Source organism: Rhinatrema bivittatum, chromosome 12 (assembly GCF_901001135.1).
Source record: "Rhinatrema bivittatum chromosome 12, aRhiBiv1.1, whole genome shotgun sequence".
NCBI lineage: Eukaryota > Metazoa > Chordata > Amphibia > Gymnophiona > Rhinatrematidae > Rhinatrema > Rhinatrema bivittatum.
Genome location: NC_042626.1, coordinates 82508375 through 82652553, shown reverse-complemented (window position 1 = coordinate 82652553; position 144179 = coordinate 82508375). Strand labels below are relative to the sequence as shown.

Genomic DNA, 144179 nt, shown 5'->3' with positions numbered 1-144179 from the left:
GCCGAGGAATCCGTCCCCACTGCTCGGCCTTTTCAAACTTACCAGGAGTACCCGCTCCATGGGGGCTCCGCTCTCTATTCTTGATTTCAGATTGCCGGAATACTCAGAAGACTCCTCATTGCCTGGAAGCGATCGCGGACGTGAACACAGTGAGTTCTGTTGTGCATAGTAATCGGTACTCGCTCCACGAGGGCCTACATTCCTATAGCTCTGAAGACTCCCTTCCGTCCAAGACGTTATCGCAGGTACGGAGATCGAGAGTTAAATTGGCAAGATTGCAGATAGGAACCGGTACTCACTCTACGAGGGCCCATGTTCCTAGAATCCTTTATAGACTCTCTTCTATGCTAGAAGCCATTTCATATACAGCTATTGTGAGTTTTTATTACAGACTGTGTAGAGGAACCAGTGCTCGCCTACGGCTCCTGTTCCTGAATATACTGTTAAAGCGGTTTAGTGGACTCTTAGGCCGGCCTGACGGAGAAGATGGAAATAGTCTCCGGACTAGCGGAACAGGCCGGGAGGCAGATACTGGACGGATTGAAGAGAAGGATCTTCACCCTGGAAGCCCGCGCTCCCCCAGGAGGAGCCCGTAGGAGCCGGGCCGCTGGGACTTAGGCGAAAGGAGAATCCGATGAGAAGATCTGAGGTCAAGGCAGGCAAGTCTGGAACAGGACCAAGGCTGGCACTGAAGGCAGACACGAACCAGGACTGGAACTGAAGCAGGCAACTGGAACAGGAACCGGGATCAAGGCTGGAACTGAAGCAGGCATCTGGAACAGGAACCAGGATCAAGGCTGGAACTGAAGCAGGCAACTGGAATAATTACAAGCAGGAACTCCAGAGGCACACTGTAATGATAAGCAAACTTGTTGCAAGGCAGTAAGCTGAGGCAGGCACCAGCCTTAAGTATTTGCCAGGGTCTGACTTCAGAAAGGGAGGCGGGGCATCTGACATCAGAAAGGGAGGCGGGGCGCCCAAGGCAGGAAAGGCCACAGTATTTCGGAGCCAACTTCCGGGATGGGATTCGGAGTTGCATGTTCTTTGTGCTGAGCCACACTCAATCTCCGGGAAGGAAGATGGGTGCCGGCTGTCGGTGACGATCTGCCCAATTTTTCATGACCCTGGCTGCTTTGGCAAGTCTCCCTTGGATGGACGTCCACAGAGATTGCAAATGCTGGGCAGATGCTTGTACTGCTGGAATTGCACTAGGAAGCGGCAGTGGCAGAAGTGGTCGTAACTGTTTTCCATAAACGATGAAAAAGGGTGAACTGCCTGTGGCTGCATGAAAATGGTTGTTATATGAGAACTCTGCCCACAGTAATAACTGCGCCCAGTTATTCTGTCTTTCGTTGATGAAGGAGCGAAGAAAAGTCTTCAAAGAGCAGTTGGTGCGCTCTGTCAGCCCATTGCTTTGGGGGTGAAAGGCGGTGGACAGATTGAGTTGCACATTGAACTTTTTACATAATGCCTTCCAATACCGGGCGGTGAACTGCGGCCCGCGATCAGAGACAATGTCCTGGGGCAGACCGTGGATCCTGAAGATATGTTGAGTGAACAAGCTGGCTAGTTCAAGAGCCGACGGTAACTTGGATAGGGGAACAAAGTGGGCCATTTTGGAGAACCTGTCTATAGTTACCCAGATGACTATATTCCCTTCTGAGGCTGGAAGGTCCACCACGAAATCGGTGGCGATGTGGGTCCATGGTTCCACTGGAATGGGCAACGGTTGGAGTAGACCCCAAGGCTTCCCCGTCCGCGGCTTCTGTATCGCACAGGTGGGACAGGAGTCTACGAAAGCGCGGACATCTTTCTTCAAGGTTGGCCACCAGTAGAAGCGGTTTACCAAGTCAAGAGTCTTCTCGCGGCCAGCGTGACCCCCCGTAAGAGAATTGTGGGCCCAGAGCAAGACTGCCTTTCGAGACCATCAGGGAACCACCGTCTTACCAAGAGAACATACAGTGGTCCCAGAAAGATTGATCTTTGCGAGGTCTAGGATGTATTGGGGCTAGTCCTGCTCTTCCTCCAGCTCCGTTGAGCGCGAAAGTGTATCCGCTCGAACATTCTTGGCAGCCGTCCGGTAGCGTAGTGTGAAATTGAAGTGATTGAAGAATAGAGACCAGCGGGCCTGTCGAGGGTTTAAGCGTTGGGCTTGGGACAGGAACTCCAGGTTTTTGTGGTCCGTATATACTGTAACGGGATGGATGGCTCCCTCCAACCATTGTCTCCACTCCTCAAAGGCGAGCTTGATTGCTAGTAACTCCTTATCCCCAATACTATAATTATTCTCGGCAACAGAGAATTTCCTGGAAAAGTATGAGCATTGCATGCGCTGACCGGAGTCAGTGCATTGACACGTCTACGACAAATGGACGAAGCGGATCAGGGTGACGAAGACACGTATCCTGTAGAAAAGCCTCTTTGAGGATTTCGAACGCTTGACAGGCTGAATCAGGCCAATCCACCGCGTCAGCTCCTCTCTGAGTTAGGGCGGTGAGAGGAGCCACGATACGAGAATAGTGTGGAATGAAATGTCTATAGAAATTTGCAAAGCTGAGGAAACGCTGCACCGCCTTTAGCCCCCTCGGCCGGGACAAGTCTCTGATGGCGGCTACCTTTTCAGGATCCATCTTGAATCCGGTGGCGGAAACTATGTATCCCAGAAAGGGAAGAGACTCTTTCTCAAAGCAGCATTTCTCCAACTTGGCGTATAATCTGTTGTCTCTGAGTAACTGTAATACCTGACGGACATGTAGGCAATGAGAAGACAAGTCCCGTGAGTAGATTAATACATCATCCAGGTACACGATGACAGACGTATTCAGTAAATCACGAAGTACCTCGTTCATGAGATGTTGAAATACTGCCAGGGCATTACTAGTCCGAAGGGCATGACGAGGTACTCATAGTGCCCATCCCTGGTGTTAAAGGCAGTCTTCCACTCGTCCCCTGGTCGAATACGGACAAGGTTATATGCGCCCCGCAAGTCCAGCTTTGTGAAGATCCTGGCTCCCTGTAATCTATCCAGGAGTTCAGGAATCAGTGGGAGTCGATAACAATCTCACTTGGTGATGGTATTGAGACCCCGATAGTCAATGCAAGGTCTTAGTGACCCGTCCTTTTTACCTACAAAAAAGAAGCCCGCCCTTGCTGGAGATTTTGAAGGTCAGATAAATCCTTTTGCCAGGTTCTCCGAGATGTTTTCGGACATTGCCCAAGTTTCTGGTAGTGATAAGGGGTATACTCTTCCCCGAGGAGGTGCCCAGTCAAATTCAGAATCCTCTACAAGCTTTTAGTAATCACCCACAAAGCCATTCTTAACATCTCTCCGCTGGACCTATCGACCCCCCTGCAACTTCATACTTCAACCCGTCCTCTGAGAGTAGCGCAAAGAGGGACTCTTAGAACACCTACATTCAAAACCTCCTTTAGTAAAAGAGCCTTTTCCACCGCAGGCCCCAAACAGTGGAACCTGCTCCCACCGGACCTTAGGCTGGAACAATGCCCAATTACATTCAAGAAGAGACTTAAGACGTTACTATTCAGACAAGCCTTCCCATAACACTTGTCCTTGCCTCATCCTCCATGGACCTTCTCTTCCTAAGCTCAGATGCCTAAGCACTTTTTCTTCCGCTGACTAAGCTATTTAATATATGTATATTAGTTTCATTAAATTTATTTATTTATTTATTTATTTAACTTTTTTTCTATACCGAACTTCATGACAGGCGTCATATCAGGCCGGTTTACATCAAACTTAGGGGTTAAATTAATAAAAAAACCGTATAACAAGAAGGCCGAAGCGCAGTTACAAATAACAGGGAGAATGAACTTGGAGGCTAGAGTAGCCAGGAAAGTAAAGGACAGAGAAAACTGGAGAATGAACATGGAAGAATTAGCAGTTACTGAATTTGTTCATTTAGTCAGGTTGAGCTAAATCAAAGCACTGTTGCGAAGTTATGCTTGAGGGAAGGCTTGGACAAACAGCCAAGTCTTGAGTTTTTTCCGGAAGGTAGTCAAGCAGGGTTCTAGTCTTAGATCAGTCGGCAGGTTGTTCCAGATGAAGGGGCCGGCTGTGGAAAGTGCCCGTTCTCTCGTGGAGGTTAGACAAGTGGATTTCGATGGTGGAGCTTGAAGGGTTCCTTTGAGTGCCGATCTGATGGGTCTTGCAGAAGTGTATAATTTGAGAGGTAACTGAAGGTCTAATGGAAGTTGGTTGTGTATGGATTTATGGATGATAGTGTTTTGTGCATGATTCTGTATTTAATAGGTAACCAGTGTAGGTTTCTGAGTATCGGGGTGATGTGAGTTCTCCGGTTAGTGTTGGTTAATATCCTGGCTGCTGAGTTCTGGAGCATCTGTAGTGGTCTAATGGCCGAGATCGGGAGTCCTAGAAGGAGTGAATTGCAGTAGTCGGTTTTGGAGAATATCGTTGACTGAAGTACTGTTCTGAAATCCTGGAGGTTAGGAGGGGTTTGAGTCTTATCATGACTTGTAGCTTAAAGAAACAATCTTTTGTAATTTTGTTGATTGCTTTTTTTAGGTTTAAATGGTTGTCAATGGTGACTCCTAAATCTCTAACTTGAGTGGTCTGAAGAATGGGGGTTGACTGATCGTGGCTGGTAGAATGGTCTGGGGAGATGAGCAGAATTTCTGTTTTAGTTGCATTGAGGACCAAGTTCAGGCTGGTGAGTAGGTGGTTGATGGATTTGAGGCAGTTTTCCCAGAAGGAGAGCGTCTTTGGGAGAGATTCTTTTATAGGGATCAGGATCTGAACGTCGTCAGCATATAAATAGTGAGTTAGGTTGAGGTTTGTGAGTAGCTGGCAGAGAGGTAGTAGGTAGATATTAAAGAGAGTGGGTGATAGAGAGGAGCCTTGGGGAACACCTTGGGTAGACTTGAAGATAGGAGATTCTTTATTGTTGATGTTGATCTTGGAGCATCTGTTTTTGAGGAAAGAGCTGAACCATTGGAGGGCGTGTCCAGCTAAACCAATGTCTGAGAGACGATTGAGGAGGATGCTATGGTTCACGGTATCAAACGCCGCGGAGATGTCTAAGAGAACTAGCAGGAATGAAATCCCTTTGTCTAGGCCCAAGAGGATGTGGTTTGTTAGTGAGATGAGGAGGGTTTCGGTGCTGGAAGACTTGCGGAAACCATACTGAGAGGGGTATAACATTTTGTGTTCCTCCAGGTAGTCCGAAAGTTGTGTGTTCACCACCTTCTCGGTGAGTTTTGCTAGCAGCGGGAGGTTGGAAATGGGTCGGAAGTTGGAGAGTTCATTAGTGTCTAGGTTGGGTTTCTTCAAGATAGGTTTAATCGATGCTGTTTTAAGGTCATCCGGGTAAATTCCTTGGGCGAGGGAGCAGTTAATGATGTCGGCCAAAGATCTGGAGATGGTGCCTGGAATAAGGAGCAGAAGTTTTGTTGGGATGTAGTCCAACGGGTGGCTGGATGGTTTCAGCTTCTTGAGTGTTGATTCTATCTCCAGCGGGGTGGTAGGCTCGAAGGACTCTAGGGTAGCACTTGGGGAGCCTGTGGTGGTGAGGTTTAGAGCTAGTGGTGTTGATTTAGTAGGAAGAAGGGCTAGGGTGTTTGCAATTTTGTCTTGAAAGAAGAGTGCGAGTTCATTGGCTTTGGATTGAGCCTGTTCGTCGGGAATGGACGGAGCAGAGGGTTTAGAAAGTTGAGATACATATGTGAAAAGGGCCCTTGCGTCATACAAAACCATCCATCAACACACCCCACTCGACTTACAAGTCCCATTCCAAATTTATAACTCCTCCAGACCAACAAGAGACGCACTCAGAGGATCTCTTCAAGTGCCCCCAGCCAAAACTACCAGACACATTACCTTGAGAGATCGGGCCTTTTCAACAGCCGGCCCCCTTCTGTGGAACTCCATCCCACCGGACCTAAGACAGGAGCCCAGCCTCCCAACCTTCAGGAAGAGACTTAAGACCTGGCTATTTAAAAAAGCGTTCCCGGACACCGATTAATTCTATTCAGCCAGATCTACCACTTCCACATGTAAAAATGTTATTACTAATGTAAATACCTATACCTAATTCTCTCCCTTTTCTTCTCTTCTCCCAGTTCTATTACCTTGTTATTTGTAACTGCTTCCTTCTACACTAATAGGTTATTCAATTGTTCATTGTACTCCCCTGTTATATGTAAACCGGCATGATGTGTTTGCAACATGAATGCCGGTATATAAAAATTTTAAATAAATAAATAAATAAATATTGAATATCGTGGATTCTGCTAGTGTAATAGTTTTTTTTTTGCTTGTAGGAGAGTAATTCTGTAAAGGTGCATGATTCGTTTGTAATCGGACAGAGTTGTAGAGTTGGGGGACTTCCGCCAAGAGCCTTCTTTGTGTCGGAGATTTTGCTTCATTCTTTTCAGCTCTGGTGAGTACCAAGGTTGTTTCCTTTTTTGAGACCAATTGATGGTTTTCGTCTCTTTGGGGCAGAGTTTGTTGGCTATGGACTCTGTGATATTGCGCCAGGATAGAAGTGCTGCGTTGGGGTTAGACGTGTCTAGGCTGGGGAGTTCTTTGGAGAGATGTTCACTGAGAATATCGGAGGAACATTTTCTTCTGTGATGGATGGTTGATTGAGGTTGTGGTTGAGAGGGGTTTCCTCTAGTCTTAAGTGTAGCTGATATGAGCGAGTGGTCAGACCAAGGGACTGGAGTGCAGTCTGGAGTGATAGTGTATGTTAGGTGTGAATTTAGGAAAATGAGGTCTAGTGTATGTCCAGCTTTATGGGTGGGTTTGTTGACTATTTGTTCAAAGCCCATTGCCTGGAGTGTGGATAGGAATGTCTCACAGATGGGGGAGATCGGGGAGGCGTCGACGTGTAGATTGAAGTCCCCCAAAATCATGGCGGGTGAGTCCATGTTAATGTATTTAGCGATGGTTTCTATAAGGGGTGAGGCATCCGAGTCCATAGATCCCGGTGGGGCATAGACAAGGATAATCTGAATATATTTTGACTTAAACAAACCGAGTTCTAATTTTTTGGAAGAGGTCTTGATAGGTTGCTGTTTGAGATTCAGTTCCTTCTTAGTTGCTAAGAGCAGACCTCCCCCTCTTTTTTGGGGTCTGGTAATTGAGAAGATGTCGTAAAGGTGAGTAGGTAGTTGGTTAATCAGTACAGTGTCGGTGCTTTTTAACCAGGTTTCGGTAATAGCACATACATCTGGGTTGGAATCAAGCAGGTAATCATGCAGAATGTGCGTTTTCTTCGTGAGGGACTGAGCGTTGAAGAGGGTTAGAGAGAAAATCGTGAGTCCTAGCAGTTGGGTCAGTGGTGTGAGCATGATTGGGATGAGAGATCTTGTTGACTGATTCAGGGTCCGTTGAGAGAGATTGAAGAAGTGTGAGTGGCGATGATAGACGATAGGAATTGGGTAGGATTGCATGCTATCTGCTCAGGTGGTGAGGAGAGGGTGGTGTGGAGGGTGATGTTAAATGCTGGTCTGGCTTGGTTAATGGCGAGAATGGAAGGATACTGGTGAGTCTTGATGGATGCTGGAGAGGCTGGGATGGATGCTGGGTGGATGTTGGAGAAGCTGGAGTGGGTGCTGGGTGGATGTTGGTTACTGGGTGGAAGCTGGAGAGGCTGGAGTGGAAGCTGGGTGGATGCTGGAAAGGCTGGAGTGGATGCTGGGTGGATGCTGGAGAGGCTGGAGTGGATGCTGAGTGGATGCTGGGTGGATGCTGGAAAGGCTGGAGTGGATGCTGGGTGGATGCTGGAGAGGCTGGAGTGGATGCTGGAGAGGCTGGAGTGGATGCTGGGTGGATGCTGGAGAGGCTGGAGTGGATGTTGGGTAGATGCTGGAGAGGCTGGATTGAATGCAGGGTGGCTGTTGGAGAGGCTGGAGTGGATGCTGGGGAGGTAAGTTGAGAGGTGGCTTTATTCCTGCCTGCGGAATCCTTTAGCCTAGGACCTTTCCTGGCCGCTACCTTTATTATGGCTTTAGATTATTCCAAGGGTATGGCTTAGGGCTTCTCGGGGCTGTACGAAGGGGCGAAACAAAGGGGCCTGCCCCTTTGTCGTGCTCCTTCGGCGCGCGACGCCGGGCTGACTGCAGATTTAAAGCCCCTCAGGGCCTGCTCCTATTGGAGGAGCTGGATCGGTGGGCGGGCTTTTGATTTTGTTTTCGGTGCGGTTTTTCTGTGTGTTCTTTTCCAGGTAAAACAAGAAGTTCTTACTAGGCTGCTGCCGCGTTGTCGTCGCCGAGTCCCCCCGGGTGGGGAGAGTGTAGCCCTGGCCTTCCCCCGGCGGGGCTCGGCGCCGATCACGCAGGCCTTCCCCGATCACCTCCGTACAGCAGAGGAAATGGCGCCTGTCTGAACGCAGATTTAAAGCCCCTCAGGGCCTGCTCCTATTGGAGGAGCTGGATCGGTGGGCGGGCTTTCGATTTTGTTTTCGGCGCGGTTTTTCTGTGTGTTCTTTTCCAGGTAAAACAAGAAGTTCTTACTAGGCTGCTGCCGTTTGTCGTCGCCGAGCCCCCCCGGGTGGGGAGAGTGTAGCCCTGGCCTTCCCCCGGCGGGGCTCGGCGCCGATCGCGCAGGCCTTCCCTGATCACCTCCGTACAGCAGAGGAGGTGATCGGGGTCTATGGTAACCCTCTGCTACCCTCCCCCCCCCACCTTCCAACCCCCCTTCCAACCCCCTTCCAATCCCTCATTCCTACCCCCTCCCTAAGAATACCTTGTTACCCCAAAAAGCCAACTCTTATCAGTTCTTACCAGTTTTGACACGTTACGCCCCATGCTTAAGCTGTATCCAAGTTTTTCTCTCCTCCTGTTCTATGTAAGACAACTTTGTCACTGTTTTTATGGTTGCAATGTAAACCGGAGTGATAATTAACTCTGTTATTTACATAAGAACATAAGAACATAAGAAAATGCCATACTGGGTCAGACCAAGGGTCCATCAAGCCCAGCATCCTGTTTCCAACAGTGGCCAATCCAGGCCATAAGAACCTGGCAAGTACCCAAAAACTAAGTCTATTCCATGTAACCATTGCTAATGGCAGTGGCTATTCTCTAAGTGAACTTAATAGCAGGTAATGGACTTCTCCTCCAAGAACTTATCCAATCCTTTTTTAAACACAGCTATACTAACTGTACGAACCACATTCTCTGGCAACAAATTCCAGAGTTTAATTGTGCGTTGAGTAAAAAAGAACTTTCTCCGATTAGTTTTAAATGTGCCCCATGCTAACTTCATGGAGTGTCCCCTAGTCTTTCTACTATCCGAAAGAGTAAATAACCGATTCACATCTACCCGTTCTAGACCTCTCATGATTTTAAACACCTCTATCATATCCCCCCTCAGTCGTCTCTTCTCCAAGCTGAAAAGTCCTAACCTCTTTAGTATAGAAAAGTTATAAATAAATAAATAAAAGCTCAATGGCACAATCAAACGGCCGATGATGAGGCAGGATCTCCGCCTTCGTCTTGGAAAATACGTCGGAGAAGTCGGCATATGGTGCAGGTAGAGCGATGGTGGTGTGCAAGAGAGGGAGAACGGACAATCTCGGAACCTTCAGGCAGTTAGCGAAGCAGAAGGGGCTCCATTTCACGATCTGTAATGTGTCCCATTGGATAATCGGAGAGTGCTTCTGTAACCATGGTAGGCCTAACACCACGGGGTGGACGGCCTTTTCCAGAACAAGGAAGACAATCTTCTCCGAGTGGATCGCCCTGGTGCGTAAAGTCAAGGGTATTGTGGAAGCAGAGATTCTCCCTGGAAGAAGTGTTCCCCGGATGGAGGTAATCCACAGCGGTACCTCCCGAGGCCGAGTGGGGATCTGTAACTGGCGTACCAAATCCTCCAGGATGAAGTTGTCCCCTGCTCCAGAATCCAAAAAGGCGAGGGTCTCCAATGATCCCCCTGGGTATTCGAGTGTGATGGGTACAATACATTGAGGAGCGGTACCAGCACAACCTAGGAGGAGCTCCTCACGACCTCCTAGGTTCTGGCGTTTTCCGAACGCTCTTTACAATGAGCGAGGAAATGGCCTTTTTGACCGCAGTAGAGGCACAAGCCTAGAGTACGGCGGCTCTGTCTCTCCTCTGCGGTAAGCGGAGTACGCCCCAACTGCATGGGTTCTTCAGAAGCAGAATCAGGACGTGTTGCTCCTGGAGAGGGGACTGAAGATAGTGGTCTGGAGAATACAGGAGCTAGAGACGGGGTACATCGAGTGGGTCTTAGTTCTCTTGCCCTTTGTTGGAGGCGACGATCAATACAACCAGCCAAATCTATGAGGCCATTGAGATCCTCTGGAAGATCGCGGGCGGCCAACTCATCCTTGATACGCCCGAACAGGCCCTCCATAAACACAGCCCAGAGGCTGTCATCATGCCACCCAACTTCAAGAGCAAGTGTGCGGAAATCCATGGCATAATCTGCTAAAGGGCGGGAACCCTGGCGTAACTGCAGTAGTTCCGAGGTGGCGGTGGTTAAGCGAGCCGGGTCATCAAAGGCTAACTTGAAATTAGAGATGAACTGCAAGAAATTACTGAGCAAGGGATCATTCCGCTCCCAGAGTGGAGACGCCCAAATGAGAGCCTTCCCATCAAGCAACGACAGAATATACGCCACCTTTACAGCATCAGTAGGAAACTATTGAGAAAGCAGCGTGAATCGTATAAAACATTGGTTCAGAAAACCTCGGCAAGTCTTAGCCTCTCCAGCATAACGTGACGGTGCCAGTAGCTGAGTAATTGAACCAATGTTTACCGCTGAAGCTGGTAGCAGAGCAGGCACTGGATCTGGCATGGCGTCCAGACGATTAGCAAGTCATTCTACAGTCGCTGCAAGAACATCCATGCAATGCTGCTGTTGCTGCACACGCTGGGCAATTCCAGGGATTGCCTGAAGACCTGACAAATCCGCCGAGTCCATGGCCTTGCAAACTGTTAAAGCGGTTTAGTGGACTCTTAGGCCGGCCTGACGGAGAAGATGGAAATAGTCTCCGGACTAGCGGAACAAGCCGGGAGACAGATACTGGACGGATTGAAGAGAAGGATCTTCACCCTGGAAGCCCGCGCTCCCCCAGGAGGAGCCCGTAGGAGCTGGGCCGCTGGGACTTAGGCGAAAGGAGAATCCGATGAGAAGATCAGAGGTCAAGTAGGCAAGTCTGGAACAGGACCAAGGCTGGCACTGAAGGCGGACACGAACCAGGACTGGAACTGAAGCAGGCAACTGGAACAGGAACCGGAATCAAGGCTGGAACTGAAGCAGGCAACTGGAACAGGAACCAGAATGAAAGCTGGAACTGAAGCAGGCAACTGGAATAATTACAAGCAGGAACTCCAGAGGCACACTGTAATGATAAGCAAACTTGTTGCAAGGCAGTAAGCTGAGGCAGGCACCAGCCTTAAGTATTTGCTAGGGTCTGACTTCAGAAAGGGAGGCGGGGCATCTGACATCAGAAAGGGAGGCGGGGCGCCCAAGGCAGGAAAGGCCCTTTAACTCCTGGCCTTTCGCACGTGCGCACACCCAGGGAGGAGGCCCTTTAACTCCTGGCCTTTCACGTGCGCGCACCCCCAGGGAGGAGGGGCTAATGCAGCGAAGGTAAGGTCCCGGTCGCGGCACTCGTGACTGGGGCCGCAACAGTTACTGAAGACTCTCTGTGTCATAGAGACCATTGCAGACATCTACTATTGTGAGTGTACCATCTTGTATCCAGTATACCCTGTCTACTCACTCCTTCTAGTCTCTCTCTACAGCTCAGCAACCCAGAGATTACATTACATTATCAGAAGGACTTCAGCCCTACCAGACACCTCGACTCTCTACTGCCACCTCTGGTGGTCCAGCTTCCAGCTTAATAAGGAACTATTTGTGTTTACTTCGTATTCTAGCCTAGCCGGTGGTTCCTCTCAGGATCTCCTCCTGGGGGCGCTGTCATCTGCCATCGGCCCAGGGATTCACCATTTCCTCCTAATGGTCATTCCTTACACTACTATCACTCTGTGGGAGCCAACCACTACAGACCACTAGCACAGCTCACGGAAGTATTATATAGATAACTACCTTCTCTTTCTTTGGGACTTGCCAGCAACCTATTTATAACAGATTGCTCCTCCGTAGCGGAGGCATGATTGATTGCTATCTCCATAGCGAAGTACAATATCCTACTGTTAGCTCCTCTCCTCAGAAGAATATCATAGAACAGATTGCCAACTCCTCTTCCCTGGGGAGTTGGTCCATAACAGCTTGCTATCCTCCTTTCTTACAGGAACATCTAACAGTAGTTCGCTACAGATTACTAACTCTGCCCACCTGGCGGGGTCAGCACTACAGATAGCTAAGTCCTCCCTTCTGGAGGAGCAGATCATGACAGATTGCTACTCCTCCTTTCAAGAGAAAAGCAGAACAGTTGCTACTCCGCCCTCCTGGCGGGGTGAGTGACAGCAGATTGCTGACTCCTCCCCCCTGGAGGAGGAGAGCACTAACAGATTGCTACTCCTTCCCTCTGGAGGAGGAGAGTGCTAACAGAACAACATTCTGCGTGATCTACTCTACAAATGTGTCGCTGTGTATCTAGACGACATTTTGATATTCTCCCAGGACCTGAACATCCACCTGGAGGATGTCAAAAGAGTGCTGCTAAGACTTCGTGAGAACCGCTTATACGCCAAGCTGTCTAAATGTGAATTCCACAAGGAATCTGTGCCTTTCTTAAGGTACATTGTTTCCAATCAAGGCTTTCAGATGGACCCACAGAAGCTTGAGAGCATTCAAAGATGGACACAGCCCACTGGTCTAAAAGCTCTCAGACGATTTCTGGGATTTACCAACTACTACAGAATATTCATCAAGAACTACTCTTCTCTAACTGTTCTGTTAACAGCTATAACTAAGAAAGGTGCCAACGTTGTCAATTGGTCTACGGAAGCTGTGACATAAGAACATAAGAACATAAGAAATTGCCATGCTGTGTCAGACCAAGGGTCCATCAAGCCCAGCATCCTGTTTCCAACAGAGGCCAAACCAGGCCACAAAAACCTGGCAATTATCCAAACACTAAGAAGATCCCATGCTACTGATGCAATTAATAGCAGTGGCTATTCCCTAAGTAAACTTGATTAATAGCCGTTAATGGACTTCTCCTCCAAGAACTTATCCAAACCTTTTTTGAACCCAGCTACACTAACTGCACTAACCACATCTTCTGGCAACAAATTCCAGAGTTTAATTGTGCGTTGAGTGAAAAAGAACTTTCTCCGATTAGTTTTAAGTGTGCCACATGCTAACTTCATGGAGTGCCCCCTAGTCTTTCTATTATCCGAAAGAGTAAAAAACCGATTCACATCTACCCGTTCTAGACCTCTCAGGATTTTAAACACCTCTATCATATCCCCCCTCAGAAACTGAAAGACGCCTTCTCGAATAAGCCTTGTCTTCACCATCCGGATCCGACACGACCCTTCATCGTAGAGCTCGATGCCTCAGATGTAGGTGTAGGGGCCATACTAAGCCAGTCCAGTGACTCTAAGATCCTGCATCCATGTTCCCTTTTCTCCCGATGCTTTTCGCCAGTGGAGAAGAACTACAGCATTGGAGATAAAGAACTACTGGCAATAAAGATGGCATTTGAAGAATTGCACCCCTGATTTGAGGGTGCCCAACATCAGGTCACCGTTTTCACGGATCATAAAAATCTGGAGTACCTCCGTCACGCTCAACACTTAAACCATAGACAGGCGAGATGGTCCCTGTTCTATAACAGATTTGACTTTGTGCTGAAATATCGTCCTGGAGATAAGAACGTCAGAGCAGATGCCCTATCCTGCTCATTTATCTCTGAAAACGTACCCGATGAACCTCAGCATATCATCGACCCGAAGAGAGTGATCCTGTCAGCTGCACATCCTGTACCTGCTGGCAAAAACCATTGTACCCAGTAATCTGAGGAAGAAGCTGTTGCATGGGCTCATGATTTGAAATTGGCTGGACATCCTGGTCAACAAAGAACTCTGGCTAAACTACAGAAGTACTATTGGTGGCCCACCATGAAGGAGGTCACATTCGCCTATGTAGCTTCTTGTTCAAATTGTGCCAGACAGAAAACTCCGCCTGGATGTCCTTGGGGCCTGCTTCAGCCCTTGCCAGTACCGGACGAGCCCTGGACTCACATCGCTACAGACTTTGTGATAGACTTACCACTCTCGGGAGGTAACAATACCATCTGGGTTACATGGATCGTTTCTCGAAGATGGCTCACTTCGTGGCTCTCCCTGGCTTGCCCTCAGCCATGGAGCTTGCAAGACTTTTCATCATCCACATCTTTCGCCTGTATGGCATGCCAGAGCACATCATCTCCGACAGAGGAGCTCAGTTTACAGCAAAGTTCTGGAAAGCTTTGTGTAAGACGTTTGATATTTTTCTCGACTTCACCTCTGTATACCATCCTCAGTCGAATGGCCAAACGGAGAGAATGAATAGAACACTCAAGCAGTTCCTACGAGCCTATGTTGGCTCACATCAAAATGACTGGGCTGAACTGTTGCCCTGGGCTGAATTCGCCATCAACTCTCATCCAGCAACATCAACTGGATCAACACCATTTGAAGTGGTTTACGGATGACTACCTTTACCACCATTACCACTTCCACTTTCAGTGTCGTCCCCGGCAGCTCAATCTACTGCCAAAGATATCCATCTACTATGGACCAAGACTAAAGAGATGCTACAGAAAGCAGGACAAAGAGCAAAGAAAGGCTATGATGTTCTTACTGCAAGGCTCCTGAATTTCAGCCTGGTGACAAAGTCTGGCTGTCAACAAAACACTTAAGACTCAAGCTACCTTCAGCTCGTTTTGCTCCTCGCTTTGTCGGACCTTTTCCCATCCTCCGACATCTGGGTATTCTTACGTAAAGTCTAAAACTTCCACCAGCAATGAAGATTCATAATGCATTCCATGTCTCGCTACTGTAACCACTCATTCTCAGCAAGTTTTCATCTAAGACACCGGAACCTACACCTATTGATGCAGAAGAGGACATCGAGTACAAAGTAGAAGCCATCCTCAATGTGAGAAAGAGAGGCAGAGTTTGGGAATACCTCCTGTCATGGGAGGGTTACAGACCTGAAGAAAACTCTTGGGAACCCTTGGCAAATATCATGGATAAAGACATGCTTCAGCAATACCAAAGAACGCATCCTCTGAAACCAAGACCAGGTAGGAGGTCTGGAGGGGGCCCTTTGAAGGGGCTTACTGTTGCATCCATTGGTCTCAGACGGCTTCGACCTTTGTGCCTCGCCCTTTTTTCTGCTCTCCCCGCCAGCCTTGGGAAGATGGCTACCTCCGCGTCTGCAAGCCACTCTCTCCGGCGTCCCCGGAATGGCTATGGCAAAGCCTCACGTCATGTCTCTCCTAAGGGCCTCCTAGGGTGTGCGCGCGCACGCACCCACGTCTTTATCCACATTATGGCGGGAACCTCGGGGGCGTCCCCCTCGAGTGACATCATGCCATCCGGGTATTTAGTCTGCCCTTGTTTGCTAGCTCATCAAGTTAGCAAGGATTGGATTGCCTCCGGTCTGAGCTACTCTGCCGCTTCCGTGCTGCCGCTGGAAGCTCTCTCTGCCCTTCGGGTAATTATCTAACCTGGGCACCCGCTCCTTGGGGGTCCTTTACTTTCTTTCAGGATCAGGTACTCGCTTCTTGAGGGCCTGCTCTCCCTTCCTCGGTGCTTGTAACCAATTACTTCTGCCTGCTGGAATCGCCACCACACAGCTACCATCTTGTGAGTAGCTCTATGTTCCACTCTATGGAACACACTTCCACCAGATCTCCATCAAGAACTTTGCCCTCAGACTTTCAAGAAATATCTAAAAACTTGGCTTTTCAGTCAAGCTTTCCCCGGAAACTCAAGCTCACACTGACGCTGTCCTAAAGACATGGACTAGGGCTCGTGGACAATGGGCACGCCGAACTCTAAACCCAGTCTTCCCAGGCCTTATCTGGGGTTTCTCTTCCTTAGTTATTGCTTCCGCTCTTTCCCTCCTATTTTCTCCTGCCCCCCCCCCCAAGCCCTGCCTCTCCCCTTTCAGTTTCCCAGTTATTATTCATCTTAGACCCATTGGACCTAAGCATTATGTTTTATATGCTCTTACTCGGTATTGAAGTCTTATATTCATCCTGTATTGATGCATCTTATGGTTTGTAAATGTTCCTTTGTTTTTCTAAATGTTCAAATGCTCAAATATTTAATGTATCGCCCTCTCGCGACAGTTCTGTTTTACTGAAAACCAGTGTGATCTGTATACTTTACAGGAATGTCGGTATATAAGAATGCAAAATAAATAAATAAATAAATAAATAATCTAACTCTGTCAGTCTGTCTCATCTACAGCTCTGCTGCTCTGGGAACTTGCAACTGGACTTATTTATTTTTATTTATTTATTTATTTAGAGGTTTTTATATACCGCAGTACGTAAAATATACATCACCGCGGTTTACAATTAACAATAAATTAGCAACAATGCTTTACAAATAACAGAATTAGTAAATATTAATTACATATAACAGGATTAACAGCAAACAGGCTGTATCGATCGTGGACCATCCATAAGGAGAATGTCTAACAAACCATAATGATATTGTGGTAATATTATCATTTACAAAACAACAATATAACAAACTAGAATATAATACTATAATAGTGCTGTGGGATAATACAAGTTCTAAATTGAATTGAAGATAACACAATACAAATATCATGTTAAGGGAAAAATGTGGGCGTAGGGGGGCGGAGGAATAAGGAGAGAGAATGTGGGTAGAAGGGACATGGAGCTGGGAGTTATCTTGGTGAGGTAACTAGAGTGTCAAATCAGTTTAATTGTATATCATAGTGTGAAAGCTAGTTCAAATAGCCATGTTTTGGGGTCATGTTTGAATTTCTTATGGCAGGGTTCCATTCGCAGATCAGTGGGCATCTTGTTCCATAAATTTATTCCAGCTATGGAGAATGCGCGGTCTCTTGTTGTCACGTGTTTGAATTGTTTAGTTGGGGCAGTTGCAAATTTAGCTTGATGGATACTTCTTATTGGTCTCTTAGAGGTGCGGAAAACAAACTGCTCTGAGAACCATTGCATCTCTTGGTTATAGACCGACTTATGAATAAGTGAGAGTACTTTAAAGCTAATTCTAGATGCTACCGGAAGCCAATGTAAGTACATGAGCGCTGGTGTAATATGCTCATGATAGCGGGTATTGGTGATTAGTCGAGCTGCTGCATTCTGTAACATCTGTAAAGGTTGAATTGCGTTTTTAGGGAGACCTATTAGTAAAGCGATACAGTAGTCAATTTTTGGTAGTATAGTAGCTTGCAATACTGTCCGAAAATCTTGTGGATGTAGTAGGGGTTTAATTCTTTTTAAAGTGTGAAGTTTGAAGAAACCATTTTTTATTGTGGCTGATATGAATTTCTTTAATGAAAAATGGTTGTCGATTATTACGCCTAGACTGCGGACTTGCTGTAGTTGGGGGATTACTGAAGTAGAGATCTGGGAGGTATTGGATGAGATGTTATTGTGTGGCGTTATGAGGATGAGTTCAGTTTTGGATGTGTTTATTGCTAGGAAGTTTTCAGTTAGAAGCTCTCTTATTTCAGCCAGGGCTGATTCCCAGGTTTTCAGGGCATTAGAAAGGGAATCATTGATAGGGATGAGAATCTGTACGTCATCAGCATATATGAAGTGACGGAGATTCATTTTTGCTAGGAGTCGACAGAGTGGAGATAAGTAAATGTTGAACAGAGTTGATGAAAGCGATGAGCCTTGTGGTACACCTTGTAGATTTCTTGGTTTTGATATTTGTGATCCCAACTTGACACTGTATGTCCTGTCTTTCAGGAAAGATTGGATCCAGTTTAAGGCAGTGCCAGTTATGCCAATTTGAGAGAGGAGGGTTAGTAGGATATTATGATTGACCGTGTCAAATGCCGAAGATATGTCAAGCAGGGCAAGAATGTAAGAATGGCCAGAGTCTAGTGTCTTTATAATAGAGTCTGAAAGGGAAACTAGCAGGGTTTCAGTACTATGGTTCTTACGGAAACCATATTGTGACTGGAATAGTAATCGGTTATCGTCTAGATAGTCAGTGAGTTGTTTGTTTATTACTTTTTCTATGATTTTTGACAAGAATGGAAGGTTCGATACAGGACGATAATTAGCTGGTTCAGATGGATCCAGGTCTGGTTTTTTGAGCGTAGGCTTTATAATTGCATGCTTTAGTTGCATAGGATAGACACCTGTCGATATAGATTTGTTGATGATTTTGGAGATGTGTGGAGCAATCCTAGTAGAGATGGAGAGGAGTGTTTTTGAAGGCATGATATCTATGGGGTGCAATGCAGGTTTTATCTTTTTTAGAATTGCTTCAATTTCTGAAGTAGACGTGTTTTCAAAATTATTGATTGATGAAGAGGTGATCATGGTGCTTGTAGGTGGAGGGGATGCCGGTGGAGAATGTGTAGAAAATCGCGCCATGATATTCGATACTTTGTCATAAAAATAGGTTGCTAGCTTCTCACATTTGTTTTTATTGTCAATTTCTGGTTTACTGTTTGATGGTGGGGTAATAATATTAGCAACATATTGAAATAATGCACGCGGGTTGAACTGGTACTGATGAATTTTTGCTGTGTAGTAGTTTTTCTTTGTTTCTTCTGTTGTTTTATGATACTCATGGAGGAGTGATTTGAATTTTTGTAGATGTGTTGGATTTTGATTTCTACGCCATCTCTTTTCTAGTTTGCGGAGTTCGTGCTTCATAATTCTAAGATCCAAATTGTACCATGGTTTTTTATCATTTTTATCAGTGCTGATTTCTTTTGTTTGTAGAGGGCAGAGTCGATTAGAAATGTTGCTGGTGAGTTGATGCCAAGAGGTACAAGCAGTATTGGCATCAGTGAGGTCTAGTTTATTAATATCATCTGTTATAGCTTCTATGATATCGTCTATTTGGCATTTTTTTCTGAATTCAATAGTTCTTTTCTTTGATTGTGTTGTTTGGGGGTTGCAGTTAATGGTGCAGTGCGTGTCTACTCGGTAGTGGTCTGACCAAGGTATAGGTGTGCATTGTGGAATATCAGGTTGTATGAGAGAGTTCGTAAAGATAACATCTAGCGTGTGGCCAGCCTTGTGTGTTGGGGTTGAAACAATTTGCTTAAATCCGATTGCATTGAGTGTCGCAAGTGTGGCATCACATGCAGGAGTGAGGGGGGACCGGTCAAAATGGAGGTTAAGATCATGCAGTATGATGGCTGGCAAGTTGATGTCTATGTGTTTTGTAATGTATTCCGTAAGTATTGACGGATTTTTTTCCAGTATGCCAGGGGGTGCATAAATTAAACAAATTTGCAGGTTTTTAGATTTAAAGAGACCAATTTCTAATTTATGAGGGGTGGGGGTATGTTGTAATGAAAGGTTGAACTTCTTCTTAGCTGCCAGGAGAAGTCCTCCTCCTTTCTTTTTAGGTCTCGGAATGGAGAACAAATCATATGCATCTGAAGGAAGTTGATTTATTACGGCGACGTCAGTGTTTTTGATCCATGTCTCAGTGATTGCGCATATGTCAGGTGCTTCATCATTGAGTATGTCGTCTAATAGATTAATCTTTTTTAGAAGTGATTGCGTGTTCAGTAGCAGGATAGAGAATGTCATTAAACCTATAATTTGAGTGAGTGGTGATGTCATTATAGGTATGAGGGTTTTGTAATATGGATTGTTATTCCTTGTTGTGCTTATATTGGTTGAGAAGTTTGAGTATTTAAGAATTGGAATGTAGGAGTAAGTCATAATAACTATGTTGGTCAAATTATAATTCCAGTACTGTATAGTGGGAGATTAAAGAAGGGTGGAGTATGGTATGGCTGTTCTTAATAACTGGGTTGCTTGAATATTGAGTGTTGGGTGCTTGTTGTCTGAGGTTGCTTGAACGCTGAGTTTTGAGTGGTCGTTGTCTGAGGTTGCCTGAATGCAGCGTGAAGAGTGGTCGTTGTCTGCAAGCTGAATGCAGAGTGAAGAGTGGTCGTTGTCTGCAAGCTGAATGCAGAGTGAAGAGTGGTTGTTGTCTGAATGCTGAATGCAGCGTGAAGAGTGGTTGTTGTCTGAATGCTGAATGCAGCGTGAAGAGTGGTCGTTGTCTGCAAGCTGAATGCAGAGTGAAGAGTGGTCGTTGTCTGCAAGCTGAATGCAGAGTGAAGAGTGGTTGTTGTCTGAATGCTGAATGCAGCGTGAAGAGTGGTCGTTGTCTGAATGCTGCGTTTTGAGTGGTCGTTGTTTGGGGGTTTCCTGACTGCAGTGTGCTGCCTCCAGGTCGTTGTTTGAATTTGCTTAGGATGTGGGTGCAGTCGGATAGTTTGTAAGCTGGTACGCTGGGATGACTTTGCTATAGGAGCACACTAAGGGGCACACAAAGGGGCAGGCCCCTTTGTCGCGCGACGCCAGGCGCGCAACGCCTGAATCGGTGAGTGCCCTTTAAAGTGCTTAGAAGCCGGTCGTGACGTCAGGGGCTTCCGGGGAGGGTTCGTAGAGGAGCGCGGACTATTAATCAATTTTAAATCGACGCGCCTTGCTTGCCTGATTATTTGAAGGCCTCGTGGGTGTTTGGGGTCGGGTCCACCTCCCCTGGCCCCGATAGGCCTGCGCCAATCGCGCAGAGAGGGCCGACCCGAGCCGTGGAAGCGGCTTGCAGCGTGGTGGAGGCAGGAGCAAAGAGGGCGCGCCTGAAGCAGAGAGTGCCCTTTAAAGTGCTTAGAAGCCGGTCGTGACGTCAGGGGCTTCCGGGGAGGGTTGGTAGAGGAGCGCGGACTATTAATCAATTTTAAATCGACGCGCCTTGCTTGCCTGATTATTTGAAGGCCTCGTGGGTGTTTGGGGTCGGGTCCACCTCCCCTGGCCCCGATAGGCCTGCGCCGATCGCGCAGAGAGGGCCGACCCGAGCCGTGGAAGCGGCTTGCAGCGTGGTGGAGGCAGGAGCAAAGAGGGCGCGCCTGAAGCGGTGAGTGCCCTTTAAAGGGCTTAGAAGCCGGTCGTGACATCAGGGGCTTCCGGGGAGGGTTCGTAGAGGAGCGCGGACTATTAATCAATTTTAAATCGACGCGCCTTGCTTGCCTGATTATTTGAAGGCCTCGTGGGTGTTTGGGGTCGGGTCCACCTCCCCTGGCCCCGATAGGCCTGCGCCGATCGCGCAGAGAGGGCCGACCCGAGCCGTGGAAGCGGCTTGCAGCGTGGTAGAGGCAGGAGCAAAGAGGGCGCGCCTGAAGCGGTGAGTGCAGCGTGGTGGAGGCAGGAGCAAAGAGGGCGCGCCTGAAGCGGTGAGTGCCCTTTAAAGGGCTTAGAAGCCGGTCGTGACGTCAGGGGCTTCCGGGGAGGGTTCGTAGAGGAGCGCGGACTATTAATCAATTTTAAATCGACGCGCCTTGCTTGCCTGATTATTTGAAGGCCTCGTGGGTGTTTGGGGTCGGGTCCACCTCCCCTGGCCCCGATAGGCCTGCGCCGATCGCGCAGAGAGGGCCGACCCGAGCCGTGGAAGCGGCTTGCAGCGTGGTGGAGGCAGGAGCAAAGAGGGCGCGCCTGAAGCGCGCCTGAAGCGACCCGAGCCGTGGAAGCGGCTTGCAGCGTGGTGGAGGCAGGAGCAAAGAGGGCGCGCCTGAAGCGGTGAGTGCCCTTTAAAGTGCTTAGAAGCCGGTCGTGACGTCAGGGGCTTCCGGGGAGGGTTCGTAGAGGAGCGCGGACTATTAATCAATTTTAAATCGACGCGCCTTGCTTGCCTGATTATTTGAAGGCCTCGTGGGTGTTTGGGGTCGGGTCCACCTCCCCTGGCCCCGATAGGCCTGCGCCGATCGCGCAGAGAGGGCCGACCCGAGCCGTGGAAGCGGCTTGCAGCGTGGTGGAGGCAGGAGCAAAGAGCTCCCTATACCATCCCTCTACCATCTCAGTGAGACGGGTCTCCTGTGCCGAGGATCCCTGAACTGCTATCTCTGGATTGCCTCACTACTGCCACCTCTGGTGGAACTCATCAGCTGTTTAATAAAAGACAAATCTCTGTGTTTGTGCGTCCTGAGTCTAGCCTGGTACTGTGGGTCCCCACAGGGCTCCTCCCTGTGGGCAAGGTCAACTCCACAGTACCCCGAGAATCCACTCAAACACCTCTAACCATAACAGATATTCCCAATGCTTTCCTCTCTTACGTACATCCAAGATGCCATCCACTTTGTATGCGATGTCCTGTTCAGCATCAAGAAGCTGTGGATCTGGAGTCTTGAGGGAGAACTCTGAGAGGATGAGAGGCTTCAAAAGCGTTGTGTATTTTCATGGATGAAGGTAACTTCAGGCTGTACGTCAAGGGACCTAGGCGGCGAAGGACAGCGAAAGGTCCAATGTAGTGTGGAGCGAATCTGACTGAAGGCAGCTTGAGGCAGAGGTATTTGGTACTGAGCCATACTTTGTCTCCTGGCTCAAACTGTGGTTCTGCTCTGTGATGAACGTCGTACTGCTTTTTGGCCCGTTGTCCTGCTTTGTGTAAAAGGTCCTTAGTCTGAGTCCAGAGTTGGAGAATCTCATCCGCAGTAGCCTGAGCTGCTGGTGATGTACCTGACAAAGGTATTGGAAGTGGTGGTAATGGTCGACGATCATAAACGATCTGAAATGGAGTAGATCCAGTGGCAGAAGCAGGATGAGAGTTCAGGGTAAATGTTCAGCCCAATCACTCTGCCTAGATTTGACTTAGGCACGAATGAATTGTTTGAGAGTCCGATTCATTCTCTTTGTTTGTCCATTTGATTGGGGGTGATACGCTGATGTCAGGTCTAAGGCAATGTCAAATTTGCGACACAGCGCCCTCCAGAACTTGGCGGTGAATTGAACACCTCTGTTAGAAACAATCAGGCTGATACAGTACAGTGTGCTCCGGTGGAGCGCACTGTTAACCCGTGATTGGACGCGCGTTTTGGACGTGCTAGCTTTACCCCTTATTCAGTAAGGGGTAATAGCGCGTCCAAAACGTGTTTCCAACCCCCCCGAACCTAATAGCACCCGCAACATGCAAATGCATGTTGACGGCCCTATTAGGTATTCCCGCGCGATACAGAAAGTAAAATGTGCAGCCAAGCCGCACATTTTACTTTCATAAATTAGCGCCTACGCAAAAGTAGGTGCTAATTTCTCTGGGCACCAGGAAAGTGCACAGAAAAGCAGTAAAAACTACTTTTCTGTGCACCCTCCAACTTAATATCATGGCGATATTAAGTCGGAGGTCCCGAATGTTAAAAAAAAAAAAAAAAAATTTTTTTTGAAATAGGCTCGCGGGTCGAAAACCGGATGCTCAATTTTGCTGGAGTCCGGTTTCCGAACCCGTGGCTGTCAGCGGGCTTGAGAACCAACGCCGGCAAAATTGAACGTCGGCTGTCAAACCCACTGACAGCTGCCGCTCCTGTCAAAAAAGAGGCGCTAGGGACGCGCTAGTGTCCCTAGCGCCTCTTTTTACCCCAGGCTTAATTTAAATAAATTAAAATACTGTATCGCGCGCACAGGGGAGTGGCCTGTGCGCGTGCCGGGAGAGCGGGCGCTCACCCACTCTCCCGCGATTTTACTGTATCGGCCCGAATGTGTTTAGGCTTGCCGTGCAGGCGGAATATATGCCGTATGAACAGCTTGGCAAGTTCTGGGGCAGATGGTAGTCCGGGTAATGCCACAAAGTGTGCCATTTTTGAGAGGCAATCCACAGTGACCCATATAGTATTGTTCCCCCTTGAAGGTGGCAAATCAACGATGAAATCGGTCGCAATGTGTGTCCATGGTTCGTCCAGAACAGGTAACGGCTGTAGGAGACCCCAGGCGCGACCAGCAGGAAGCTTTTGTCTGGCGCAGGATTCAACGTATGCTTGGATGTCTTTTTTCATAGACGGCCACCAATAGAAGCGTTGTAGGATGGCAAGAGTACGGGCCTGTCCAGGATGGCCAGCTAACTGGGAGTCGGGAGCCCAGTTCAGAAGTTTCTTCTGTAGTATCTGAGGGACCACTGTTTTTCCAGCTGGAACAGAATGGGTAGCAGCCAGAACTATCTTCTCTGGACTGATGATGTAACGGGGTGCGTCAGGAACATCTTCAGGTGTAAAGGAGCGTGAGAGGGTGACTGCCCAGACAGTTTTATCAGCAGGATGGTATTTGAGCAAGAAATCAAATCTGTTGAAGAATAATGACCATTGGGCTTGGCGGTGGTTGAATCTCTGCAAATGGCGTAGATACTCCAGGTTCTTGTGATCAATGAACACTATTATCTGGTGTTGTGCACCTTCTAGCCAGGGGTGCCATTCCTCAAATGCAAGCTTGATAGCGAGCAACTCTTTGTCGCCGATGCCATAATTTCTCTTGGCTGTAGAAAAGCGTCTGGAGAAAAATGAGCAGGGATGAAGAGTATGCGTATCACTGTGCTGACTGGCAGCAGGCACAAGACAGTATGGATCTGGTAGTGGTCCGCAGAGCGGGGTAACCCGAGGATCCGTACAGCAGAAGAGAAGCAGAGTTGTAGATCAGGTCTAGTACTCTCTCCGAGGTGTTGCAGTAGAGGTATCGTTGTGGCAGCAGCGGAGACCCAGAGCAGGAACATTGAAGGGTCGTCCGTAGAAGTAGCGAGAGGTACTCACTAAGCTGGTGAAGGTGAGACTCACAGAGAAGGCTCTCCGAGGAGCAGATAGCCCTGAGTGCAGCAAGGCCCCTGAGGAGTGGGTACCTCAGTCTCGAACGCAGGAACAGTGAGGCGAAGCGTCTCTGTGGAAAGGAATTGAGCAAGATGGAATCCTTGCTAACTCGCTGGTAGGAAGGTCCAGTAGGCTTAAGTACACGTAGGCAGTGACGTCATGCGGAGGGGACACCCCCGAGGTTCCCGCCATGACGTGGATAAGACAGGGGCAGGCCCTAAATTACACCACTTTCAAGATGGCGACCAGGATCGCCACGCCAGGGAGGTCGGCGTGCAGAGGCAGAGGTGGCTATCTTTGCCAGAATCAGAGCTACTGGGCAAAATGAGGTGAGCAGCAAAGGTTGCAGCTGTCTGCGACCGACGGGCGCAAAAGGAGCTTTCTGGGCAGGCCAAGACAGAACCACAGGCTTTAAAAGCGATACATGGAATGATTTAATTATCCCCAATGTAGGGGGCAGCCGAAGCTGGTATGTAACAGGTCTGATGCGTTGGGTAACAGGGAAAGGCCCGATGAATCTAGGAGCAAATCTCTGTGACATAATTCGAAATTGGATGTATCTGGTGCTTAACCAGACTTTCTGGCCAGGAAGGAATTCAGGAGCCGAGCGGCGTCAACTGTCAGCAGTTCTCTTGGTCCGGGAAGCGGCCTGACGCAGGCGAAGATTTGTCTGTTCCCATAGTGTCTTAAGGGCATCTGCAATAGCCTGTGCCACAGGGGACGGCATGGATAAAGGTATGGGTAATGGTGGTCGTGGTTGTTTCCCATAGACGATTGAAAATGGGGACGTTCCAGTGGGCATGGTGATGTGAGTGTTGTGCGAAAACTCTGCCCAGGATATGAGGTTTGACCAGTTATCTTGTATCGCTCCATGGTGAGACCGCACCTTGAATAATGTGTACAATTCTGGTCGTCATATCTCAAAAAAGATATAGTTGCGATGGAGAAGGTACAGAGAAGGGCAACCAAAATGATAAAGGGGATGGGACAGCTCCCCTATGAGGAAAGACTGAAGAGATTAGGGCTGTTCAGCTTGGAGAAGAGACGGCTGAGGGGGGATATGATAGAGGTCTTTAAGATCATGAGAGGTCTTGAATGAGTAGATGTGAATCGGTTATTTACACGTTCGAATAATAGAAGGACTAGAGGGCATTCCATGAAGTTAGCAAGCAGCACATTTAAGACTAATCGGAGAAAATTCTTTTTCACTCTGCACAATTAAGCTCTGGAATTTGTTGCCAGAGGATGTGGTTAGTGCAGTTAGTGTAGCTGGGTTAAAAAAAGGTTTGGATAAGTTCTTGGAGAAGTCCATTAACTGTTATTAATAAAGTTTACTTAGGGAATAGCCACTGATATTAATTGCATCAGTAGCGTGGGATCTTCTTGGGGTTTGGGTAATTGCCAGGTTTTTGTGGCCTGGTTTGGCCTCTGTTGGAAACAGGATGCTGGGCTTAATGGACCCTTGGTCTGACCCAGCGTGGCAATTTCTTATGTTCTTAAGCGCGCAGGAAAGCCTTCAAAGAGCGGTTCATCCATTCAGCTTCTCTGTTGGCCTGGGGATAATAGGAGGTCGTAAGGCTGTTAATACCGAATTTTTGGCAGAGTGAGCGCCAATACCTGGCGCTGAATTGAGGACCTCGATCTGAAATGACATCCGTGGGTAAACCATGCAATCTGAAAATATGATGGAAGAACAATCGGACTAGCTCTGGAGCAGATGGTAGGCCCAGTAGAAGTACAAAATGGGCCATTTTAGAAAAGCAGTCTATGGTGACCCATATTACGGCGTGACCCTTAGAAGGTGGCAGATCCATGATGAAATCTGTAGACAGGTGAGTCCACGGTTCTTCGAGTGCTGGAAGCGGTTGATTCGACATACGCTTTCACATAGGAGACCAAGGTAGGCCACCAGAAGGACCGCTGGAGCAGTGCCACGGTTCATGCTCATCCTGGGTGACCGGCAAATTTGGAATTGTGTGCCCAGCAGAGAACTCTTTCTCGGAGTCATCGGGGCACTATCATTTTTCCAGCAGGAACTGGATGGGTGGCAGACAAAGAGATACAAGGCAGGTTGATTATATGGGTTGGTTCTTCTGGAATGTCTTCAGGTTCAAAGGACCATGATAGGGCATCTGCCCGGAGATTCTTGTCGGCTGAGTGACAGCGGAGTTCAAAATCAAATCTAGAGAAAAACAAAGCCCATCGAGCTTGATGGGCGTTGAGGCATTGTGCTTGACTCAAATAAGAACATAAGAACATAAGAAAATGCCATACTGGGTCAGACCAAGGGTCCATCAAGCCCAGCATCCTGTTTCCAACAGTGGCCAATCCAGGCCATAAGAACCTGGCAAGTACCCAAAAACTAAGTCTATTCCATGTAACCATTGCTAATGGCAGTGGCTATTCTCTAAGTGAACTTAATAGCAGGTAATGGACTTCTCCTCCAAGAACTTATCCAATCCTTTTTTAAGCTATGTGGTTCGTGCAGCTATACTAACTGCACGAACTTATCCAATCCTTTTTTAAGCTATATGGTTCGTGCAGCTATACTAACTGCACGAACCACATTCTCTGGCAACAAATTCCAGAGTTTAATTGTGCGTTGAGTAAAAAAGAACTTTCTCCGATTAGTTTTAAATGTGCCCCATGCTAACTTCATGGAGTGCCCCCTAGTCTTTCTACTATCCGAAAGAGTAAATAACCGATTCACATCTACCCGTTCTAGACCTCTCATGATTTTAAACACCTCTATCATATCCCCCCTCAGTCGTCTCTTCTCCAAGCTGAAAAGTCCTAACCTCTTTAGTCTTTCCTCATAGGGGAGTTGTTCCATTCCCCTTATCATTTTGGTAGCCCTTCTCTGTACCTTCTCCATCGCAATTATATCTTTTTTGAGATGCGGCGACCAGAATTGTACACAGTATTCAAGGTGCGGTCTCACCATGGAGCGATATAGAGGCATTATGACATTTTCCGTTTTATTCACCATTCCCTTTCTAATAATTCCCAACATTCTGTTTGCTTTTTTGACTGCCGCAGCACACTGCACCGACGATTTCAATGTGTTATCCACTATGACACCTAGATCTCTTTCTTGGGTTGTAGCACCTAATATGGAACCCAACATTGTGTAATTATAGCATGGGTTATTTTTCCCTATATGCATCACCTTGCACTTATCCACATTAAATTTCATCTGCCATTTGGATGCCCAATTTTCCAGTCTCACAAGGTCTTCCTGCAATTTATCACAATCTGCTTGTGATTTAACTACTCTGAACAATTTTGTGTCATCTGCAAATTTGATTATCTCACTCGTCGTATTTCTTTCCAGATCATTTATAAATATATTGAAAAGTAAGGGTCCCAATACAGATCCCTGAGGCACTCCACTGTCCACTCCCTTCCACTGAGAAAATTGCCCATTCAATCCTACTCTATGTTTCCTGTCTTTTAGCCAGTTTGCAATCCACGAAAGGACATCGCCACCTATCCCATGACTTTTTACTTTTCCTAGAAGCCTCTCATGAGGAACTTTGTCAAATGCCTTCTGAAAATCCAAGTATACTATATCTACCGGTTCACCTTTATCCACATGTTTATTAACTCCTTCAAAAAGTGAAGCAGATTTGTGAGGCAAGACTTGCCCTGGGTAAAGCCATGCTGACTTTGTTCCATTAAACCATGTCTTTCTATATGTTCTGTGATTTTGATGTTTAGAATACTTTCCACTATTTTTCCTGGCACTGAAGTCAGGCTAACCGGTCTGTAGTTTCCCGGATCGCCCCTGGAGCCCTTTTTAAATATTGGGGTTACATTTGCTATCCTCCAGTCTTCAGGTACAATGAATGATTTTAATGATAAGTTACAAATTTTTACTAATAGGTCTGAAATTTCATTTTTTAGTTTCTTCAGAACTCTCGGGTGTATACCATCCGGTCCAGGTGATTTACTACTCTTCAGTTTGTCAATCAGGCCTACCACATCTTCTAGGTTCACCGTGATTTGATTCAGTCTATCTGAATCATTACCCATGAAAACCTTCTCCATTACAGGTACCTCCCCAACATCCTCTTCAGTAAACACCGAAGCAAAGAAATCATTTAATCTTTCCGCGATGGCCTTATCTTCTCTAAGTGCCCCTTTAACCCCTCGATCATCTAACGGTCCAACTGACTCCCTCACAGGCTTTCTGCTTCGGATATATTTAAAAATGTTTTTACTGTGAGTTTTAGCCTCTACAGCCAACTTCTTTTCAAATTCTCTCTTAGCCTGTCTTATCAATGTCTTACATTTAACTTGCCAATGTTTATGCTTTATCCTATTTTCTTCTGTTGGATCCTTCTTCCAATTTTTGAATGAAGATCTTTTGGCTAAAATAGCTTCTTTCACCTCCCCTTTTAACCATGCCGGTAATCGTTTTGCCTTCTTTCCACCTTTCTTAATGTGTGGAATACATCTGGACTGTGCTTCTAGAATGGTATTTTTTAACAATGACCACGCCTCTTGGACATTTTTTACTTTTGTAGCTGTTCCTTTCAGTTTTTTTCTAACAATTTTTCTCATTTTATCAAAGTTTCCCTTTTGAAAGTTTAGCACGAGAGCCTTGGATTTGCACACTGTTCCTTTTCCAGTCATTAAATCAAATTTGATCATATTATGATCACTATTGCCAGGCGGCCCCACCACCGTTACCTCTCTCACCAAGTCCTGTGCTCCACTGAGAATTAGATCTAAAATTTCTCCCTCTCTCGTCGGTTCCTGAACCAATTGCTCCATAAAGCTATCATTTATTCCATCCAGGAAAGTTATCTCTCTAGCGTGACCCGATGATACATTTACCCAGTCTATATTGGGGTAATTGAAGTCTCCCATTATTACTGCACTACCAATTTGGTTAGCTTCCCTAATTTCTCTTAGCATTTCACTGTCCATCTCACCATCTTGACCAGGTGGACGGTAGTATACCCCTATCACTGTAGTCTTCCCTGACACACAAGGGATTTCTACCCATAAAGATTCAATTTTGTATTTAGTCTCATGCAGGATGTTTATCCTGTTGGACTCTATGCCATCCTGGACATAAAGCGCCACACCTCCTCCCGACTGATCCTCTCTGTCATTGCGATATAATTTGTACCCCGGTATAGCACTGTCCCATTGATTATCCTCTTTCCACCATGTCTCTGAGATTCCAATTAAGTCTATGTCATCATTTACTGCTATACATTCTAATTCTCCCATCTTACTTCTTAGACTTCTGGCATTAGCATACAAACATTTCAAAGTTTGTTTTTTGTTTGTATTTTTATTCTGCTTTTTAATTTATAGGGATAAGTTAGAATTTTTTAGCTCAGGTGAGTTTTTAGTTACAGGCACTTGGACTACTTTTCTAATTATTGGAACCTCACTGTCGGGATGCCCTAATTCTAATGCATCATTAGTATCCTTTAAAGATACCTCTCTCCGAACTATGCGCTGCTGAGCGACTGTCGGCTTTCCCCTTTGTTCTAGTTTAAAAGCTGCTCTATCTCCTTTTTAAAGGTTAGCGCCAGCAGTCTGGTTCCACCCTGGTTAAGGTGGAGCCCATCCCTTCGGAAGAGACACCCCCTTCCCCAAAAGGTTCCCCAGTTCCTAACAAAACTGAATCCCTCTTCCTTGCACCATCGTCTCATCCACGCATTGAGACTCCGGAGCTCTGCCTGCCTCTGGTGACCTGCGCGTGGAACAGGGAGCATTTCAGAGAATGCTACCCTGGAGGTTCTGGATTTAATCTTTCTACCTAAGAGCCTAAATTTGGCTTCCAGAACCTCCCTCCCACATTTTCCTATGTCGTTGGTGCCCACGTGTACCACGACAGCCGGCTCCTCCCCAGCACTGTCTAAAATCCTATCTAGGTGACGCGTGAGGTCCGCCACCTTCGCACCAGGTAGGCATGTTACCAGGCGATCCTCACGCCCACCAGCAACCCAGCTATCTACATTCCTAATAATCGAATCACTAACTATGACGGCCGACCTAACCCTTCCCTCCTGGGCAGTAGGCCTTGGGGAGATATCCTCAGTGCAAAAGGACAATGCATCACCTAGAGAGCAGGTCCTTGCTACAGGATCCTTTCCTGCTACACCTGGTTGGTGCTCTCCCATCATGAGACCTTCTTCCTCCAAGGCAGCACCAGGGCTGCCAGTCTGAAGTTGGGACTTGACTACTATGTCCCTGAAGGTCTCATCTATATACCTCTCTGTCTGCCTCAGCTCCTCCAGGTCTGCCACTCTAGCCTCCAGAGATCAGACTCGTTCTCTGAGAGCCAGGAGCTCTTTGCATCGCATGCACATGTACAACTTCTCACCGGTGGGTAAAAAATCATACATGTGACACTCGATGCAAAAGACTGGGAAGCCCCCCTCTTGCTGCTGGACTGCTGCCTTCATCTCAATTTTGATCAGTTCCTAGTTAAGTTTTAGGTTGCTATGGGAGTAGGAATGTGTAACTTCCTTTAAATGTATTAGTGAATTCACTATGTGTCTGGTAGTGGCCTACCGGGGTCTGATCAAATTCTCAATAAAGTTTTTGTTGATGGGTTTTTTTTTTGTGAAAGTGGCACCTGCCTATAAATTAAGGGATGAGCTAGGGGTGGGAAATACAAACAGCCTAACTTCAGTTAGTCAGCCTGAGTGACTCACTGCTCCCTTGATTAACAAATGTTGGTCCCTATTCAAACCCAATCACACTACCTCAACACCTTTCCAAGGTGAGTAACTGAGCTGAACTATTCAACTTTTTTACTTTGGTATATACTGCTCCTAGCTTATTTCTAGCTTCTGGCTACTTTTTTTTGGGGGGGGGGTTGTGTTTTGTTTTTTTTTTCAATACAATGCACTCAGTTAGTATTAAAAACAAACAGTCAGCTCTTTAAAAGTCTGGAGAACACTCAGTTCTGCAGACTTTTAAAAATAAACACACTATCTACTGCTACCTTATTGACTGACTAAAAATACAAACAGTCTAACTGGTTTATTCACTGCCTACCTACTGCTACCTTATTGACTGACTAAAAATACAAACAGTCTAACTTGTTTATTCACTGCCTACCTACTGCTACCTTATTGACTGACTATTTAAAAATGCAAACAGTCTAACTTGTTTATTCACTGCCTTTCTGACTATTAAAGGCACGAACACACAAACACACTAAATAATATTCCCAAATAGTTAACTTTGCCCCAATACTTTTAAAAAAGTCAATGTCCCAAGCAAAGACTTACTGATTCCTTTCAGCCACCAGCAAGGTGATCCTCTCCTCTCAGTGTTTCAGATTCTTATGATCAGTGAACATTGTAAATTTATGTTGTGCGCCCTCTAGCCACGGGCGCCACTCTTCGAGAGCCAACTTTATGGCGAACAATTCACGGTCCCCGATGCTCTAATTTTGCTCTGCCGATGAGAATTTACGGGAGTAAAAGGAAGGAACTATAGTACCAGAGGCAGTAAGTTGACTTAGGACGGCCCCAGCCCCAATGGCGGAGGCATCAACTTTAACTAGAAATGGTTGAGTTGGATCTGGGTGATGTAAACAGGACCCCTTCTGGAAGGCTTCTATCAAACGATGGAAGGCGGCAATGGCTTCAGGTGGCCAGATTCGTGTATTCTGGCCTTTATGGGTCAAGGTTGTCAGAGGGGCAGCCAGTGTCGAATAATGTGGGATGAAGTGGCGATAGTTGAGAAATCCTAAGAAGCGCTGTAGCGCTTTGAGTCCCACTGGCTGCAGCCAATCCCGGATTCCCTTTAGTTTAGCGGGATCCATGGAGAAGCCTTGGTGAGAGATTTTATAGCCAAGGAAAGGCAGACTGGACTTTTCAAACAGACATTTGTCCAATTTCGCAAACAGATGTTTTTCACAAAGACGCTGGAGGACAGTTCGTACATCGGTGCAATGAGTGTCGAGATCTCTGGAGAAGATGAGGATATCGACCAGATAAGCCACAACTTTAGTGTACAAAAGATCTCTAAAAATTTCATTCATCATTCGTTGGAATACTGCAGGTGCATTACAGAGGCCAAAGGGCATCACCAAGTATTCGTAGTGACCATCCCTGGTGTTAAAAGCAGTTTTCCAAATATCATCGGGGCAAATCCTCACCAGGTTATACGCCCTGCGTAAATCCAGCTTCGTGAAGATGGAGGCACCCTAAAGGCGGTCAAATAATTCAGAAATCAGCGGTAAGGGATATTTATCCTTACAAGTGATGGCGTTTAGGCCGCGGTAGTCAATACACAGCCTAAGTGACCCGTCTTTCTTGGTCACAAAAAAGAATACCGCCCCAGCGGGTGATGTAGATGGGCGAATAAATCCTTTTGCAAGATTTTCCTGAATGTATTCAGTCATTGCCTTTGTCTCAGGTAATGACAAAGGATACGTCCACGAGGAGGTGTGGTTCCAGGAAAGAGATCAATCGGGCAATCAAACCTTAGGAGAGGCGGAAGGAGATCAGCCTTCTGTTTAGAGAACACATCTTCATAGGCAGCGTATGGAGCAGGTACGCCAGAGGACGTAGTGGCCAGGGGAACCACAGGAGATGGTATCACTTTTTGGAGGCAGGACTGATGACAAGAAGGACCCCACTCTACTAGTTGCAATGAGGCCCAGTTGAATTGGAGGGAATGCTTCTGTAGCCAGGGGAGTCTAAGTACTTTAGGGTGGATAGACTTATCCAATACTACTAATTCAAGTTTCTCAATATGTAAAGCCCCAGTACGTAACTGGACAGGTTCTGTAATCAAGGAGATTCGGCCGGGTAACGGCTCTCCGAAGATAGAAGTAATGCATAAAGACGTATCGAGCGAACGGGTTTTTATACCCAAAAGCTGCACAAGGTCTTTAAGGATAAAATTACCTCCTGCTCCAGAATCTACCAGAGCAAGAATTGGGAAGGCCCGGGAGACCCAGATTAAAGTGACCGGTACTGACAATTGAGGGGCTGGAGAGGTTACACCCAAGTTCAGGACCCCTACTGAACTCGGGCCAAGGAGTTTCCCAGACGGATAGGGCAAGTCTGTAGATGGTGGTCAGGTGCTCCGCAATACAGACACAGGCCAGTTTGTCTCCACCGGACGCGCTCTTCCAGTGTCAGCCACCCGCGACCCAACTGCATAGGTTCTTACACCTTGACCACTCTAGTGTCACTGCAGGATTGGTAACTGGTGGTGAGCGGGAGCGAACCCGCGAAGGCTTCTTGGGCATCCGACTCTCCCAGAGACGCTCTTGAAGATGATGGTCAATTCAACCTGCCAAATCTATAAGGTTCTCCAGAGAGGAAGGGAGCTCCCGTGCAGCCAACTCATCTTTTAGCTGCAGGGAGAGTCCATCCAGGTAGATAGCTCGGAGGCAGTCTTCCTGCCGAGCGAGCTTGGTAGCCAAAGTCCAAAACTCAATGGTATAATCAAAGAGACTTCTTTGTCCTTGATGGAGGTGTAGTAAGCTGGTGCTTGCCACGGCATGTCGCCCAGGATCATCAAAAGTCTGTCTGAAAACAGCCACAAATTGAGCCAGTTCCTTCAACAAGGAATCCGAGCGTTCCCACAGGGGAGAAGCCCAGGCCAGCGCTTTGCCTTCAATAAACGTGACTTTAGTCAACTCATCCTGGAAGACGGAAGGCTGCAGAGCAAATTGCATGTAGCATTGGTTTATGAACCCTCTGCAGAGTCTGGAGTGTGGAGGCGCTGGAAGTGCCGACAAGGCTCGAGGCATCGATGGAAGTGGCTGTGGAGAAGGAAGAGCTGAATTATTCACAAGGGCACGCAGCTCCACCGAAACCATGGCCTTTGCAACCTGTTGTGTCGGAGGTGGACCCTTGGGCTGAAGTGGGGTTGACGCAACCCGTAGGCGAGGACCTACGGGTCCCCACCGTCAGCAGGTGGAGTGGGCTGAAGCTTGAGGCCCCTGGAGCTTCACCTATATCAGCCCTCGTTCCCCTTGGGTTGAGTCTTTGGATGCTGGGGTCGGCAGGACTTAGGTGGGCCTCGAGATTAGCTAGAGATGAAAGGTGATTCAGCCCAGGGTCAGCAATCGGTAGATGGTGCAGTCCTATCCTGGACTGGATTCGGTACTGGAACTCAGGCGCCAAAGGAACAATGAAGAACTGGAGGCGCTCAAGCAAAGGAAGGCCTAAGCCTTGGAAGTCCATGTCCTGGCCCAAGATGGCGGCGTGAGAGGCTGCAAGTAAAGCTGCTCCTCTGAGTTCTCTCTTTCCTTATCAAGATGCCTGCGAAAAGGAAGGGCAGAAGATGGGTATACCCTCCCGAACCAGTGTTACCTGCTGGCCAAAAGATGATAACAGCCCCGATGTTGGAGAAAATGGGAGATGAAGTCCCTGCTGCGGTGGTTGGAGAGGGAGCTCCGTTACTGCTTGGGGAAACTACCCTCAGTCCCCCGGATTGTAGACCTCCACTGGCCCCGGCGATACGGGCGAGCCTCCAGGAAGCGGCGCGGAATGATGATGTCATCTACCCGACGGGGGGCGGGGATGCCGAGGAGGCAAAACCGCGCTTGCACTGCAATTCTCCTCGAGCCCGTTGGAAGCAACAGGGCCCCGGCCATTGAAAGAAATTTCACCATCAGTATTTCCAGTTGACCTGGCGGAGGAGGAGCACAGGATTCAGGAGGCTCAAAAGGTGGAGGTAACAGGGATATCGGCTGTCCGAGAAGGGGGTGTGTTGTTTCAGTTACCCCCTAAACCGGCAGTGGTCACCCTGGACACATTATGGGACCTTGTGGCTAGCTTGGGACAGCTAATCAAAGACTGTGAAAACAAATATTCAAAGGTAGAAGGGGAGTTGCAGTCCCTAAATCAAAATCTAGGAGGTAAAATAAAAGAATTGGGAAATAAGATGTCTGAAATGGAACAGAAAACTCTTCAAGTGCAGGCGGCAAATGTTAACCTGATTAAAGATATTGGTATGCAGTCCAAGAGGTTGGAATCGCTTGAAAATTATACAAGGCACTTACACTTGAGATTCCTCAATTTTCCTAGGACATTGGGGGAGGATACCCAAAGAACATTAAAAAAAGTTTCTTGTTGAATGTTTAAAATTTGAGGAAACACAGATACCTTTACTTAACAAGGTCTATTTTCTGACAAAGTCCATGAAGAAAACCAGAGGAAACCAGTTGGGAGTTATGGAGAACTTAACACAGTTCATTGAAAGTTCTGCCATAGAGATATTGGATAGAGGTACACTGCTGGTATCTTTCGTCACTGAAAGAGATGACAGTAGTGTAATGAAGGGTTACTTTCAGAATAAAAATGCAGAATTATATGGGCAAATGATGAAAATCTTTCCGGATCTATCTAGATCTACCCAGGTTAGAAGAAGGGAGTTTATAGATTTAAGGCCTCAAGTGTAATCTTTAGGGTATCCTTTTGTACTAAGATATCCTTGTAGGTGTTGTATTAGGCATAAAGATGAAAATTTTGTTTTCACAATAGTAGAACAACTAAAGTGTTTTCTATATGCCAGAAATGTTGACAGCTTAACTGGACAAGGTTAACCATGACAATCATGTAAAAATACTCTGACATAATACGTTAAGCCAGTTTTTTTTCCTTTAAGTGGTATAATACTTTATTGTAACTCCCTATAATTCCAGGCCTTCTCTTATCCATAAATTATTCCTCGAAGAAAAGCATGTAAAGCAAAATATGATTTCAAGATGGAAGTATATGTTTAATCTGTATTTATATGCCTTTTCATTTTCCTGTCAAAGTATGCTGTATAAATACTTTGTAAAAAATTTATAAAGTATGAATTGAAAAAAAAAAAGAAAGTCCACGTTCAGAGGAGAGGCGAGGAGAGGCGTCATTGACAGGCTAGGATCAGAGCCAGCAGTGACTGGAAGTTGTGGCAAGCAACGTAGAACTCTGGACACAGTAAAGTCTGTAGTGTAGTTGTTCAAAGCATGGGTCAGGGCACGGAGAAGGCAGGCATAGTCAATAAAGGCAGTGGTCAAGGCACGGAAAAGGCAGGTGTAGTCAATCAAGGTAGTGGTCAGGGCACGGAGAAAGCAGGCGTGGTCATACGAAGCAGAGGTTCGGGGCTGGAGAGAAGCTTAAGAGTAGTCAGGCGTAGCGAAGGTCAAATCCAGAGAGTCAGTCCAACACATAGACGAAACAGGAACTAGGAGAACAGGAACCGGGAACCACAGGATGACAAGAATACAACGATGAGATGATTCTAGGATCAGCAACGAGTACTCGGCATACGAGGAGACCTGTTGCAAAGGCGACGCTATGGAGCAAGGCCTGAGCTTTTATACGCTGAAGAGTCTGACGTCAGCATCCAGGTTTGCGGCCAGGTTCCCGCCGCGGGCCCTTTAAAAGAATCGATGATGCGCGCGCGTCTAGGAAGGAGTGCGGTGCTGATGGCGGCGTCTCTCCGCGGGCCAAGCAGAGAGGCCCGAAGAACAGGAACATCTTGGCTAGCAACATTGGATAGTGTGGCAGGGCCGGAGGCACTGGAGGAAACCCAAGGTTGGAGCTGGCGGCCCACCACCACCAGCGAAGAGGAGCCAGGAGCTGGAGTCCGTCTGAAAAGGTGAGAGGGCTGCGCCGCGGGGCTGCTGCGGGCGGCGCGCGTAACACCAAGACCTCCTCAGGCAAGGGGTAAAGCTTGTCCATTGCCCTGCTGACTTTGAGGCCCGTCTCAGGGGTATCCCACTCCCAGAGCATCATCTGTCTGAGCAAGTCATGCAAAGGGAAGGTCATAGCAGGCTCCCGCAAGCCAGCGAGAACAGAGTCCACTGTGTTCAGGCTTGGGTCCGAGGGAGATTCCACAATTCCTAGCTCCTCCAGGATATGAGGAATTAGGGACGCCAACTTATCACACTGAAAAAGACACACCAGCTTAGGGTCATCCCCCTCCACTGACGGTAGGTGTTCAGGCTCGGCATCAAGGTCCAGGGCATCTGGAGGCGGAAGGGGGTCCACAGGCCCCTCCCCCAGGTCCGATTCTTCGGCAGCGAGCTCCCAAGTGGCCTCCCCGGGGCCTGGGGGTCTGAACTCTCCAGATCCTGGTCACCGACGGCGTATCCTCCCTCCTGAGGTTTTTAGCCGGCGGACCCATGGGCACCTGGGGGTTGGGGAGACCCCGCTTGCAAGCACCACTGGCTAAAAAGGCCTGGTGCATTAACAAGATAAACTCAGAAGAAAAGACTGTGGGCCCCCCGAAATTCCCCTTCGGGGACACGGGGTCCTCACCACAGAGCTCTTCCACTGCTCCCCGGGTCACCCTAGGGCTAAAACTGGCCAGAGAAAGCGCTGGGGGAAGATCCCCGCCCCCCACAGGTCTCCTCCGCGGCGCAAAAAGCGTTCAAAATGGCCACCATTCCTGCACTCAGGGGAAACGGATCAGCTGGGAGCTCCTGAGCAGCGAGCAGCCTCCCGGCGCTCAACTGCTGCACAACCGTCCCTGCAAACGTGCACGAAAAGCCCTCCCCACCGGGGAGGCAGTGATCGCAGCAGCTGGAAGAAATGTGGCTCGCCGGCTGCTCACCACAGCGCGAGCATCGGCTCGTGCGCGACATGCTGGTGCCGAAGAAGCGCAGGGCAGATGCTGGCAGCCGCGGGAAGGGGGAGGAAGAACCACCGGGAGGGAAGAAAAAACCACAGACCTTGCTTCCAACATCCCCCCCCCCCCCCGGGCCCAAAATCAGCGACCAGCCCCACAGCACAGCCTAGTAACACTGCCCGAAGTAAGCTGTAGCTGACAAAAAACATCTTTTTTATACCTCAAAAACTTTTAACAGCAAAAAAGAGAAGAAAGGGATACTTCCCTGAAGAACTGGCAAAGGTTGAAGGAGGCTGGAACTGAGGGAGGAGGGAGCTGGACCACCAGTTGTCACCCCACCGGCAAAGACTAAATTTAGGGTTCCCAAACCCTGCTCATCCAATGCCTACAACCAGGGAGGACTGTCCCACCAGGCCTGGGAGGCCAAAGCTGAATTCCTTTTTTTTTTTTAAAGGCCTAGCTTGGATCAGAACCACAAGTTTTGCACCACCTATGTCTTCTGGAGACAGAGAAATACTGAGGAGCAGCAGGTGGCACACCAAGTTAACAGGGCAGTGCCCTTCAAACTTTCTCTGTCTCCATCTGCTGGAAGGGAGGCAAAACCCAGCTGTCTGGACTGATCCGGGTACCTATAGGGAATTTGCATTTCCCAATAGGAGGTGTATTGATGTTCCAAGCAACCTTGCAATATTTGTAGTATCCAAGTGGCCAGTCCCTAAAAGTAGATTCATAGAAACATAGAAATGACGGCAGAAGAAGACCAAACGGCCCATCCAGTCTGCCCAGCAAGCTTCACACATTTTTTTCTCTCATACTTATCTGTTTCTCTTAGCTCTTGGTTCTATTTCCCTTCCACCCCCACCATTGAAATATCTATCTTGATTAGTTAGGGGTAGTAGGGGTAGTAACCGCCGCAATAAGCAAGCTACACCCATGCTTATTTGTTTTACCCAGACTATGTTATACAGTCCTTATTGGTTGTTTTTCTTCTCCCCTGCTGTTGAAGCAGAGAGCCATGCTGGATATGCATCGAAAGTGAAGTATCAGACACATTTGGTTTGGGGTAGTAACCGCCGTAACAAGCCAGCTACTCCCCGCTTTGTGAGTGCGAACCCTTTTTTCTTCTCCCCTGCCGTTGAAGCAGAGAACTATGCTGTATATGTATTGAAGGTGAAGCATCAGGCTTATTTGGTTTGGGGTAGTAACCGCCGTAACAAGCCAGCTACTCCCCTCTTTGTGAGTGTAAATCCATTTTTCCACATTTCCTCTTGCTGTTGAAGCTTAGAGCGATGTTGGGGTCACAGTAAGCATGTGTATGTTTATTGAACAAGGGTATTGTCTCCAGGCAGTAGCCGTCATTCTGGCGAGTCACCCACTCTTCATTGGCGGCCTCTTGACTTTATGGATCCACAGTGTTTATCCCACGCCCCTTTGAAGTCCTTCACAGTTCTGGTCTTCACCACATCCTCCGGAAGGGCATTCCAGGCGTCCACCACCCTCTCCGTGAAGAAATACTTCCTGACATTGGTTCTGAATCTTCCTCCCTGGAGCTTCAAATCGTGACCCCTGGTTCTGCTGATTTTTTTCCTACGGAACAGGTTTGTCGTTGTCTTTGGATCATTAAAACCTTTCAAGTATCTGAAAGTCTGTATCATATCACCTCTGCTCCTCCTTTCCTCCAGGGTGTACATATTTAGATTCTTCAATCTCTCCTCATACGTCATGCGATGAAGATCCTCCACCTTCCTGGTCGCCCTTCTCTGTACCGCTTCCATCTTGTCTTTGTCTTTTTGTAGATACGGACTCCAGAACTGAACACAGTACTCCAGGTGAGGCCTCACCAAGGACCTGTACAAGGGAATAATCACTTCCCTTTTCTTACTCGATATTCCTCTCTCTATGCAGCCCAGCATTCTTCTGGCTTTTGCTATCGCCTTGTCGCATTGTTTCGCAGACTTCATATCATTAGACACTATCACCCCAAGGTCCCTCTCCTGCTCCGTGCACATCAGCTTTCCCCCCCCCCCCCATCGAATACAGTTCATTCGGATTTCCACTTCCCATATGCATGACTTTGCACTTCTTGGCATTGAATCTGAGCTGCCATATCTTCGACCACTCTTCCAGTTTCCTTAGATCCCGTCTCATTCTCTCCACTCCTTCCGGCGTGTCCACTCTGTTGCTGATCTTCGTGTCATCCGCAAAAAGACAAACCTTACCTTCTATCCCGTCCGCAATGTCGCTCACAAAGATATTGAACAGGACCGGTCCCAACACCAATCCTTGCGGTACACCACTTAAAACCACTCTCTCTTCAGAGAAGGTTCCATTTACCATCACACATTGTCTTCTGTCTGTCAGCCAATTTGCAATCCAGGTCACCACCTCGGCCCTCACTCCTAAGCTTCTCGTTTTATTCACCAGTCTCCTGTGCGGAGACTGGTTACTCTTGGCCCCCATCAGCAACCCCATGGTTCCAGTTTCCCTACACCCCCGCCATCGATGTAGAGGGCAGCGCTGGAGCTGCATCCAAGCAAAGCATCCAGCTCAATTGGTCAAGGGTAGCAACTGCTGCAATAAGCAAGTTACTCCCACGCTTATTTGTTTACCCAGCCTGGGCCATTCAGTCCTTGTTGTTGTCTGAATATAATTCCTCTTTTCTTTATTCCCCCCTGCCGTTGAAGCAGTGCGTTGCGCTGGATATGTATTCCCAGTGATGTATCAGGCTTAATTGATTCAGGGTAGTAACTGCCATAACAAGCAAGCTACTTCCATAATTATTTGTTTGCCCAGACTATGTAATTCATTTCTTGTTGGTTGTTGCCTGAATATAAATCCTCTTTTCTTCTTTCCCCCCCTGCCGTTGAAGCAGAGAACTCTGCTGGATATGCATTGAAGTGAAGTATCAGACTTATTTGGTTTGGGGTAGTAACCACCGCAACAAGCAAGCTACTCCCTGGTTTTTTTTGTGAATGTAAATCCTTTTTTTCCACATTTCCTCTTGCCATTGAAGCATAGAGCAATGCTGGAATTGCATTGACATTGAGTATGTTTATTGAATAAGGGTATTAATCTCCAGGTAGTAGCCGTAATTCCTGCAAACTACCCCCATGCCTCTTCTCTTCATTCACATCCTTTAGACTTTATGGATCCACAGTATTTATCCCACGCCCCTTTGAAGTCCTTCACAGTTTTGGTCTTCACAACTTCCTCCGGAAGGGTGTTCCAGGCATCCACCACCCTCTCCGTGAAAAAATACTTCCTGACATTGGTTCTGAGTCTTCCTCCCTGGAGTTTCAAATCTGCTGATTTTTTTTCCACTGGAAGAGGTTTGTCATTGTCATTGTCAAGACAGCCTCAACACCAGGCGTCGCGTGTGGGAAGCCAGATAACATCAAGGGGCACCCTGCAGCGCTTCTCACCCCACAGTCATGGGAGGGGAAGTGAAGGAAACAGCTTGATCTTCACCTGGAACTGGAAAGAAGCAGGATGTAAGTGCTGCAATCATTAGACCCGCCCCCCCATGATGTCACTAACATCGGACAGTTAAGACAGCCTCAACACCAGGCTCAAAGGGGCTCTCTCCTTTGTGCACCCCTTCGTGCAAACCTTTGTGTATATGTAAAAATTTATATTTATGTTTCCTTTGTTAACTAAGCTGTTTCATTGTATTCGACTAAGGAATTTTTTCCTGCTTTTTCTGTTTCACTGTAAACCGGCATGATTTGCATTTAATGCAAGAATGTCGGTATATAAAAGTTAAAAATAAAATAAATAAATAAAATTAGATCATTAAAACCTTTCAAGTATTTGAAAGTCTGTATCATATCACCTCTGCTCCTCCTTTCCTCCAGGGTGTACATATTTAGATTCTTCAATCTCTCCTCCTAAGTCATTCGATGAAGACCCTCCACCTTTCTGGTCGCCCTTCTCTGGACAGCTTCCATCCTGTCTCTGTCCCTTCGGAGATACGGTTTCCAGAACTGAGCACAGAACTCTAGGTGAGGCTTCACCAAGGACCTGTACAAGGGATACATAGAGATTCAATTGTTACTGAATCTCTATGACAAGTGGTAAGTATCCCCGAGTCATCTGGTTAATAACTATTTATTGCGTGTCAATATGAGACCTGGTCTAAGAGCTGGCTGCATAGAATTGGCGTGTCAGTGTGCGTCCTGGTTTCGGGGTGGCTGCATAAGGTTTCAATGTTAGTGTGCATCCTGATTCAGGAATGGCTATATAGGGTTGTGGGTGTCTGACCTGGTTTTGAGGGATGGCTGTGAAGGGTTGCAGTGTCAGCATGCAACTTGATTTTGGAGGTGGCTGCCTAGGTTTGTGGGTCAGTGGTCGTTCTGGTTTTAGGGGTGGCTTCATAGAGTTGCAGTGTCAGTGTGCATCCGGATTTCGGGGATGGCTTCAATGTTAGCGTGTGCCTGGTTCAGGAGTGTTCGTCTGTCCTGGTTTAGAGGTGGCTGTGTAGAGTTTTGGGTCAGTGTACGTCCTAGATTCGGCGATGGCTGTGTAGAGTTGTGATGTCACTGGGCGTCCTCGGACTCCTTATTGTACTAATCCCAGGACGTCCTTTACGGGACATCAACTGGGGAGGTCGTCAGCATGGAGGAGGCGGACCTTAACATCTACGAGAAGAGGTCAACGCGTAGGGACGGTCAGTGGAGGCAGGGCTTCGACGCGGGGCGTTTCGCTGTCGTCGATCAGTGGGGATTCGAGTGGCGCCACGTCACCGCGCGGGTTAAGGATCGGCGAGATGGAGCCCAACACGCTGTTACCGGTAGGAACCGGGCCAATCCCCAGGGACAGAGACATCAGGAGAGACTTCAGGGCGGAAATTCTAGGAGAGATCCCGGGGAGAATGAGGGGGGTGGGGGGCAGACATTGCAGAAGCAGGGAAGGATTGGAAGACAGGAAAAGGAAGCTGAGATCTGAAAATGTCCCCCGGGTCATCACACTAAAGACAGACTTTGGAGGAGGAGGACCTGTTTCATTAATAAAAGGGAGGGGGACCCTGGGAGAAGGAGCTGTCACCTTAGTAAGAGAGAGAAAGAGGAGGAACTGTCTAATTAATAAGAGAGAGGAGGGACCCTAGGGGGAGGAGTATTGTCGCATTAAAAGAGGGAAGGGGGACCCTAGGGGAAAGAGGAGGAAGTGTTGTCTCATTAATAAGAGAGAGAGGAAACCCTGGGTGGAGGAGCTGTCTCATTAATAAGGAGGAGGAGGGACGCTAGGGGGAGGAGGAGCTGTCTCATTAATAAGAGGGAGCCTAGGGGAGGAGGAGAAGTTGTTTCATTAATAAGAGGGAGGGGGGACCCTGGGAGGAGAGACCCTCATAGTACCATGGTAAATGACTGCAGGAAAAGAAAAAATGGACCATCCACTGTGCCCAGCAAGGTGTTTAGGGTTGTAACTGCCGCTCCATGCTCAAATACAGAGATCCATAGGAGAATTATTAAGGGAAGAAGAACACCTTTTTGGTTGAAGGTCCAAACCAAGCAACCTCCTTCCTCACTTCCTCCATCCCCCACCCACCCTCTTCCCCATCTGGGGGTGTGCACTGAGTATTTACAGAAGAATAAAACTCATTTGCAGTTACATACATTACCAACTTCCCCTCCTCCCAAAAAATCCCTTCCGTTTCCCAGAAATAAAAGCCTCCTAGGTGAGTGCTATTCCCCAGATCCTCCCCACTTTATTCCACCTGCTCTACCCCACAGCAGATATTTCTTAAAATGATGCCACCCCCTCCCCCGCCCTCTTATTAATGAGGTGCATTTTGTTGTATGGCAGATTCCACCTTTCAAGAACCATATTCCTACAACAAAATGGCCAGCAGCAGGGCAGGAGCAACGGGATCACTCCTGCCAGAGAGAAACCCACAGATGTGAAAGGGAAGAGGGATAGTGCCAAGCCTGGGCTTTGGGTGCAGAGGGGGAGGCTCCAGGGCTAGCTGTGCACACCTATTGCTGCCCTGATCAAAGTGACCTAGCCTGTTCCCACACCCATCAGAATGTTTGCAGCAAGAATAGCATCATCCTCTGGCTGCTCTCCATGACATATGGAGAGTAGCTTAGTAGTTAGTGTAGTGGGCTACAAACCAGGAGACCAGGGTTCATAATCCCACTATTGCTCCTTGTGATCTTGGGCAAGTCACTTTACTCTCCATTGCCTCAGGAACAAACTCAGATTGTAAGCCCTCTGGGGAGAGGGAAATACCTACAGTACCTGAATGTAATCCACTTTGAAGTGCTGAAAAAAGTGTGAAAAGCAGAATATAAAAATCTAAATAAATATGGGCCTTACAGTCCTCATCTGCTCTCATATTCTAAAATGTGCATGATTATCCATTGTCCTTCAGATTAAAGCAAATGTGGAACATCTTGCCCCCATAATTCCAATTTGCAGCCTCTTCTAAGCCAACCCCTCTCTGCTCTCATCATGCCTGTTTCGGTTTCAGGAACCATCCCTCTATGTCGTGAAGGCTATGTTTATTCTGGACAGTGATGGACAGAGACTGGTGGCCAAGGTAAGGTGTGTACTCTCATCCCCAGGTCATTAGATTTGCCTGAAAAAATGCTTCTTTTTAGTATTTTCCTGTATTACAGTTAAAATCACATATGCAGTCCAAAATAATCTTTTGCAAGACATTATAGAAATTGTACATGTACATCAGGTGAACTTATCGACCTATGATTATAAGCATAGGATTATAAGCCATAAACTGCATTTGTGCAGTTCCAGTGCTGTATACGATGGTCATATTTTTATAGATTTGGCCTATTCTTGTTGTTTGTGTGAGTGAGATATTTTTCTAGGATTTTACAGTCTAACATTCAAGTAGACTGGATGAATTGGGCAAACCGACCAGTTGGTTTTCTACTATATTTCCTGTTATGTTAATCTCTCTTTCCACACTGCTCCTTGTTATCCCCCTCCCAGTTCGCTTCCCCTGTTAACATGTATTTTCAAGCCTTTTTGTTCAAATGTAAATCAGTATGATGTCCCCACTAATACCGGTATATAAAAGTTTCTAAATAAAATAAATAAATAAATATATTACATATAATTCATAAATCATGTTTCCCAAATCCTTTATTGGATAAGATGGGCTTTTATTCACTGCCCTTGTTCCTGGCTGGTAAGGGCTGCTTCCTTCACTGATACGTCTTCCTCACTTTCTTTCCTACAGTATTATGATGAGACCTTCCCATCAGCAAAAGAACAAAAGAACTTTGAGAAGAACACCTTTAATAAAACTCACAGAGCAGAAGGTAAGGGAGAGGGGAGCTGTCCTTAGCCACCCCATGCACTCACACTCTTCTCCTTTTAAGATGCTGTGCCTGCACACAACACTGCATCTCCCCTCCTCTGCTCCCAACAACTCTTCACCATAGCCATCTCACGTGACCTAATATTTAGCCTAAACTCTACCAATCTCTTCCAAAATATTCAGCTTCCTGAAATGTTTGTGTATGTACATGCACACACATGCATTATTCATACATCTACTTAGGTTTCTAAGTATTCATGTAAAAGTTTAGCAGAGAGATGACATTAGACAGCAGACATAATAAATCTTGTACATTACACCCCAACCCCATGCCCCCTTACTGTGAAAACTTTCTCTCAGGTTGCTCCCTCTCCTGCCCTATTCTCCTGGGCCACTCCCTATTGCCTTTTCTTCTCTTGTTTGTAGGTGAGATTACCTTTCTGGAAGGAATGACCATTGTTTACAAGAGCAGCATTGATCTCTTTTTCTATGTAGTGGGCAGCTCTCAGGAAAATGAGGTACGTGTAAGAGAAGTACAGTGGAGTTCATCTACTGTCAAGCTAAGGTGCAATTTCTCCAAACAGATGTCCACAAGAAACCTTTTGTCATTGTGCATGATGTTATACTATTTTTCAATTTAAAACTATAGAAAAGTGACTTACCTTACTACACATTAAAACCTGGACACAGAGAGAGATTAATAGCTTCTGCTTCCTTGGTTCTGTGAAAAAAAAAAAAGTAGAAAATCGGAATGTACACCATACCATGAAATGTCTACTACTCCTCATTGTATGAGTTCAGGTTTGTGCTGATAGATCTGCCCATCCAGCATGAAATTAAACAAACTGCTAAAACAAGAGCCACCTGGGACTACAAAGTCTCTCTCTTGGAACTCCCAGTAGATGAAGCCTACTCACTTATGAACTCTCTCCTAGCATATTTGCCAGTGGCAGCTCAGCATGCAATAGCAGCTAACTAGAAAATAACCAGCAAGCAGCCTTGGGATAACCCAGTGATGGGGAAAACAAAAACATTATTATGTAGATATGAGTGATGGGAAGGGATATCTGTTGTCCCCTAGGGTTAAGGATTGATCCCTTTAAAAAGATTATTGATTTTATAACTGGTCTGCAACTTCAGTTTCGTAAGCTGGTAGTGGTTGATTTAAATTTGCATGCAGACAAGTTATTGAAACACACCACTGATTTTCTAAATGCAATGGATGCTATACAGTGTGAACAGTTTGTGAGTCTGCCGACCCCTAGGGTTGGGCATACTTTAGATATGTCCTTCTCAATTGGCCAAAAGGGTAACTACCCCCAAAAACATATGCCGCTCGATATTCAATTGTATATGGCTAGGTAACTTAGCTAGATGCCAAAGTCTTTTTCAATTCTTTATTAAGATGGAGACGTGTAAAACAATTGTCCGACTCAGGCCGAGTTTCGCCACTATTGAAGTGGCTGCCTCAGGGGCTTAGTGATTCATTGTTTCTCATTGTGAGATGAAAGGCTTTTATATTGTAAACGATCAATGGTGCCAGTGGGAAAAATATACTGACAACGTTCCGTGTCGAAAGAGGAACTTATTAAGATTTCCTTTCTGTTCCACACCCGGGATTGTAATCTCCACTCTTAACTTCAATAGTGGCGAAACTCGGCCTGAGTCGGGCAATTGTTTTACACGTCTCCACCTTAATAAAGAATTGAAAAAGACTTTGGCATCTATCACCTTGTTTCCCTAACGGATTTTTTAGATCACCTACCTTCTTGTTTCTTAAGTAATTTAGCTAGACATAACATATTTGGCTAAATTACAAGGGATATTCAGTGGCATGGCTGGCCTAAGTTAACGTGATAACCAGATAAGTAGTGATATTTGTTCTTAAGTTAACTGGATAAGTAGCGCCTCCTTGATCTGCCCATTTTTTATGCAGTTAAAAGTTACTGGGATATTCAATGGCCCACTAGCTAGCCGGATAAGTTCTATATCTGGCTATCAAGTGCTGAACGCATTTTGAATATGCTGCCCATGACGTTTTTTGGTTGGATTATTACTTTCTTTATTAAGTGAGCAGAAATTAAATTTGACTACATAGAAAAGGCAGATAGTACGCTCCTGCATGGAGCCTGATTAATTTAAGCAGGAATGCCAGGATGAGATGACGAACCTAGATTTGGAGAATAGTACCAGTGAAAAGGTAGTCAACCAATGGAACACCAGTATAGACTCAATTTATACCAAAGTAGTGACTCAGGATGAGATATTTAGTAAGGGGAAAAGAGAAAAGGCCACCTTGGTAACCCATGACTTGCTTTTGATAAGAAGGGTGTTAAGGCGAAAGTGGAGAAAGAAAAAAAATGATCTTAACAGAGGAATATAAGGAAGCTTTACGGGATTATCGAATCAGCTATCAGATTGCCCAAAAAGATTATGCCCGACAGCTAGCTATGTCAATTAACTGACCACTAGAGCTTTTTTCCATTGTGAATCACTAGTTAGCAAGCCACAAGATGAAACTAATGCTATCCAGCCTGCAATAAACTAGCCAATTGTTTTGAAGATAAAATAATGAATATTCAGTGTTAATTATTTTTATCATTACTTGTTCATATTAAAACCTCTGACAAAAAATGTATAGTACCCAAATGGACTGAGTTTTACATGCTAACATCAGATCTCAGTGAGTCAATTATAAATGGTCTATGTTCCACAAGTTTTCCACTTGATCCATACCAATTTGGTCTAATTAAGGAAGTGAAGGCCTCTGCTATTAATATAATTAAGAATATAGTGAACAGATCCTTCTGTGAGAGCCTTGTACCTGATAGTTTAAAATCAGCTACGGTTAGAGCAATTCTTAAAAACAATGACTGTCCATTGCATTACCTCTTAAACTTTTGTCCAATTTCAAACTTGCCTACACTGGCAAAAATTTTGGAAAAAAGTGTATTACAACAACTTGATTATTTCATTGAATGTGAGAGCATACTGGCTGAATGTCAATTTGGTTTCCACAGGCAGTACAACACAGAATTGTTATTACTTGTTTTGATGGATGAGTTACATAGCCACTTAGAGCGGGGAGAAACCGGTATATTAGTTCAACCTGACCTGTTTGCAGCTTTTGATTTGGTTAGACATAACATACTCCTTTGCTAGCTTAGTCAGTTTGGCATTGGAGGGATAGTGTTAAGATGGTTTAAGTCTTTTCTAAAAGGGGGAAACAATAAGTACTGCTGGGAATACCCTACTTTCTTAGCATCCAGTCAAATGAATCCAGAATAAGTGGATTATGCATCTCTATCAGCAGATGGAGACGAAGCAAACTGACATCACAGTATATTATTATTATTATTATTATTATTTTACAATTTTATATACCGACCTTCATAGTAGATTACCATATCGGATCGGTTTACAGTTTAACAGAGGGAAAAAAACTAGAGTAACAAATTCACGTAAACGAAAGATAACCAAAGCAGGAATAAGTCAAAGTTACAATCAACAGGGGGCGGGAACTTGGAAGCTTGCAACAAGCTGGAAAGAAGAAAAGGCCAGTAAAGTAATTTTACCGTAGAGTACAAGTTACAAACTTAAGAACGGTGCTTTAATCTGAAGTCTAAGAGTCCATTTATTTTTATATATACCCCTGCAGTGATATCAGCCTGTATATATACCCCTGCAGTGATATCAGCCTGCCAGTATTCTCCGTCTCCAGCAGATAGTGGACGTGCATCTCCCTACTGCAGATTGCTTCATTTTGTAAAAGGAGAATTAAGGATAATACATTGCCCTACTCTCCTGCGGTGATACCAAAAGGACCCTTCCCCAGTTGAGAATTCCTGAGGTGATTTCCTTGGTCCCTCAGATGAGTGCCTTGGTCTGGTAGCTGGTTTTGCAGCCAGCATGGACTTACCTGCTTAAGCGGCTGAAAGGCAGCGGGCGCAGGAAGCCAAATGCAGCGGTGACAGCATATGCCCTCTCTCCCCGCAGCTGGAGACTGTCTCTGTACTCAGCCAGGTAAGGCTGAGCTCAGGTAAGTTTAAAAAAGAAAGAAAGAAAGAAAATATATTTACAGAGACATAAAAGAAGTCTTTTGTAGTGTAGGGCTGCCTCGTTTTTCCCAGTCTCCATGCTTGGTGTGCTGTTCTGACGTTTGTCCCGCTCCGTGGAAGGTCGAAGGACATGGGCAACCTGGTGGGTTGAGCAGCCTCTGTAGGCTAGGCCCCACTCAGGCTTTTTCGCTGCATGCCGCATGGTAAGCCGCAATGGCTTTTCATGCACTCTAATTAGACTAACTGTTGCGTCTGTCGGTCGCAGACGGCTGCGACCGCTCTGCCTTACCTCTTTTCTTCATTTTTCTCTCTCCTTGGGCAAGATGGCTGCCTCCGGTGCCAAGGGTCTCGGCGTCTCCAACCTAGCATGGGCGTTCTAGTCCACCATGCTCACTCCTGTGGCATCCTAGGGCGCACATGCACACATCTCCTACGCTCAAATACACTTCATGCTGGGAACGTTGGGGGCGGCCCCACCGCATGACGTCAATACCTCCGGGTATATCAAGCCTCCGCTTCGCTACCACTTTTGAGTTAGCAAGGACTTCGATTTAGCTACTCTGACCACTCTAAGCTGCATGCTTAGACGCCGCTTTCACTCCAAGGGCCTCCCTCCTCTAGAAGCTCTAGACACCCGCTCCTCAGGGGTCTCTCGCTTTCAACTAACCTTCAGGGCCTCTACTAACTAAGACAACCGCTCCTCGGGGGTCTTTCTCTCTCTTCTCCATTTCAGGATATCGGACTATCAGGTACTCGCTCCTCGAGGGCCTACCAGCCTATGTATCCTGCACCACGGAACTTCGGTCCCACCATTTCATCATCAGGAAGACGCCTACATTCCTGTGAGTACCTCTACGATCCGGTGCTCCAGCTCCTCCCACCAGTCGTGGCGTTACCCGCACTGCGGTCTCCCGCCTATCGTGAACATTTGGGTGAGATTTTACATCCGAGCCTGTTGAACGTATTGGTACCTCGTGGATCTCAGTGCATTACCTTCCTGCCTACATCATCTATCTACAGCAGTACAATAAAGCCCTCCATTCATACTGTGTCTGCTATCTGAGTTCAGCCTATCGCTGTGGTTCCCCACAGGGTCCCTCCCTGTGGGCGGAGTCATCACCATAGCGACCAAGGGTCCACAATGCCACAAACATAACATTAACCTTTACAGGATTGTCGTTTCGATGTGTGCATCTAGCTGTGCGTCCAAGTTGTGCGTCCAGTTTTTGGATGCTTAGTCGGGCCTTGTATTCTTAAGTGCTGCACGCTTACCTGCATGCCCAAGTTACATTGTGTGCTTAAATTTTTTTTTACGGTGCTTAGTTTTGGGACGCCTAAGTTTTGGACACCTGTGCATTGGGACGCCTAGGTGTGAGATGCTAAGTGTTGGATGCCTAATTTTTGGACACCTAGGTTGGATGCCTAATGTTTTTGAACATACAAAAAAAAACAAAACCAGCTAGATGCACGCCTCTGGCCGCCGCTTAAGTGCACTGACGGCTATAATGGCACGTATGCCTAAGAAACCTAAGCGCCTTTCTCTTTGCACTGCCTGTCATATTCGGGCATCTCAGCCAGAAGTGCCCGCTAACTTGTGCCAGTGCTGTTTGGAGGCTCAAGAAGAATTGCCTTCTTCTGATTTCACTAAGCTTGGTTCTTCCCAGCTGGATCTAGGCATGGGTACAAATGGCTCAGGTGGGGTGCATGATTTTGGAACTCTCCTAACTGGTTCTTCAGCATGTGTTGGTAGCTCAGTTTGTACACCTCAAGTACCTCCTGGATTGGATGCTTCTACCTTTTCGTGGGTAGAATTTTTCCAGGGATTGCAATCCTTTCTCCAGGTGCAATCTTCAGCTCTTTCTAATACTCCCAGAGCAGAGTCACAGGTAGGAACCTTGTCGGGACCTACTGTTAAGCACCAGAGTACTGCTAATGTGATAGCGGGACTTCTCAATGAAAGTCAGGATGGCATGGATGATGATGCCGATTCGGACTCCCTTGAGGATGGTGAAATTCTTCCAGGATTAGAACCGTATAAAACTATGCTATGGTTCTTTGATAAAGATGAACTGCCAGCTCTGATTTCCCAGACCTTGAAATTGCTTGGCGTTCCTGGAGCAGACACTGTGACTGGGCCAAAGAAAAATCCTATTTTGGTTTCTTTCCATAATGCCTCTTGTTTTTTCCCCATGATGGAAGCCATTCAAGAATTAATTGATCTTGAGTGGGGCGCCCCAGAGACTAATTTCAAAGGGGGTCGGGTTTTGGAAGGCCTGTACCCTTTGGATCTGATGGCAAGAGAGTAATTAAGTTTTCCAAAGGTAGATGCACTTGTGTGTGCAGTCTCCAAGCAGACCACTATTCCTGTGGAAGGAGGAACAGCCTTGAAGGATGCTCACGCTAGAAGGATTGACACTATCCTTAAGCAAGCATCTGATGCAGTGGCAATGACCTTGCAGATTGCTTCTTGTTGTTATCCCAGGAGGGTGATGACTCTAGAGTGAACTCCAGGGCAAAGAGAAAGGCGCTTAGGTTTCTTAGGCATACGTGCCACTATAGCCGACAGTACACTTAAGCGGCGGCCAGAGGGGTGCATCTAGCTGTTTTTGTTTTTTTTTTTGTATGTTCAAAAACACTAGGCATCCAACCTAGGTGTCCAAAAATCATATTAGGTGATTTTAACCTGCACATGGACATCCATCCCCTATCAAATACATGCCAAACGCTAATTGACATAATGATTGCACTAGGATTCAAACTAATCACAGACAAACCAACACACAAAGCAGGAAACTCATTAGACCTGACATTCATTAACAGCAACTTCCTAGAAAACATAAAAACATACTATACTCAAATCCCATGGTCAGACCACTTCCTCATTCAATCCACGATTAAGCATACAGGTCCAATAGAAAAGCAAAGAAATGAACCAGTCAAATTTAAATACCGTCCACCCTACAACACAGAAATACTAAAAGATAAATTTCAGGAAGAACTAGCAGATCTCAATTACACAAATAGCTGCACGGCAACAACTGCATGGGTTAACAGGACTAATAAATTGGCAAACGAAATAAACCCCATAAAGAATGCCCACATTAAAGATCCTAAACAAATAAATCCATGGCATAATGAACAAATAAAAGAAGTGAAGCAAAACCTCAGAAAGAAGGAAAAAAAATGGAAAAGAAATAAAACAGCCGAGAATTTAACAAAATACAGAAAACATCTGGCCTATTACAAAAAAGTAATTCTAGATACCAAAAAGAAATATTTCAGCTCTAAAATAGAAAAGTTTGCAAATAATGCTAGAACACTGTTCAACATAGTCAAAGATCTCACCAGCAATAAAACAAACACCCCTCAGAACTTACAAGAGAATCGTTGCAACAAAGTAGCACAGTTCTTTAAAGACAAAACTGAAAGAACAAAAATTCCAAAAACTAAGCAAGAGATTAAGATGCACACAAGAGATGTTAAAAAATGGTCTGCATTTGATGAGATATCAAATACTGATGTCGAGAACATGTTAAAAAAATTAAATCCTGCTCCACATCCAATTGACACCATACCCATAATGGAGTTAAAAAAAATTAGCCAATATAGCAGCACCATCACTAACAAAAATCATTAACTTTTCCCTAGAAGAAGGATCAATGCTCAATATCCTGAAAGGGGCCATTGTTAAACCAATCATTAAGAAAAAGAACCTTGACCCCAAAATCTGAACAACTGAACAACCGGTTTCAAACTTACCTCTAATAGCAAAACTAATAGAAAAAACAGTCCAAAAACAATTATCAGAACATCTTGAAAGTAATAATGGCTATATCCTGCACAACATGGATTTCGCAAACATTATAGCACTGAAACATTACTCATCACTATCTGACAATATCTTAAGAGGGTTTGACACAGGAACACACTACATTCTAGTTCTATTAGACCTTTCCTCAACATTCGACACTGTGAACAACGAAATACTGATCAATAGACTAAAAGAAATAGGACTCCAGAATAACACAATAAGCTGGTTCAAGTCATACTTAAGTAACAGATTTTTCCAAGTACAAATCAATAACTCAATATCAGAAAATGTAGAGTTAAAAACAGGAGTGCCACAGGGATCAGCCCTGTCTGCAACACTTTTCAATATTTACCTCTTCCCAGTATGCCACCTACTCGCAGGACTGGGAATCATACATTACATCTACGCGGACATACAACTATTGTTACCCATTGACAACACAATTGAAGAAATGATAAAGCTGGCCAATATGTACCTAGACATAATCAAACAGCTACTAAACCAAATGGAGTTAGTAATAAACATTGAAAAAACAGAATTCTTACACCTCGAACGAAAAAATATAAACCCAATTCAGTCACCAATAGCAATAAAAAATAATCAAACTGTGGAATTAGCAAAGTGCGTAATCTAGGTCTAATAATAGACCCTGAACTAAACCTGAAACAACACATTTACGCGAAACTAATGGTTCTCAGAAAGTTGAAACCTTTACTAACCCTGGCAAATTTCCGAACAGTTTTACAGGCAGTGATATTCGCAAGCACTGATTACTGTAACGCCCTGTTACTAGGTTTAACTCAAGTGACCATTAGACCGCTCCAAATACTGCAAAATTCAGCTGCTAGAATATTGACAGGAAAAAAGAAAAGAGACCACATTACAGGAACACTTGCAGAACTACACTGGCTACCTATTGAACAAAGAATACAATATAAAGCACTGTGTATAATACATAAATTAATCCATGATGAAAAAGTGGAGTGGCTAAACACAGCACTTCGTGTACATGTGCCATTCAGAAATCTAAGATCGGCTAATAAGGCGCTATTAACTGTTCCATCTGTTAAATCAGCACGACTCACACAAGTAAGAGAGTGAGCGCTGTCACTGGCAGGACCTGTACCTTGGAACTCAATGCCACTCGAAATTAGACTGCAGAGAAGCTTTAAACTTTTCAAAGTGAGTCTAAAGACCTGGCTTTTTAAAGCAGAACGAACGAAAACAAATGAGCACGTAAGTAAGCACGAAGCAATCAGTTTTATTAAAATTTCTCTCTCCTATCTCCTAATACATATTAGAGTGTTACATTTTTATAAGAACCGTAAAGAAGTTTTCTTCAACCAACATATAAGTAAAATCAACACATAGCTTTTTATATTAAAAACATGTTACCGGGGGGCGCTGTTCCGCGGCCGATGGGATAAGACGTGTGCGTGCTGAGCTCCGTTCCCTCCGCGCTGAAAACACCTTAAAAGCAGCTGATTTTTTCCTGCCCCGGTCTGCTCTGCCGTGCCTCCCTCTGCCGTGCCTGCGCTCATGACGGCGAAAAAAAAGACGGCAGATCTAAAACATTTTGCCTACGGTAAGGCACATGCCGAGGAGGGGCCTGTGGGCATCGATCCGACCAGCCTGGATTTTGACGCTGCCGAGGGCCCTGGGACCGCGATCGGACCCCTCCCCCCACAGGCTCAGCTTACCCCGGGAGACGCTGTCACTAAGGAGGAGATGAGGGGGTGGTTCATGGAGCTCCGTGCCGATATGAAACAGCACAAACAAGATCTGATGTCCTCCATGGCTGACATTAGGGAGGACTTAGCTGCACTTGGTCGCCGCGTGGATGATGTGGAGGGGAGGGTGGATGGCCATGGGGAGGTCTTGAATAAAATGGCGGATCAATAGCAGAAATTTGATACAGAATTGTCTGCCCTCTCTGACAAGCTGGAAGACCTAGAAAACAGGAATAGGAGATGCAATCTCTGTATTAGAGGAGTGCCAGACAGTCCGGAATATGTGGATGCCCATAGCATTGCCCAACAAATCTGTATTTTTATCTAACAAATGGCCTCCCCGGACCAGGATAACAACTCTGCAGAGGCCTCTACCATCCGGCTAGAACGCGCCCACCGGGCACTGGGACAGCGAGGTGAGCAGAGATCTCGGGACATTATCATCTGTTTCCACAGTTTTCTGCAGAAATCCCAGGTTTATGAAGCGGCCAGAAAGCAACGAGATATTCAGTGGAAGTCTCACTCCATCACAATATTTCAAGATTTGGCTCCAGTGACCCTTAAACGCCGCTATGACCTGCGTGAAGTCACGGCGGCTCTGCGATCGGGTGAGACACGCTATAGATGGACTTTTCCATTTGGACTACAATTTCAAATCCAAGGCGTGACATATCGTGTCAAGACACTGACGGAAGCAGCAGAGGCTTTCAAGCAGGCTCAGCTACCAGTTCCGTTTCAGATACCAAAGCCGGCCGCGGCCCGCTCCAAACCAGATGCCATGCCTCGCTGGCAGCGAGCTGGAAAGGGCGGACGTCGCCTCCGTCGCCACTCGGGAGCTGCTGGAGGGTCCATGTCTGATCAGGGTTGAGCAGTCGGCCTCATCATTGGTCCTTCTTACCAGTCTTCCTACCATGGAGGTGGTTTTGGAGTTGGTTTTTCAAGGCACCCTTTTTGCCTGGGGTATCTGCATTAATCACAGGCGATTGGGTGGATAACTTTTCTGCCCTATTGAGTTATGACGAATTATGTTCCTGTTTGCATTTTTGGTGTTTTCATATTGTTCTGCTATCCTTTTGCTTCAGAGGGGGGGACGGCCTCGGCACGGGGAGTTCCCTGTGTGCCGGGTACAGTTGCAGCCCCCTGAAGGTCTGCTTTCCACTGGGAATGGTGGCATGCCTTCCATTATTTGGGGATGACAACAGGGTATCTTACTATTGTACTGTGATCTATGTGTGGCGTTTACTGTATATGTGGGGGGGCTGTCTACACCGATGTTTGGATGGGAGTCTGGGGCCTGGAGAGCTCTGGGAATGGCCCTATGTTTATCTAACCCCTCTTTCCTCCTATGGCCACTAAAATTATCTCCCTAAATGTAAAGGGGTTAAATACTCCCCGAAAAAGGGTACTTTTCAGAAAAGAATTGCAAGTGCAACAGGCGGCTCTAGCCTTTGTTCAGGAAACGCACATCCGTAAGCGTTTTGAACACTTGCTAGTTTTTCCCTCTTACCCCAGCACTTATTGGGCAGCCAGCACAAAGAATTCCCACTATGCAGGGGTGGGGATTCTTGTTTCTCACACCTTAGTCCATGACTTGGTGCACAAGGTTCTGGACCCCCAGGGCCGGTATTTACTACTTAAACTGAGAGTGGGCGGCCGTATCCTGACCCTGGTTAAAGTTTATTTCCCCAATGTCAACCAAGCATCCTTTCTGAAAGAGATAGACCAGTTACTGATTGGTCAGGCAGCTGGAGACATTATATTGGGGGGAGATTTTAACTTCTCTATGGACCCTAAGGTTGACAATTCCTCTCAGCCTACTAATGCCTTCTCTGGGCTACGTAAAGCGTGGCGTGCATTCCTGACGCGCTGGCACTTAGTAGATATTTGGCGGGATAGGTACCCGACCTCGAGGTCCTATACCTTTTTTTCTGCGCCTCACAAATCTTATTCCCATATTGATTACCTTTTTATTGGGGCCCATATTCAAAATCTTGTTCGGGCAGTGGGCATCAATGGCATCACGTGGTCCGATCACGCGCCTGTCTGGGCAACAGTGGCCTTCCTCGACACTGTTGGCGGCCTACGTGCTTGGCGTCTAAATAGCAGTTTGTTGAGGGATATTGCCTTCACCAAACAGCTCGACTCCAGCATACGAGAATATTTTAGGGTCAATAACACGGACGGCATGTCTGCTGCCACACTTTGGGAATGCTCCAAGGCCGTGGTCCGAGGGCTTTTGCTATCTCGGGCGGCTTTTTGCAATAAGGAACGAGAGGGCAAACGATCGGCATTGGTGTCTGACATTACCCAGCTGTCGCAACAGCATGCTGCCACCGGGTCGCCTGCACTCTATACTCGCCTTTTACGTGCTAAAGACCTGTTACGCTCTATAGATGATGCTTATGTGAGTCACCAGCTGAACCTGACCAAACAAAAATACTTTGAGGGGGGTAACAAGGCGGGTCGCTTGTTGGCGCAGAGTTTAAAGGCACAACAAGCGCAGACCTTAGTTGCAAAGATTTGCACTCCCCAGGGTATTCTGGAAACCTCTTCAGAGAGTATTCGCACCTGCTTTTCTGATTTTTACACCCAGTTATACTCTCCTGAGGCGTCCATTCGGGACGTGGACATTGACTGCTATTTAGCCTCTGTCTCCTTACCGGCACTTACGGGGGACCAACAGCTTTTGCTAGACGCTCCTATCACCGTGGATGAAGTCACATTTGCTATTAAGAACTTGAAACCGGGAAAGGCCCCAGGGTTGGACGGTTTCCCGGAGGAATATTACCGGCAGTTTACGATGGCTCTGGTGCAACCCCTTACTGATATGTTTAATGCCCTTAGGGACCTTGGTACCATTCCTGCTACTGCCAACACGGCTGGGATCTCAGTTATAGCAAAACCCGGTAGGGACCCGACTTCCTGTGGGTCGTATAGGCCCATTTCCTTGATCAATGTGGACCTCAAGATTTTGGCTAGAGTCCTTGCAGAGAGATTGAATAGCGTACTTGTTAACCTCGTCCATCCGGATCAGGTAGGCTTTGTCCCAGGCCGTTTGGCTGCGGATAACGTTCATAGGATCGTGGACATCATTGACCTTGTTCAACACGATCATATCCCAACTGTTTTATTGTCTTTAGATGCGGAGAAAGCGTTTGACCTGGTTCACTGGTCCTTTCTCTTTCGCACACTGGAACATATGGTGTTTTTTTTATTACTTGGGTGCGGAAACTCTATGATCACCCTATGGCCAGAGTTAAAATTAATGGTAGTTATGGTCCGCCCTTTTCCATTGGTCGTGGAACCCGCCAGGGCTGCCCCTTATCCCCCCCTGTTGTTTGCCCTGTTTTTAGAACCATTCACTACTCGCATAAGGTCGTCTCCCTCTGTGGCGGGGGTTTCTATTGGACACAACCACTTTAAAATCTCCCTATTCGCCGATGACATTATGTTCACCCTAACTGATCCGATTCACTCTCTGCAAGGAGTTATGTCTGAATTGAAAGCTTTTGGGGCTGTCTCGGGGCTCAAAGTCAATTTTGACAAGTCCGAAATCTTGAATGTTAACCTTCCCCCCCAAGAGGTAGCAACCTTACAACTCAGCTTACCTTTTAAATGGGCCAAAACGGCGTTGAAATACTTGGGAGTTCGTATCGGTCCTACTGTTAGTCAGTTGTTTGCCCTGAACTATACGCCCCTTTTACATTCCATTACTGCAGACCTTCACAAATGGTCCCGACATACACATTCCTGGCTTGGGAAGATTGCTATTGTGAAAATGAATATTCTCCCCCGCTTTTTATATTTTTTTACCACCATCCCAATTCTGCTCTCACCAGCTATTCTTCGCTTGTGGCAACAGAAGATCTTTGGGTTCATATGGCGCAAAAGACCTCCTCGGGTTTCACGCAATACTTTATATCTTGCTAAAGATAGAGGGGGCCTGGGAGTCCCGAACTTACAATGGTACTACTGCGCGGCCCAGCTTCGGGCCCTGCTGGTATTTCATTCTCCTCATAACCTCCCACTGTGGGTCTCTCTGGAACAGGCTACAATAGGGGATTTCCCACTCTCTGCCCTTCCGTGGCAGCCTAAGACCTCCTGGGCTATGGGCCCTTACATGCCCTTTGCTTTGGGTACCACACTTTGCCTTTGGCAGCGGTGGAAAGCTCTGTTGGTTGGGAAGGAGCCTTATATTCCTCTCACTCATCTTTTTGCTAATGCTCTTTTTCCTCGTACCTCCACTGCTGCGGCGTCTCCGCCATGGCTAGCTGCTGGCATTCGCTATATAGAACACGTTATTGTCCAGGGCTCTATCATGACAAAGGAGGCTCTTCGCGCTCATTATCATTTTAGAGATGTGGACTTCCTATTGTATGCTAAAATCTATCATTCTATTAAAAGGGCTGTCAGACAGGGTACTATGCGCCTTAATGTCACATTGTTTGAACATTATTGTCTTAATGTACATAAGTTACGGGGTCTCATTTCCAAAATCTACGCTTTGTTGGCAGGGAGAGCCTCGGGCCACTTTTGCCAACAGAGGGCTTGGGTGTCTGACTTTGATCATGTATTAGATGAGGATGACTGGACTCTAATTTTTCTGATGAACCGCAAATGTTCTATCTCTGCTACCCTGCAGGAAAACTGTTACAAACTATTATATCGTTGGCATTATACCCCTCAACGTCTTCATCGCTACAACCCTCGTATACCAGACACCTGCTGGCGGCAATGCGGACAGATAGGAGATTATTATCATGTATGGTGGCAATGTGGGAAAATTAGATGCCTGTGGACTGCGGTTTTTGAATGGTTATCTCATATCCTTCGGGAACCACTGGACATCAAACCGTGGCATGCTCTGTTAACCTTGCCAGTGACATCAGTCAATAAGCCACAACAAAGGTTCATCCAACAAGTCTTTATTGTCACTAGGCTTGAAATAGCCACACATTGGAAAGCAAGTAGTGTCCCCAGTCTCGCTCGAATTCTCCACAGACTCCATAATGTTTATCAACTGGAGCGCCTCACGGCAGTACATCATAACCGTATGAAACCTTTTACGGCGATCTGGGAACCGTATTGTACATGGCTCCAGGATCAAGCTCAGGGGGACTCTGCCCCTGATATGAGTGCTGAGTCCGCTTGTTAATCTGATCTTCTCATTCCCTGGTTTCCTCTTCCGGGCTTGGGATTCCCCGACGAGCATCGGTCGAATGATTCACTTCAAGCTGTGTACTTCAGTCACCTTTCACAACAAATAACACTCTGTTATGTATTTTTGCCACTCATCTCTTCATTTGTTTTCTCAATTCCTGTTGTCAGGGGGGGAGGGGGGTTGGGGGTTTTATATAGCTCTGATGATTGCTAGTATGGTTGTATTTACTAATTTGTATTTGCTAAATCATCCAATAAAAATTGTTTAAATAAAAAAAAAACAAAAAAACATGTTACCGTTCACTAATGGCACATCTATAATATGTTATCTACACCAATTAACTTTTAACTCTTTTGTGCCTTTTTGTAAACCGTTGTGATGGTGATTTAACTTAACGACGGTATAGAAAAGTTTTTAAATAAATAAATTATGGCGCCAGATGCTGCTTTTTGGCTGTGATTTGGTCTGCTCTTCAGCCAGAGGAGTGACTTCCATTGTAGCGGCCAGGCATCAGTTATGGCTGAGAAATTGGTCAGCCGATGTGACCTCCAAAGCTAACCTTACCAAATTACCGTTTAAAGGCTCGCTTTTATTTGGGAGCGAGTTGGAAAAACTGGCTAGTAAATGGGGCAAATACCCGATTCCTCGTTTGCCAGAGGATAAGAAGCAGATGCCATGCTCTTTTAATATGAGAGGTCATACTAGAGGATCAAAGCATTTTCATCCCTATAGAGGAACAACCCTTCAGAGACTTGACCTTTCGGTAGGTCTCAGTCCTTTCATCTCCGACAGCCAAGAAGGGGCGCGGGTACGGGTAGTGGAACCTCCCGACCCTCCCAATGAAGGTTTTCCGACCTACCCCTGGGAACTGGAGATAAGGGGATGCCTCTCTCTCTTTTATCAGAGGTGGGTCAAGATCACATTGGATCGATGGGTCCTGGAAGTGATATGAAAAGGATATGCGCTGGAGTTTTGCAGTGTTCCTTGGGATGTGTTCATAGTGTCTCCCTGCCACTCACCACAGAGGAAGCAGGCAGTGGAAACTACATTGGCAAGGCTTCTCAGTCTGAGGGCTGTGGTTCCAGTCCCCAAGTCTCAAGAAAATATGGGTCGTTATTCCATTTATTTCATTGTGCCCAAGAAGTGGGCTCCTTTCGTCCCATCCTGGATCTCATCGGCGGGTGACAAAAATGTGTCATCTGTGGGTGACACATTTTTGTATGGAAACATTTTGCTTGGTAATAATGGCCGTGCAGTTGGGGAAGTTTCTGAACTCCTTGGATCTGTCCGAGGCATACCTTCATATTCCCATCTGAATAGAGCATCAACGCTTTGTACGGTTTGCAGTTCTGGGACGCCATTATCAGTTTCGGGCCCTGCCCTTTGGCCTGGCCACCACCCCAAGGATCTTTTCCAAGGTAATGGTGGTAGTAGTGGCAGAATTGAATAAAGATAGGATCCTCGTACACCCGTATTTGGACAACTGGCTGATTCGAGCCAGGTTGCTGGAAGAGAGCTGCAGAGTGACCCACAGGGTGATCTCCCTGTTGCAGGAGCTTGGCTGGGTGGTAAACCTGACCAAGAGCAATCTACAGCCTGCTCAGTCATTGGAATACCTCAGGTTCGGTTTGACAAGAGGCAGGGCAAAGTTTTCCTACTGGAAGCGTGGAGACATAGAGCTGGAGACTTGGAACGTGGAGACGTAGAGCTGAAGACTTGGAATGTGGAGACGTAGAGCTGAAGACTTGGAACTTGGAGATGAAGACTTGGAACTTGGAACATGGAGATGAAGACTTGGGACAAAGACTTGGGTAAGAAAGGCGAGTCCCTCAGGAGCCCTACACAGCACATGGGGCTGGTCGCAGACCACACTGAAGACTCAGGCGAGGAACAGGACACAGGCGGGGATGAGCAAGACCCTCAGGTGCCCTACACAGCACGTGGGGCTGGTCACAGACCACAGTGTCCCCTTCGCACCCTACACAGCCGGATGGTTGGTCACGGACCACAAGGAGATTGGGGCGAGCTCAGGAAGTCTCATAGCGCAGGTTAGTGGAAACCTCTCGGATCTTCCGGAGTTGGAACTAGGGAACCAGATAAAAGCTTGGAGTATGGAAACTCGGAGTAAAAGCAGGAAATCTCCGGAGGCATGGGTCCCATCTCCTGGTGCATTAGGACTGGGACAACATGAAAGGAAGATAAGGGACATCGGGACATCAAGCAAGGAACATCAGGACATCAAGGAACATCAGGACATCATGGATCATGGGACATCTTGAAACGGACTGCAGGACTTGGAATGGACTGCAGGACTTGGAACATGGAACTTCTTGGAATGGACTGCAGGACTTGGAATGAACTGCAGGACTTGGAACATGGAACTTCTTGGATCAGACTTCCGGATCAGGAACAGACCACAGGATCTGGACTCACGGACATCCGGACTTGGAGCAGACATAGGGAGCTGGACTCATGGACATCCAGCTAGGAGCAGACCACGGGAGCTGGACTCACAGACATCCAGAGTTGGAACAGACATCAGGATCCGAACTCAGGAACAGACATCAGGATCCGAACTCAGGAATCAAACATCAGGATCCGAACTCAGGAACAGACATCAAGATCCGAACTCAGGAACAGGACACTAGGATCCGGGCTCAGGAACCGGACATCAGGATCTGGACTCAGGAACAGGCATCAGAGGAAGAGACGTCTTCAGGGGCATCTGAGCTTATAGAAACATAGAAATGACGGCAGAAGACCAAACGGCCCATCCAGTCTGCCCAGCAAGCTTTCACACTTTTTTGTTTCTCATACTTATCTGTTACTCTTGGCCCTTATTAGTAACTTTTTGGTTCTAGTTACCTTCCACCCCCGCCATTGATGTAGAGAGCAGTGCTGGAGCTGCATCTAAGTGAAGTATCTAGCTTAATTGGTTAGGGGTAGTAACTGCCACAATAAGCAAGCTACTCCCACGCTTATTTGTTTACCCAGCCTGTGCCATTCAGTCCTTGTTGGTTGTTGTCTGAATATAAATCCACTTTTCTTTATTCCCCCCCCCCTGTCGTTGAAGCAGTGAGTTGCGCTGGATATGTATTCCAAGTGAAGTATCAGGCTTATTTGATTCGGGGTAGTAACCGCCGTAACAAGCAAGCTACACCCATAATTATTTGTTTACCCAGACTGTGTTGGTCCTTGTTTGTTGTTGCCTGAATATAAATCCTCTTTTCCTCTTTCCCCCCTGCCGTTGAAGCAGAGAGCTATGCTGGATATGCATTGAAAGTGAAGTATCAGACTTATTTGGTTTGGGGTAGTAACCGCTGCAACAAGCAAGCTACTCCCCGGTTTTTTGTGAATGCAAATCCTTTTTACCACATTTCCTCTTGCCGTTGAAGCATAGAGCAATGCTGGAGTCGCATTGACAGTGAGAATGTTTAATAAGGGTGCTGATGCGAAGACAAAACTGGAATGAAGCAGGGCCCTCTTATAGGGCTGAGAGGGCAATTCCCTGGGAAGAGCTGCTAGAGGACTACACCTCTCTGTCCCTACAAGAAGGGAAGCGAGCCACGGGCCTGCCCTCTAGGAGGAGCAGGAACAGGAAGTTCAGGACCCTGGACAGCGGAGAGGACTGGGCCGCAGGTAATCCCCGACGGGTGAGTCGGCCTCTGGGCGAGGCAAGGACCTGCCACGGCAAGATGGCGGCTAGGCTGCTGGAGCACCCGGCGTCGGCCGCCTCAGGTGAGGCCCCGGCTTCAGCTGTGGCCTCCGGGACGCGAGGAGCAATGTCAGGAGCAGGACAGGTGCGGAGGTAAGGCCCTGTCCGCGTGAAGCGCGGGCAGGGGTGCAATATCTAGAAAGGAGGTCAAATTAGGGGAATCTCCTTGCAGTATATCCAGCTCTTCCTCCCTGACTTGAGACCTAATCCTAAACCTGGGAATATAATACAATTTAGAAATAGAATTTTCTTTTATAGTAGGAATAGACAATACGTCACCAAAATATTTTTTAAGTAACTCTGTAGCTGATAGTAACCTCTTTCCGGATCTTAAAGGGCCACCGTGGGAGTGGTCCCTTGCCTCCATCTGATGACATCACTGTGGGAGTCTTCCTCTTCAGCCATATAAAAGGGCCCTGTCTTCACTCCAGCTTAGCCTTCGCAAGGAGCAAGTCCTCCTTAGGAGTCCTCGAACCCAGCTTCTCCTAGGCACTCTGTTCTCCGTGGGTGTTGTGACCGTCGCTGCTCGACGCCCTCACTCTGCCCTCTTTACCTCTGTGGCGACTCCCTCTGAGTCTGATGGGCAGCTGGCTGCCGCGGTTTCTCCATCCCGTCTCCCTCCGGCGTCCCTGGACCGGCTCGACACTGCAACTCCGCCATCTTATCCTGATGCCTAGAGCGCGCGTGCGCGCACGTCCCGACTCTTGTACCAGGAAGGGCGCGAACCTCAGGGGCGTCCCCCTGAGATGACGTCATCTGCTTCCAATATTTAAAGGTCTTTGAAAATGCTAGCAAACTGAGTTAGCAAGGGGATTGCTTCGGCTACGCTTCCCAAGCTACTCTGCCTCCTCGGACTTACCAGAGGTACCCGCTCCTCGGGGGCCTTGCTCTTTTCTTTATTTTCAGATTACAGATAGGAACCGGTACTCGCTCCTTGAGGGCCCATATTCCTGAACACTCTGAAGATTCTCTACTGCCTGGAAGCTATCACTACTACAAACAAATGTGAGTTATCATCGCTCTCTCAGAGGTTTCCCTGGAACCAGGTACTCGCTCCTCGAGGGCCTAATCCTTTCCAGCTCCTGAGCTTACTTGAGAACTGACGTGAGTTTTGTCATCTAGTTCTATTCATGAACTCTGCCTACTCACTTTCTACAGTTTCTCAACAGCTCAGCCATCCTGGGATCATTGTTCCAGTACCTGAGGGACCTCAGCCCTGCTGGGCATATCAGCTCACTACTGCCACCTCTGGTGGTTTCTAATAGCCTGTTTAATAAAAGAACTAATGTATGTCTGTCTCCATACTCAAGCCTAGCTGGTGGTCCCTCTCGGGGTATCCTCCCGGGGGCGTAGTCATCTGCCATCGGCCCAGGGATCCACCCACTACTATATCAGATTCATTACAGATTGCTACTCCTTAGCAAGACGACATCTGAGACACTACAAGATTGCTGACTCCTCCCTCTTCAGGGGCTCGCAGTCTAACACCAGATTTATAAGAGATTGCTAACTACCTAGCAAATCTCTAACAGATTGCTAACTCCTCCTTCTTAGGAGCAAATCCAGAACAGTGGGATCCCGTGTCTTCGTCCTGGTCTCTCGTCTCATCCTGTGTCTTCGTCATGGTTTCGTCTGATCCGGTGTTTCTGTTCCTGATGTTCCAGATGTTCTGCTTGTTCCAGATGTTCTGCTAGTTCCAGATGTCTCCGAGGCTCCGCTCGTTCCATCCCTGGTGGTCCGCGACCAGCCCAGCTGGGTTGTGTAGGGCGTGCAGTGGTCTGAGTGGTCTGCGACCATCCTGGCTGGGGTGTGTAGGTCGCTCGGTGGGACAGTTCCATCTGTCGTGGCCCTCAGCCCATTCCTCCAAAAGGGTAGAAATACGTTTAAAGAAGGGGCCCTGTTCTATATTCGGATCATATAGAGTAAGGAACGTAAACAATTCACCATCAAGCATGGCTTTGAGAGCAATGTATCTACCCTCTGCATCTCGCCTAATATCCTTAATATCTACCACTAAGGTGCTTGTGAACAAAATAGCCACTCTACAATATTTCTTTTTAATTGTGGCAGAGGCCAGATACTGCTGAGGAAATGCCCTATCCCACAACAACCGTTCTGTGCATTTAAGTAGATGGGTTTCCTGACAGAAGATAACATTGGCCCGTGAACCCTGTGCCTCTTGAAATAATAGTTTCCTCTTGACCGGGTTATTTAACCCCTTGGTGTTAATAGAAATTATGTGTAATCCTTCCATCATGTGAATGAAACATGGATATAGATCCCCACCAGCCCATAAACTTCATGTAGTGATTCAGCACACTTCCCCTTGATTACATACCCAGCCACCATATCAAAGAAACATCTGATCAACCACCCATACCTACCCCTCCAAGACCACCCCTCTCCTTTTCTCCTCAATCCCCCCTAGAACAGATCCACCTCCCAATCTTGTGGATCACCTCCTTTAGGAATGAAGACATGGTGCCATCTAGCCACTCCACCCCTACCCCGACACACCTATTAGTGAAAAAACAAAAAATATTGAGAAAGTTACCCTTTTTACCCAACCAAAAGCTAAACATGTCCACGGTAAGGCATCCAGTAAAATGCAGAAATGTCCCAGTCCCAACATTAATCAACCAGCATATATCTCAAAAAGGCCAAACTGTTCAGGTCAGAGGATCCCTGGAAGGTAGTGAACCACCAGAATGTCTCCGAAGGCATCTTCATCCCCTGTTCACGTGCTGCCGTCTTGGAGTGTCACTGTGCAGTCGGCTGCATCCGGGGGGTAGGTGCAGTGTTAACTGAAGAAGTTACTTTCAGGCCTGAGGCTTGCAAAATATCCACTGCCTCATTCACTGTGGTAATACGGGAAGTCACTCCGGCAATACTGAAGCTCAAACCAAATGGGAAAAGCCACCTGTATTTGACATTGTTCCCACAGAGCGTAGTAACAACATCTCTGAATTCTCTGGACTTGCGTATGGTCGAAATCACCAAATCTTGGTATATTTCCACCTTGTGGCCCTTCCATAACACAGGCCCAGATTTCTGAGCCGCTGCGGCGATTTTTTCTTGCAGAGAGAAACTATGATAACAAGCAATTATGTCGCATGGTTGGTTATTGCGCACAGCCCCATTACTCTGGGCGCTCTTTCCAGTTTCACCACAGGTGTCTCCAGTTATTCTGCACGCGAACCCAGAACTTGCGCAGTTATGCTAGTGACCTCTTGCTTACAGTCAGCGAATTCAGAGCTCTCCATTATCCTGCGAAACCTTAGATTCACTCGCCTGGACCTATTTTTTAGGTCTTCAATTCAATTTACCGTAATAAATCCAGATTGGTTTGCAAGAGTTTATCTTGGGACAGTTTACAGCCAGCAAGCTCTGAGGCCTGGTCTTCCAAGCAGACCTCCGTATCCTTGACCTTCCTCCCCAGCTCAGTGATATCATTTTTCATCTCAGCAAATAAGCCATGAATCTCTGTTTTCAGGCATGCCATATCGTTTCGTAGAGTCTCATAACAGCCTGAGTCAGCACGCCGTCTCCTGCTTTGCCCCCGAGTGCTCCGCTCACCTTCAGCACTACATGGTCAGCCTGAATCTGCTGTTGGGACTCACATCCAACAACGCAGCAGCATTTGTAAATGAGAACTTTTCTAGATCTACTTTTTTCTTGTGTGTTACCATACTGCTGCTGAAGAAATAGTGGAACAACACACCTGATGTTGGGGGATTCAATGGATTCCAGTCAGGAGCTCTGGGCTTATGCATCCATTGCAGGTGATGACATTACTTGGTCATTGAATTTCACTTATTTATTTATATTCTGCTTTTCACACTTTTTTCAGCGTTTCAAAGTGGATTACATTCAGGTACTGTAGGTATTTCCCTATCCCTAGAGGGCTTATAATCAAACAGGCTGATACAGTAAAGCGCGGCCGCAGTTACCCCTTTTCTAACCCGCTGTGTACTCACAATTTCGCCATGTAAGTCTAACCCGCGATTCACTCTGTTTTTACCGATCCTTACCGCTTCTTTAACTCGAAGCGTATCCCTTTCCGCCCGCGACATGTATATGTATGTAAACGATCCGATTAGCTATTCCCTCCAATACAGTAAAGTGTGCCCCGACTATCGCCTTTTTAACCTGCTATCTTGCCGCATCTTTAACCTACTAATTTACCGCCTACCCTGATCCTTGCGTTAGTGTGGTGAACTTAGCCGCCCAGTCCCTAACCAACCCAATCCACAGAAAAAAAATGCTTCTCACACTTAGCCGCCCAGTCCCAAACCAACCCAATCCACAGAAAAAAAATGCTTCTCGCACTTAGCCGCCCAGTCTCAAACCAAACCAACCCAATCCAATCCAAGCCTAAGCAAAGAGAGACGAAATTTCACAGTCCCAAACTTTCCCCCAGCCCCCGCTCACCTGCCCTGGCCGCGGCCACGCAAGCCCCCAGCAGCAGCAGTAGAAGTAGAAGGGCGGCAAGAGAGAGCGGCTTCAACAGCCCCGCCGGCGAAGGTGAATACGTGCACGCCTGTAGGTCCAATATGGGTGCTCAAGGCAGCGAAGGCACATGTGCACACGCCGTGACCTCCGACGTCCAGCCGGTCACGGCGTGTGCGCATGCGCCTTCGCTGCCTTGAGCACCCATATTGGACGTACAGGGGTGCACGTATTCATCTTCGCTGGCGGGGCTGCTGAAGCCGCTCTCTCTCGCCGCTCTCTCTCGCCGCCCTTCTACTGCTGCTGCTGGGGGCTTGCATGGCCGCGGCCAGGGCAGGTGAGCGGGGGCTGGGGGAGAGTTTGGGACTGTGAAATTGCGTCTCATTCTGCTGGGGTTTGGATTGGGTTGGTTTGGTTTGGGACTGGGCGGCTAAGTGCGAGAAGCATTTTTTTTCTGTGGATTGGGTTGGTTTGGGACTGGGCGGCTAAATTTCGTCTCTCTCTGCTGGGGCTTGGATTGGGTTGGTTTGGGACTGTGAAATTCCGTCTCTCTTGTCCATCCGAAGGAGGGTGCTTTGTTGCGCTCCCTGCCTCCGATCGCCGGCTGCTGGGGCTTGCTGGTGCCGGGCGCTCAAGGCAGCGGGGTCTATAGAACCATCCACTTCCTGGTACCTGTCATTTCAAACGTCATTTGAAATGACAGGTACTAGTGCACCCAGGATACTGTATAGGCGCTGTATACAGTAAAATGGATTGCGCTTCATGGACGCAGCTTGCATTTGCATGCCATTTAAATACAGTATCGAGCAGTAGGTGATCCAAACTGTGCGTGCAGCAAACGCGAGTGCACCGGGCACTAACGCACCTCACTGTATCAGCCCGAAAGTTTGTACCTGAGGCAATGGAGGGTAAAGTGACTTGCCCAAGGTCACAAGGAGCAAAAGCAGGACTCAAACCCTGGTCTCGTGGTTCATAGCCCACTGCTCTAACCACTAGGCTACTCCTCTCCATCTCTGCCCTCTCTGGACAGAGAGAGATGTAGAGGAGTATCTTCTGTAGCGACCCTTGGATGTCATGAGACATATCATTCGGTATCTGGAGGTTTCTGAGACTTTTCGGAAAACAGATCGCCTTTTGTTCTTCAAGGCGGTACTAAACAAGCAGAACTGGCCTCGTGGGCTACAGTAGCCCGCTGGATTAAGTCACGGCTGCATATGTGGATGCTGGGAAGCCGTTACCTAGTCAGGTTAGTGCTCATTCCAGAAGGGCTCAGGCAGTGTCATGGGCAGAAGTTAGATTGTTGTCTCCTCTCAACATTTGCCGAGCTGTGATGTGGTCCTCCTTACACCTTTTCCAGGTATTATCATCTGGATGTGCAGGCCCGGGAGGACACAGCCTTTACACATGGGGTTTTGACAGGACCACGGACAACCTACCGCCTTATTCAGGAGTAGCTTGGGTACATCTCATTTGTTCTGGATTCATCTGACTGGACGCTAAGAAATGAGAAATTACTACTTACCTGACAATTTCCTTTTCTTTAGGACAGGTGAATCCAGCTTCCCTCCCTTGGAAGCCAAATGTTTTCAGTATGGTCCTCCTGTGTGACTACGTATTACAAGAATTACTGGTAAGTGTTAGTCCAGTCCCTAGACTAATGTTATTACATTCTTATCTGAGCTCAGTGTTGCCTGTTGGCCAGTTATCGAAATGGTTATCTATTTTTAATCAAGTATTATGCTAGTCTGTCCACAGTTGCTTTTGATGAGAATTTTGGCAGGCTGATGTTACTGCAAGGGTATATATACTGTGACATCAGTTTGCTCCGTCTCCATCTGCTGGTAGAGGTGCATAACCCACTTTTTCTGGATTCATCTGACTGTCCTAGAGAAAAGGAAATTATCAGGTAAGTAGTAATTTCTCAGTTTAGGAGTGCCAAAGGGTCATCTCTTTCCTCAACATTATTCAATATGTATATGTCATCAACTGGCCCACTGCATAGAGAATTAAGCCTGTCATATTTCATTATACAGATAATATGCAGTTACTTTTTCTATGTAATCTTCCCTTAATTCATTTTCAGTATTGTATGAATGGCATAAAGGTCTTGTTATGAATGCTGCTGCCCGCGGGTTTCCCCGCGAGCAGACTACCTTTCCCATGCTCTTGTTGTCCCCGATGTGGCTGTCGGGCCTTCTATGCGGCTGGAGCCGCGGACTGTTGCGGCCCGGAGGCCGCCCTGGTTCCTCTTCTGCTCCGCGGTCGGAGCCGCGGCCTTCCTGCACCTTTCCTCGGGGCTGGGAACGCCCCCGACACCATGATCTTCTTCGTGGCGCTAAGGCCGTATCCCCTGGCTGGTCCAGCGGCTGGAGCCGCCCCCGGGGCTCCCCGCAGCGGCAGGAGACGCTGCCGACGTCAGGCCTATGTCTCAGGCCAGTCCTGCTTCCTTCAGCGTCTTACGCTATGACGCTGTGCAGGCCGCTGCCCACGGTCCTGCACATCCCTGCTCCTGCGGCTTCTTAGGCGCCGGCCTGTGCGTCTCTGCTGGATTTAAAGGGCTAGGCACAGGAAGTTTGCTGGTCCTATCTTTAATGGGACTTCCTGCTTTAGCCCTATAAAGGGCTGCTTCGTCAGTCTGTTCTTGGCCTGGCATCTGAGCGACATCGTGACTTCTCTCTGGAGGCTCCTGCCTGCCAGAGCTTGTAAGGTCTTCTGTTCTTCGTGGAGCTCCTCATCTCGTCTGCCTTCTACCACGTCTTCATGACTTGGTGTTCCACCTGAGGTCCCAGTCCACGTTTGATGTCTCGTCATGATCGTCTTCCTCCACATCCTGATGTGTCTTCCTGCCAGGATGTTCTTCCCTGTGTCTTCGTCTGGTGCTCCTGAGCCTTCTGTTCCTGTAAGCCGGTGCTCTCGGATGGTGTATGCCCAAGAATGAGGTGGCTTGCAGGTGGGAAGTGTCCCTGTGCTCCATTCCCACCAGCCTTAGAGGGAGCTTTGGGTGACACCGGCTTCGTCATTGGAGTCCCTCTTTGCCTGGACCTTCCCTGCGCTGTCCCGTTCTCCTCGTGGTCCGTGACCAGCCTGCAAGGGCTGTGTAGGGTGCGCAGTGGGACAGGGTGGTCCGCGACTCAGTCCCGCGGGTGGCCTGAGTAGGGTGCCCTGAGAGACAGTGCCAATGTCCATGCCTCGTGTTTTGCCTATTTGGATGTCAAGTTCCTCGTCATGTCCGTGATGCCGTCGCATCAGCCAAGTGTCTCCGTCATGGATGCCGTCGCATCAACTAAGTGTTTTGTCAGTGATGCCGTCGCATCAACCCAGTGTCTTCGTCATGGATGCCGTCGCATCAACCCAGTGTCTTCGTCAAGGATGCCATCGCATCAACTAAGTGTTTTGTCAGCGATGCTGTCGCATCGACCATAGTCCTGTCTTCGTGTCAAGGCCTCCGTCTGCCCTCAACCTCAGGCCAGGCCTGCTGCTCCATGCAGCTCGCAGCAGGTCCAAAAGGGCTCAGAATGATCGGAGGACCATTCAACTTCCAACATCCTTGGATGTTGGCCTTGGGAGCTTGCAGGCCTGGCAGAGGGTCAGCCCGTCAGCCATGCGGAGCCACCGTCAACCCTCGGCTCGGCCCAGAAGGTCTGGGCCCGGGCTGAGGCCCAAAGGCACACAAAACCACCAGAGTTTGACAGAATACAAGGCCTTCGAGGCCGTTCTCAACAGAATGCAAGGCCATGTGCCCGACAGTGTTTCCGTGATGGATTTGCCTTGTTCCTGAGTCTTGTCTATGTTTCTGGACTGTTTTGGGACCGGGAAAATTTTTTTTCACGACTTTAAGTTCGTGACCCGCTGAGGTGCCAGTTTTTGCCCATGTTACGACCTGCTGGAGGCGCCAGCTGTCTGGATTTCTTTTTTTTTGTAAATGACCTGCAGGAGGCGCCTGCATCCAGACTTTTTTATCTTGTTGGCCAGTTTGAGATTTTACGACCTGCAGGAGGCGCCTGCTCCCCTTCTGGTGTTGCTGGTTTTCTTTTTTGCCCGCCCTGGGTTCCCTTCCCCAGGTCTTCTTGGTGTTTCATGGTGCTTCTTGTCTGGGTCTTGTTTGTTGCTTGTTGTGTCTTGTTCTTCATTGGTTGCTTATTTGTCTTGTTCTTTGTTTGCTCTTCGTTTGTTTTGTTTGCTGCTTGTTGGTTTCCGCTTGTGTGTTCCCCGTCCTCGTTCCCACGTTCCGTTTCCTCGTTTCCCTTTCCTCGCTCTTCGCTCTTTCGCCCTGTGCTCTTTCGCTTTCCGCTCTCTCGCTCTGTGCTCTTTCGCTTTCCGCTCTCTCGCTCTGTGCTCTTTCACTTTTGAGCTCCTTTGCTCTCTGCTCCTTCGCTCTCTGTTCCCTTGCTCTCCGCTCCTTCACTCTCTGTTCCCTTGCTCTCTGCTCCTTCGCTCTCTGTTCCCTTGCTCCCTCGCTCTCTGTGCCCTTGCTCTCCGCTCCCTCGCGCTCCTTTCCCTTGCTCCCCTCTTTTGTATTTTTTGTATTGTCGCTGTTCGCTCGGTCGCTGCTCGCACGGTCACCGTTCACTCGATCACTGCTCCCTCGGTCCCATGTTCCCTCGGTCCCGTGTTCCCTCGGTTTCGTCTGCTCTTGGTCTCGTGTTCTTGGTCTCTCGTCGTGTCTCTTGAGTTTTTGTGGTTTCCCGTTGCTTGCTCTGTTTCAGGCTGTCCCCGGAGTTACCAGCTTCCATTTTTTGGACCCTCAAATTCCTCCATCCGTTATGGACTGATACCTTTATCCTCGAACTGTTGATAGGAGGTTTGAGTAGGGGGGCTTTTGAGGAGGGGGTACTGTTATGAATGCTGCTGCCCGCGGGTTTTCCCGTGAGCAGACTCACCTTTCCCATGCACTTGTTGTCCCTGACGCGGCAGGACGTCGCTGTCGGGCCTTCTACGCGGCTGGAGCCGCGGACTGTTGCTGCCCCCGTGGCCCTGAGGCCGCCCTGGTTCCTCTTCTGCTCTGCGGTCGTAGCCGCGGCCTTCCTGCACCTTTCCTCGGGGCCGGGACCGCCCCCAATGCCATGATCTTCTTGGCGGCACTAAGGCCGCATCCCCGGGCTGGTCCAGCGGCTGGAGCTGCCCCCGGGGCTCCCCGCAGCGGCTGGAGCCGCTGCCGACGTCAGGCCTGTGTCTCAGGCCAGTCCTGCTTCCTTCAGCGTCTTACTCGATGATGCTGTGCAGGCCGCTGTCAACGGTCCTGCACAGCCTTGCTCCTGCTGCTTCTTAGGCGCCGGCCCGCACCTCTCTGCTGGATTTAAAGGGCCAGGCACAGGAAGTGTGTTGGTTCCACCTTTAATGGGACTTCCTGCTTTAGCCCTATAAAGGGCTGCTTCGTCAGTCTGTTCTTGGCCTGGCATCTGAGTGACATCGTGACTTCTCTCTGGAGGCTGCTGCCTGCCAGAGCTTGTAAGATCTTCTGTTCTTCGTGGAGCTCCTTGTCTCGTCTGCCTTCTACCACGTCTTCATGTCTTGGTGTTCCGCCTGAGGTCCCAGTCCACGTTTGATGTCTCGTCATGATCATCTTCCTCCACGTCCTGATGTGTCTTCCTGCCAGGATGTTCTTCCCTGCGTCTTCGTCTGGTGCTCCTGAGCCTTCTGTTCCTGTAAGCCGGTGCTCTCGGATGGTGTATGCCCAAGAATGAGGTGGCTTGCAGGTGGGAAGTGTCCCTGCGCTCCGGATCCTCCGTTCCCGCCAGCCTTAGAGGGAGCTTCGGGTGACACCGGCTTCGTCATTGGAGTCCCTCTTTGCCTGGACCTTCCCTGCGCTGTCCTGTTCTCCTCGTGGTCTGTGACCAGCCTGCAAGGGCTGTGTAGGGCACGCAGTGGGACAGGGTGGTCCGCGACTCAGTCCCGCGGGTGGCCTGAGTAGGGCGCCCTGAGAGACAGTGCCAATGTCCATGCCTCGTGTTTTGCCTATTTGGATGTCAAGTTCCTCGTCATGTCCGTGATGCCGTCGCATCAGCCAAGTGTCTCCGTCATGGATGCCATCGCATCAACTAAGTGTTTTGTCAGTGATGCCGTCGCATCAATCCAGTGTCTTCGTCATGGATGCCGTCGCATCAACAAGAATCAACGTGGACCAGAGTAATAAGCCCAGGTTGGACCGCCCCAACCAGGGTAACTTATTGTTTATTGTAAACCGGATTGATTTGTATTGTATACAGGAATTCCGGTATATAAAAATTAAAAATAAATAAATAAATAAATAAATAAACAAATAAGAAATTTAAACAGAACTTAAAAACATGGCTGTTTAAACAAGCCTACAATCTGTGATCCTGTCCCTTCAGATGAAAATATATAATATGACATTTATATAATTCTGTCTTCCCATTCCAATCTATCTCTTGTTTAATAACACTAAACACACTTTGGCGACCTATTTACTTGCAATATTATTAATATTGTTATTTATCTATCATCTAATTCTGACCTTGTAAGATCTGTACTGTTAATAATGTAGCATTAATTTGATACTCCGGCTCTTTACACCCCTGCCAATCTAGTTTAATTTAGTTTATTTTAATTATATTATAATTTCAATGTTATCAGCGATGTATCACTATTTAATTATGTTGGATTGTAAAGCTTGTTGCTAATTTATGTTCATTGTAAACCGAGGTGATGTTTGCTAACGAGCCGCGGTATATAAAAACCCTTAAATAAATAAATAAAATAAATAACCCAGTGTCTTCGTCAAGGATGCCGTCGCATCAACTAAATGTTTTGTCAGCGATGCCGTCACATTGACCATAGTCCTGTCTTCGTGTCAAGGCCTCCGTCTGCCCTCATCCTCAGGCCAGGCCTGCTGCTCCATGCTGCTCGCAGCAGGTCCGAAAGGGCTCGGAATGGTCGGAGGACCATTCAACTTCCAACATCCTTGGATGTTGGCCTTGGGAGCTTGCAGGCCTGGCAGAGGGTCAGCCCGTCAGCCATGCGGAGCCACCGTCAACCCTCGGCTCGGCCCGGAAGGTCTGGGCCCAGGCTGAGGCCCAAGGGCACACAAAACCACCAGAGTTTGACAGAATGCAAGGCCTTCGAGGCCGTTCTCAACAGGTCTGGCTAGGAAAAAAACATTTTGCAGTGAATATACAGCAAAGAGCAAGTTACTATGGATAGGAAAATTCCCACCCTCTGGGGATCCCTGAGGGGATTTCTTTACCTTATTTTCATAAGTCCGTAGTTTAGGTGTAATTTTAGATTTGAATTCATCAAGAATGTGGAAAAATTGTGTTTTACAAGCTTAAAATGGTTAAGCCATTGAAATCATTATTACCAACTGCTTTGTTTAGAACTCTGGTCCACGTTGATTCTTGTAATAGTTTATTTACTGGGCTACTAGATAAGATTTTTCAAGTATTACAATTGATATAACATGCAGCGGCAAGGATCATCACTAGAGGTGGAAGGTTCAACCATATGACCTCAATATTAAGGGATCTCCATTGGCCTCCTATTAAATTTCGATCACGCTTCAAATTAAGGGTCACTGTCCACAAATTGCTCCACTCAGAAAATCAAAGCCTTTTGGGAAACAAATTGTAGCATTATGTTCCGATATGCTCTTTGAGATCTGAAGGTACAGAAATGTTTGCATTGCCTTCAAATTGCGAATATCTCTCCTAGTTTGTATGTAAAAGAGCTTTCTGTTATGCTGCCCGTGTAATCTGGAATTTGTTCCTAGTGCAATTAAGGAAAGAATGTGAAGTTAAAAAGTTTAGAAAAGGCCTGAAAGCCTTACTGTTTCAGGATGCTTTCAATTGATTTTTATGTTTGGCCTATGTATAGCATCTTATGAGTGTTTTAATTGCTGTAACATTTGGCCGGTTGCGATGAGGTCCATAACCAACTGCACTTACGCTGCCACCAGCCCACCCAGACACTGATGTAGCAGAGACACCGCCATGCCACTCCTCCTATGGGCCCCTTAGAAACATAGAAATGACGGCAGAAGAAGACCAAATGGCCCATCCAGCCTGCCCAGCAAGCTTTCACACTTTTTTTTTCTCACTCTCTCATACTTATCTGTTACTCTTGGCCTTTAGTACCCTTTTGGTTTTATTTCCCTTCCACCCCTGCTCGTTAATGTAACCTTTTGGTTCTATTTCCCTTCCATCCCCGCTGTTAACGTAACCTTTTGGTTCTATTTCCCTTCCACCCCGCTGTTAATGTAATCTTTTGGTTCAATTTCCCTTCCACCCCCGCTGTTAATGTAACCTTTTGGTTCTATTTCCCTTCTACCCTCGCTGTTAACATAACCTTTTGGTTCTATTTCCCTTCCACCCGCACTGTTAATGTAACCTTTTGGTTCTATTTCCCTTCCACCCCTGCCGTTTATGTAATCTTTTGGTTCTATTTCCCTTCCACCCCCGCCATTAATGTAGAGAGCAGTGCTGAAACTGCTTCTAAGTGAAGTATCTAGCTTAATTGGTTAGGGGTAGTAACCGCCGCAATAAGCTACTCCCACGCTTATTTGTTTACCCAGCCTATGCCATTCAGTCCTTGTTGGTTGTTATCCGAATATAAATCCACTTTTCTTTATTTTCCCTTGCCATTGAAGCAGGGATATTCTCTGAATATGTATTGAAATTGAAGTATCATGCTTAATTGATTCGGGGTAGTAACCGCCGTAGCTAGCAAGCTACACCCATGCTTATTTATTTACCCAGACTGTGGAATTCAGTCCTTGTTAGTTGTTGTCGGAATATAAAATCATCTTTTCTTCATTCCCCCTGCCATTGAAGCGGAGAGCAACACTGGATATGCATTGAAAGTGAAGCATCAGGCTTGTTTGGATTGGGGTAGTAACCGCCGTAACAAGCAAGCTACTCCCTGCTTTTTTGTGAATGGAAATCCTTTTTTTCATATTTCCTCTTGCCATTGAAGCATAGAGCACTGTCGGAGTCGCATTTACCGTGTGTATGTCTATTGAATAAGGGTATTATCGCCAGGTAGTAGCAGTCTTCCCTGCAAGCCTCCCACTCTTCCTTCACATCCTCTAGACTTTATAGATCTACAGTGTTTATCCCACGCCCCTTTGAAGTCCTTCACAGTTTTGGTCTTCACCACTTCCTCTGGAAAGGCGTTCCAGGCATCCACCACCCACTCTGTGAAGAAATACTTCCTGACATTGGTTCTGAGTCTTCCTCCTTGGAGCTTCAACTTGTGACCCCTGGTTCTGCTGATTTTTTTCCGACGGAAAAGGTTTGTCATTGTCTTTGGATCATTAAAACCTTTCAAGTATCTGAAAGTCTGTATCATATCACCTCTGTTCTTCCTTTCCTCCAGGGTGTACATATTTAGATTCTTCAATCTCTCCTAATAAGTCATTCGATGAAGACCATGCACCTTTTTGGTCACCCTTCTCTGGACCGCCTCCATCCTATCTCTGTCCCTTCGGAGATACGGACTCCAGAGCTGAGCACAGTACTCCAGGTGAGGCCTCACCAAGGCCCTGTACAAGGTGATAATCACTTCCCCTTTTTTTAGTCGATATTCCTCTCTCTATGCAGCCCAGCAGTCTTCTGGCTTTAGCTATCGCCTTGTCACATTGTTTCCCTGACTTCAGATCGTTTGACACTATCACTTCAAGGTCTCTCTCCTGCTCTGTGCACATCAGCCCTTCAACCCCCATCAAATACAGTTCTTTCGGATTTCCACACCCCATATGCATGACTCTGCACTTCTTGGCATTGAATCTCAGTTGCCATATATTCGACCACTCTTCCAGCTTCCTCAAATCCCATCTCATTCTCTCCACTCCTTCCGGTGTGTCCACTCTGTTGCAGATCTTAGTGTCATCTGCAAAAAGCAAACCTTACCTTCTATCCCGTCCGCTATGTTGCTCACATAGATATTGAACAGGACCGGTCCCATCACCGATCCTTGTGGCACTCCGCTCAACACCGTTGTCTCTTCAGAGTAAGTTCCATTTACCATCATACATTGTCTTCTGTCTGTCAACCAGCTTGCAATCCAGGCCACCACCTTGGCACTCACTCCTGAGCTTCTCATTTTACTCTCCAGCCTCCTGTGCGGGACTGTATCAAAAGCTTTGCTGAAATCCAAGTAGATGACATTGAGCGCTCTTCCTCTATCCAATTCCCTAGTCACCCAGTCAAAAAAGTCGATCAGATTTGTCTGACAGGATCTTCCCCTGGTGAATCCATGCTGCCTCTGGTCCAGCAATTCTCCCGACTGTAGATAGTTCACTATTCTTTCTTTCAGCAGCGACTCCATTACTTTTCCCACCCCTGAGATGAGGCTAACCGGTCTGTAGTTACCAGCCTCCTCTCTGCTCCCACACTTGTGAAGCGGGACCACCACTGCTCTTCTCCAATCACTCCAGGGATCTATTGAACAGGTCACTCAGCAGAGCCGCCAGCACATCTCTGAGCTCTTTCAGTATCCTGGGATGAACGTCATCCGGCCCCATGGTTTTTTCCACTTTCAGTTTCCTCAGCTCTTCCCATACATTCTCTACTGTAAATGGAGTTACAACTACTCCACTCCCCTCCGGTTTCTTCTTAACTAGTGACGGTCCTTCTCCAGGGTCCTCTTTAGTGAACACCGAACTGAAGTATTTGTTTAATATTTCTGCCATTTCTTCGTCTCTCTCCACACATTGATCTTTTCCACCTTTCAATTTCACTATACCACTTTGGACTTAGCTCCTTTCTCTGATGTATATGAAAAATGTTTTGTCACCTCGCGTTACCTCTTTGGCAATCCTTTCTTCTGCTTGACTTTTTGCCTTCTTGATTACTTTTTTTAAGGCCGATACAGTACAGTGCGCTCTGATGGAGGGGTAATAGCTTCAAAAACGCGCGTCCAACCCCCCCGAAACTAATAGCGCCCGCAATCAAATGCATGTTGATGGCCCTATTAGTTATTCCCACGCGATTCACTAAGTAAAATGTGCAGCCAAGCTGCACATTTTACTTTCAGAAATTAGCGCCTACCCAAAGGTAGGCGTTAATTTCTGCCGGCACCGGGAAAGTGCACAGAAAAGCAGTAAAAACTGCTTTTCTGTACACCCTCCAACTTAATATCATGGCGATATTAAGTTGGAGGTCCCAAAGTAAAAAAATAATTAAAAAAAAATTTTTTTAATCGGCCCGCGGCTCGAAAACCGGATGCTCAATTTTGCCGGCGTCCGGTTTCCGAACTCATGGCTGTCAGTGGGTTTGAGAATCGACGCCAGCAAAATTGAGCATCGACTGTCAAACTCGCTGACAGCCGCCGCTCCTGTCAAAAAGGTGGCTAGCGCCTCTTTTTACCACGGGCCCTAATTTGAATATTTTGTTTTAGTGAATCGCGCGCACAGGAGAGTGGCCTGTGCGCGCATCGGGAGAGCAAGCATGGCGCACCACCACTGAAAGCCCTGCGACGGGATCTGGAGTGGCTGGTGCGAATGGATGATCTCACGCGGCTGGGTATATAAACTTCACAATGCTCCCCAGCCTTGCCTCAGCAACATGTCCCCTAAAGCTACCCCAGATCCTGCCATGCTGCAGCCTTGCTTCTGCCTCCTTCCGGTCCTTTGTCTACCTGATCTGGTGGTTACCTCTGCTTCAAATCCTGACTTCGCCTTGCTCGCCGTCTGCCCGGACCCTTGGCCTGCACCCAATATCTGTCTCTTTGCTGCCTGCCCTGACCTCAGCCCAGCTCTGGACATTCTCTCTCTGACCCCCTAGGGACACTCTCCTGTCTGGAACCCAAAGGCTCAACCTGCAGGGAATCGGGCTGGTTATCCGTGAATGTCCAGCTGAGTTCCATCGAAGGGGGTGTCCACTAGCTGTCGGCTGTGTTAACCACGCCACAGCACAAGAGCTCACAACCCTGACAGACTGCTGAGGCCATGAACTCAGCAGACCAGTCCCCTGCTCGGGCCAACTGCTGTAACTACATCTTCGATTTGTTTTAAATGAGCTATTTGCTAACTTCATGGAGTGCCCCCTAGTCCTTCTATTATCTGAGAGAGTGAATAATTTACATTAACTTATTTAAGTCCTTTCATGATTTTGTAGACCTCTATAATATCCCCCCTCAGTCGTCTCTTTTCCAAACGTCTCATCTGCTGGTGGTAGGCATCCACCAGCGCCAGAACCAATACCCACAACACCCAGCTGCTCTTCATCACCGTGCAAACACTCCTCATTCCTCATGGACACTTCCTGCTGTCTCCATGCTTCCTGCCATGATGTCCCTGGACACTCAGCTCCACCCATCCAATCCTGAAACAGTAAAAGCAGAGCCCACTATACTGCCCCTCGACTTAGAAGCATCTTTCCTTTTTTTTTTTAAATTTTATTTTTATTGAAGTTTCAATTTCAAATACATTGAAAACAATGTTGACAGAAAATAGTAGAAATATAACTTTCTTTTAACACAAAAGTCATGAAATATAATTGGTTACATATTATAAGAATAATGGGAGAACCAAATATCAAGCGGATTCACAAGCAATAAATCTTCATAATAATAAAACTGAAATACCATGTCATGCAGCAGTTGTTTTCATTGACCAACACCTCATGGAGTAGATTAGGAGTGTGAGTCTAAGTATACACGTAGTTGTTCTGAATCAGAAAAAATATATCTTATCATTTTGATGTATCAATATGCACCTACAAGGAAACCTTAGATAGAATTTAGCACCTCGTGAAAGCACCTTATTCTTTATTAATAAATATGGAAAAATAACCCATGCTATAATTACACAATGTTGGGTTCCATATTAGGTGCTACAACCCAAGAAAGAGATCTAGGCGGCATAGTGGATAACACATTGAAATCGTCGGTTCAGTGTGCTGCGGCAGTCAAAAAAGCAAACAGAATGTTGGGAATTATTAGAAAGAGAATGGTGAATAAAACGGAAAATGTCATAATGCCTCTGTATCGCTCCATGATGAGACCGCACCTTGAATACTGTGTACAATTCTGGTCGCCGCATCTCAAAAAAGATATAGTTGCGATGGAGAAGGTACAGAGAAGGGCTACCAAAATGATAAGGGGAATGGAACAGCTCCCCTATGAGGAAAAACTAAAGAGGTTGGGACTTTTCAGCTTGGAGAAGAGACGGCTGAGGGGGGATATGATAGAGATGTTTAAAATTGTGAGAGGTCTAGAACGGGTAGATGTGAATCGGTTATTTGCTCTTTCGGATAGTAGAAAGACTAGGGGGCACTCCATGAAGTTAGCATGGGGCACATTTAAAACTAATCGGAGAAAGTTCTTTTTTACTCAATGCACAATTAAACTCTGGAATTTGTTGCCAGAGGATGTGGTTAGTGCAGTTAGTATAGCGGTGTTTAAAAAACGATTCTATGAGTTCTTGGAGGAGAAGTCTATTACCTGCTATTAAGTTCACTTAGAGAATAGCCACTGCCATTAGCAATGGTAACATGGAATAGACTTAGTTTTTGGGTACTTGCCAGGTTCTTATGGCCTGGATTGGCCACTGTTGGAAACAGGATGCTGGGCTTGATGGACCCTTGGTCTGACCCAGTATGGCATTTTCTTATGTTGATGTACATTAGAGATGTGAATCGGAACTGAAATCCGAACCGATTCTGGTTCCGGTTCTGGTCAAGGGACTGGCCTTTAACTCTCTGAGGGTCCAGGTAATGACATTGGGTTGTCTCTGTGGTAAGGTGCATGTGTCCACACCTCTGGATGTTATACGGTTCCACCTGGTCAAGATGGTGAGATGGACAGTGAAGTGCTAAGAGAAATTAGGGAAGCTAACCAAATTGGTAGTGCAGTAATGGGAGACTTCAATTACCCCATTATTGACTGGGTAAATGTATCATCGGGACACACTAGAGAGATAACGTTCCTGGATGGAATAAATGATAGCTTTATGGAGCAATTGGTTCAGGAACCGATGAGAGAGGGAGCAATTTTAGATCTAATTCTCAGTGGAGCACAGGACTTGGTGAGAGAGGTAATGGTGGTGGGGCCGCTTGGCAATACTGATCATAATATGATCAAATTTGATTTAATGACTGGAAGAGGAACAGTGTGCAAATCCAAGGCTCTCGTGCTAAACTTTCAAAAGGGAAACTTTGATAAAATGAGAAAAATTGTTAGAAAACAACTGAAAGGAGCAGCTACAAAAGTAAAAAATGTCCAAGAGGTCTTGTCATTGTTAAAAAATACCATTCTAGAAGCACAGTCTAGATGTATTCCACACATTAAGAAAGGTGGAAAAAAGGCAAAACGATTACCGGCATGGTTAAAAGGGGAGGTGAAAGAAGCTATTTTAGCCAAAAGATCTTCATTCAAAAATTGGAAGAAGGATCCAACAGAAGAAAATAGGATAATGCATAAACGTTGGCAAGTTAAATGTAAGACATTGATAAGACAGGCTAAGAGAGAATTTGAAAAGAAGTTGGCTGTAGAGGCAAAAACTCACAGTAAAAACATTTTTAAATATATCCGAAGCAGAAAGCCTGCGAGGGAGTCAGTTGGACTGTTAGATGATTGAGGGGTTAAAGGGGCACTTAGAGAAGATAAGGCCATCACGGAAAGAGTAAATGATTTCTTTGCTTCGGTGTTTACTGAAGAGGATGTTGGGGAGGTACCCGTAATGGAGAAGGTTTTCATGGGTAATGATTCAGATGGACTGAATCAAATCACAGTGAACCTAGAAGATGTGATAGGCCTGATTGACAAACTGAAGAGTAGTAAATCACCTGGACCGGATGGTATACACCCCAGAGTTCTGAAGGAACTAAAAAATGAAATTTCAGACCTATTAGTAAAAATTTGTAATCTATCATTAAAATCATCCATTGTACCTGAAGACTGGAGGATAGCAAATGTAACCCCAATATTTAAAAAGGGCTCCAGGGGCGATCTGGGAAACTACAGACTGGTTAGCCTGACTTCAGTGCCAGGAAAAATAGTGGAAAGTGTTCTAAACATCAAAATCACAGAACATATAGAAAGACATGGTTTTGGGACTTCCGGCGATGACGTAAGACGAGACGGAAGCAGGGGGATAGAGCTCCGCGGCCCCACTCAGTAATTACCGAATTTATTTACTTTTGTTGCTCTTGTGGGCTCCCTGGACCCCCCCCGACCGCTGTGGGAAGTGCCCCTGCTCACATTTCCGTGCCTGCCGGGCGTGGAATGCGCCGCACCGGCACACGAGGCAGGACAGAACGACGGCTGCAGAAACCGCGTGGTGCCAAGATGGCGGAGTCGCCCGCCCCTGCTGAGCCTGTTTTGGCTGAAATTTCAGAGGGAGCCTTGCAAAAAATATCCTTTAGCGTCACGGCAGCCCTGGATGGTAGGCTGATTAAGCTGCAATCGGCTATAGAGGATATTAAAACGGCTGTTGAAGGGCACTCAAAGCGGCTGGACGTTGCTGAAAACACCATCTCTGATTTGGGTGACAGAATGGCTGCCTCCGAACGCCATGTGATTGAGCTGAGGGCCCAGCAAAAAGACCTGATGGCTAAAATGGAGGAACAGGAGGATCGTGGGCGGAGGAACAATTTAAAAATCATCAGCCTGCCCGAGTCTGTTACTGAGGCGGAACTCCGCTCCATAGTTGAGGACTGGCTCCCTAATCAGGTGGGCTTGGACTTGGCGGGAGAGCGGTTGCAATGCGAGCGGGTGCACCGTATGGGCCCCCTGCGGGAGGGACAAGGCCGGCCCCGACCTGTTATGGCCCGCATATTAAATTGGCACCATAAAACCCTACTTCTTAGGGCGTACAGACAGCAGGAGAAATTGGAGCACTCTGGCTGCAGGCTACTGCTCTTTAATGATTTTTCTGCAGGCATAGCAGCGCAACGGAAGTTGATGGCCCCGGCTTGCACGGCTCTTCATCGGCGTGGCATTAGATTTGCCCTGTTATATCCTGCAAAGTTGCGGGTGCACCATAATAACCAAACTACGTTCCTACTCTCCAAAGCTGAAGCGGATAGTTTTTTGGCATCGCTTCCGCCAGGTGCTGCTGAGTGAACAGACAGTCCCTTACGCAGAGTGGTGAGGATTTGACTCCAATACAGCTCTTGAGGACTGTTCTAACCCCTGGAAAGATTTTTTCTTCGCCTCCAAGTGTCTTGGACTGACCTCAGTGCCAATTTCCTTTGTCTATCATACACACTGGTCAGCTGGTTCGCTGTTTGTTGCGTTTGAGTTCTGCCCTGGGAATTCTTGATATTTTCTCATCCCCCATAAAGCCTGTGCAGTGATCGGACTTCTATTGGGGGATTGATGGTTGGGCACTGTTGTTGTGTTGTTTGGGGTACTTGGTTTTGGTTGGGGGGAGGGGGGGCAGGGTGGGGCTGGGGGTGGGGACCTCCGACCTTTGTAGCAGTAGGTCGGGACCCCGCACCTGGGAGTGGTGGAGGGTTTTGGTGGGTTTGGGGGAATGTGTGTGGGGGTTAGAGTGTGTGAATGTCGGGGGGGGGGGAGTGAGTGGGCAAGGGGATATGGAATGGTCTCCTAAGCAGTGTATCCTTATTGTGGGTTTATTCTGTTTTGTATGCTCCTTCCTTTTTCTGTCCCTGCGGCCTAGGCTGGGAGGCCGTGGAGACTTTCAGCTGTTTGTTTCTAGGAACCCTATGGGGCTTCCGGGTTTAAGCTGGTTTTTCTTCTCTTCTCATGACCCAGGTTAAGCTAGTTTCTCTCAATGTAGATGGAATCCATTCCCCTATCAAACGTACTAAGTTAAATGCGTTGTTTAAACGCCTGAAGGCGCAGGTGGTTTTCCTTCAAGAAACCCATCTGGGCGATACGGAACATGCTAAATTGAGACGTGATTGGGTGGGCCAGTGTTATTATTCCTCCTATAATAGGAGGCAGAGGGGAGTTGCCATCCTCATCCACAAACAATTGCCCTTTCAATTGATTCGGACTTGTCAGGATGTCGAGGGGCGGTATGTCCTGGTGGCGGGCACTCTCTATCAAAAGAAAGTGGTCTTTTGTAACATTTATGCCCCGAATGTGTACTCTCCGGGGTTTTTTAACGTGTTAATACGCCTGTTGATGGACTTCCAGGATCATGATTTCATAGTAGGCGGTGACTTTAATATGGTGGCGAACAAAAGTGCAGATATTAAACCTCCCAAACTGGTTTCTGAGGCTGATGGGACTAAGGGAGTTAATCTGCTTTGCCAGGAGATGCAGCTTATAGATGCGTGGCGGGTCCTCCACCCTCAGGACAGGGATTTTACCTTTTACTCACATCCACATCATACGTACTCTCGGTTAGATTATCTGCTCCTGTCTGAACGTTGCTTCCCTCATTTGCTAGCAACCTCTATTGAACCCATTGCGCTGACGGATCATGCCCCGATTACTATGACTTTTAGCTGGGGGTCAACGGCCCATTTACCCTTTTCTTGGCGTATGCGCCCGGATCTGTATTGGGATCCTGAATTTAAATTATATTTGCAAGATAAGTGGGCAGAGTATGTGGAGCATAATTGTACTCCTGGGGTTGGCCCCGGCATAGTCTGGGAGGCAGGGAAAGTAGTGATGAGGGGGGCCATCATAGCTTATGTGGCGAGGCAAAATAGGCTGCGAAATGCGGAGATCCTCCGGCTCACGGCTCGCTTGAAGGTAGCTCAGCTTTCACATACGGACTCCATGACGCCTGAGGCTAAGGCCTCCTTTGACTCGGCTCGCCTGGCTTTGAATACTCTTTTACACTTGCGAGCATCCAAATCTATTCGATACTATCGTTATCAATTACATAGATATGGCAATAAGACTGGAAAGTTTTTGTCGCATTTGGTGCGGCCGAGGGGACTGAAAACGGTAGTATCGGGTCTTCGGGACGTCCATGGAGTCCATCAGACTAGTCAGGACGCGATAGCGGCCCGTTTTTTAGCGTATTATACTCAGCTTTATGATACTAAACCTATGGGGGGGGATCAGGCGGAGAGCTTTTTTCGAGGGCTGTCGTGGCCGGGGCTCCAGCCGGAGGATCTCCTGGAATTAAATGGTCCTATTACTTCCCAAGAAATCTATTCTGTAATACAAAATCTTAAACTAGGCAAGGCAGCCGGACAAGATGGGTTTGGGTCCGAGTATTATAAACTCTTAGGCTTTCCCGTTCTGGCCCCGTTACAGGCTTACTTTACTAATTTGTTGGAGGATGTCCCTCTTTCAGAGTATGCTAACCGTTCGGTCATAGTGGTCCTCCCTAAACCGGGGAAGGACCCCCTGGAGGTGGGGTCGTATCGGCCCATCTCCTTGATTAATGTGGATATAAAAATTTTGTCTTCTGTCCTTGCTGCCCGCTTACAGAACTTTCTCCCGGCCTTGGTTCAGGAAGACCAAACTGGGTTCGTGAAAGGCAGACAGGGAGTGCGAAATATTCGCCGTCTTCTAGCTGCTCTTAGCTATCAGTCCTGGGAGGAGGCCTTGATACTGAGTCTTGATGCTGAAAAAGCCTTTGACTCGCTCTCGTGGGATTACCTGTTTTGGGCTTTAGGGAAATATGGGTTTACTGGCCCATTCCTTCGCTGGCTCTCTGTCCTCTATACTAACCCCAGTGCTACCATTTTGGTGAACGGCTTACCTACGGAGGCCTTTCCTATTCGGTGTGGTGTTAGGCAGGGTTGCCCTCTGTCTCCCCTGCTCTTTGTCCTGGCCTTGGAGCCTTTGGCCATCCGTTTACGGGGCGACAGGGAGATTTGGGGTCTTAGTGTGGGTGGCTATCCCTTGAAGATTGCCTTATTTGCCGACGATATTTTGTTGTTTGTTGGTAAACCACGGGAAAGTGTTCCAGTGATTGTCCGGTTATTCGATCAGTTTCAGCTGGTTGCTGGCTTGCGTATCAATTACTCTAAGTCGGAAGCGTTGGCCCTTGATGAATGCTTGCCGACCAAGTGGGGGGGCCCTTTCCCATTTCAATGGGCTCCGACCCGGTTGAAGTATTTGGGGATCTGGGTTCCCAGGGATTTGAAGAAATTGTATGTTCTAAATGTCACCGCCTGTATAGCGAAATTAAGCAGTCAATTGACTGCTTGGATTTCCCTCCCACTATCGTTTTTTGGTAGGTGTGCATTGATAAAAATGGTAGTTGTGCCCAAATTGCTGTATGTCTTGCACATGGTTCCTTGCTGGCTAACAGGGAGGGACATCAGGCGCTTGCGCTCCAGTATCCAAAAGTTTTTGTGGCAGGGAAAGCGGGCGCGGCTACCCTATCCTGCTTTGGAATTGCAGCGGGAGCGGGGAGGGTTCAACATGCCAGACTTCCGCTTGTATAATGTGGCCTGCCAGTTGAGGTTCATCGGGGAATGGCTGACAGGTACTTACAAGTTTTGCGCGGCTGGCATGCTACTGAGCATGTCTGCACCTTTTTCCCCTGTCAGTATTCTGCAATCCAGAGCAGTGGACCGGGCTGGTGTATCTTACCCAGCAGTTTTTCTGCATTCCTGTATTAAGGCCTGGTCTTGGTGGCGGCGGCTATATCCGTGCCCAGGGACTCGGTCTTTACTCCTCCCCTTGGTACGGAATCTGGAATTCTTGCCGGGTCAAGATAGTGGGGCTATTTTTCACTCTTGGGCAAATAAAGGCTTAATGTTTATCTATCACATGTATGATGCAAATGCCTGTCAATTGTTGGATTTTGCTACGTTACAAAGGACTTATCATCTTTCATCGAAGCAGTTTTATGCCTTTCTTCAGGCCAGACATTACATCCGTTCTCATCAGTGGACTGCAGCTGCGCTGGCTGAGGAGGTCAAGTTTGCCGACGCCTTCTTTGATATTGCATATGTTGCTAATACTATCACTGGATGGAAGACTGTGGGGCAGAAACTTCGTGTCATTGATAGAACTTCTCATTTGGCGGCCCGATGGACGGAAGCGCTTGGCAATCCTGTGTCGGGGGCTCAGGTGCTGGCACAGTTTGTACGCCTTAATAAAAATTTCCCGGATCTTGGGCTTCGAGAGGTGCAATTTAAAATTCTGCATTGGCTCTATTGCGACGATGTCCGGCGACATCAAATGCGGCTTACACCCACCTCCACGTGTCTTAAATGTGGCTTGCAGGTTGGGACTTTGGCGCATAGACTCTTTGCCTGCTCCTCTTTACGGGCGTTTTGGACTGCCATAATGACTGTGATCGATCAGTGTACGGGAGCCACTACTAGCCTTACGGGGCTGATATTGATTAGTAGCTCTATCCCGACCACGATGCTAGGCTGCGGCTCCAAGTCACGCTTTGAAAGGACGGCGGTTATGTTGGCGTGCCGCACGGTGTTGGCGGACTGGCTGGACCCCTGCCGCAGCCCCTCCTACCTTGCCTGGGCCCGGCGTATGGCTGATATGGCTCTTCTGGAACGCATGGCATGTTCGCTGGGACATCGACCTCTGGATAAAACTTACTGCGCCTGTTGGAATTCCTGTGTGTTGGCTTTACCTGCGGAGCTACAGGACGAACTTCGACTGAATGGATATACTTCGGACTGGACTGTTCCTGAGGGGGGGAGGGGGGTGGTTTGATTGGGAAGTGAAAGGGGATGAATGTGGTATGCTTGCTGGGGAGGTTTGGACGGGGGGGGGTTGAGGGTATCCGTATGGATCCCACTTCCCTATGAAAATACAAAATGTTATGGAGTGTTGGGTAATACCTGTATTGATGCTTCCTTTCCTTATTATTGTGTATATTGTTCTACTGTTCTCAGTGCTCTATGGTTGTTACTTACCAGACACTACCAATAAAAAAGATTTTGATAAAAAAAAGAAAGACATGGTTTTATGGAACAAAGTCAGCATGGCTTTACCCAGGGCAAGTCTTGCCTTACAAATCTGCTTCACTTTTTTGAAGGAGTTAATAAATACGTGGATAAAGGTGAACCGGTAGATGTAGTATACTTGGATTTTCAGAAGGCGTTTGACAAAGTTCCTCATGAGAGGCTTCTAGGAAAAGTAAAAAGTCATGGGATAGGTGGCGATGTCCTTTCGTGGCTTGCAAACTGGCTAAAAGACAGGAAACAGAGAGTAGGATTAAATGGACAATGGAGTGCCTCAGGGATCTCTATTGGGACCCTTACTTTTCAATATATTTATAAATGATCTGGAAAGAAATACAACGAGTGAGAATCAAATTTGCAGATGACACAAAATTGTTCAGAGTAGTTAAATCACAAGCAGATTGTGATAAATTGCAGGAAGACCTTGTGAGACTGGAAAATTATGCATCCACATGGCAGATGAAATTTAATGTGGATAAGTACAAGGTGATGCATATAGGTAAAAATAACCCCTGCTATAATTACACAATGTTGGGTTCCATATTAGGTGCTACAATCCAAGAAATAGATCTAGGCGTCAATGGATAACACATTGAAATCGTCAGTTCAGTGTGCTGCGGCAGTCAAAAAAGCAAACAGAATGTTGGGAATTATTAGAAAGGGAATGGTGAATAAAACGCACAATTAAACTCTGGAATTTGTTGCCAGAGAATGTGGTTCGTGCAGTTAGTATAGCTGTGTTTAAAAAAGGATTGGATAAGTTCTTGGAGGAGAAGTCCATTACCTGCTATTAAGTTCACTTAGAGAATAGCCACTGCCATTAGCAATGGTTACATGGAATAGACTTAGTTTTTGGGTACTTGCCAGGTTCTTATGGCCTGGATTGGCCACTGTTGGAAACAGGATACTGGGCTTGATGGACCCTTGGTCTGACCCAGTATGGCATTTTCTTATGTTCTTATGGTCTTATGAAAATGTCATAATGCCTCTGTATCGCTCCATGGTGAGACCACACCTTGAATACTGTGTACAATTCTGGTTGCCGCATCTCAAAAAAGATATAATTGCGATGGAGAAGGTACAGAGAAGGGCTACCAAAATGATAAGGGGAATGGAACAGCTCCCCTTTGAGGAAAGACTAAAGGAGGTTAGACTTTTCAGCTTGGAGAAGAGACGGCTGAGAGGGGATATGATAGAGGTGTTTAAAATTATGAGAGGTCTAAAACAGGTAGATGTGAATCGGTTATTTACTCTTTCGGATAGTAGAAAGATTAGAGGGCACTCCTTGAAGTTAGCATGGGGCACATTTAAAACTAATCAGAGAAAGTTCTTTTTTACTCAACGCACAATTAAACTCTGGAATTTGTTGCCAGAGGATGTGGTTAGTGCAGTTAGTAATGCCAGAAGTCTAAGAAGTAAGATGGAAGAGTTAGAGTGTATAGCAGCAAATGATGAGATTGACATAATTGCCATCCCAGAAACTTGGTGGAAGGAGGATAACCAATGGGACAGTGCTATATTAGGGTACAAATTATATCGCAATGATAGGGAGGATCAACTTGGCGGGGGTGTGGCACTTTATGTCTGGGAGGGTATAGAGTCCAACAGGATAAAGATCATACAAGAGACTAAATACTCAGTAGAATCTATATGGGTAGAAATCCCATGTGTGTTGGGTAAGAGTATAGTGATAGGAGTATACTACCGTCCACCTGGACAAAATGGTCAGACAGAAGATGAAATGCTAAGGGAAATCAGGGAAGCAAACCAATTTGGCAGTGCAATAATAATGGGAGATTTCAATTACCCCAATATTGACTGGGTAAATGTAACATCAGGACTTGCTAGAGATATAAAGTTCCTGGATGTAATAAATGATTGCTTCATGGAGCAATTGGTTCAGGAACCAACAAGAGAGGGAGCTATTTTAGATTTAATTCTTAGTGGAACGCAGGATTTGGTGAGAGAGGTAACGGTGGTGGGGTCACTTGGCAACAGTGATCATAACATGATCAAATTTAAACTAATAACTGGAAGGGGGACAATAAGTAAATCTGCAGCTCTAACACTAAAATTTCAAAAGGGAAACTTTGATAAAATGAGGAAAATAGTTAGAAAAAAACTAAAAGGTACAGCTGCAAAGGTTAAAAGTGTTCAACAGGCTTGGACACTTTTAAAAATACAATCCTAGAGGCACAGTCCATATGTATTCCACGCATTAAGAAAGGTGGAAGGAAGGCAAAACGATCACCATCATGGTTAAAAGGTGAGGTGAAATTGGCTATTTTAGCCAAAAAATCATCCTTCAAAAATTGGAAGAAGGATCCATCTGAAGAAAATAGGATAAAACATAAGCATTGTCAAGTTAAGTGTAAAACATTGATAAGGCAGGCGAAGAGAGAATTTGAAATGAAGTTGGCCATAGAGGCAAAAACCCATAATAAAAACTTTTTAAAATATATCCAAAGCAAGAAACCTGCGAGGGAGTCGGTTGGACCATTAGATGACCGAGGGGTTAAAGGGGCTCTTAGGGAAGATAAGGCCATTGCAGAAAGACTAAATGAATTCTTTGCTTCCGTGTTTACTAATGAGGATGTTGGGGAGATACCAGTTCCGGAGATGGTTTTCAGGGGTGATGAGTCAGACAAACTGAACGAAATCACTGTGAACCTGGAAGATGTAGTAGGCCAGATTGACAAACTAAAGAGTAGCAAATCACCTGGACTGGATGGTATGCATCCTAGGGTACTAAAGGAACTAAAAAATGAAATTTCTGATCTATTAGTTAAAATTTGTAACCTATCATTAAAATCATCCATTGTACCTGAAGACTGGAGGGTGGCCAATGTAACCCCAATATTTAAAAAAGGCTCCAGGGGCGATCCGGGTAATTATAGACCAGTGAGCCTAACTTCAGTGCCAGGAAAAATAGTGGAAACTATTCTCAAGATCAAAATCGTAGAGCATATAGAAAGACATGATTTAATGGAACACAGTCAACACGGATTTACCCAAGGGAAGTCTTGCCTAACAAATCTGCTTCACTTTTTTGAAGGGGTTAATAAACATGTGGATATAGGTGAACCGGTAGATGTAGTGTATTTGGATTTTCAGAAGGCGTTTGACAAAGTCCCTCATGAGAGGCTTCTACGAAAACTAAAAAGTCATGGGATAGGAGGCGATGTCCTTTCGTGGATTACAAACTGGTTAAAAGACAGGAAACAGAGAGTAGGACTAAATGGTCAATTTTCTCAGTGGAGTGCCTAAGGGATCTGTACTTGGACCGGTGCTTTTCAATATATATATATATAAATGATCTGGAAAGGAATACGACGAGTGACGTTATCAAATTTGCAGATGACACAAAATTATTCAGAGTAGTTAAATCACAACCAGACTGTGATACATTACAGGAGGACCTTGCAAGACTGGAAGATTGGGCATCCAAATGGCAGATGAAATTTAATGTGGACAAGTGCAAGGTGTTGCATATAGGGAAAAATAACCCTTGCTGTAGTTACACGATGTTAGGTTCCATATTAGGAGCTAGCACCCAGGAAAAGGATCTAGGCATCATAGTGGATAATACTTTAAAATTGTTGGCTCAGTGTGCTGCAGCAGTCAAAAAAGCAAACAGAATGTTAGGAATTATTAGGAAGGGAATGGTTAATAAAACGGAAAATGTCATAATGCCTCTATATTGCTCCATGGTGAGACCACACCTTGAATACTGTGTTCAATTCTGGTCACCGCATCTCAAAAAAGATATAGTTGCAATGGAAAAGGTACAGAGAAGGGCAACCAAAATGATAAAGGGGATGGAACAGCTCCCCTATGAGGAAAGGCTGAAGAGATTAGGGCTATTCAGCTTGGAGAAGAGATGGCTGAGGGGGGATATGATAGAGGTCTTTAAGATCATGAGAGGTCTTGAACGAGTAGATGTGACTCGGTTATTTACACTTTCGAATAATAGAAGGACTAGGGGGCATTCCATGAAGTTGGCAAGTAGCACATTTAAGACTAATCACAGAAAATTCTTTTTCACTCAACGCACAATAAAGCTCTGGAATTTGTTGCCAGAGGATGTGGTTAGTGTAGCTGGGTTCAAAAAAGGTTTGGATAAGTTCTTGGAGGAGAAGTCCATTAACGGCTATTAATCAAGTCTACTTAGGGAATAGCCACTGCTATTAATTGCATCAGTAACATGGGATCTTCTTAGTGTTTGGATAATTGCCAGGTTCTTGTGGCCTGGTTTGGCCTCTGTTGGATACAGGATGCTGAGCTTGATGGACCCTTGGTCTGACCCAGCATGGCAATTTCTTATGTTCTTATGTTCTTAGTATAGCTGTGTTTAAAAAAGGATTGGATAAGTTCTTGGAGGAGAAGTCCATTACCTGCTATTAAGTTCACTTAGAGAATAGCCACTGCCATTAGCAATGGTAACATGGAATAGACTTAGTTTTTGGGTACTTGCCAGGTTCTTATGGCCTTGATTGGCCACTGTTGGAAACAGGATGCTGGGCTTGATAGACCCTTGGTCTGACCCAGTATGGCATTTTCTTATGTTCTTATGGATTTCCTTTTCTGATGCATCTTTTTAGTGATATCTGGAAAAACTCTTATTTGATAACCCTAAAAAAGCTGTAGCTGTTTCCTAAAGGATAATCTCAATATATTATCTGTTTCCGAGACCTGCATAAAAGTCACTAGCAATGTTGCCTTTGCTTCAATTTTGCCTTTATAGGATTTTTCCAAAAGATCTGTGAGGTTGTCAAGAGCAATATTATCCTGTTCCTCTTGCTGCAAATTTACTTCTTTTCCAGGAAGATAATTTATTTTAGAAGTCTCTGGCATGTTTGTTTCTGAGAAACCTAGAATGTTAATTAAGTAACTTTTAAGAAGATCTTTTGGTGTTGCCCATTTTGTCTTGGGAAAGTTCAGAAATCTTAGATTATTTCTCCTTATCTCATTCTCCAGGAAATCCATCTTCTTCATTACCAGATTCTCAGATTTTATTAAATTGCTTTGTACTTTTTTATATCCTTAATTTCTATTTCAGCTTTATTCAAAGACTTTTCAACCAGTTGAATCTTATTTTCCAGGTTATGTGTCACCTCCATATTACATTTTACAACGTCAGTTAAATCATTAATAGCCATATTCATCTTTGTAAGAGCTTTCCAAATTTCAACAAGAGTTACTTTATCCGGCATTTTCAACAAGGTATTTAAAACTATTTGTATCTCAGTCTCCTTACCTCCTATCTCCAAAAGGCCCTCCTTGCCTAAATCCATTCGCCGTGCTTCGTCTTTGTTCCCCCTGGTTCTAAGATTGACAGGCTCTCCGAAGACGACGGGGATTTTCCGTCCCTTCTCTGGGGGTCAACAAGACTCTCAGATGTTTGTAACCACGGCATTGTTTTTTGCTGTTCCGTCTCCTCTTCAATCAGAGGCTTGTAACATGGGGTGGAACTGTTGGCGCTCCGGGGCTGAGTGACGCTTCTTCAGCCAGGGCGTCCGGCGGCCGCTCTCCGTCGCTAACACCAGCAGCCTCGCCCTCTGGTGTCTGCTGCATGGTCCGGAAAACTTCTTTGATCCACGTTTGTCGCAATGAGGTATCTGGAGTAGAGGTAAGAATCTCTCGAATCCTTGTCTTTCTTTTCGAATGCGGCATCAGAAATGTAAGGAGGCAATATTCAACAAAGGAAAGGATTTTCAAGGAAAAAACCATGGAGCTATGAGGTTTCCGTGCTCACGGTGTGGCAGCCATCTTGGTTCTCCAAGTACGGGCTACCTAGAAGCATCTTTCCTAACCCTCTGTCCCCAATAACTACCAATTCTACCACCACCCCTTCCAAACCCTCCCTTCCCCCAGTCTTTCCTCCTACCACCCCGGAACCCCACTGCTCCACATTATCCATGCCATTCCAATACTCACCCCCACTCCCCACCAGCCACCCACCAAAACCTCCCCAACCCCAGAAATTCCTCCTGGCTCCACCCCAAGGCATGACCCTACTCACCTCCGAAAAACCATTGCCAGGAAAAACCTGGAAATCAGAGTGGGGGGAACACCCCCCCCCTCCAATCAGAGACATGAAACTAAGACTCACCCTCACGTCCATGAAACTCCTGCCCTCCCGGGATTGCAGGCCCCTTTCCAACTGGCTACCATCAGGAAAACGCTTGTAACCTAGAGCCCCATAAACACCCCTCCTTACAAACCCTTTAGGGTCCATCCCCCTTTGCCACTCCACCTGCTCCTTCAGGACCAATGTTGACCCCTCCTCGGCAACCTTGCTGAGGCCAGCAGGCTTTCCCTTATTTTTGCAAACCCTCTTGTCTGCTTTCACAACCGGCGCAACCAGCAAAACGCAAGGGCCACCAGCCGGCAGGGGTATCTCTGATCCAAGAGACGAAACTTCCTTCTGGCCCACTGTAGACGAACCATCCTGCCTACCTGGGGCCTGCTCACCCAAGGACCTAGGATACTTCCACACTGCCCCCGGCAGGAGCAGCGATGCCAGAGATTTCCTTTTCCTCTCCTGAAAACAATCCACTGCCCAGCCAAGCCCCAAATGAGATATTGACTGACAGAGACGAACCTGCATCCTCCCCTTTCCCACTGCTAGACCCACTGCTGTATCCCACCAGGTCCCCACCGGTGACCTGCTCAGCCACTGAGATATCCTCTTCAATCACTTCTGGTCCGCTCTCACCTGACTCCCCGCTCGGCGCTCTACCTTCCACCTCAAAAACGAAACTGGCTGGGGAAAGGAAGCCCACATCTGCAACCAGTAATGCCCGTCCCGCCCCCTTCCACCCTGCTACACCAACACTGGCCTGTCCTTGGGGCGCCACCACACTGCCGTACACAACCTCTTCAAAATGCCACTCCCCTGGAGGGCTTCCAGCCTTGCAGCAACCCGGTTCAGGAACTCGCCCCTGCAGCACCACACCATCAGGCTCCGATGCCTCCTGCTCCTTCTTGGACCTGCCCATATTAACACCTAAGTAGAAAAGGTAAAAGGGAGGGGGGGGGGGGGAAATGCCACGCTGCTGCCTCTTTCCGCCAAACTAACGCCGCCGAGCCTGTGGCCTCCCAAAACCTCTCAAGAAGCGAGGTGCCAATGAATTGGTTTCCTTTTTTTTAAAATTATACACAAAATGCAACTGCTCCTGCAGTGCAATGACCGCACACATAAACCAAAACGTGCCTGAAGCTGCTGCTCCTCCCGCCACCATGTACTTGTACAGGATTCAGAAGATTCCTACTGACACCTGCTGGATGAAACGTTTCCTAATCTATAGTTATATTGGTGTCAGCATTAATCAGAACAATGTCTATTACTTGTTGGCTATATAAATAGCAGCATACTGAGATTACATCAAGAACTTTCAGAAAGTAGATCTAATTACAGTTCTGTGCACAGATTACCTGTGTAATACTAAGGGTTCACAACTAAAAAGCAAAAGAGTTCAGATCCTGCTTATGAAATTAAAGCGTGACATTGGAAGCTCTCTCTGCCTGGAATGTGGATATGTGTTTGATTTGTTCTTTCATCAATAAATCCTTTAGCCAAATAAACTGGTTGCCATTGAGACAATTAAATGTTCCCAAATGTGGGATAAAGTGTCACTCTGCTATCAGCAGGATTTCTCCCAGGCATTAATGAGACCTTTCCTCTCCTCTTCTCTTCCAGCTCATGCTCGTCTCAGTTCTCACCTGCCTCTTTGAATCCCTTAGTCATATGTTACGGTGAGTTGCTGATGGATGCTGCTCCTGCAACTTTTCCTCCCAGTCTTGGGACCCTGTTTGGCAGTACCACTTGAGCCAGAATAGGGCTGCGATTAGTAGTTGGAAATTTATAGGACCTGTCAGTGCTGCTCAGACACCATCTGCAGACTGTGGTGTAGCTTCCTCTCAGGCTCTTTTTGGCAAACATCAAATGTAAGGTCAGAGTCCTGCACTGAGGATGGAGAGTTAAACCTCCAGTTAAAAAAAAACCTTCTGGCTTTCCCTGGATTCCTGAGGAAAGAATTGCTGTGCCCCTCCCCCATGGCTTTCAACATCCTTCCACCCTCTTCATCCCAGAGGAGCACTCCAGGTGACTGTGCTCTTACCGTCTTTTTGTAACAAGTCAGCTTTAATGTATTTTCTTTAATATTTAAACCTGGGAGGGTGAAAAATTTGATAAAGCTGCAGTCAGAGGAAAGAAGATCATAGTAAGCATTTACTTACTTACTGATATTTGTGCCTTTAAGAAAAATCTAACCCTACTAGTGTCAGTCCCCTCCCGAAAGCATTGGTTATAAGACTCCCTCCCTTTTACACTGTATCACTCTTTTGTTCACAGGAAGACTGTGGAGAAACAATCTCTTCTGGAGAATCTGGACAGTGCTTTCTTGGTGATGGATGAGATTGTGGACTGTGGGTGAGGAACTGCAGCCTGCAGCAGAGGGAGGGAGAGAGCATGCATCAGGGCAGGAGTGAGAAACATTGGCAGAGCTGTGTGTGGGGGTTTCGGTTGCCAACATTTCCATAGACCAGGCCTGGACACTTCAGGACCGGGGGCGGGGAGAAGAGATGTGATGTTCCTCATTTGTATAAATTTTAGATCCTGCCAGTGAACTGCTTAAACACTGTATCTGTGTATGTATTAAAGGGCAATAATGAATTGACAGGCTACGTACAGGCAACAATTTCTCTTCCAGCCTTTCAGGGCAATGAAGGGGGCTCCCTGCCACTCAGCTGCTCCCCATTTCTTATCTCGTGGATTACTAGGAGGTGGTGGTGGGTGGCACAAACCTTTTCCTGCATCCCTCTCTCATATACATACACATTCAGTCTGTCACACACAAACACATTCACTCATACATGCTCCCTCTCTACATGATCTCAGGTCAGAAGCATCCTGGGAAGGGAAATAGGGGAGAAACAGGGCAGTCAGAAGAGGCAAACAGCTGCTCAGGGTTTCAGGCCCAGGAGACACTAATGCACCTCATCAGGCCAGTCATGTCATCCAAGGAGCACTGCCTGCCCCAATCCCTGCCAACCATATTACCAGGGCCGGTGCAAGGCTCTGTAGCACCCTAGGCAGATCAATGTAAACCCCCCCCCCCCCTCCCAAACCCATCCTGAGTTGAATGTACCCTCTGGCAGTGGTAGATATATATAGACTTATGGTCACCCTCTCTCTCTGTCTCTCTCCTAGCGAGAGCTCCGTGACTGGGGTCGCCCCTTCTTTCACATTATTTAAAATAGCGCCCTTGCATACGCCGGTGGCACCCGTCCCCCCACTGACACCACCCTAGGCAACTGCCTAGTCTTGCCTAATCATCATGCCAGCACTGCATATTACCTACATTGCCCAGGGCACTGGGCACCCAAACAATAGACCTGAGGGGAGCATTGAGATAATAGGCAGGGGAAGGGGGAATTGGGTAGGGAAAGGGTCAGAAACGTGGTACAGGCATGGGCAGAGAGGAGACTAGGTCACTGCAGTACACTATATGTTTTTTGTTTAACATCCGGTAAATTCCAAATTGCTGAGGGACAAAGCATGGGTCCAGAATGAGACCTGAGGCAGGAAGGTACAGCCTATAGAGCAATTTCCCAGACAGCTGCAGCTATTGGCTGGACTGAGCAAGAAACCCTGTGACCCATTCCCTCCCTCCATGTCCCCCTCTGTTTCTCAACCCTACCATGCTTCCCATATATCTATCTCCCCTTTCCTCCCTTTTGTCTCTGTCCCCTCTGTGTGCCTCCCCTCTCCTCACCCAGTACCTCCATCTGACTGTCTGTTTCTCCACTTTCTCCTCTGTACCTGTATCTGTCTCAGCTCTGGTCCTGGCCCGGCTTGCTGTGAGAAGGGAAGGTGGACGGAACCAAAAGGATCATTGCTACAAAATCTGTAGAGCCACTGGTTGGCTGAGGACTCTGCTGTGCCCCACCTCCTCTCCCTGTGCTGCCAATCACAGCGTAAGAAAAGAGGTGGGGGCAGGAATACAACACAACTCTCCTCTCAGAGCCTCCCACCCTGCCTTTCTCTCCCTGTAATTAAGAGACTGTGGGAGAGAGGAGGAGTCACCAGCAAAACCTGACTTTTAGCATCCAGTTGGTGCTTGTGACTGAACACTGCGCAGCATGCCTGAAAACCTGGCTGTCCGGTCCAAAACTGGGCAGTTGGCTGTGCGTAGATTTGGGGAGAGTCTCAAGACTGGAATATTTTATATTTATAATTTACATGTATTTGCTTATACCGCTAAACTCACAGCAATTTACAATAATAATAAAAACAAACATACATGCAAAACACCTAGGGACCTTCATTTTCAGTTTATTTTTCTTGGGAATTTCTGTCTTTATTATAACAAAAACAGGAGAAAAAAGTGGGAAAGAGACAACTCATTTTTCCACTAATTTTCTCCCATTTTTATTTCTTATAATAAAGACTGAGAAATTCCCAAGAAAAATAAAATTAAAACTGAAAATTAAAGTCCCTAAAAACATCTTACTTCTCCACCCTTCCCACCTCTACTCCATTCAGTATAAGCACTGCGCTTCCACCAATCTCATCCTCTAAAATATCTGCTGAAACCGCCAGCTGAAAAGCTGAAATGGTCATTCCAAAACCTAATATCCCCTTGGGAGTCTATAACTAGTCCATAACTGTGCTGCTCCATTGGAAACAGCATGCGCCCCCCATCTGCTGTACTCGAGCCACCTGCTTAGATGGAAGAACCAATAAGTTCTGCAAAGAATGCAGATTTCTTCCTGGAAAATAAACAGATAATCTTTCAGCAAGGCATCCCAGACCACTCTCTTTTACAACTTTGAATACCAGCAGCAATATTTTAAATTTGCACCAGGCTTCAATTAGCAACCAGTGCAAATTTCTCAAAAGGGTGAAACTTGATATCAAGTTCCCCTGAATCCTAGCTGCCATGTTTTACACCAGTTGTAACCTAATCACCATCTGTGGAATACCTACAGAAATAGCAAGGGGTGTAGCAGGGCAGGAGTGGGATGCCTTACAAAAGCTGTGTGTGAGGGTCTCACTACTGGAATAGCAGGGGGTGCAGCAGGGCAGGAGTGGGATGCCTTACAAAAGCTGTGTGTGAGGGTCTCAGTACTGGAATAGCAGGGGGTGCAGCAGGGCAGGAGTGGGATGCCTTACAAAAGCTGTGTGTGAGGGTCTCAGTACTGGAATAGCAGGGGGTGCAGCAGGGCAGGAGTGGGATGCCTTACAAAAGCTGTGTGTGAGGGTCTCAGTACTGGAATAGCAGGGGTGCAGTAGGGCAGGAGTGGGATGCCTTACAAAAGCTGTGTGTGAGGGACTCAGTACTGGAATAGCAGGGGGTGCAGCAGGGCAGGAGTGGGATGCCTTACAAAAGCTGTGTGTGAGGGTCTCAGTACTGGAATAGCAGGGGGTGCAGTAGGGCAGGAGTGGGATGCCTTACAAAAGCTGTGTGTGAGGGTCTCAGTACTGGAATAGCAGGGGGTGCAGCAGGGCAGGAGTGGGATGCCTTACAAAAGCTGTGTGTGAGGGTCTCAGTACTGGAATAGCAGGGGTGCAGTAGGGCAGGAGTGGGATGCCTTACAAAAGCTGTGTGTGAGGGTCTCAGTACTGGAATAGCAGGGGGTGCAGCAGGGCAGGAGTGGGATGCCTTACAAAAGCTGTGTGTGAGGGTCTCAGTACTGGAATAGCAGGGGGTGCAGTAGGGCAGGAGTGGGATGCCTTACAAAAGCTGTGTGTGAGGGTCTCAGTACTGGAATAGCAGGGGTGCAGTAGGGCAGGAGTGGGATGCCTTACAAAAGCTGTGTGTGAGGGTCTCAGTACTGGAATAGCAGGGGGTGCAGCAGGGCAGGAGTGGGATGCCTTACAAAAGCTGTGTGTGAGGGTCTCAGTACTGGAATAGCAGGGGGTGCAGTAGGGCAGGAGTGGGATGCCTTACAAAAGCTGTGTGTGAGGGTCTCAGTACTGGAATAGCAGGGGGTGCAGCAGGGCAGGAGTGGGATGCCTTACAAAAGCTGTGTGTGAGGGTCTCAGTACTGGAATAGCAGGGGGTGCAGCAGGGCAGGAGTGGGATGCCTTACAAAAGCTGTGTGTGAGGGTCTCAGTACTGGAATAGCAGGGGTTGCAGCAGGGCAGGAGTGAGGTGCCTTGGCAGTGCTGTCTGTGTGTGTGTGTGTGTGTGTGTATGGGGGGGGGGGGGGGTCTCAGTACTGGAATAGCAGAGGTTGCTGCAAGGCAAGAGTAAGGTTATAATGTAAACCGGCATGATGTTCCAACGAATGTCGGTATATAAAAATCAACAAATAAATAAATAAATAAGGTGCATTGGCAGAGCTGTGAGTTTGGAGAGGGATCTCAAACTGAAATAACAGAAGGTGCTTCGGGAAGAAGTGAGGCGCATTGGCAGAGCTGTCTGTGGGGGTCTCAATATTGGAATAGCAAGGGACAGGAGTGAGGTTCATTATGTACTATATATTTTCATTGTGTAAGCATTGCAAATTGGAGTCTCTTTATTGCACTATATCCAGTTTAGGAAAGTCATGAATCACCCTCTTATCTCTGACGGTTAATTTATTGTAGAGTAATTCTGGAGTATGACTCTCAGCAGGTGATACAGAAGTTGAATTTCAGGGTAAGAGATGGTTTTTCTCACACTTTCGTCCTGCTTTCTCACTGTTTACTTCCCCTCATTCTTGTTTAATCCTCTCTGTCGCAGACTGCCTCCGAGCCTGCCTATGGATTCGTTCTATTTGACTATATCACTGGTACTGCAGAGCAGAGCAACTCTGTGTCCAGAAGGTGCCAGACGTAGGCAGCACCGTGAGTCCATCTTTGCATGGCATGTGTGTACAGAGCCCTGTTAGCAACAGTCTCGGAATGGGGGGGGGGGGATGCAGCCAGATTGGCAATGGCTTTTCGGAGAGTCTGTCCAATAAACAGCGGCTTGAACTCTTCAGACACCAAGGCAGCAAGGTCTCAACCTGCCCTCCCTCATGAGCTGCTGCATATTCTATCATTGGAGCATATGATACTGGGATAGGAAAGCTGAGCTATACACATTATAAAAGATATTCATAGAGGGATTTGAAGGAGCATTTTGTGTGCACCCATGACTTTCAGTAACAAAGTTTTCATATTAGCACTGATTAAAGAGATTTTACCTAGAAAGCTTCAGTTTTATTCTCTCATAATAAATTAACCAGCTAAAATTCATAACACTAAACTAATGATTTCACTTTGCCATAAATCTAACAATTCTATGTTCGCACACTGGTCTGTGAGGTTGATCATTTCACCTCTAACAGTAAAAATACAGGAAATTCCTGCACTGTCAATTCAAAGCAAAGAAATATTCAAATGTACTCCCCCAGGAGCTTTATTCCCTCCTTGAGAGAATTGTATTTAAAAGGGTTCAAGGTGCTCAGAGTCCAATTTCAGGAGCCACAGCAGACTGTCATGAAACAGGTTACTGTTATCCTCCTAATGATGTGGCATCACGGTAGTAATCCTGCTCAACAGTGTTGGCTTTAGGGTAGGGTGAGCTGCCAGCCAACGTCCACACCAACAGTTTTCCCTGTAATGCATGCATGCACAACCCAGCAGGGCTCCTTAAGTGACCTTGAATGCAACACCAATTTCCCTGTACATGTCCAGACTCCTGGGTTTTGCATCCCTGCTAGCAGATGCAGACAGAGAAAGTTTTACTTACACCGCTACATGACCTACTCCTGGGGGAATTCTGCGCTACAGCGGAATGCAGAATTTGCGCAGAATTCCCCCTTCCCACAGATTTCCTCTCTCACTTTGCAGATTTCCTCCCTCGTCGCCCTTCCCGCAGATTTTCACCGTCGCCTCGCCGATTTCCTCCCTCCAAAACCGGAAGCGCACGGACAGCGGCCATTGTGAGAGTGGGGGCATCTCAACACGGCAGAAAATAGCAGAGGAGACCCTGGCATGCCGCAAACGGAGCACATCCTGCGGCACACGGGACGTACTCCGTTCGCGGCAAAGATGAAGGCCCAGCACGCCTTTCGCGGCAAAAAAGGGAAGGCCCCCATGTGCCGCGAAAGGTGCGCCCAGGCCTTCATCTTCACCGTGAACGGAGCGCGTCCCATGGCATGCTGGTGAGAGAGAATGTGTGTGTAAGAGAGAGGAGGGTGACAGAGAGCATGGTTGGTGAGAGGGGGTGGGGAAGGTGAGAGAGAGCATGGTTGATGAGGGGGGGTGGGGAAGGTGAGAGAGAGCAGGAGGGTGTGAGAGAGAGCATGGGAGGTAAGAGAGGGTGGGTGGGGGGATGCTTGAGTGTGGGTTTCAGAGAGAGGGAGCCTATATGAGGGGAAGGGGATGCCGTTGAGAGAGAATGTGTGTGTGAGAGAGGAGGGGGTGTGGGGGAGGGTGGTAAGAGGGGGAGTGGGGGGGATGCTTGTAGGTTTCAGAGAGGGAGCCTATGTGAGGGGAGGGGAGGGTGACAGCGCAGGAGGGTGAGAGAGAGCATGGGAGGTAAAAGAGGGGGGCTGGGGGGATGCTTGAGTGTGGGTTTCAGAGAGAGGGAGCCTATATGAGGAGATTGTGAAGGAGTGTGTATGTGTGTGAGAGATTGGGAGCTTGTGTAAATGAAAAAGGGATTGTGTGTATGTGAGGGTGCTAGCCTGTGTGAAGGGATTGTGTATGTGAGGGAGTCTGTATGAGGGTGTGTGTATGTGTATTAGAGAGAGGGAGCATGTGTGTGAGAGAGGGAGGGACAGAGGGAGCCTGTGGAGGGGCAGTACTGAGAACAGGGTCAAAGTCTGGGACTGGCAATAGAGTGGAAGGGGTTGAGCCTAGAGGTGAAGGGGAGAGATACTGCCAGGTGGAGGAGTTGGGGCCTGAGAGGGCAAACTGGCCAGGGGAGTAAGGAGAGCGAGTGGAAGGGACACTTACAGTGAATTTCTAGGGAAATTCTGCTTAAAATATTTAAAATTCTGCAACTTTAAGTAACAACTTTTTTCTGTAATAATTTAAAATGTAGTTACTTAAAGACTGTCATGTAAATTGTGTTATTTTGACCAATATAAAGTTTGCAGAATTTTGCAGAATTTTCAGTTTTTGTGAGCAGAATTTTAAATTTTTATGCACAAAATTCCCCCAGGAGTAATAACCCCGAGTGCCACCTGCAGGTTCTGCAGTATTTCTCTGTCTCCAGCAGATGGTAGATGGTGCAAAACCTGCAATTCTGCAGTGGGGAAAAATTATTTGGTTTAAGAGCCTTGTTCCCAGGGAGTTTTTAGGTCCTGGTGGGACCATCCCTCTTGGTAACCCTTTTGTACGCTCGGTCCTTACTTCTGTGGGGTGATAAATCTGGTGGTCCAAATCCCTCTCCTTCACAAGGCCACTAAGGCGACTGGAGGCTTGGGGAAGCTGTTTGACAACCTGCCCTCTTACAGCTCTGTGTTCCAGCCTAGCAGAGAAGTATAATACAGGGGAAAGTTATTTAAAAAATAAACAAATATATATAAATACAACTTCCTGTCTTTTCTGTTCGGACGGCTGGGGTTTTTGGTTTTAGAGAGGCAGAGCGTGCGAGGTGGACAGCTGTTTGAAGGTAAGCTTTCCCCTGCGTGTGTGATACTGTGCGGCTTGGCTCGGTTGCAGCTGAATCGCGTCGGGGCTGTCGGATGGCCCTATCGCCACGAAAAAGCAGAGACTGGCTCCTGCTCAAGCGTGTCGTGGTTTGCACCGGGTCGGGGCTTCTCTCTCCGTTGGTGCGGGAACGGCAGCCATTATGAATACTTGTGCAGGCTTTGCCATGCCAGGGGGGAGGGGGATTCTCCTCCCAGGCTATCCCCGGCGTGTTCGGACTCTGGGGGGGAGCAGGGGGGCTCGGATAGGGAGGATTCTCCCATTCTCCTGGTTCCTGAGTCCTCCCAGCCAATTTCTGACTCCTCAAGGCCTTTTTCCACGGACTTTGTTTTGTTATTACATGAGGCCTATTTATCTAAGCAGTGTGCTGCACATTCGTGTTTGGGGACCCGGGTCCAGCTTTCAGAGGGTCTGGCTATGGGTCCCAAACTTGGCCAGGCCAAGAGAAAGTCCAGCAAAAAACTTTCCGTACCACAGGTCTGTGAAAAAGCTGGTGGATCGAGACTGGGGAACTCCCAACACAAGCTTGAGAGTGGGGAGGGCTATGGCGAAGCTTTATCCTTTGCCTGAGCAAAAGTTGAAGCTCCTATCCCTTCCTAAAGTCAATGCTTCGGTGTCGGTGGTCACTAAAAAGATGACTATTCCAGTTGCGGGGTCCATGGCTTTGAAGGACGTTCAAGATAAAAAATTGGAGGTTCGTCTCAAAAGGATTTTTGAGGTGTCAGCCCTGAGCTTACGAGCAGCCATTTGTACTAGTTTTATGCAGCGGGCTTATTTGCACTGGGTACAGCAGCTACAAGATGCTCAGCTGCAGCCAGGTAAGAAGGCTGAGAGCTTAGAGGCGGCAGTGGCTTACAGAGCAGAATCTCTTTATGACCTAGTCAGAACATCATCTAGGATTATGATGTCTGTGGTATCAGCCAGGAGATTGTTATGGTTGCGTAACTGGTTGGCGGATGTGTCATCCAACTCTCAGTTGAGGTCTCTGCCTTTCAAAGGGAAGTTCTTGTTTGGCGAGGACCTGGAGCAGCTAATGAAGCATCTGGGAGAAAACAAGGTGCACAGGTTGCCAGAGGATAAGCCTAAGGGCAAGAGGCTCTTTCAGGCTTGGTCCCGCTTTTGGGATAATAGGAGGTCTCGCCCAGCAAGGGGAGCTCTAGGACCGCAGAAGCAGTTCTCTCTCAGGGATCAATCCTGGGGTCAATTCTTTCAAGGGGGCTGAAGGCCTATCTGGGACACTACAGGGGGAAGCACAGCTGGGGCTAAGTCCTCGCAATGAGGCGAGGATGGATCACCCCGTCATTCCTGTTGTAGGAGGTCGATTGGTGTGATTTTATAGGGAGTGAACAAAAATTGCCATGGACCAGTGAGCTCTCACTGTAGTAAGAAATGGCTATGCTTTAGAATTTACTCGTCACATTCAAGATTTGTTTTTAGTTTCCCCTTGCAGGCCTCTAGACAAGCAGCTAGCGGTTCGGGAAACACTGGACCGGTTGCAGAGGCTAGGTGCAGTAATTCCAGTGCCCCGCGAAGAGCAAGGCACGGGAAGGTATTCCATTTACTTTGTCGTGCCAAAGAAGAAAGGCACCTTTCACCCAATTCTGGACGAGAGTAAATGCAGCACTGAAGGTTCTGCTTTTCCACATGGAGACCCTGAGGTCAGTTATAGAGGCGGTGCGCAAGGACAAGTTTCTGACTTCTCTAGATTTGACAGAAGTGTATCTGCACATAGCTATCCGCCCAGACCATCAACAGTTTTTGCAGTTCATGTTTCTGGATCAGCATTTTCAGTTTCAGGCTCTTCATTTTGGCCTGGCTACAGCACTATACACTTTTACCAAGGTTATGGAGGTGGAGGCAGTGGATTTATGTCAGGAAGGAGTTCTGATACACCCCTATCTAGATGACTGGCTCATCAGGGCGAAGTCGGAGACCCTCTGTCGTCAGTAGGTTCAGAAAGTGCTCCAGAAGCTCGAATCTCTCGGCTAGGTGGTGAACTTAGCAAAGAGTCACAGTCCGTGGAGTATCTAGGGACTTGTTTCGACACGGAGTGGCAAAGTGTTTCTTACGGAGGAGCGGGTGCAGAAGCTGCAGGGGCAAGTTCGTCAGTTGTTGGGGCTGGTGGTGCCCAAGGTCTGGGATTATTTACAGGTCCTGGGTTTTATGGCTTCGACCTTGGAATTGGTGCCATGGGCATTTGCGCATATGCGGCCCCTGTAGAGGGCTCTTCTCGTCCAGTAGAACCCACTCTCAGAGGAGTTTCATCTTCCCCTGCCACTCAAGGGAGTCAGTAGGGACAGTCTGGATCGTGATGTGGAGCTGGAAGTTCCAGATTGGATAATTCTTACTACCGATTCCATTCTGTCTGGTTGGGGGAGGGGGCGGTTTGTCAGCAACAGTCGACGCAGGGCTGGTAGTCCGAGAAAGAGGCTTCTTGGTCTATCAATCAGTTAGAGACCAGAGCGGTGCATTTCGCCTTGCTTGCTTTTCTGCCATTGGTGAGAGGTCGGTCGTTGAAGGTCCTGTCGGACAATGCGACGACGGTAGCCTACATCAATTGGTATGGAGGAACCTACAGTCGTGCAGTAGCCCAGGAGGTTCAGGAGTTGATTCTTTAGGTGGAGCAACACTTGGAGAGAATAGCAGCGCATATTGCGGGGGTCGACAATGTCCAAGTGGATTTTCTGAGTTGCAGAGTGTTAGACCGGGGAGAGTGGCAGCTGTCGGATACAGGGTGCAGCTCATCTGCGAGAAGTGGGGCTGTCCTCAAGTAATGGCAACTTGTCCTCCTGTAATGTATCACAAGCGGATTGTGATACATTAAAGGAGGATCTTGGAAGACTGGGCATCCAAATGGCAGATGAAATTTAATGTGGACAAGTGCAAGGTGTTGCATATAGGGAAAAATAACCCTTGCTGTACTTACACGATGTTAGGTTACATATTAGGAGCTACCACCCAGGAAAGATCTATGCATCATAGTGGATAATATTTTAAAATAGTCAGCTCAGTGTGCTGCGGCAGTCAAAAAAACAAACAATGTTAGCAATTATTAGAAACGGAAAATGTCATAAATCCTCTGTATCGCTCCATGGTGAGATCGCACCTTGAATACTGTGTACAATTCTGGTCGCCGCATCTCAAAAAAGATATACCATATTTTTCGCTCCATAAGACGCACTTAGGATTCAGAACTGGAAAATGTAAAAAAAAAAAAAAAAAAATGGTGTGCTAAACCGGCTCTGTTCCCGGGCATCTGTGCATCTTATGGAGCAAATTAGGGGAGGGCATAACATTTTTTTTTTGTCCCCATTTCGTTTTCTGGTATGGGGAGGGCCATTTCTGCCCACTCCCCAGATCAGAATACTTTTAGCATTCTCTTTATTGAAAAAACAACAACAACAACAAACACCCCATACCAACCCTTTAAATTTAATTAACTATAACCCCCCACCCTCCTGACCCCCCCCCCCAAGACTTGCCAAAAGTCCCTGGTGGTCCAGCAGGGGTCCAGGAGCGATCTCCTGCACTTGCTTCTACCATGTGACAGGGGCCAACCAATGGCACCGGTAGCCCCTGTGTCATAGTAAGGGCAAAGGCTATCGGCGCCATTTTGAATACTGGCAGCCGACAGCCGAAGTGCAGGAGATCGCTCCTGGACCCCCGCTGGACCACCAGGGACTTTTGGCAAGACGGGGGGGTCAGGAGGGTGGGTGGTTGTAGTTAGTTTTTTGTTTTTTTATATTCGCTCCATAAGACGCACTCAAATTTTCCCCCCACTTATGGGGAAAAAAAGGGCGTCTTATGGAGCGAAAAATACGGTAGTTGCGATGGAGAAGGTACAGAGAAGGGCAACCAAAATGATAAAGGGGATTGAACAGCTCCCCTATGGGGAAAGGTTGAAGAAGTTAGGGCTGTTCAGCTTGGAGAAGAGACGGCTGAGGGGGAATATGATAGAGGTCTTTAAGATCATGAGAGGTCTTGAACGAGTAGATGTGAATCAGTTATCTACACTTTAGGATAATGGGAGGACTAGGGGGCATTTCATGAAGTTATCAAGTAGCACATTTAAGATAATCGGAGAAAATTATTTATAAACTCAACGCACAATTAAGCTCTGGAATTTGTTGCCAGAGGATGTGGTTAGTGCAGCTAGTGTAGCTGGGTTCAAAAAAGGTTTGGATAAGTTCTTGGAGGAGAAGTCCATTCACTGCTGTTAATCAAGTTTACTTAGGGAATAGCCACTGCTATTAATTACATCAGTAAGAACATAAGAATATGCCATACTGGGTCAGACCAAGGGTCCATCAAGCCCAGCATCCTGTTTCCAACAGTGGCCAATCCAGGCCACAAGAACCTGGCAAGTACCCAAAAACTAAGTCTATTCCATGTTACCGTTGCTAATAATAGCGGTGGTTATTATATAAGTCAACTTAATTAATAGCAGGTAATGGACTTCTCCTCCAAGAACTTATCCAATCCTTTTTTAAACACAGCTATACCAACTGCACTAACCACATCCTTTGGAACAAATTCCAGAGTTTAATTGTGCGTTGAGTGAAAAAGAACTTTCTCCGATTAGTTTTAAATGTGCCACATGCTAACTTCATGGAGTGCCCCCTAATCTTTCTATTATCTGAAAGAGTAAAAAACCGATTCACATTTATTATTATTTATTTATTTAAAGCTTTTATATACCGGCATTAGTATGCAAACATCATACCGGTTTACATTGCAACTAATAGGCTGAAAATACAATCAACAGGGAGGGGAAGCGGGAGAGAGTAATTACAGAGTGCAGAAAGAATTGAAAATTAAAAGCATTAAATTTAAACGGTAACAGGCTAATTACAAAGTCTATATACAAAAGTCTTAAACGGTAACAGGCTAATTACAAAAAAGTCTATATACAATTTAAGTACCATTTATATGGGGGCTGTTCGTGGGGTTAGAAGGAGGGGCGGTAGATGGAGACAATTAATCTGGGTAGGCCTGTCGGAAGAGCCAAGTCTTTAGTTTCTTTCTGAACTTAGAGTAGCATGGCTCAAGTCTGAGTGTGGTCGGGAGGGAGTTCCATTGTTTAGGGCCTGCAATGGAGAGTGTGCGATCCCTTGTGGCGGAGAGGTGGGCTTTTTTGATAGGAGGTATTGAGAGGGTACCTTTGTTGACAGATCGAATAGACCTCTCATGATTTTAAACACCTCTATCATATCCCCCCTCAGCTGCCTCTTCTCTAAGCTGAAAAGTCCTAACCTCTTTAGTCTTTCCTCATAGGGGAGTTGTTCCATTCCCCTTATCATTTTGGTAGCCCTTCTCTGTACCTTCTCCATCGCAATTATATCTTTTTTGAGATGCGGCGACCAGAACTGTACACAATATTCAAGGTGCGGTCTCACCATGGAGCAATACAGAGGCATTATGACATTTTCCGTTTTATTCACCATTCCCTTTCTAATAGTTCCCAACATTCTGTTTGCTTTTATGACTGCCGCAGCACACTCAACCGACGATTTCAATGTGTTATCCACTATGACGCCTAGATCTCTTTCTTGGGTAACATGGGATCTTCTTGGTGTTTGGGTAATTGCCAGGTTTGGCCTCTGTTGGAAACAGGATGCTGGGCTTGATGGACCCTTGGTCTGATCCAGCATGGCAATTTCTTATGTTCTTTTGTCAAAATGACAAGGCGTTTTGGTTTTTCAGTCAGAGAAGAGAACACTGTGCAGAAGGCATCAATGCTCTGGTCCCTTAGCCTCGGGAGATTCTACTTTATGTTTTTCCTCCTTGGCCTCTAGTAGACAAGGATTTGCAACAGATAGAGAAACACCTGGGCAAAGTAATTTTGGTGGCACCAGAGTGGCCCTGTTGGCCTTGGTTCGTGGATATAGTCAACTTGGCCATGGATGGTCTGCTGTGCTTCAGCCGCTTAGCGGATCCTCTTCGTCAGGGTCCCATATTTTTGGATAAGGCGGCACACTTTTGTCTAGAGACATGGCTTTTGAGAGGCAGCAATTGAGGTGCAGGGGGGTACCCCGAAGCGGTTGTTACAGGCTAGGCGAAAGTCTACTTCTCTTTTGTATATATGGGTCTGGAAGGTTTTTGAGACCTGGTGAATCGATAACAGGGTTCAAGCTCTCAGAGCTACTGTGTCTCATATTTTGTCTTTTCTTCAGGAGGGTTTGGTCAAGGGTTTGGTCTTTAACTCTCTTAGGGTCCAGGTGGCTGCTCTGGGTTGTCTTCGAGGTAAGGTAGAGGGGTAGTTTGGTTTCTCTGGGGGTAAAATAATTTATGCCTGCTGGTAAGGAGAGTTTGTCCATCCTGGAACCTTAATCTTGTCCTCAGGGGTTTATAAGAGGCTTCCTTCGAATCGCTCAAGAGAGCAACTCTTAATTGACCCTTAAGGTCATTTTCCTTGTGGCCATATGTTCAGCTAGAAGAATTTCAGAGCTACAGGCTTTGTCTTGCCATGATCCCTTCCTACAGAATTCGGACTCAGGGGTGGATGCATTTCATATGAATCAAACTTAGGAGCCTCTAGCTTTTCCTGGGTTTGACTTCTCCGTACCTCACGCAAGGGAACTTAAGCTCTTGGATGTGTGGAGAGCTTTTTAAGGTATTTCAAAATGACTAATGACTTTAGGAGCTGAGATCACCGTTTGTTTTGTGGAGTGGTTCAAAAAGAGATTGTCAAGCATCTAAGGCCACTATTGCACAGAGGCTTAAGGAGGCCATTGGTTCAACATACATAACTAAGATCATCCAGTTCCAAATGGTTTGAGGGCCCACTCAAAGCACTCTCAGGCTTCCTCATTGGCGGAGGCTCAGCAGGTTTCTCCACAAGAGATTTGCAGGGAAGCGACGTGGAAATCTCTGCACATTTTCGCAAGGCACTATCGTTTGGATGTTGGGAATCCTAGGTCCAGGTCCTTTGGTGAGAGTGTTTTGCAAGCGGGACTTTCCAGGTCCCAACCTAATTTGGTAAATCCCAGGAGTCTGGACTGATCTGGGTACGTATAGGGAAAGGAAAATTGGTTCTTACCTGCTAATTTTCATTCCTGTAGTACCACAGGTGAGTCCAGAACCCGCCCAACCTGTGAAGGTGGAGAGTCGTTTGCTCATCTTTTTTCTTGGCATGGAATACAGACTTGTTTGTTGGGATCATACTTTTGGTTTTTGAATGTTACACTTTTATAGAGGTCACTATCCTCTGGTTCTTGGGGGGGGAGGGAATTAAGAATTCATTGTCAAGTTCTCTTAGGTTTTGGTATCCAGTGTTGCGAGCGTGGGAGAGCGGTCGCTTGTTCGGGATGGAGTGTGTGCCCTTGGACCACAGCACGAGCCCAGAGGAGAACCTAGGGCATGCGCCGTGGCAGGTGAGGCGTATCCGAGCACAGGTGGACAGACTGAAGACTTGGAGCACTCTGACCTCTGCCGAACCTGAACACACCAGGAGAGACCTAACAATGTAATGCTGGTCTCTGGAGTAGCCCTCCAGCCACTCGATACCCCTTTTGGACCTGCCACCTGGGAATGGCAGGTGTGACAGACTGGCAGAGGTCGAGGATGGATGATGACTCTGGAACAAGGACGAGACATAGGTACTTGGAGACTTGGACGAGACTTGGAGACTTGGATGAGACGTAGGCACTTGGAGACTCAGGCAGGGCACTGCCCCTCAGCGCGCCCTACACAGTCCCCCATGGGCTGGTCGTGAATCATGCTGTCCCACTGTGTGCCCTACACAACCTGAGGAGGCTGGTCGTGGACCACGCGGGGAGCAGGATGAGCACAGGACTGAAGCTCAGGAAGAAAGAGGACTCCAGGCAGTGCTTGAAGAAGGATCCAATGACCGGGAACAGGACACCGGATCAGATATGGATTTAGGCTTGACTGACAGGATGGTCATCTGGAGACTGGATCCAGCAGGAAAAGACAAGGCTGGAACTCCTGGAACCAGGAACTGAAGAGACTGGAACATCCAAAGACAGGAACCGAAGAGACTGGAACATCTGAAGACAGGAACCAAGAAGACCTGGAACAACTAAAGAAAGGAATTGAAGAGATTGGAACATCTGGAGACGGAACAGATGAGGATGCAGGATCCATCGAGAGATCAGGAACACAGGATGAAGACAAGGGAGCTCCCATGAAGAACAGAGGACCTTGAAGGAGTGAAGATGGACCTCAGAGCCTCCAGGATGGAAGAACAGGAATGGAGCATCCAAGAGAAGGCAAGCTCCTTGCGAAGGCCCCGAGGATCAGGCGAAGAGCCCTTTTATAGGGCTGAAGAGGAGACGCAGAGTGATGTCATCAAACAGGGCCATGGGGCTTTTCCCACCGCAGGCCCTTTAAATATAGAAGAGAGGCGCGGCCGCACACCTATGGAGAGACCAGATGAAGGAGGAACAGCGGTAGCGTCCTGCCGCAAAGATGTAGCCGGTGGCGGTGCTCCCGCCGCGAGAGAAGGGCGGTCGGCAGTGGCATCCAGGCCACAAGGGAAAGACTGGCGGCAGCACCCTGCTGCATATCAAGGCAGGAACATCGGCGGCTCCCAGCCACAAGGGAGGATAACGTCGGCAGTGGCTCTGCCCACCATGGAGAGGAAACAGTGGCAGCACTCCCACCGCATGAAGGACGGCGGCAGTGGTGGCGGCACTTGGGCCTCAGGGAGCAGCAGCATCGGCGGTCTCTGGGCTGCGAGGGAGGTGAGAGGCTGCTCATGGCTAGGCCCGCAAGCAGCATCGTAACATACAGTTTTTAAGCTTAGGTACAGGTCAATACTGAGGAATTGCAGGTGGCACTCGGAGTTATGTAGCAGTTTCAATAAAACTTTCACTGTCTCCATCTGCTGGCAAGGATGCAAAACCCAGAAGTCTGGACTGATCTGTGATACAACAGGAATGAAAATTAGCAGGTAAGAACCAATTTTCCTTTCTGCAGACCCAGAGCTAGACCTGACCCCTTGAAGAGATTGGGAAGAGCCCATACAACCTTCTCCTGTCAGTGCCGAGCCTGTGAGCATGTAGAAAACTCACAGGTTGGCACTTCCTGTCTGCCGATTTTGTGCATCATCAGATTAGCATACAGGAAGTGTGGGCCCATGAGTTCATACATGCTTACAGAACTGATACCAACAGGGAGGAGGGACAGTAGTGGCTTTGCAGCTAAGCAGCTATTTTGCCCAATGAGGTGGCAGGGGGAACATGGGCGGATGTAGTGGTGGGATGGGGAATAGGGTTGGTTGGAGGCATGTGCTGGGATGGAGAAGGATTGTTAAGAAGCAGGGTGCTGAGGGAGAGGAGGAAAGAAGCAGGGAGTGGATGCTGAGGGTAAGAGAGATGCCTGATTCACATTTGTAGAGAAAGCTTGCATGCTGCCCCCCCCCCCCTTATTACTCCCCCCAATCCACACCAAAGATGGGAGGGGAGGAATCAATTTGGGGAGAGGAGCGGTGCCTTCTTTAGAGCTGGCCCTGTGCTTATTTCAAGAGGAGCCCCAGGTTTGGACATTTGGAGTATGCTTGGCTGAGGAGCCAATAGGGCAAAGCTGCCATCTGTGGGAATGAGTGAATCCCCTACACAGAATGATACCCCTCTGCCACAGAGCCTCAGTACTCCATCCATCCAGTGAGTGAGCTGCCTCTCTCTCATGAGGACCCTGGTGCTACATCAGTTGTAGACTACTTGATTCTGTGGCTCATGTTGTGATAAAGGCACAAGGAGTGAGAGAAATTCTTAATCCTTTATTGTTTCCACTAAATGCTCACACATAGCAGAATGCTAGAACAGAATAATTGCAGGCTGCTTTTAGCTCCGCACTCCCTTGGGCTTTCCTGGCAGTCTCAGTATTGTCAGCATCGGAACTGAATGTGCCCAGCTCTGCTAATACCTCTATTGTACAGTTTACAAAGGTCACTTCCCCACTCCAAACACACCCAGCCATGTCCTCCTACCCTGTATATGCCACAAATTGCTACTTGTATTAATGTTGCTGGAACTTTCTTCCCTTCAGGTGGATGAAAACCCACTGTCTGAGCAGAGCGTTGCCCAGGTAAGGAGATACTTCTATAAATAGAGATGTGGAGGGGAGGGGGCATAGAACATGGGGTATACATAATGATGGGAAAGGTGGGCAATGGTAACCAGACCACTTACTCACTAAACTTAACTCTCCCTTCTTCCTCATTTGCTAAACTTAACTGACCATGGCACCCAGCCACCATCCCATCTTGCCAGGAGCACCTTCAAGCTGGATTCTCATGTTTTTTGATTCTCAGCTTCCTGGTACTGCTGATTTTTGTCTTTAGCAACTGAGAGGTGTTCTAAAGCCAAAATGTGTGAACTTCACTTTACCCCTTAGTTCAGTCCTTTCTTGACCGTCCTCCCAAAGTGCCGCTAGGCTGGGAGTAGACCCACCAAGACTCACATGGAGCTCTTCCTATTTACAGGTTTTGCAATCAGCCAAAGAACAAATCAAATGGTCCTTGTTAAAATAAGGATAATTCTTCAACCAAGGTACACCGAAAGACACTACTGGAATACCAAGAGAATCAGTTTTACTGGAATAGGAAGGAAAGCCTGTTCTTGACTACGTGTGGTGTGTTCTGTTACTGACAACTTTCCAGCACTGAAGCTGTTGCAAACAACAAATGTTAAAGACAGTTTTAAAACTAGAAAAAAAGTCAGCTGTACATTTTAAGGGATTCCCTGTCTTCTATGACACCTGTTACTGGCCCAGCAGAAGAATTAGCCTAAGATGATGAAATAGTTCTCATCTCCAGATCAGAGGCTGAAAAGTTTAAATAAATCAGGTGAAGGATTAGAAATATGCCCATTTATAAGTTACGATGACGTAAGGCCTATGCTGAGGGAATGAATGGGTCTGATAAAAAAAAAGAAAAAGACCAGGAATAAGGAGCCACAGGCACAAAGTAACAAAACTGACCCCAAGTCGTTCATAACAGCAACTCTGTCATTTTGAAGTTTGTTTGTTTCTGAATAAGAACAAATTTGAACAAGGTTGAAAAAATCAGACCTGCTGCACCGGATATTTACCTGGCGATGCACAATTCTCTGTCACCTCCACTATGATCTCAAATGCAAGTTCGAAACAGGAGACTGTAATACCCTCTTTAAAAGTAAAGTAAAGAAGGCAGAGAAAAGAATTCTTCCTGTTCCAAAAAGACCACCACTATAGAGCTCGGGAGTCTGCTTCCTGCTGAACACGTCTCTCGCACTAGCACAGGGCACTGCAGCGCTGTCCTTCCTTTGCACTGCTCCTGCTTGCATTTCTGGTATCACTGTATGCTGCCTGTTAGACTGAATTCTGAAATAGGGCTTTGTTTTAATTCACTAAATGAAATAAAAAAGAAATAAAATACTTGAATAAATCTATCAGTTCTTCAATGTCTTCATGGTTCAATGTTTCAAAAAAGACGTAGCAGGTGCAGAGGAGGGTGACAAAAATGATAAAGGGGCTAGAACGGCTCCCCTATGAAGAAAGGATAAAAGCAAGTTTGTTTACCATAAACTGTGTTTTCCGTAACTAGCAGGATGAATTAGCTATGCTCTCTGGGATGTCCTCCTGGCGGCCCGACTTGGAACTTTCTCCAAGAATATAGAGCTCCTCTCTGTGCACCTGCGAGGTCATTCCCACGTGAATCCTCTCATCTCGTCAGTTAATGCAAAGCTTAAATGCGCAGCTAATGGAGAAAGGTATAGAGAGAATGAGGTGTAAGCTGTCCAGGGAGGAGGGTGGGAACGCATGGCTAATTCGGCCTGCTATCTACAGAAAACTCTGTTTAGAGTAAGCAAACTTGCTTTTTTCCCATAGATAAGCAGGCTGAATTAGCCATGCTTTCTGGGAGTCCCCAGCTACGCAAATTCTTTCCTATCTCTTCCTTCTTCTCCAAGTTCTGTGACCCTTGTAATTGTAACTGTTTCCTTCGATCACCACAGTTTTAGTTTGATGTATTTAATGCACCCCGTTTCATGTAAACCAGCAAGATATGTCCTCATGATTGCCGGTATATAAAAACCTTAAATAAATAAATAAATAAATAAATAAATAAATTCTAGAGCTCATTGTAATTTTGTTTCCATACATGTTTTTTGGAAATGAAAACATGTCTGATAGAATTCTCGGTTGATGTGGACAGCTTATGTTTTAGTTGCAAAATGTAGTATTGCCTCACCCATCGCTGCATCCGACTTTGCCTGTTGTATAAGGGAATAGTGTGCTGTGAAGGTGTGCAGGGAAGACCAGGTAGCTGCTCTGCAGATATCCAAAATCATTTCATGTCTTAGGAGAGCTATGGTAATTTCTGTAGCTCGAATCTGTTGTGCTTTTACTCCATCAGGGAGTTTATCCTTATGTGATGAGTAATAGAAGTGAATACATTAGTATAACCAAGTTGACAATGTACATTTTGAGACTGGTAAGCCTGGCACATTTGGGTTGAAGGAGAGAAACAACTGTGAATTGCGTTTGGGAAACTGAGTTCTTTGAATGTAATAATCCAAAGCTCTCTTACAGTCCAATGTATGAAGGGCTTTTTTTCCCTCTCTAACATGCGGTTTTAGGAAAAAGGTTGGTAAAGTGATTGTTTGATTCAAATGAAATGCTGAAACTACTTTAGGAAGAAAGGCTGGGTTGGTTTGCAGGGTAACCTTATCATGAAAGAATTGCAGGTAGGGAGAGTAGTGAACTAAGACTTGCAATTCACTGATTCTTCTTGCTGATGTGATAGCTACTAGAAATAACACTTACGGTACCACATAAGGAATTTCATTGAGATGGAATGTAGAGGTTCAAATGGTGGATACATACGTTTTTTGAAAAATGTGTTAATGTCCCAGAGAACTGCTGGTTTTGTTATCGAAGGACATAGTTTCATCACTCCTCTCATGATGTGTGGAAATAGATTTCCCATGTACTGAAAGGTGGTATGCTGCAATGGCACTCAGGTGTACTCTAATGGATGTGTGTCGGGGAAGACTAGAGTGATAGGAGTATACTACCGTCCACCTGGTCAAGATGGTGAGACTGACAGTGAAGTGCTAAGAGAAATTAGGGAAGCTAAACCAAATTGTTAGTGCGGTAATAATGGGAACATAAGAACATAAGAACATGCCATACTGGCTCAGACCAAGGGTCCATCAAGCCCAGCATCCTGTTTCCAACAGTGGCCAATCCAGGCCATAAGAACCTGGCAAGTACCCAAAAACTAAGTCTATTCCATGTTACCATTGCTAGTAATAGTAGTGGCTATTTTCTAAGTCAACTTAATTAATAGCAGGTAATGGACTTCTCCTCCAAGACCGTGTCCAATCCTTTTTTAAACACAGCTATACTAACTGCACTAACCATATCTTCTGGCAACAAATTCCAGAGTTTAATTGTGCATTGAGTGAAAAAGAACTTTCTCCGATTAGTTTTAAATGTGCCCCATGCTAACTTCATGGAGTGCCCCCTAGTCTTTCTATTATCCGAAAGAATAAATAACCGATTCACATCTACCCGTTCTAGACCTTTCATGATTTTAAACACCTCTATCATATCCCCCCTCAGCCGTCTCTTCTTCAAGCTGAAAAATCCTACCCTCTTTAGTCTTTCCTCATAGGGGAGCTGTTCCATTCCCCTTATCATTTTGGTATCCCTTCTCTGTACCTTCTTCATCGCAATTATATCTTTTTTGAGATGCGGCGACCAGAATTGTACACGGTATTCAAGGTGCGGTCTCACCATGGAGCGATACAGATTCAGATTTCAGTTACCACAATATAGAAACATAGAAACATAGAAATGACGGCAGAAGAAGACCAAATGGCCCATCCAGTCTGCCCAGCGAGCTTCCCTCATTTCTTTTCTCATACTTATCTGTTTCTCTTAGCTCTTGGTTCTAATTCCCTTCCACCCCCACCATTAATGTAGAGAGCGGTGATGGAGCTGCATCCAAGTGAAATATCTAGCTTGAGTAGTTAGAGGTAGTAGGGGTAGTAACCGCCGCAATAAGCAAGCTACACCCATGCTTATTTGTTTTTACCCAGATTATGTTATACAGCCCTTATTGGTTGTTTATCTTCTCCCCTGCCGTTGAAGCAGGGAGCTATGCTGGATATGCGTGAGGTATCAGTTTTTTTCTTCTCCCCTGCCGTTGAAGCAGAGAGCTATGCTGGATATGCATTGAAAGTGAAGTATCAGGCACATTTGGTTTGGGGTAGTAACCGCCGTAACAAGCCAGCTACTCCCCGCTTTGTGAGTGTGAATCCTTTTTTCTTCTCCCCTGCCGTTTAAGCAGAGAGCTCTGCTGGATGTGTGAAGTAACAGTTTTTCTTTTCCCCTGCTGTTGAAGCAGAGAACTATGCTGGATATGCATTGAAGTGAAGTATAAGAATGGAGTGATCAAGCTAGTTGAAAGGCATCAGGAATAGAGGAAGGTGGAGGTAGTAATTTGGATATTTGGTTTGGGGTAGTAACCGCCGTAACAAGCCAGCTACTCCCGTCTTTGTGAGTGCAAATCCTTTTTTCCACATTTCCTCTTGCTGTTGAAGCTTAGAGTGATGTTGGAGTCACAGTAACCATGTGTATGTTTATTGAATAAGGGTATTGTCTCCAGGCAGTAGCCATCATTCTGGCGAGTCACCCACTCTTCATTGGCGGCCTCTTGACTTTATGGATCCACAGTGTTTATCCCATGCCCCTTTGAAGTCCTTCACAGTTCTGGTCTTCACCACTTCCTCCGGAAGGGCATTCCAGGCATCCACCACCCTCTCCGTGAAGAAATACTTCCTGACATTGGTTCTGAATCTTCCTCCCTGGAGCTTCAAATCGTGACCCCTGGTTCTGCTGATTTTTTTCTTATGGTAAAGGTTTGTCGTTGCCTTTGGATCATTAAAACCTTTCAAGTATCTGAAAGTCTGTATCATATCACCTCTGCTCCTCCTTTCCTCCAGGGTGTACATATTTAGATTCTTCAATCTCTCCTCGTACGTCATGCGATGAAGATCCTCCACCTTCCTGGTCGCCCTTCTCTGTACCGCTTCCATCTTGTCTTTGTCTTTTTGTAGATACGGTCTCCAGAACTGAACACAGTACTCCAGGTGAGGCCTCACCAAGGACCTGTACAAGGGAATAATCACTTCCCTTTTCTTACTCGATATTCCTCTCTCTATGCAGCCCAGCATTCTTCTGGCTTTTGCTATCGCCTTGTCGCATTGTTTCGCAGACTTCATATCATTAGACACTATCACCCCAAGGTCCCTCTCCTGCTCCGTGCACGTCAGCCTTTCCCCCCCCATCGAATACAGTTCATTTGGATTTCCGCTCCCCATATGCATGACTTTGCACTTCTTGGCATTGAATCTCAGCTGCCATATCTTCGACCACTCTTCCAGTTTCCTTAGATCCCGTCTCATTCTCTCCACTCCTTCCGGCGTGTCCACTCTGTTGCAGATCTTAGTGTCATCCGCAAAAAGACAAACCTTACCTTCTATCCCGTCCGCAATGTCGCTCACAAAGATATTGAACAGGACCGGTCCCAACACCGATCCTTGCGGTACACCACTTAAAACCGCTCTCTCTTCAGAGAAGGTTCCGTTTACCGTCACACATTGTCTTCTGTCCGTCAACCAATTTGCAATCCAGGTCACCACCTTGTCACTCACTCCCAAGCTTCTCGTTTTATTCACCAGTCTCCTGTGCGGAACCGTATCAAAAGCTTTGCTGAAATCCAAGTATATGACATCGAGCGCTCTTCCTTGGTCCAATTCCTTGGTTACCCAGTCAAAAAAGTCAATCAGATTTGTCTGACAGGATCTTCCCCTGGTGAATCCATGTTGCCTCTGGTCCATCAATTCTCCGGACTGTAGATAGTTCACTATTCTCTCTTTCAGCAGAGACTCCATTACTTTTCCCACCACCGAAGTGAGGCTAACCGGCCTGTAGTTGCCAGCCTCCTCCCTGTTCCCACTCTTGTGAAGCGGGACCACCACCGCTCTTCTCCAGTCTCTCGGCACCACTCCCGTTTCTAGGGATCTATTGAACAGGTCACACAGCGGACCCGCCAGAACATCTCTGAGCTCCCTCAATATCCTTGGATGAATCCCATCAGGCCCCATGGCTTTGTCCACTTTCAGGTTCTTTAGCTCTTCCCACACATTTTCTACTGTAAAAGGATTTTCATCTATTCCACTTCCCTCCAGTTTCTTGTTGTGTAGAGATGGTCCTTCTCCAGGGTCTTCTTTAGTGAACACAGAGCTGAAGTATTCGTTTAATATTTCTGCCATTTCTTCGTCTGTCTCCACACATTGATCATTACCACCTTTCAATTTCACTATACCACTTTGGACCTTTCTCTTTTCGCTGATGTATCTGAAAAATGTTTTGTCACCATTTTTTATCTCCTTGGCAATATTGACTGGGTAAATGTATCGGGTAGCCCGAATTTGCTGCAGATCAGCGGGGAGAACACTTACAGATATCGCTGTTGAGCTAAGTATTCTCATATGACCACCCGTCTGAATAAAAAAGAAAAAGACCGCGAGTGGCCTAAGCAGACATTTTTTATCTCCTTGGCAATATTGACTGGGTAAATGTATCATCGGTACATGCTAGAGATATTAAGTTCCTGGATGGAATAAATGACATTTTTATGGAGCAATTGGTTCAGGAACCGACAAGAGAGGGAGCTATTTTAGATCTAATTCTCAGTGGAGCACAGGATTTTGGGAGAGTGGTAATGGTGGTGGGGCCGCTTGGCAATAGTGATCATAATATGATCAAATTTGAATTAATGACTGGAAGGGGGACAGTAAGCAAATCCACGGCTCTCATGCTAAACTTTCAAAAGGGAAACTTTGATAAAATGAGAAAAATTGTTAGAAAAAAACTGAAAGGAGCAGCTACAAAAGTAAAAAGTGTGCAAGAGGCGTGGTCATTGTTAAAAAATACCATTCTAGAAGCACAGTCCAGATGTATTCCACACATTGAAAAAAGGGGAAAGAAGGCAAAACGATTACCGCATGGTTAAAAGGGGAGGCGAAAGGAGTTCACGTGATGCCGTGATGAGCACGGACATGGAGATTCCTCGCAGCGGCCTTCCCCAATAATTAGCCACATCAATCTGCACTTTTGGAAGCCCGAATTTGCTGCAGATCAGCGGGGAGAACACTTACAGATATCGCTGTTGAGCTAAGTATTCTCATATGACCACCCGTCTGAATAAAAAAGAAAAAGACCGCGAGTGGCCTAAGCAGACAAACCCGATGCAGGGGGAGGAGGCGGGGCCGCCCGATCCCTCGCAAGCAAGAATGTTGGCTGATATAAAAGCTGTGATGCAGGCAATAATCCAGCCCGAACTCGCTAACATTTCACACAAACTTACTGAGTTGACCACAGTGATCTCTGGGTTTGACCAGCGGTTTCTGGAGCTGGAACAGCTTGTATCCGAGCTACAAGATGGCCACCACGACTCGGAGGTGGACCTTCAGCATCTTAAAGCACAAATGAAGAAGCACGAAGAGAGACTCGAGAACCTGGAAAATAGGTCCCGGCGTTCAAATCTCCGGCTGGTAGGTTTGCCAGAGTCCCTGCTTGAAAAAGATTTAGCCCTGACCATAGAAAACTGGCTTATTCGAGAGCTGGGCCTCACGCTGCAATTGGGGCTGCTCCGTATTGACAGGGCACACTGTCTGGGGCGTAAGGTGGAGAATCTGCCTAGACTTAGGGTGGTCATTGTTAAACTGCTCAATTACGCCCATAAAGGGGAAATCATGCGGGCGCTGCAGTCAGGGAAGGAACTCCAATATGCTAAGAAGAGGATTTTAATATTTCAAGACTTTTCAGTGCAACTCTCGCAGCAGCACCGGAAAATGGCTCGTTACTGTACCCAGTTGTATGCTTTGGACACTCGGGCCCACCTGGTCTACCCCGCTCGCATTCGGGTGGGGAGAGATCATGGGGCTCGCTGGCTGGAAACAGAGGAGGTGGCCCAACAGTTCCTCAGCGCACGGGAGGCTACTAGCCAGAAGGGGAAACTCCCAGTGTCATCTGCAGCCCCACCCTAAACAGGGCAGCCGTGCATGGATTTTCTCAATTTGCATGTGGCTCTGTGGCTAGGAAGATTTACTTATTTATTTATTTAAAAACTTTTTTATACCGGCATTCGTAGGACACATCATGTCGGTTTACAAATAACTGAGAAAGGAAAGGAAATTACAATGAACAGGGGAGGGGTTAACTGGGTGATATACAAAGAAGAGGAGAGGAGAGTCAAACAGGCAGCGTTACAAAAAGAACCAATATACAAGGTTGATTGGCATGTGCACTTGAGATATTTAGTATATGAAACTTATTTACAGTAGGACAGGGGCAGGTGCACGTAAGAATGATTAACAGGGGGGGGGGGGGGGTAGGGAGGGAGGGGAGGCGGGGGGAGGTGGGGGTGGTGGGAACCGGGTACAAACGGTGATAGTTTTCAGGGCGAAGTTGATGGTGGTGTGGGGGAGAGGAGAGTCAAACAGGCAGCGTTACAAAAAGAACCAATATACAAGGTTAATTGGCATGTGCACTTGAGATATTTGGTATATGAAACTTATTTACAGTAGGACAGGGGCAGGTGCACGAAAGAATGATTAAGGGGGGGGGGGGGGGTAGGGAGGGGAGGTGGGGGGAGGTGGGGGTGGTGGGAACCGGGTACAAACGGTGATAGTTTTAAGGGAGAAGTTGATGGTGGTGTGGGGGAATAGGCAATAGGATAAAGGAGAGGTGGAGTGAGGTAGGAGAAAGGGGAATGGGAGAAAGGTGGTGGGTTAGGTTGGGATTGAGGTGGATCAGGAGGACATTGGTTAGGATTGGGTGGAATCCCTTATGGGGCCATCCTCCAGTTGCTGTGAAGTTGATAAAGTGTTCACCACCGGTTTACCTCGTTGGCCTTGTTGTGCTTCGATTTTGCCCGGTTTCCAGCTTGACTGATCCCTGGGACGTCCCAATAACTTCTGGTTTAGTTTCTTTTTTTTGCAGGCTAAAGCAGGGGTCCCCAGGCCTCTTTGGCTGTTGTTAGGCAGATTGATGTTTTATAATTCATAATGTGCTCCTCCCAGGGGGACCATGGGCTTCCGGTGGTGAAGTTCCAGTCGGCCTCCTGGCTCCAGCTTCCTCATCTTCACTCTCCGGAACGTCTCTCCAGACACTTGCTACAGGAGACCACCAGTAAGTCCAAGCGGCTCGGATCCTCACGGGCCCCTCCTGGAGGGATCTCGGGCTTCCAGTGGTGAAGATCCTTCAGGTCTCCTGCCCTGTGCCGCCTCCCGGCTTCGACCTCCACTGTGGGCCTTCCCACAGTGCGTCATCATCTGTTTCAGCTGGCTCAAGGGTCCACGAACATAACAGTTTGCAAGGCCATGGACCCGGCGGATCTTGCTGGCCTCCAGGTCATTCCTGGCATCGCTCAGCGACTACAACATCAGCAACATTGTCTAGATGTCCTGATGGCCAATGTGGAAGGACTGGCAACCCGTATGGACGCCACACCTCCATTACCACCGCCGGCGCCTGTTCAGATGCCTAGCCTCGAAACTGTTACTACCACACAGCTGCCAGCCCCGTGCAGGTATTCGGGGGGCGCTAAATAGTGCCGTGGTTTCCTCAACCAATGCTTTGTCCGTTTCACCCTGCTCCCGTCACAGTTTCCATCTGACTTAGTCTAGACCAGCTACATCATTTCCCTGTTGGAAGGCCGGGCTCTAGTCTGGGCTTCGCCGCTGTGGGAACGTAAAGACCCCATCCTGGGAAACCTGGAACAATTTGTGGCTACCTTTAAACAAATTTTCAATGAACCCTCTTGCAAGTCCACAGCAGCTACGGAACTACTACGGTTACGTCAGGGTGCTCATTCACTTGCCGAGTATGCAGTCGAATTCCGCACTCTGGCCACCGTGCTAGACTGGAGAGAGGAAATTCTCCATGGGATTTTCTTGGAAGGACTCTCTCCTCGTCTCAGAGATGAACTAGCAGCAAGAGAGCTTCCCGACGATTTGAATTCAATGATAGACCTGGCTGGAAGGATTGACCGTCGACTCCAACTACGTAGCCTCGAGGGGAGATCTCCTCGGAGAATGACTAATTTGACACCCCCCTTTTCACGCCGATGACGTTTCCTCCGAAACCTTCTGGCAACCAAGCGCTGAAACCCATGCAGTTGGGACGAGGTCCCCTCTCTCAGGAGGAGAGAAGACACCGGTGTTCCTTGGGCCTCTGTTTGTATTGCGGCAACAAAGGGCACTTCCTGGCTCAATGTGGCGAACGGCCGGGAAACGCCAGGTCCTAGGTCTCATTGGGGAGTTGACCCTAGGAAAAGCGAATATCGCTCCCCAATGCACCGTACCGGTTCCTTCACTACCTTAGCATTGCTGGACTCCGGAGCTGGAGGGAACTTTATTCTCTATGATCTGGTCCAGCAGTTACAGCTAGCCTTACAGCCACTTCATCCTCCTCTCCGAGTTTCCTCTATCCAGGGAACCCCTCTCCCGGGGAGCATTTCCACCACCACCAAGCCCTTAACTCTCCGCACGGGCCTCCTGCATTTGGAGGAAATATTCCTGATTCTGGAGAGATCAATTAATCCAATTGTTTTGGATCTACCCTGGCTTCAAAAGCATTCCCCGGTTATCAACTGGGAGACTCTTCAAATCATATCATAGAGCACTTCCTGTTTCAACTCCTCCCTGGCCACTGTCTCGTGGTCTGGTGTTCAACTCCTTACCAGTCCTCTCTCTATACCCCAACCTTACCAGGACTACTTAGATGTATTTTCCAAGGAAAAAGCCGAACTTCTCCCGGAACACTGACCCTTCGACTGTGCCATTGACCTGATGCCAGGTACCACACCCCCTAGGGGGCGCGTATACCCTTTATCCCTTCCAGAGATCAGGGCTATGTCTAATTACATTCAAGAAAACCTAGATTGAGGCTTCATCCGGCCCTCCAAATCTCCGGCCGGAGCCAGCTTCTTTTTTGTGGCTAAGAAAGATGGATCTCTCAGGCCTTGTATCGACTGTCGTGGCCTGAACGCCTTACAAAACGTGACAGGTATCCTTTACCGCTGATTCCGGAACTCCTAGACCATCTACAAGGAGACCAGATTTTCTCCAAATTGGATCTTCAGGGGGCGTACAACCTAGTAAGGATATGACCTGGCGATGAGTGGAAAACCGCCTTTAATACGAGAGATGGGCACTATGAATATCTGGTCATGCCCTTTGGTTTGTGTAATGCCTTATGAATGAGGTACTGAGAGATATGTTGCATACATCGGTGATAGTATATTTAGATGATGTCCTGATCTACTCTAAGGACCTGGTCACACACCGTTTGCACGTTCGACAGGTCTTACAGAAACTACGAGACAACCGTCTCTTTGCTAAACTAGAGAAGTGTCAGTTCGAGCAAAAATCCCTGCCATTTCTTGGGTACATTGTGAACTCTACCGGCTTTTATATGGACCCAGATAAGGTGACAGCTATTAAGGATTGGCCTCGCCCTATGGGGTGAAGGCTCTTCAACGTTTCCTAGGCTTCACCAACTTCTACCGCCAATTCATACCACACTACTCCCGAGCAGTGGCTCCGCTCACCGCTCTTACTAGAAAAGGAGCAGATGTTGCTCGCTGGATAGTGGACCCTTGGCCTGGCGGAAAGGAGAGCTCCGCCGAAAGGGTAGGCTGGGAGGCGGAATCACAGCAGACGGGCAGATGGAGTCTTCACCCTGGAGATCCAAGATCCCCCCAGGAGGAGCCCATAGGGATCTGGATTGCTAGGACTTAAGTGACGGCAGCGAGACTAACGGAGAGTGATGAAGCTTCACCCTGGAAGTCCAAGGTCCCCCCAGGAGGAGCCTGTAGGGACCAGGACCGTTGGGACTTTAGGAGGCAGCAGAGAGACAAGTGGAAGACGATCCGAAGGTCGAGGCAGGCAGCAGGCACAGAGAGTCAGAAGCAAGCAGGGGTCAGAAGCCAGAGAAACTAACTAGAGACTGAATCAAGATCCGGAGAAGCAGTGCAGGAACAACAGGAGCGGAATCAAGGTCAGCAGGAGCGGAGTCAGGATCAGCAGGAGCGGAACCAGGATCAGCAGGAGCGGAGTCAGGATCAGCAGGAACGGTACTGGAACGCAACTAGACACTCAGGAGAGAGACCTCGCTGGAAGGCAGCTCCATGCAGACAGACGCCAGCTTAAATACTTTGCCGGCGTCTGACGTCAGCTTGGGGGCTGTCCAGCACTTCCGGGTGCTGGACCTTTAAATTGACGTTCTTCGCGCGCGCGTGTGCCTCCAAGGGGGTGGAGTCGGCGGCGGGCCTTGGCGGCGTCTCCCTCGTGGAGACGCCACTGCCATGCGGCCTAGAAGGCTCGAAACGCGGCGGTTCTCGGGGCCTGGAGCGGGGCGAGGCTGGTAAGGACCGCAACAGCAGACACCAGAAATTGGCTTCAGGCGGCGCAAGAGGCCTTCCAGGAACTAAAGAAAGCCTTTCTTCGGGATGTGTGTCTCCACCATCCAGACCCTGAATGTCAGTTTGTCGTCGAGGTAGACGCGTCTCACATCGCTGTAGGAGCGGTCCTAAGCCAAGTATCCAGGGCAGGCAAATCCTTGCCATACTCATACTTCTCCTGGAAGTTCTCTCCCACCGAGAGGAACTACAGTATCGGCGACAAGGAGTTGTTGGCCATTAAGCTGGCCTTTGAAGAGTGGCGCCAGTGGCTTGAAGGGGCCCAACATCCTGTAATTGTTTATACTGACTACAAGAACTTAAGAGTTTCTGTGTCGGGCCCAATGCCTCAACCCCCGGCAAGCTCGCTGGTCTCTATTTTTCAGCCGGTTCAACTTCCTCCTTGCTACAGACCAGCATGTAAGAATGTTCGGGCTGATGCTCTCTCTCGCACTACAGAGACCGAAGACACCCCCAAACCGCCTCAAAACATCTTAGATCTGGCCAAAGTCCTTCTGGAAGCTTCAGAGGCTGTGCCTCTAGGCAAGACGGTAGTGCCTGCTCGCCTGCGCAAGAAAGTACTATCATGGGCCCACGACTCGTTAACTGCCGGCCATCCCAGAGTCGCCCGGACCTTGGAGCTATTGACCAAATACTATTGGTGGCCTCAAGTAAAGAAAGATGTACTTCTGTATGTAAATTCTTGTCCTACCTGTGCTCGACAAAAACCCCTGCCCGACCGTCCCTGGGGCCTCCTGCAACCATTACCCATTCCCACTGAGCAATGGACTCATCTCTCCACAGACTTTATAGTGGACCTGCCTCCATCAGAGGGAAAGACTGTGATATGGGTCACGGTTGACTGATTTTCAAAGATGGCTCATTTCGTGCCCCTTGCCAAGTTACCAACCGCGCCTGAACTTGTGCAACACTTTACCCAGCATATTTTCGCCTACATGGACTCCCTCTTCATGTTGCCTCAGACCGAGGTTCACAATTCACGGCCAAATATTGGAGAGCACTCTGCAAGAAATTTGGGGTCCAACTGGACTTCACCACGGCCTTTCACCCACAAGGCAACGATCAAGTAGAACGCACGAACTGAACCTTGAAAGCTTTCCTTCGAGCCTTTCTAGGCGACCAACAAAACGACTGGGGGGCTCTGCTGCCGTGGGCAGAATTTTCTTATAACTTCCATCGACAATCTGCCACCAATAAGCCTCCTTTTCATTTGGTCTATGGGAAAAAACTCAGACCTCCATTGTCCTTGCCTCTGACGGTCTCTTCTCCTGCAGCACAAATCTCAGCTCGACAGCTACATATCCTTTGGAAGTCCACTTGGGAGAGATTACGACAGACCGCTGCTACCTCAAAGAAATATGCAGACCGATTGCGACACCCTGCTCCGGTATTTCGCCCTGGGGATAAGGTATGGTTAAGCACCAAGAACATTCAACTGCAGATTCCCTCCATGCGTTTAGCTCCCCGGTATATTGGCCCGTTTGTCATTGCGGAGTGAGTGGGCACTGTCTCCTACCGTCTACGCCTTCCGCCCACATTAAGGATCCACAACGTCTTCCACGTGTCCTTACTCAAGCCTTTGATTCTGTCAGTCTTCCATGATAAACCTCTGGATCCTGCTAAACCGACTGCTGAACCAGACGTTGTCTATCTGGTAAAGGAGGTCTTGGATGTTCGGTTCTTTCATAGAAGATGGGAGTATCTTCTCTCCTGGGAGGGGTATGGTCCCGAGGAGAATACTTGGGAGCCAGCCTCCAACATCCTGGACAAGACCCTCCTTCGCCAATTCCACTTGGACCACCCTGCGAAACCCAAGCCCCCGGGAAGGGGGTGTAGGAGGGGGGGGAGTACTGTTGCTGTCCCGGCCGTGCCTTGATCCCTCCACCTACCTCGAGGACGGTCCGGGCCGCTACGGCATCTACCTTGGCCTACACATGCCTCCCTGCCTTCGATCCGCGGTGCTCCCTCCTCGTGGGAGACGCCGCCGCCGCTTTGGAGCTGGTCCTGCCCCCTAGGCACGTGCAGGGGCTCAATTCTTAAAGGGGCCAGTGCAGGAAAGCACTGCCCGCCCAGGGGTGACGTCATACGCTCCCAGGGTATTTAAACCCTGCACCAACTCACTCCTGACCTTGCAACGAGGTTCACTCGCTTTAGAGTCTTTAGTTGCTCTTCTGACTTCGGCTTGTTCATGGTTCTGACTTCGGCTCGTTCTCCAGTATCCTGCTTGCTCCTTCCAAGAGGCCTTGCCTAAGCCAAGCGGCTCAGGTCTTCATGGGCTCCTCCTGGGGGGACCATGGGCTTCCGGTGGTGAAGTTCCAGTCGGCCTCCTGGCTCCAGCTTCCTCATCTTCACTCTCTGGAACGTCTCTCCAGACACTTGCTACAGGAGACCACCAGTAAGTCCAAGCGGCTCGGATCCTCACAGGCCCCTCCTGGAGGGATCTCGGGCTTCCAGTGGTGAAGATCCTTCAGGTCTCCTGCCCCGTGCCGCCTCCCGGCTTCAACCTCCACTGTGGGCCTTCCCATGGTGCGTCATCATCTGTCTCAGCCGGCGCAAGGGTCCACGGACATAACAGTAAGCTAAGTAAGATATTCGGATGGTATTTGGGTGGGGGGGTTTGGCGGGGGGTTTCTCAGGTATATGTTGGGGTCTCAAGGTAACTCTGGATCATTCAATTTGTCATACTTGATCTTTAGGCGCCGCGATGCACTTGATTATTGGCGTGGAGGTCTTAGCAGGGATGGCCTATATGCTTCACGAATGGTAGACCTGTCTTTCATAGGGACATCTATTTATATAAATGGCTAAGGCTGGCTGCCGAGTGGTCACTTGGAATGTAAGTGGCATTAATTCCTCTATTAAACATACCAAAATCCTCACTTCACTAAAGCGGCAATCTGCAGATATAGCACTGCTGCAGGAGTCGCATCTGAATGATCCAGAGCATTTGAAGCTATCTATGCAATGGGTTGGTAAAGTGTATTTCGCTTCAGCCCCTACTCACTCGGCGGGGGTGGCGATTCTTGTCCATAAGCGCCTTCCACTGCAGGTGATTAAAGAAATAAAGGATCCCAATGGGAGGTATCTTATCTTAGTCACAGTAAATAACAGTGAGACTACTATGTATTGCAATGTTTACGCTCCAAACAGCCCGGGGTTAGGCTTCTTTCAGAACCTATATGCCCTGCTCCTGCCATATTTAACACATAATATTGTTTTGGGGGGGGGGCCTGAACATTGCGCGAGACCCGCAGTTGGATAAGCAGTCAGCAAGTCAGGCCCGTGCTCCCCAGGATAATGGGATCCTTTTTTTGGAGCGCAAGCTTAATTTAACGGATGCCTGGCACACTCTCCACCCTATGGAGTGGGAATATACACATTTCTCCAGGGCTCATGATACCCAGCCCCATCTCAATTACATACTAATAAGCGCCCATTATTTTTCCAAGCTTCAGGGGCTGGCATTGATGTTATATATGTGTCAGACCATGCTCCAGTTTGGGCCAATTTTGTCTCAAAGCCTTTATCCCAATATTTGTGGCGATACCCTTATTACTTAATAGATGATACTAAATTTCATTCGTATCTGTGCGATAAGTGGACTGAATATCAGGAAAATAATCAGGACCATGTTGATGATCCAGTCCTTTTTTGGCACACGGCCAAGTCTGTACTACGGGGCGAGATTATTGCCTATGTGGCAAAAAGACGGAAAATTCTGGACAAGAAATTGTTGCTTTTGACTGCTAAATTGCAGCAGGCCAAGTGGGTTTTGGCCAGTGTGCAGACCCGCATTAATAGGGAGGCTTATTTTACCCTGCAGGGTGAGGTAAATACTCTGCTACATCAATGGGCAAAAAAAGGTCTGCTCTATTACCAATATAAACTTTATCAATATGGTAATAAATCTGGCCGGTTACTTTCCAATTTAATTAGAACTGAGAGAGCTTTCTGTCATATATTGGCATTGCAGTCACCTTCTGGGTGATTAGTTACCACCCCTTCAGACATGTTACAGCTATTTCGTAAGTACTAACAAGACCTGTACGCAAGTGGGGGTTCTGAGTCTGCTGCTAGTGAGACTTTTTCCGCTTTGTTGCATCTTCCTTGTTTGTCGGTGGCCCAGCAAACGTGGTTGAGCGGCCCTATAACAGAGGATGAAGTTCGAGGGGTCATATGAAACACGAAATGCTTTAAGGCGCCTGGCCCCTATGGCTACACTGCTGAGTTTTACAAAAGCCTCAGCGATAGTTTAATGGCTCCTTGACTCGGGCATATAATGCATTGGTTCAGGTGGGGCACTTTCCAGCTCATGCCAATATGGCCCATATTACGCTTATACCCAAGCCTGGGAAAGACCCGATGTTAGTCTCATCGTATAGGCCCATCTCACTTTTAAATGTGGACCAGAAGCTCTTGGCCAAGATATTGGCAGACCGCTTAGCTAATGTTCTTCCCTTCCTAGTGAGCCCTGGCCAGGTGGGGTTTGTCCCGAAATGTTACGGCCTCACTAATATTAGGAAAATCCTCACAGCTCTGGCCCTTTGTGAACATATGGGGGAACCTTGCCTGACAGTAAGTTTTGATGCAGAAAAAGCTTTTGACAGGGTGGACTGGACTCATCTCTTTACTTGTCTGCGACTGGCAGGGATAACAGGGTTTTTTCTCAATGCGATACACCTCTTATATAGTACTCCGGAGGTGATTATTTTGGCAAATGGTACTCAGTCCACGCCCTTTGCGGTGCAGTGGGGGACGAGGCAGTTGGAACCTTTGCTTCGAGCTATCCAGCTTCATAAAGGAATCAAAGGGCTGCGTTTTCAACAAGAGACGTTCAAATATGCCACATATGCGGACGATATACTGGTTTTTTTAACGGACCCTCCTCGGTCCCTTCCAGCCCTGTTGCGATTATTTGAGGACTTTGGTACCTTCTCTGGCTTGAAATTAAACCCCGAGAAATCTGAGGCCATGGGGTACCCTGAGACATTACAGGTTAATTGGAAGGGTGTTTTCCCATTGAGTTGGGCGAAGGGCAAGCTTAAATATTTGGGGATGGTCCTACCTCTTGACCTTTCCAAGTTGTATCACTCCAATATCACACCCTTGCTTCAGCAGACACAGGATAAACTGCGGGTACGGGCACATTTGCCCCTGTCCCTCATTGGGCGAAATAATTTGTTTAAAATGACATTACTTCCGATGTGACTCTACTTATTTCAAAATCTCCCTTTGCTTCTTAAACGCCGGGATCTAACCACACTAGAGACTGCGCTGCGGCGTTTTCTATGGCGCAACAAAAAAGCCCGTATTCCCCTTGCTCGTTTACAAGATAAGGGGTGGTCTGAGTGTCCCGGACTTGGGCGTTTACAATTTGGCTTGTAATATGCGGGTTATCAGAGACTGGTTGCTGGGGGACTCTTATTTTGTGAATCTACTGGCTGAAAAGATGTTAGTGGACCCCCTGGACCTACGCTATGTGTTGCAATGTCCCACAGCAAAATATTCCCCGCCCCCGGCACTCCGTTATTTGGTGTGTCCCATTCGGTGCACTTGGGCCAGAGTTATGAAAGCTTTATCCCTGTCGTCCATTTGTGTCTGTTTGCTGCCGGTTAGAGTCAACCTGGACTTTTCCCCAGGGACACAGTCCTCAAGTTTCCAGATTTGGAGGGAGAGGGGAGTGGAACAATTGGGGCAGGTCCTAGATGCCTCTGGGGCCTTGATGCCACTTACAGATTTGATTTCACTGCATGGTCTAGGGCGACTGCACTGCTTTACGTACTATCAATTGTAACACTATGTTCGGTCCTTAGCGGTCCAATCACTTCAGCCGCAGGGTTTCCTCACTCTATTTATTTATTTATTTTTCATTTTTATAGACCGAAGTTCTTGTAGGAACTACAAATCAATCCGGTTTACATACAACTTTTAAATGCCCAAAAAGAGTAGGGGGCTTTACATAGAACAATAAAACAGGTAACAATAGAACAATAACAATAATGATGGAACAAATAGAATAGATAACCAATGGGGTTGGTTGATGGGGGTTTGTGTACGTGTCCTGAAGATCCAGAGAACAGAACCAATTTCCTTGTTGTAGAAGGGGAAGGTTCCAAGAGACACCATTCTGAACTTTTCTTTTTTGAGAAATCTGTTGAGATTGCGAAGGTCTAAGAAGGGGCGGAGACCTCCTGATTTTTTTGAATTAGAAAATAGCGGGAGTAGAATCCTCTGCTGGTTTGTGTCAAGGGAATGGGTTCTACAGCCCTGGCTTGGAGAAGGATAGAGAGTTCTGACTCCAGCATCAGTTTGTGGTCTTTCCGGGCCCACAGTAGATTTGGTGGAGAATCTGGGAATTGTTTGGGCTGAGTAAGAACCGTCCACCGTTCCTGTCCTTTTATTATAAACAACTGAAGGGTCACACGTACTGTGATCCCATCCCTGGACTGGTGGAGAAATGGAATGCTGAAGGAGCCTTTGAACTTTCTGCTCCTATGTGTTGCATCCGTCGGTCTCAGACGACTTCGACCTATGTGCCTCACCTTTCTTTCTGCTCTCCCTGCTAGCGTTAGGAAAATGGCTACCGCCGCGTCTTCATGCCGCTCTCTCCAGCGTCCCCGGAACGGCTATGACAAGGCTATCTGCCATGTTTCTCCTGAGGGCCTCCTAGGGTGCGCGTGCGCACGCCACCCACATCTTTATCCACGTCATGGCGGGAACCTCGGGGGGGGGGGTGGGTCCCCCTCGAGTAACGTCACGCCATCCAGGTATTTAGCCTGCCCTTCGTTTGCTAACAGATCGAGTTAACAAGGATTGGAATGCCTCCGGTCTAAGCTACTCTGCCACTTCCTTGCTGCTGCTGGAAGCTCTCTCTGCCCTTTGGGGTATTTCATCTAACCTGGGTACCCACTCCTCGGGGCCCTATGCTTTCTATCTATGGGATAGGCATTGGGCCTTTCAGGGCATATGCCTTTCAGGCATAGAGCCTTTCAGGGGCCCTATGCTTTCTATCTGGGATACCAGGTACTCGCTCCTCGAGGGCCTGCTCTCCCTACCTTGGTGCCTGCAATCCAACTACTTCTGCCTGCTGGGATCTCCATCAATACAGCTATCAACTTAAGGGCCGATACAGTAAAAATCGCAGGAGAGTGGGCGAGCGCCCGCTCTCCCAGCTCACGCACAGGACACTCTCCTGTGCGCACGATACAGTAATTTAATTTATTTAAATTAGGGCCGGCGGTAAAAAGAGGCTCTAGGGACACTAGCGCGTCCCTAGTGCCATTTTTCGGACATGAGCGGCGGCTGTCAGCGGGTTTGACAGCCGACGCTCAATTTTGCTGGCATCGGTTCTCGAGCCCGCTGACAGCCACGGGTTCAGAAACCGGACGCCGGCAAAATTGAGCGTCCAGTTTTCAAGCCGCGGGCCTATTTCAATTTTTTTTTCTTTTTTTTTTACTTTTTTTTTATGTTCAATATATTTTTTATTGAGTGATGGCACAAGCAAAATATCAATATGAACTGTAAAGAATGTGAGTTACATAGAAACACTTTAAACACTTAGTAAAGTTCCATGAAAAACGGAACACTCTTTTTAGTGAAACCGCCTTAACCATCTATTCCAACCCTTCCCAGTTCCTCACCCCTCCCCTCCCCCCGTTTCCCCCCTTCCCCCCCTATCCCCAGAGACCTAAGATCAGCTCAAAACTGTCCAGACATTCTCAAAAGTCACCATGAATCATTAAGAGCCCAACTACGTGCCCTATGTGGCAGCGATTGCAGATATGGCTCCCACGTGAGCAGGAAAAACTTCCATCGTTTGGATGAAGTCCGAGCATGGAGCGCCTCCATCTGCATGAGTTGATGGAAATGGATCCTCCACGTCCAGAAGGTAGGTGGGGCCGGATCACACCAATGCAGCAAAAGGATCTTCTTTCCCACCAGACCCGCCTTCTGAAGCAACATCCGTGGACCAGGCTGTGCCACCAAGAAGCGAGATATACAATGCAATAACCATAGATATGGAGACAATGGCAAGGAAACCCCCACCAACCCCCCCAAATACCTAGCAATTTGCCTCCAGTAAGACACTATTGTGGGACAACCCCAGAAAACATGAGCCATGGTCCCCAGCCCCGCCTGGCAGCGTATACATTGATTCGTGCTGACAATGCCCACTTTATAAGCCAGCTGGGGAGTCATATAAGCCCGGCTTAAAAATTTGATATGCATCTCCCGAAAGTACATGTTCCCAGTGAGCCGGAGAACACTGTGTAAGCTATACGAGAGAATGCGGGGCGTCATCAAAAAAACTCCTTCCCGATTCCAACGTTCTACAGAAATGGTACAGGTCTCCTGTTGGGAGCCCCGGGTCAACTGCCGGTAGTAACGGGAAAGAGTGGGTTCCTTAGCTTGATCAAATTGAAAAAATCCATTTAAGGCTTTGAACACTGCCATATGTTGAGCTGGAGGGCCGAGACTGCGCAAGTAATGGCCCAATTGCAAATACCCAAACAAGTGTGTGCGAGACAGACCGTACAATTCACACATTCTGGAAAACGACAGAACCTGTCCCTCCTCATCCAAGACATGTCCCAAATATATAACCCCCTTCTGTTCCCAGATCCTAAAGTAGGAAGTAGTAGATCCTGGGGAAAAGTCTAAGTTCCCCCTGATGGGGGTCAAACAAGTACAATGGGTGGGAAGTCCCAAAACTTGAGTTAAATGTCTCCACGTTTTCCGTATTGGTTTTACTAGTGGGTGATTTACCAACGTTGGCGGGATCTTGGTATATGGATTCATGAGAATATAACCCAGAGCAATCGGTCTAGTAAATGTGGCCTCAGCTGTAATATTTATAAAAGGGGACTTCCCCAAGAGCCATCCTCGGACCAAGCGTGAATTAGCAGCCAACCCATATCGCCGCAAATTAGGTATACCCATACCGCCCCTATGCCACGGGTTTTGCAGTTGGTGTAACGGCATTCTTGCCTTTTTGCCATGCCAAATAAACCGGCGGAGCAATTTATCCACACAAGCCAAATCCTTGGACTGTAGTAACAAGGGAAAATTTTGCATAGTATATAGCCATTTGGGTAAAATAACCATTTTGAACAAATTGATTCGTCCCCCCAGAGAGAGGGGCAACTCATGCCAGGCTGTTAGTTTCTCCTGAGTAGCTTGTATTAACCTGGAAACATTGCGATGATAAATTTGACCGATATTCGTAGTCAGTACTATCCCCAAATACTTAAGAGATTCTCCAGCCCAATGAAGGGGAAACCCTCCCCCCCACCGCTCCTTTAATGAGTCAGGAAAAGCCAGGGCTTCCGACTTGTTCCAATTGATATGCATGCCCGAAAAGGTAGCGTAATGTTGAAACAAATCAAGTAATGCCTGCAAGGACCTAGGTGGGGAAGTGAGGAAAAGCAGTATGTCATCAGCAAATACTGCGTATTTGAAAATTTTGGATTGCGCCCCCTCCAGAAATTGTATGCCCCTAATAGCCGCAGTGGCTTGTATGGCCAACAAAAAGGGTTCCAAACTTAATACAAAAAGAAGGGGTGATAACGGACAGCCCTGGCGTGTGCCACATCCCACCTCAAAGGGTTCCGTCAACCCCCCATTGACCCACAAACGTGCCCTCGGGGTACTGTACAAGAGTTCAATCGCTTGGAGGAAGAACCCCCCAATCCCCACTAGTGGTAAAAGCTGAAACAAATAACCCCATTCTACTCTGTCGAAGGCTTTTTCTGCGTCCAAACTCACCACCAAATAGGGATCGGTAGTCCTCTGACAAAGGGCCATGGCGGTAACCACCTGGCGAACATTACGCAAGGCATATCTTCGTTTTACAAATCCCACTTGCCCTGGCTGTATTAATGATGGTAAAAGATGACCTAACCTATCCGCTAAGATTTTTGACAAAATCTCGTGATCCACATTTAAGAGGGATATAGGACGGTATGACTCAGGGATCAGGGGGTCTTTACCATGTTTCGGGATTAAGGTTATATGCGCAAGATTCCCCCCATTAGGAAAAGCTCCCGTCCCAATTAGGGAATGAAATACATTCGGGTGAAGTTTCGCAACCGAGTCCACCAGGCATTTATAAAACTCAGAGCTATACCCATCGGGCCCTGGGGCTTTTAATTTGCTCAACAGCAGGATAACCTTACGAACCTCCTCCTCTGTAATTGGTTCATTTAAAAACCGACTTTGCACAACCGTTATGCTTGGTAGCCGTATCTTATCACTAAAGGCCTCCCATTGGGACACATCCCAACCCTCGGACTGGTACAGGCCAGAGTAGTAAGTGTGAAAGACCGAGCGAATCGCCTCTGCCTCCGTTACTATCTGCTGTCGGGAGTTCTTGATGGCCGGGATATATCTCGTCCCCCTAGCCGACTTGATCAGCTTGGACATTAATTTCCCTGATTTCTGCCCGAACTGAAAAAGTTTATATTGATAAAACAACAAGCTTTTTTTTGTGCGTTGGTGAATGAGGGAATTAATAGTAGTCTGCAAAGAGAGGTAATTTTCCTTATTAGCTAAAGTATTATCCCGCAGTAAAGCCCTCCTAGCTTTATGGAGTTGTACACTCAAAGTAAGGAGTCGCTTATCAAGAACTTTTTTCCTGTGAGAGACATACGAAATTACATCCCCTCGGAGGACCACCTTGGCCGTGTTCCAAAAAAGGACCGGATTGTCTTTGTGCTGCGCATTGGATAATTCAAAAGCAGCCCAACATTCCTTTAGGTAGTTTTGAAACTCGACATCATCAGCTAAGAAAAAGGGATACCGCCATACTATAGTGGCGTGCTTAGAAAGCGGATTAGTTCATTCAAGCCAAATTGGCGCATGGTCGGAAATCACAATTTCGTCTATCCCGGCCCCTCTCACTTTAGAGAACCCATTAGTGCTCACCAGCAGGTAATCCAGTCTGGAATGCGTGGCGTGTGCCCTAGAAATATGCGTGAATTCCCTTTCTTGAGGATGTAAGGTACGCCACACATCGGTCAGATGTAGGGTGCTCTCCAAAAGGGCTATCCCTTTACTAGGGAGGCCTTGTAATTTAGCCCCCGAGGTCTTGTCTAAGGTGGGATCCTTAACAGCATTAAAATCCCCACCCACCATAATCAGATCCTCCATATGAGGAATAAGGATAGCGCACAGCTCTTGATAAAAGGAAGCCTGATACACATTATGAGCATAAAGATTACATAAGACGATAGGCTCCCGGTTAAGCTCTCCCACCACAACAATGTATCGACCCTTTGGGTCTTTAAATTCTTTGATAACCTTAAAGGGAAAGGAGTGTCGAATTAAAATTGCCACTCCCGCCGATTTAGAGCTAGCCGAGGCATAATGTACCGAACCCAACCAGCGCTGCTTCAGTTTTTCATGCTCAGCGTCTAATAAGTGGGTTTCCTGTAAAAAGGCTACCACTGCCTTCTTCCTTTGTAATGCCTGTAGTATCTTGGTGCGTTTCATTGGAGAGTTAATACCCCCTACATTCCATGAATAATAGCGAAAATTACCATCACTCATGGTGGCTCAAAGAGTTTGATGGAAGTAATACACATTACACAGCTAAACCAATAGAGAAAGGGGCCTCCCAGCTGAGCCCCTCCCTCCAAAAACCCAAAACCTGAATGTCTGGAAACATATATGGGGTCCCCCGTGAACCCAAAATAGATCTCCGGTCCCCATCCGCCTCCCCCCCCCCCCTACCCCCAACCCCTTCACCCCCCCCATCCTTCCCGTCCCAACCCCCTTTACCTAACACCCCCGAACCCACCATCCTGGGATAGTGAGTAGAGATCACAGTGAGCTAAGCTCTGCCCCTCCTCCCCCACCCATCCCACCGAAACAATGCTGAACAGTGAACATCACGCATCTGAAACATAGGCAACCAGCCGAACTCCAATGTAAACAGCAAAAACACCACAAATGGACCGCTGATATCACGGTGCCCCCCCCCCCTATGTTGCAAGTCAGATCATCAGGCTCCAGTTCTGCAGAAGTACTTGAGCAATAAACAGTCGCCCACCAGACCAAACCCTGGCCTGTAGAGCCCGGATAGGCACCCCTTTTATATCCCGGGGGAGGAATAGACCATCCTTTTCGGCCGTCATGTGTGATGCACAACCCACTGAGCGGAATTAAATCCCTCCAGAGAGAACTGCCCCCACTTAATTCAAACTAGGCAGCGCATCCATCAAAGTCAGGAGGTAGGGACACTCTGCTGGGGCAAATCTTGCAGATATCGTCGTGCTGCCTCCACCTCCGTGAACCAACGAACCCTGTCCGCCTCTTGGACCCTCATCTTCGCCGGATAGACGAGCACCGCACGGATGCCCCGCTGATAGAGCTGCGTACAAAATGGCACCAAAGCTCTACGTTGTTGGGACACCGCATAAGAAAAATCTTGAAAGATTAAAATCTGCTGATTCTCATAATTAGGCTTGTTCCCCCGCTGAAATGCCCTAATGATCGCTGCCTTGTGGGAGTAGTTTAGGATTTTTGCAATTATAACTCGGGGGTTTCGTCTGCCCTTCCCTCTTAGGCCCCAGCCGATGCGCCCGCTCCACGCGGAGGGGGTCCAGTAACCCAGTGAGCTTTAAGGCCTGTGGCAGCCATTCTTCAAGGAAACTCGGCAACTGAGCCTCCGGCAAACTCTCCGGTAGCCCCACTAACCGTATATTGGCTCTTCGCGATCTATTTTCCAGATCCTCTATCCGGAGGGCCTGCTTTTCCACCGCAGCTTTTAAATGCACCACGTCCACCTGAGCTATGTGGAGGCCATCTTGATTGGCAGACACCCGGGCTTCCATTTCGGCGAATCTGCGGTCAAAGGCCACCATGCCAGAATTAAGTTCTTTTAACTGATCGGATATTTTTTTGAGCTCCGGCGTGATCGCAGCCAGCACTACCGCTGTTAACTCTGCTGCTGTATTGTTCGCGGGCATACTGCACTCGGGCGCGTCCACCCCCACTTCCGGGGTAGAGTCTGGCGCGCGGGCCCTGTCTTTTTCTTTTTCCTTGTCTTTTTTCCCCGCGCGCGTCGCCATCTGTAGCCCGTGCAGCGAAGAGGTAAGTCAGCTAGGCACCCGTCTATCCCCCCACGACAAAAGCGACCGCAGATGCGGGTAGATGAATGAGGGAGTTTAGGCCAGAGCTCCGCGACGGGGGATCACATCCTTCCCCGTCAAGGTGTCACGTGATCTCCTTTTTTTTACTTTTTTTTAACTTTACTGCTTTTTGTGCACTTCCCCGGCGCCGGCAGAAATTAACGCCTCCTTTGGGTAGGCACTAAATTCTTAAAGTAAAATGTGCGGCTTGGCTGCACATTTTACTTACTGCCATCAACATGCATTTGCATGTTGCGGGCGCTATTAGGTTCAGGGGGGGTTGGACGCACGTTTTCAATGCGCTATTACCCCTTACTGTATAAGGGGTAAAGCTAGCGCGTCGAAAACGCGGGTCCAATCGTGGGTTAACAGTGCGCTCCACCGCACTGTATTGGCCTGTTAGTGAATAATCTAACCTTTGTCAGTCTATCTCACCTACAGCTCAGCACTGGGAACCTACATCCGGGATTCCCTATAAGAACATAAGAAAATGCCATACTGGGTCAGACCAAGGGTCCATCAAGCCCAGCATCCTGTTTCCAACAGTGGCCAATCCAGGCCATAAGAACCTGGCAAGTACCCAAAAACTAAGTCTATTCCATGTTACCATTGCTAATGACAGTGGCTATTCTCTAAGTGAACTTAATAGCAGGTAATGGACTTCTCCTCCAAGAACTTATCCAATCCTTTTTTAAACACAGCTATACTAACTGCACTAACCACATCCTCTGGCAACAAATTCCAGAGTTTAATTGTGCGTTGAGTAAAAAAGAACTTTCTCCGATTAGTTTTAAATGTGCCCCATGCTAACTTCATGGAGTGCCCCCTAGTCTTTCTACTATCCGAAAGAGTAAATAACCGATTCACATCTACCCGTTCTAGACCTCTCATGATTTTAAACATCTCTATCATATCCCCCCTCAGCTGTTGCAGTTGGACACTGCTGGCGAGATAGTGGACCCTTGGGCCGGCCTACCTAGGGTGACAGGGTAGGCCGGGGGGCGGAGCCACAGGCAGGAGGTGTTCACCCGGGAACCAGGAGCCCCCCCGGGAGGAGCCCGTAGGGGGCTGGGACCTCGGGACTTGGGAATACAGGCAGAAAGTCCAGGGACTGAGATAGGCTAGACCGGGACCAGAGCAAACAGGGGGTAATGGAAGTCCAAAGGTACCCGGGAAGCAGGTGACCGGCTGTACAGGACCGAGGGCCGGCTGAAGACAGGGCAGCGGGTGGCAGCGGAGTCTGTAGCAAACCGGAAGCTGAAGCAGGCTGTAGACTGAAGCGGAGTCGGTAGCAAACCGGAGGCTGAAGCAGGCTGTAGGCTGAAGCGGAAGCAGGCCGGGGTCAGAGGCTGGCTGCAGGCTGAAGCGGAGTCAGAGGCAAACCGGAGTCGGAGGCAGGCAGCAGACCGAAGCGGAGTCAGAGGCAAACCGGAGTCAGAGGCAGGCAGCAAGCGGAAGCGGAGTCAGAGGCAGGCAGCAGGCTGAAGCGGAGTCAGGGGCAAACCGGAGTCAGAGGCAGGCAGCAGACCGAAGCGGAGTCAGAGGCAAACCGGAGTCAGAGGCAGGCAGCAAGCGGAAGCAGAGTCAGAGGCAAACCGGAGTCAGAGGCAGGCAGCTGGCTGAAGCGGAGTCGAAAGCAGACCAGAGTCAAAAGCAGGAAACGTGGAGATCACCAGGAACGCAACTAAGAACAACTATGGAGTTGTGAACCTCGTTGCAAGGCGATGAGAGAGAGTTTGAGCGCCGGTTATATCGGGGCTTGGGCGTGACGTCAGCAGCACGGGCGGGGCCAGGCTTCCGGGAGTTGAGCGCTCAAGACGGGCATCCTCACGCGCGAGACTGACGAGAAGCAGGCACGTAATGGCGGCCGCCACGTGGAGTGAGAGAAGCCCCTGGGGTCCAGAGCGGGTGGAATGCGGAGATGCCTAAGGCGGAGGTAGGCAGGTTTGAGCCCTAAGCGGAGGGAAGCGGTGGAGACCGCAACACTCAGCCGTCTCTTCTCCAAGCTGAAAAGTCCTAACCTCTTTAGTCTTTCCTAATAGGGGAGCTGTTCCATTCCCCTTATCATTTTGGTAGCCCTTCTCTGTGTCTTCTCCATCGCAATTATATTTTTTCCGAGAGCTGCCTCATCTATCATTGTGGGACGGGTCTCCTCTGCCGAGGGCCCCTGGACTGCTCTTACTGGATCACCTCACTACTGCCACCTCTGGTGGTATCATCCTGCTGTATAATAAAGACAAATCTTCTGTGTTTACATGTCCCGAGTCTAGCCTAGTACTGCGGTTTCTCACGGGGCTCCTCCCCATGGGAGTGGCCATCACCGCAGTACCCAAGAATCCACTCCAACGCCTCAAAACCATAACACTATGCTTAAGGCTAGTTTTCATAAAATTGCGTCGACTTCTCCTAACATGTATTTCAGGGAGATGCAATACAAGTTCGTTTCCAGGGCTCATGCGTCTACGGTTGTGCTTTTCATTGTCATCTGTTAATTTCCCCTCTATATGTGAAATGCAGAGGGGCAGATGGATCTCTTACACATCTTTTTTGGACTTGTGTTCATATTAGACGGTTTTGGTCCAAGATCACACACTACTTGAGTGATTTGGTGAATTCACAGATTTCGCTTTTACCTAAGTGGATATTGTTTGACTCCATCCCTGGTGGACGTTTTCGACAGTCAGGGCCCCGTCTTTTGATCCGTAAGCATGTTACGTTGGGAAAAAGCTCATATTGTTACAATGGCAGAGCCCGGAGTCCCCCTCTTACTGTGCATGGAGAAATCATCTACACAAAATGATGGTCCTGGATGAAATGGCTTCCCGGGCAACGCCTCTCCAACAAAGACTTTCGTCAGATATGGAATTTATATCTCCAGGCTCTACCACAGCGCTCCAGGAATTTCCTATTACAGGATTCCAACCGGTGATGACTTTCTAACTGATACCCTTTGGATTACATACAGTTTTTGCCAGACTCAACCTAATACCTGAGGGGGGAGGGGGGGTTTGGGAGAGGTGGAGGGGCTGGGGGGCTGAGAGTGTAGGGGGGACTGGGGGATTAAGAATATGAAAATAACTGTTTCTGTTTTGCATTGCCTCGGTTGTATTATAGGGTACGCATGTGCTTGTATTTGGTTGTGCTCTTGTTATAGTATTTTATGTACCCTGTGCTGTTTTTCAATAAAAATTGTTACATAAAAAAAAAGGGGGAGGTGAAAGAAGCTATTTTAGCCAAAAGATCTTCATTCAAAAATTGGAAGAAGGATCCAACAGAAGAAAATAGGATAATGCATAAGCAAGACAGGCTAAGAGAGAATTTGAAAAGTTGGCCATAGAGGCAAAAACTCACAGTAAAAACCTTTTAAAATATATTCGAAGCAGAAAGCCTGTGAGGGAGTCAGTTGGATCGTTTGATGATCGAGGGGTTAAAGGGGCACTTAGAGAAGATAAGCATCGATTTCTTTGCTTTCGTGTTTACTGAAGAGGATGTTGGGGAGGTACCCGTACTGGAGAAGGTTTTCATGGGTAATGATTCAGATGGATTGAACCAAATCACGGTGAACCTAGAAGATGTGGTAGGCCTGATTGACAAACTGAAGAGTAGTAAATCACCTGGACCGGATGGTATAC

At 47.4% G+C, this 144179-nt stretch overlaps 1 protein-coding gene across 5 annotated transcripts; it reads left to right on the top strand.

Moving 5' to 3' along the window:
* The first annotated feature begins 42265 nt into the window (after window positions 1-42265).
* On the top strand, window positions 42266-116309 carry COPZ2 (coatomer protein complex subunit zeta 2). 5 transcript variants are annotated; one of them, XM_029572552.1, is made up of 10 exons: window positions 42266-42375; window positions 44772-44840; window positions 45504-45585; window positions 46011-46102; window positions 96982-97037; window positions 97636-97713; window positions 101878-101929; window positions 102014-102117; window positions 114928-114966; window positions 115364-116309. In XM_029572552.1, the coding sequence occupies exons 2-8, from the start codon at window positions 44799-44801 to the stop codon at window positions 102107-102109; spliced, it is 498 nt and encodes a 165-aa protein (XP_029428412.1). In that variant the 5' UTR covers window positions 42266-42375; window positions 44772-44798; the 3' UTR covers window positions 102110-102117; window positions 114928-114966; window positions 115364-116309. The 5 variants fall into 5 exon arrangements, with proteins under 5 accessions (XP_029428412.1, XP_029428408.1, XP_029428411.1 ...); XM_029572548.1 differs by lacking the exon at window positions 42266-42375 and adding an exon at window positions 42937-43091; XM_029572551.1 differs by lacking the exons at window positions 42266-42375; window positions 101878-101929 and adding an exon at window positions 42937-43091.
* Window positions 116310-144179: the final 27870 nt, after the last annotated feature.

Bases quoted from the DNA above. Each gene is read 5' to 3' on its own strand.
- COPZ2 (XM_029572548.1), top strand. From the start codon at position 43,068: ATGGAGCCCAACACGCTGTTACCG. The intron at 43,092-44,771 runs GTAGGAACCGGG...TTTCGGTTTCAG, and splicing joins AGCCCAACACGCTGTTACCG to GAACCATCCCTCTATGTCGT. The intron at 44,841-45,503 runs GTAAGGTGTGTA...TCTTTCCTACAG, and splicing joins GACAGAGACTGGTGGCCAAG to TATTATGATGAGACCTTCCC.